This window comes from Symphodus melops (assembly GCF_947650265.1).
Source record: "Symphodus melops genome assembly, chromosome: 1".
NCBI classification, from domain to species: Eukaryota; Metazoa; Chordata; class Actinopteri; order Labriformes; family Labridae; genus Symphodus; species Symphodus melops.
The window spans coordinates 24,676,437-24,801,611 of NC_136691.1; the positions used below are offsets into that span (position 1 = coordinate 24,676,437).

The following is a 125,175-nucleotide window of genomic DNA, read 5'->3' on the forward strand; positions in this document are numbered from 1 at the left end:
TCCATAGGGTATGATTTGTCTCACTCAAAATATGGACAAAAAATGGCAAAGCCATACAGGAAGCACTGTACACAACTTCAAAATAAAACAGGAAACACTAAAGACAGACAGAACAAGAATGCAACAACAGAACATGGAGAAACACGAGGGTAAGGACTACAAAATAAAACAGGAAACACTTAAGGCTGACCTTCATAATAAAGTAATAAAAAATACACATAAGGGGGCACAATGGTTATGTTATGCGGACTGAACCCATTTGAACCCAACCTCTCTCTCTTCAGCCTATCCAAGGAAGGTGAAAAGGCCAAAACAATATCTTGAACAAAAAAAATATACATGAGGGAATCAAGAAACATGAAGGAAGAAAAAGACAAACTAAAGCAAGAAATGAAATCTAAACACAAATATAAACAAGAAATGGTGACGTGAGCTGGAAATTATTTTCTTTCTTTTCCATGAAACGTCATATCCATCTGACTAAACCTGTTGATCCACTGTATTCATGTTAACTGGTGTGATGCCGCCAGCTCACACTGACCTCTCACAGAAACATCTGTGTCAGCACTCAGCATCTATGTCATCGTCTGTGTTTCATGTCTGGGACAGAAAGTGAACCAAACTGCATCACTTCGGGTTATTTGACATTTACACCACGCCCTGGAGCGAGGGACGACTCTGTTAAATACCAAGGGTTACATAAAAGCTGGCCTGGGTGGGCTTAATTGTAGCAGAAGAGGTCACGTTTGTAATTTCTTGTGCAGTGAAGCCTTATTTGTTGAAAAGACAAACACGTGCCTCAGCAAGCTAAAGAAAACCTCCAGGACAGGATGCTAAAGGAAACATCTATCCCCAGAATGAGGACTAACAGACAGGCAAGCTTCACAGTACTCACTGTGCTCTATAGAATCGTTCGCTAAACACAGGAGTAATGTTAGCTGTGGCTCAGTAGGTAGAGTTGGAGGGTTTGATCCCGTGCTCCTGCAGCAACATGTCCGATGTGTCCTTGGGCAATAGACGACTTCTCCTTTTGCATTAAGGTGTGTCATTAGAAACCTGGTAGTATTTTTGAATGGTCGTGCATACCGCCCTCATTTTGACCTGAGACAGGAAAACGCTGTTTTTCCTCCGATGACACAGAAATCATTATTCAACTTTATTTGTCAACTTAAAGGCACCCCAAGACGTAAATAAACAAGAGTGCAGCGATAGCGTCATCGGAGGCTGTTGTGTTAGCAGTGTCACATCCCCGGGTTAAGTGTCACTTTTTATTCTGTTTTCCAAATGTTTCATGTCTTGTGTTTGTGTTTTACTTTGAACACTTAGGGGGGCATACATTCAGCTTCAGCCCTTCCTCATTTCAGCAACCGACTGGTCGCTCAAAAATCAAACCTGTTTGACATTTTGGTCTCCCCTGGTGAGGGGATCACACATCTGAAGCAGAGCTAGGAGCCTCAGATCATGTCTTTACCACGTGTCCTTCCCTACCTACTATGATAGGAACATCAGGGCGAAGTGCTGTATGGACATGGCTGTTAAACTACAGCTGTCTAGTAACTTAGCATGTATGCTAGCTAGCTAAATGTTTGTTATTGTAGCCATATGTGTCTGAGATGTCAATATTCTTGTTTTTTCAGTGAATTAACTTGCAAACACAAATGGCAAGCTTACCACCAACAAACCAAAAATAAATGGCTTTTACAGCAATTGGACTTTTTGAAGCCTCACGTGATGCCGAGACCAACAGAATCCAAACTGAATGCAAGTTCAGAACCAAGTGGCCTCGTCTTCTCTTCTGTCCTTACCTCAATGTTTTCCTCTGTTTCGTTATGGCTTGCTCGTAATGTTTATTCTGACACGAAGGCCACTAATGTCATCTACTTATCTTATGTCTATCCTGCATCTATGATGCATTTTAAGTGACTGGCTGAAATGTGTTTTCATGTTTTAGCTTACAGGTGAGACCAAAGAATGAAATCTATTTTATTATTTTCCATTCTATTGTACAGCAGCGTGCACTTTGAATGTGACCCTTCATTCATAGAAATTTAGTTTTCACATGGTCCGAGTGATGAAGGGACAAAAAGAGTTTCTGACCTAAACTGACATCTGATCAGTTTCCCTATGAACTGTGTTCCTACAGCTTGACGCACGAACAGACCCTGGATTCATCGAAGAAGACGATGAGGACCACAACATTGTTCTTCCTTCAAGCACTCTGTCTGCGAGTTCTGTCTCTTGGACATTGGAGGGGAAACCTCCAAGGAGTCCATTAGTGGAGCTCCCAAAAGGCCGAGGGTGGGCAAAGCTACAGCCAAATCAGCAGCCAATAACATTGAGGTTGCCAAACGGTCTTTGTTACACAAGGTCCATAGCACGCTGTCAGCCTCAAATCCAGATAGTGAAGAAATATTTAGCCAGTGAGCTGAGAAATGTTCAAGATAAAGCAACAGAGGCTTCTCAGGAGTAATATGAACATTTCACAGGGCTGCGCTCCTCACAGGCTCGACCTTATTACCTCCTCACTATCCTGTATACCAGACACAGCTAATCCCCCAACAAATGTTTCTGTGGATGGTGCAGAACCATTTTTTAAAAATGTTTTATTTATATGTTTTAATTGTGGACCAAGAACATTTTTGCAATGACATGCAGGTCGATTTTGTGTTTTCACTACAAAAAGAAAAACACAGCCATACAAACTGTGTATACTGCAACTGAAAACGTACGTTGATACAATTAAGTTTACAACAAGTGATACGAAATAAATAACATTTCTTGACATTGTGGAGTTAGACTGAATACACTCACACTTAGAAGTTAATACTTCGCTCCCAGTGATGAGCAGAAAATGTGATCTTCTTTATGTCTTCTTTCCATGACACACTCCCCGCAGCTGCTGCAAGGTATTAACAAAGACTGTCACGTTGTGCTTTTGCTGCCACTGTGGAGTTTCTTGTTCTGCCACCCGACACAGACTAAAGTGCTCCCTCTCTCCTGCGTCTGCCATGACTTGATGGTTGGCATCTACAGCATGCACATAGCCAGGTGGTACATAGGCATCGGATCTCTGGTGGCGTAAAAAGTTGTGTTGGCATAGAGAGGCAAAAATAATGGATCCAGGCAGACAGTGGAGGTAAAAACCCTGAAGCGATCGGCCAGAATTCCAAACACAGCGTGCCCCGGAGAGACTCTCTGACTGGTGCTCCGGTTTGGGAAGGGATCGGGTTTCATGAGATCTGGCCTCAGTTTGGATAAACCTCAACACCAACAAACATGTATGGCATCATTACATCAGTGTCATCTGTGTCGAATGGGTGTGAATGGATGAGTTAATACTGATGGACTCTTTACTCTGCAGCCTCTACCATCAGTGTGTGAATGTGTATGAATGGATGAGTTCATACTGATGGACTCTTTACTCTGCAGCCTCTACCATCAGTGTGTGAATGTGTATGAATGGATGAGTTAATACTGATGGACTCTTTACTCTGCAGCCTCTACCATCAGTGTGTGAATGTGTATGAATGGATGAGTTAATACTGATGGACTCTTTACTCTGCAGCAGCCTCTACCATCAGTGTGTGAATGTGTATGAATGGATGAGTTAATACTGATGGACTCTTTACACTGCAGCAGCCTCTACCATCAGTGTGTGAATGTGTAGGTGTGACCTGCCGTTTGAAACAGCTTTTATTGGGCCAGAATAGAAGTATAAAAGATCAAGTTCATTTACCAACTCATTCAGCTCCCGTTATTCACAGGTTCTTTCATCCTCCTTTATATCTCCGTCTTTCAATATATGGATATGGATAATACACGGTGATCTCCGGTCTGTCTTTAATAAACCACGAAGATGTTTCTGCTACGACCTCTTTACTGTCACAGTCATCCTCTATGTCACAAGAGAAAGGAGACCAGAAACAAACAGGGACACTACACAGCTCTCTTCAAGGTTTTAAACCCCGAGCTTTGTTTTTAGGAACAATCTAGAAGAATCTATCCATCTCCTATTATATTATTGTAGAAAAGGCAGTCAAAACCTCAGCAGGATATACGGTTGAAATAATGAGCCTGTTTATTGAGTGCCTTATGTGTTCATTATATTAGAGTCTGTTTGACATAAATATATTTTATTTAATGTATAAGAACATAATATTTCATGAAGCCTTCACTGAAGAGCTGCTGATGTTTGTACTGCGTGCACATTAAAGCACCGACACACCTGAAGTGTGAAACACGACTCAGCCAGACATCCAGTTCATACACTCTAAACCTCACTAACAGTTATTAAAGAGATCCTTACCAACACAATGTGTTCTACACATAAATATGGTGATTAACATTGTTTTTAAAAAATTACGGTCACTCATGAGGTGATTCAAGGTTTCACTGATGACCCCTCACGAGATTCCTTTAGTCCATAACTGCTGTCTGCTCAGAGGTCATTTGAGACTCAGTGTAAGACATCATGTTTCTAAATGCACTCAGCACTGTGTCTGTTGGACAAGAAAACATCCAGGATCAGCTTCTCTGTCTGTTCATCTTCTCTGCTCAGTCTTTTCACGGATCCTTCTTCCCCTGGTTTACGTGGTCCGTCTCCCGGCTGGCCGGCCTATTAACTCCTGTCCTGAGCCGAGTGGACTCAGCCAGCCCACGAGGAAGATGTTGCTGAAAATATCAATAAAGTTGTGTTGGTCTGCCGGGATATGATTGCAAAAGAACAAATTGCTGAAGGAAGCCTGGGAGTGAAAGGACACAAGTTGAGGTTGGTTAGATGAGTTTGAAACGTGTTGAGAGGACGATAGGACGTAAAGAGAATGTGATTGATCTCCTGATAATAACTGCAGTGATTACCTATAATATAATCACACTAATCACCTCAGGAGTAACACAATGCTGCTGATCTAATCTTAGACCATGCACACAACAAGGACGCATACATCCCCCATGAATGAACACATACCTTATTTATTGGGAGAAAAAAGAAGCGACCTGCAGCCCCGGGACACTTTAATGAGCTCGCTCGACGCACATTTAGGGCTCTGCCTGGAGCGCATTCAGCACAACGCTTTACCTCATCATGACATTACTCTGCTGTGACTGCATTAAAATAATCTCTGTGTGCTCTCTTTCAGTGCTGCTGCGTGTAGAATATCACCATCGGTCATCACAAAGTGTGCCCCTCTTTCACTGAAAAGTATAGAAGCGTGTCTGATAGGAACAACCTCGTACCAGATCATCAAAGATAATCCCACAAGACTTTACTGCACATATGATATCATTGTATTAAGTATCTCTGAGGAGATGGCTAACTTGCTCTGCACTGACTGATGATGCCCAGCCCCCTACATCCTGTTTATCTCTCTGCGTCTACACACATCCAGGCCTCGTTCACACAGAGACAGGTGTTTTTCTTGGGCTTTTTTAAACTGAGCTGTTCCTCCTTGGTTATGATAAAGAATCTGTCCATACCAGACTGTAAACATTACTGGACATAGCCCAAGTGTCGTCAGGCATCTGTTCCTGCAGGAGACACCCGGAGGCTCATTAGCAGCAGCCGCCATGCTGGCAATTCTGTCTCAGCTTAACTTTCAGTCAACCTATAGACAGGCTAAGAGCTGAGGTGGGTTTTAAGCCTCTCGATAAACCGCGCCCACCTGTCAATCATGTCAGCTACACGCCTAACTATGTATAATGGTGTATATAATAATATATAATAAATAATCTTATATATATAAAATATCTATAATGGTGAATAGAAAGTTTCAACATTAACTGAATGTAAAAAGTAACTTATTGCAGAAGCAAAAATGAATTAAGAGGGCTAATGGGAGTGTAAGAAAGGGAAATGTTGATCTCTTGAGGTGGATTTTACCTTTCACTGACTCACTGAGCTCTCCTGGAGTTTTGCAAATTGCAGCGAGCCATTCAGAGGTGCAGTGGTGTCCTTCTTTTCTACGACAGTGGATACTGGGACTGTGGGAATTCTAGTCTGTTGGGGCGTGAGGCTTTCCAACAAGCGTTCACCATCATCATGTCTGCCAGTTTCCCAATGCTTACTGCTCTTACTCTTTATTCCTGTTTCTTTTTTCTCTCCTACAGACAGATATCTCCTCTTCATGTTTTTCTGTTTTGACTTTCATTGATGAACTTTGTTTTTCACAGCAACCATGCATGCAACACTTAGCAGGGCAACGAGAGTGAGTGCGGTCCGATGGGACCTCATTAGGGAGGTTTCCTGTCCTTGTAAAATGTGCACACTTTGGGTCACTGCCCCATTGGACCTATATGGTCAGTAAAGTGACTTAGCTGAAGGGACAAAGTACCATTTCATAAAAGTGATTATATAAATGTATGCGTGACTTTCAAACCTTAATCGTGTTACTATTAACACTTTTACGCTTACCAGTCTACCTTATTTTTCAGTGCTATGCCTCCCTCGTTTACCTACTGTTTGATGGGCATAATGGTATATTTATAGCTAAAGTTGCAACACAGCATGTGATGTGCTGCGACCCACAATAGTTAATGGGCCACAACAGTAATACAGACTGTGGAAAACACTGACTTCCAGCTGGTATGACGCAGATACTGGTAACGGAGCAATATGACATCTGGAGTCATAACCCGTGCAGACATGACTCAGCATAAAGTTGCAGTCTTTCTTTCTCTTATAATATGAAAATCAAACGATGCAGTGAGACTGTGTGTCAGACTGTAGCTCGCCACATCAGCCCTCGAGAGTGACATTCAATTACTGCAGGCCCTTTGGTGCTCTTCTCAGATTTCCCCCCTTTGCTTGACAGTATTCTCATTTCCATATGAAATTATCCCATCATTTCTCCTGGCAGCTGACTGTGGCTTAATCTGTTTCACTTTTTTAAACTCCTAATTTCCTCAGAACAGGCTTAGCTGAGCCAAGATGGGGTCCAAGGGAGAAGTTCAATCAGCTGCCAGAGCCAGACGAGCATCTTAAACTCCATAAGTTTGTAGTCCAACTGAGATCCAAAACAGCTCAGCTTCAACACTGATTGAAAAAACCCTTTCAACCCTGTTCTGCATTCAGGAGATAACAGCCTTTGTACAGAGGAAAGCAGCTTACAACTTTTTCAATTTGAACAAGAGTTGTGTGGCGAGCTGACTTGGTGAAAAGTCAGAAGCTACCTGGAAATACAATAAGAGCGGGGTCAGAGGCTGCAGAGTGCTGGGTATTAGTGTTTACAATATGTGGGGTTTTCTGAAACTTCATTTGGATACTGATGTTTAGTTGGGTGCTGAGGTTTAGTTTCATCCGTTGGGCATGAAAACTTTATAAAAGCCTTTAATGTGCCATGATTCGGCGAGGATTCAGAACAGATTTTAAACTCTGTTACAGTGTCATACAGCGAGGATTTAAACTCTGTTACAGTGTCATACAGCGAAGATTTAAACTCTGTTACAGTGTCATACAGCGAGGATTTAAACTCTGTTACAGTGTCATACAGCAAGGATTTAAACTCTGTTACAGTGTCATACAGCAAGGATTTAAACTCTGTTACAGTGTCATACAGCGAAGATTTAAACTCTGTTACAGTGTCATACAGCAAGGATTTAAACTCTGTTACAGTGTCATACAGCGAGGATTTAAACTCTGTTACAGTGTCATACAGCAAGGATTTAAACTCTGTTACAGTGTCATACAGCAAGGATTTAAACTCTGTTACAGTGTCATACAGCGAAGATTTAAACTCTGTTACAGTGTCATACAGCAAGGATTTAAACTCTGTTACAGTGTCATACAGCGAGGATTTAAACTCTGTTACAGTGTCATACAGCAAGGATTTAAACTCTGTTACAGTGTCATACAGCAAGGATTTAAACTCTGTTACAGTGTCATACAGCAAGGATTTAAACTCTGTTACAGTGTCATACAGCGAAGATTAAAATCTGTTACAGTGTCATACAGCGAAGATTTAAACTCTGTTACAGTGTCATACAATGAGGATTTAAACTCTGTTACTTCTCACCTGTGCTCTTGGACTTCTCACCTGTGCGCCGACGCGAGTGGCCGCACATTCAGTAGCTCCGTCCCTGTCGTACTCGTCTTGATATGTTATTCGTTTGTTTTGGCTCTGTGCCAACTTCTACTTTTATAGTTTTTATATTACGCTTTCAGTGTATAACTTTATGTATCCTATGGATACTTTTTCGTGGAAATAGCAGCGGAAAACTTGCTTATTCAAGGGAGAAGCTGCTCTCACTCCGGACAGCGGGACAAGCCGGCATCGTTCACCCGATACCTGAGGAGCTGAGGCGGCGGTACAGAGGCTGTCGAGCCGGCGCAAAGCTAAAGGCTAGGCTAGCAGCTAAGCGATGGAGGTACAAGCCCTCGGTTCCGGTGATAGTTATGGGGAACGTAAACTGTCTAACCAACAAGACAGACGAGCTGGCTGCTCTTGTGAGGAACAACCGGACATTTAGAGAGTGCAGTTTAATGTGCCTCACAGAAACCTGGCTGACTCAAAACACCCCGGACGCTAACGTGGAGCTTCACTACAGTGAGAGCGGACAGAGACACGAAACGTAGTGGCAAACGGAAAGGAGGAGGACTCGTGCTGTTTATTAACACCAGATGGTGCCACCATGGACATGTTACTGTGAAGGAGGCAACGTGCAGCAAAGACATCGAGCTGCTGGCGGTAGGTCTCCGTCCTTACTACATGCCCAGGGAGTTGTTGTTTACATTCCTCCGCGAGCACACGTTGAGACTGCGTGTGACGTCATCCACTCTAACATCTCGAGATTACAAACACTGCACCCTGATGCTTTCATTGCCATCTCAGGGGACTTTAACCATGTTACATTGAACTCCACACTACCGGACTTTCACCAGTTTGTAAGCTGTCCCACCAGGAAGAACAGGACAATAGATCTCCTGTATGCAAACGTGAAGGACGCCTACACTGCCACCCCCTTACCACCTCTGGGGAAGTCCGACCACAACCTGGTCCTACTCAAGCCACAGTACAAGACTAAGATCCAGAGACAACCGGTAACAACACGCACCTTCAGAAAGTGGTCTCCTGAGGCAGAGGAGGCTCTCAGAGACTGTTTTGAGACCACTGACTGGAGTGCCCTGCAAGAGACTCATGGTGATGACATTGAGGGGGTCACACACTGCACAACTGACTACATGGACTTCTGTATGGACGTTGTGGTTGCCACTAAAACTGTGTGCTGCTTCCCGAACAACAAGCCCTGGATCACCAGCGATGTCAAGGAGATCCTTAACAGGAAGAAAAGGGCATTCAAGGAGGGAGACCAGGCAGAGCTGAAGCGTGTGCAGGGGGAACTCAAGGTCAGACTCCGAGAGGCAAAGGAGGAGTACAGAAGGAAGGTAGAGCAGAAGCTGCAGCAGAACAACATGAGGGAGGTCTGGGAGGGCATGAAAACCATCACAGGCTGCAAGAAGAAAAAACAACAACGCAGAAGACGGGGACCCTGAGAGAGCAAACCAGCTCAACTTGTTTTTTAACAGGTTTGACAGCCCCATTGCTGCAGCCAGTGCCTGTCCCCCCAGCAACCCTCTACACACCCCCTCCCTCCCTCTTACTCCCCCAACACCTCCACCAGGACAAACACAATCTCCAGAGACAATCCATCCCCCCTCCCCCCCACCATCACCAGAGACCAGGTGAGCAAGGAGCTGAAAAGACTCCGCCCCAGGAAGGCAGCAGGCCCAGACAAGGTGTGTCCCAGGATGCTAAAGGCCTGCTCTGCTGAGCTGGGGGAGCCACTTCAGCACGTCTTCAACATGAGTCTGCAGCTTGGGAAGGTTCCTGTGCTCTGGAAGACCTCGTGCCTCACCCCGGTCCCCAAGAAGAAAAACCCCAGTGAGCCAGGCGACTTCAGACTTATCGCTCTGACATCCCATGTTATGAAGACCTTTGAACGGCTGCTGCTCCAACACCTCAGACCCCAACTCCAACACGCACAGGATCCCCTGCAGTTTGCATACCAGGCAAAGGTGGGCGTGGACGATGCCATCCTCTATCTTCTACACAGGGCTTACTCTCATCTGGACAAAGGGAGCAGCGTGATGAGAATCATGTTCTTTGATTTCTCAAGCGCCTTTGACACCATCCATCCCCTCCTACTGAGAGACAAGCTGACCGAGATGAGGGTGGACTCGCACCTGGTGAGGTGGATCACTGACTACCTCACAGAGAGACCACAGTATGTCAGACTGAAGGACTGCACATCTGACACTGTGGTCAGCAGCACCGGAGCACCACAGGGGACTGTGCTCTCCCCCGTCCTGTTCACCCTGTACACCTCTGACTTCCAGTATAACTCTGAGCTCTGCCACATGCAGAAATACTCGGACGACACTGCGATAGTTGGTTGTTTCAGGGATGGATAGGAGGAGGAGTACAGGAGCCTGATCGAGGACTTTGTGACGTGGTGCAGTGCCAACCATCTGCAGCTAAACACCTCCAAGACCAAGGAGATGGTGGTGGACTTCCGAAGGAACAAACTACATCTAGAACCTGTTTCCATCGGGGGGGTCGACGTGGAGGTGGTCACTACCTACGGGTATCAACTGGGGCTGCAACTGGATGACAAGCTGGACTGGTCGCCTAACATGGACACTACCTGCAGGAAGGGACAGAGTCGTCTGTACTTCCTGAGAAGGCTGGGGTCCTTCAACATCTGCAAAAAGCTGCTGCAGATGTTCTACCAGTCTGTGGTGTCCAGCGTCCTCTTCTACGCAGTGGTTTGCTGGGGAGGAAGCTGCAAGAAGAGAGACGCAGCTCGCCCTGACAGACTGGTGAGGAGGGCCGGCTCTGTGGTGGGAACAGAGCTAGACTCACTGGTGACAGTGGTAGAGAGGAGGACTCTGGACAAACTACTCTCCATCATGGACAACACACACCACCCTCTGCACAGCACCTTCACCGAGCAGAGGAGCATGTTCAGTGACAGACTGCTGTCACAGTCGTGCTCCACGGACAGACTCAAGAACTCTTTTGTCCCCCTATAGGCCATAAGACTGTACAACACTTCACTGTCACGGCAGGGAAGAAGCACACGGTGAACCCTGGACTCATTTTTCACTTTTTTCTCACTCCTCATCTGCACTGCTGATCTCAGAGTCAGCCTCCAGTTGGACACTTTAATGCATATTGATAGTCACCTTACTGAGCACTGGTCACTTTAATGATAATCACCCTAATCATGTCTGGTTTCATCCTACTGTTGTGTTATGCTACATCTGTAATGGTTGACATGATCACCCTAACTAGGTCAAGTTTCACTCTATTGTCTTTGACACTTAATGCTAATCTGCTCCTCAATAGTTGGGTACCTTAATGGCAATCACCCTAATCACTCCTGGTTTCACCTTATTGTTTTGGATACTTAATGCTAATCACTGCTCCTTTATGTTGCTGAGCACTTTAATAGCCCAATTTACATTCCTGCATTGACTGTTTAACGACTGTACTCACACCTCTGGCACTACCTCAAACACCTCTGTACATGCACATGTAACTAGTTTCTAGAAGGTCAGCACTTTGTTTCTAAGGCTCTTTAACTGTTTACAGGTCTCTTTTAACCAGCACATGTTTTTCTCTCCTTCACAGGTTATGTACATTATGCTATATAAGTTTAAGTCTAATGCTAATGCTAACTGCACAGGTTTAACCTGTAATTATATTTACTCTCAGTCACATAGGGGCTGCTAAATCTTGTTTGGGGGATTATTGTATACAGAGGGGGGGGCAGCGGGTGTGTATTGTAACTTATGTCTTGTGGGATCAATAAAGTATCTATCTATCTGTCTGTGACGGAGCGGCTCCATCACTGAGTGCAGGCGCACACCTCAACACACACGCTAACACGTACACTGACACACACACGCGCACCAAACTTTCCCCTCTGCCAATGCTCCTTATCACGCAATTAAACATCATCTTCCTCCTTTCCCTTCCCGTTCCATAGCGCGACCAAGGGTGTCATACATTTAAATCAACTTTCAGCGCACTCACCATTCAGGGCGTTGGATGCACGCTCCGTGGCGTCCCGTTCTGATACAAACAGAGGCGGTACATTTCCGCCAGGTAAATAGGCGGACGTGGCGCCGAATCACAATCACGTGATATTATTGATTACTGAAATGTTTGTTTTAAATATATTGACAGACATGTGGCTGTCTGGCGATTAAAAGGTTCAGGTAATAAAAGGGTAAGTTAGTGGTGAGGCATCCACAGGGAGTTACATGTGGAAACTCCATTCATTTATAAGAAAATGTAACAGTTTAGAAATATTATGCAAATCATAATGCCCGGTGGGAGGGGCTTTTTCTTTAAAACGAAGGCTGTTTGAGACCTTCAGAGTGGGAAGTCAAGTTACAGAGGAGGTAACATCTTGAGGAAGAAATGTTTTTTTTGCTAACTACTCATGTTGGAGTTTTGTTCTGTAAATATTTTTTGTAAATATTTTTTTTCTACTTTTTTTTGTTTTGGATTTTTCACATTTTTGTAAATATTGTGCCCTTGTGGAGGCCGGTGAAAAATGAATCCACCAATCACAGTCTTAGACTACGCCTGTGGGTTTTTCAAACTTTCTTTTTGGGTGTTTAATAAGAGAACCCCGCCACACTATCTATCTATCTATCTATCTATCAATCAATCAATCAATCAGTGTCATACAGCGAGGATTTAAACGCTGTTACAATGTCATACAGCGAGGATTTAAACTCTGTTACAGTGTCATACAGCGAGGATTTAAACGCTGTTACAGTGTCATACAGCGAGGATTTAAACGCTGTTACAGTGTCATACAGCAAGGACTTAAACTCTGTTACAGTGTCATACAGCGAGGACATAAACTCTGTTACAGTGTCATACAGCAAGGATTTAAACTCTGTTACAGTGTCATACAGCGAGGACATAAACTCTGTTACAGTGTCATACAGCAAAGACTTAAACTCTGTTACAGTGTCATACAGCGAGGACATAAACTCTGTTACAGTGTCATACAGCGAGGACTTAAACTCTGTTACAGTGTCATACAGCAAGGACATAAACTCTGTTACAGTGAATACAACGAGGACATAAACTCTGTTACAGTGTCATACAGCGAGGACATAAACTCTGTTACAGTGAATACAACGAGGACATAAACTCTGTTACAGTGTCATACAGCGAGGACATAAACTCTGTTACAGTGTCATACAGCGAGGACATAAACTCTGTTACAGTGTCATACAGCGAGGACATAAACTCTGTTACAGTGTCATACAGCGAGGACATAAACTCTGTTACAGTGTCATACAGCGAGGATTTAGACGGCGCTGGATGCTTCTTTTCAGGCTGATTAAGTCGACTGAGACCAGGAGGGAAAAAAAGCATCATTAGATTTGTTCATTAGCCTCTCACTGTGCTCTTGTCACCAACAAATAATTAGAGTGGAGCTCAGCTGCATCCAAAGTAATTGAAACATAGTCGGAAATGTGTGTGTTGGTGTGTGTGTGTGTGAGAGTATTAATATTCCTACTTCAATATTTCAAAACACGTTTTGCAGCTATACTTTATTAAAACTGTTTAACGTTCAGTTCTGTAGTCGACCAGTCATGGAAGAAATAGAAAACATATTGTTTGTTTGTCTCTATCCATCACTCTCTCCCCTCTGCTATCCAGCTGCATGACTGTTTCTGGGTGAAGTTGAATGTGATGTAGATGAAATGTAAATGTTTATTGGTAACTTTTTTGGCTTCTTAAATCCTGTCTCTTTCTCTTTGAACATCATTTTCTAAGGATGTGCAAAAACTAATCCATAGGTATCCATCAGATTCATGCGCATTACGTGTCCGCAATGTTACGGCTATGTGCACTCTCATAAGTCAACACCCACAGCACGCAGCGCGGAGCAGCACAACCAGACAGTCGGTGGACAGTCGGTGTCTGACTTCCTGCTCTACTCCATCTTTTCTGTGGTAAATTAATTTGACGTGCTCCCGAAAAAAAGCCAGAAGAGACTCGGTTCAGTCAATGCAAGCACAGATATTGACTGAAGTGAAACCTGTCCAGTGCGGCTGTGGCAGAGCAAAGACAGGCTGAACATGTATCTGGTGAAGTTCAGCAATTAGTACAGAACAACTAGAAATGTAAGTGCAGAATACAATATCTTGAAAGATGATAACAGATCAGATCTGATAATTCCATGTAAGGAACCACAGAAACCTGATTCAGGGGTCAGAGAGGACGACGACACGCCCTGTCCCAAGATGAACATGAACTGTGACAAGGTTGGTACCAAAGCGATGTACAGACATGACAATGACCTCCCACAGAAAATAAAACTTGAACATATTGCAGCTTTATTTATAAAGAACACTGCAGAAAAACAGTGTCACACAAAACTTGCAGAGCGATAGATCCTTTTCAGAACTATGTTTGATGGTGAGTATTAAAATCACAACACGGTCAAGAGATGGATGTTGGGAGGGACAGAGTTCACATTTTTCCTTAAAACCTACCACAGGGAAAAATAATACACTATTTAGACGTTTATATAGCTGATATAATTGTTTTTAACATTTATTTTTGGACATTTTGGGCCTTTATCAGATACCTAGGACAATGTATAGAGTCATAAATCTGGGAGGGAGAGAGAGTGTGGAATGAAATGCAGGAAAGAAGACACAGGTTGGATTTGAACCCGGGCCGCCCACTTGAAGGACAACAGTCTCCATACATGGGGCACGAACCACTGGGCACTGATATTTATTTTTGGCCGAATGATGAATAGACCAGCTCCACCTTTATGTCCATGTGTTTGTGGCTTGAAGCAGATCAAGGAAAGGTCAGTGTGGCTTCATAGAGGATGAGATTAATACAGAGAGGGTGACCACGACAGAGAAACCTGCTGTACGTAAAGGAGGCCACGAGGACACTCCAACACATACAGTACATGACCTGTTCTCCCTGAAAATCATTCCTAGAACTCACAAATAATGTTCCCCTTGAACATTGTATTTAAAAAGCAACAAGGAAGTCATGACATCAACTTTTGAACTGAAAAAGGAGATCAAACAGCAAACAAACAGAACGGTAGAGTCTCTTTATTATCATACATTTGTCTGGGAGGCATGCACTGTATTTTTAAGAACAGACTTCAAACTTTCCTTGTTGATGAAGGTGATGGTTAAAACTGGCTCAGGAATGGACCAGCTCTTATAGTGATGCTGCTTTAGGCTTAGGGTGATCTCAAACAGCATGACCCCTTAAAGAGGGGGTCTCGGTATCGCATGTGTATTTCATTCTCTGAGCTGCAGGATACATGTGGACGTAGAGCGAGGGTCGTCCTTGGCGTCTTAGAAAAAACAAAAACCTCTCATTTAGATTGGGTGGGAGGCTTCTGGCGCCGGTGAAATACCACAACTCTTATCTTCTGCTCCAGGTTTCTGCCTCATGAAGGACGTTTATCCTCTCCACTGTAACTTTTCTAAATGTTGTTAAGTGCTTATAATGGATTAACCTCGGGTCTTTGTAAAAATAGCAATGAGTAAGCTCTTTGTATGTGTCTTAAGATTTGTTATGAATCTGTGCCATACACATAAAGATTGATTTTGATTGAGAACGTTGTACAGTATTAAACCTCAGGATTAACCTTATAATAGTATTTGTTGTGCTGATTACTCCATTTGATATACAGGAGTGGTTTTGAAAACAGGAAGTCATGAAGTGCTCTGCTGTAGGACTTTAAAAGGGGATAGAGTGGAGTTACTTGAGCTCTGCTGATGTTATGTAACCTTGTTTGCCACATCTGCCTGCGTGCATGACTCAAGCTGCCATCAAGCTGTCATGCATCTTATCCTCGTGTGCACCTTCCCCAGCATCACTCAGGCTCTGAATCAAAACACAACTGTTTATGAAAACATGAACCATGTCCAAGTCTCAAGTCTTTGGCAGGCAAACTTGAGTCGTGGCTTTGTGTGAAAAGATCCAGACGAGTCCCTCTCTGTTTGGAGAACTGCAGTATGTTTAATACTGAACTTGTTGTGTTCACACCTTCAGTGTGACTTTCTCTACACTCAAGCTGTTTTTACATATGCAGTCCTGAAAATATCCAGATAAGTTCAGGAGAGCTGCTCCGGTTAGTCTGCTGACCTGGCTGCACACATCTGCTCACACTCCTCACAGCACAGACTCAAAGGGGGGGGGCACAGAGTATGATGCTGTGATGAGAATATTTGCCTTTATATCTGTGCTGTGTGTAGTATCAGAACAGAATCACTATATGAGCTACAGAGCACAGAAGATAACACTGACAAACAGAAACATAAAGCAGCAGAGGTCGTAGTGGCTGTATACACTCTATGCACTGTTTCTGTGTCTGTAGCTTTAAATATGTAAATGAGCTGTGTCTGACCACGCCCCCTCTCTGGAAGGGCTCGGGTGTACTCGCTGCTTTCTGGCTCCATGTCCTATTGTTTACGGTGAGAAGGCAGACTCAGAGGGCAGAACAAACACCTAGCTGTGGGAGTGTCACCCACCTGGGGGAGGGGCTACTGCCCTTTGTGATGTCATGAAGGGAAACTCTCCAAACAGGAGTTTGAGCACACATTTTCTGAAACGACAGAGAAGATGGACTTCCCTCATCGTTGGGGGGTTTGGAGACAGACTAGAGACACGTGCTAGTGTTAGAACAACACAGTAAAGTGTGGTTTTCATAATATCTGACACTACACTTAAATCCTTTCATGGACATAAATCTGAGAATGCTTTTTAAGGTGATGCTGTGGTTATAACTTTCCTAGATGTCTGACATGTGAACCTCTGGTCATGAGTGAGTGATGAGCTTTTTTATACACAGCTTTGAATCTAAAAATACACCTGCATGCATTAAGGCTGATAACAGGTACGTTAAGAGGTGACATCAGGACTCCAGGAATAGAAAGTGCAGAAGAGGTGGTGTGGGGGGTAAGAGTATGAGAATGAGTGAAGGGGAGGCCAAAGGAGAAGCAGTCAGGGATTAATTAAAGTGGACTGAGAGGCTGACTCCGCGCCGGATGTTAATGACTTGTATCAGCAGCGGACGGGGATTAACGGCGTGCTTTGTGTGAGGACGAGAGTGAGAGATCAGCTGGCTGAACTTGATTAATCCACTCTGGTATTGTATAGAGAGACTCCACCATTCTCCCATTTATCTTCACGCCGACAAAAGACAAGCACACGTGTATCCAGCTCCTGCCCAAGAGAGTCATCACACCCACTCAGTGATCTGCCCGAAACAAGACAGAAATCACAAGGCAGAGGAAGGGATGATCAGAGGCAGAGGAAACACTGAGATGAAGACATGCTGACAGACAGTAAGGCAGAGATGTTAGAGTTAATGGGATAAAGATGAGCAGCGCTGATCTGAAGCTGCGATGAAAAGGACAACAACTGTCAAAGTTGAACCAGTTCTTACAAAACTACTATTACCTTTAAAGACGGTGAGAAGTCTCTTAAAAGAAGCTCTATGGATGCGTGGCAGTCGATCATCTATCGTCAGTGAGGTCGGTCATTCGACCCCCGACTCATGCAGCCACATGTTGAAGTGTCTTTGGGCAACAAACGCTGCTGCTTCTTCAGTGTAAATGTGTCTGAATGGATTAGTTATTATTAAATGTGTAGGTGTGACCTGCAGTGTTACAGATAAAGGCACAGAAAGCCCAAAAATAAACCTTCAAAATAAAGCCCTACAAAAGCTCAAGTCCATGAATAAGTGAGCTAAACCCCGTTCAGCAGTAGCTCTTCCTCTAAATCGCTGTTAAATAAGCTGAAAGCGTCTTTGGAAGATAATAAACAGACTAATGGATACGAGGCCGTAGCGCCTGTGCAAGAGGAAGCTGAGTTCTGAGGAGATGAGCTTAGCTGCTGTGGCTTAGTGTTTGTTGTGCGTCTGTTATTTAACTGCTTTATGTCTGCTTTTTTTTCTGAATGCTTTTTTATTTCTTATCTAAAGCACTTTGATTCGCCGTCTTCTCAAAAGGCGTCTAATAATAAAATAATTGTGTAGTGGAACCAAAGCTTTAGTCTAACCGCTGCCCTTTGCTGCTTTTCATCCTCTCACTCAACACTTCCTGTTTCTTCTTCGTCCTATCTTATGAAGTCAAAAATGACCTCAAATGTCTTCACAATAATAACTCCACAGCGATACTCAAACGATCCCAGTTTAAGAGTCGGGAGGTCGCTCTTCTGACTTCAGTGTGTTTACGTGTTTCCATGTCGTAATGTCTGAATGTTGTAACGACAACAACAAACAATGAATATTCCTGGTATCAGTTACACTTGAGCTAAATGATTATAAAGTATCTCAACATTAACGAAACATCTTATTTTGTGATGTAACCTGAAGGTCTCATAGTAACAAGCTCAGGTGCCCCCTTTCCCTGCTGCTTCCATTCTGGAACAAAGTAGTAATCAGAGGAAATGACCTTATCAAGCTTTAAAGGTCGCTCCACTGAACCGTTTATCTAAAACATACTGATAAAGAGGTTGTTAGGTTTGAGCCTCCCTATCTTCTTCACTAATTCAATTAAGCCCCAATTCACACATAGACTGTGCGCACTGCGCTCCATCAGCGCCACGGTTTCGCTCCTTTGATGGCGTGCGCCCACGTGCAGCTGCACACACATCACAGGAGGAACAACGTCCCGTTGTCTTTGCTGTTCCTTTGGTGACTGTTTTGACGTAATGTTGATAAAGTGATGAAGAATACCATCGCCATATATCCGTATATTGTGTTTTATTTTGAAATTGACTGGATGCTCTTTCCTTGTCTGACTTCCTGTCCGGCTTGTCATGTTCTGTCCAGCTTGATGTGTGCTTACAGAGTCGACAGTAGACTGGCAGTTTATTTGAAGCAGAGCGGCGTGGAGCTGGTATGAACACAGTGACTGACCAGAGTGGCGGCTAACGAGGCCGTAGAGCGCCGCTGAACGGAGCGTGTGTGTGTTGGGGATCACTTTGCATTACCACATCGTCTGTGTGCAGCAATGTTGTGATGGATCCCTCGGTTGAATGTATTAATGAGTGGAGGAGTATTGACCAATCAGCAACCAAACAACAAACCATCGCAGCCCATTGTTCAGCGTGCAACTTTTCTGTTACCTCATTCATGAAGACGTGACCTCAGAGCCACTGCCACATCACATCAGAACATCTGTGAAGATGGAGAAGACGCGCTGATACTGTGGATTCATAACGTTGGAGCTTTTTCCAGCAGTACGATGATTAAAGACATCCTCCATGGACATACAGCTCCTCCCACATAGCATTCATTTCTTTCACAGAGATGTTTGAAAGAGACAACATGCTACATGGTAATATCATATTTCCAGTGTTCACTTGACATTTACATGAATGCTGATAACCACTTCCCTCAGGGCTCACTTTTAATGACCAGAACAGCAAAAACATGAATAAATGATCTCTAATGATTAAGGGTGCTTCCTGTTGTGAGGCACCCTCGCTCTGGCTGCGGAGCCCTGCCCTCATGCTGATATTTTCTTCCCTGAGGTATCTGAACCCATATGGTACGCACTTTAACATGGCAAACTCGACAGGCAAGAATTCTTCACTGAGTCCCGAGGGCACCTTGGGGAGTTTCTTTTCCTACATGCTGCTGATTGGTTGGACATGTTTCCTACAGGAGCTGCATCAAACCTCCAGCCTTCCCTCTCTATCCACAGCTGCCCCAAACATGCAGTACTAAGCACCAGTTATGAATCTGGGTTTAGTGGACCCCAGGACAGCCCGATGAAACAATATGATGATGATTATTAGACCTGACCAACAGCTTCTCCAACATTAGAGCTCAGGGAGCAGAAAGTTCAGGTGGGCGGCCATGTGGCAGGGCAGAAGGAAGGGCGTGAGCTCAGAACAGCTCAGGCGGGCGGCTGATGAGATTTTGTTTGCTTCAGTTACGTCAGGCATAAAAAAAGAAAAGGCAGATAGTTTTTAATTTTCTTCTGTGACACGCAGTACTCATTCAAATCAATCTGAAAACAGACGAGGGAACACAGTGGACATCTGTTTGCCAAAAGAAATGTGTGCCTCACATTATTTAAGAAACAGTTTGAACAGGGTCATGTCTTTGAAGGGAAAGACTTTGCATGGATCATTTAGTCCTTAAGACATTTAATAGCAGGCCTATGACAATTTAGAAGGTTCTGCGGCAGGTCTCATAGCGCTGCTGGAACGTGTGTGTAGATGAGGAGAAAATGGAGGGTGTGAAAAGTGACGCCATGGTTACTGTCTCAACGTGTTTGTTTACATTCAGTTTGACAGCGCTCGGTGCTTCCATGTTGCTGAATGAGAGATGAGAAAGCAGGACGTGACCGAAGTGCCTGATTTGAACATTTTTTCCTCTTTTTATGCTTCTAGATAAGTAACAACAAAGGATTTCTTCTGTTGCACAAAAGCGTTAAATGTGAAATGAAGAAGAATAAGGACAAGTGTCCTCCACGCAGAATTCAATTCAATTCAAAAATCTTTATTTGTCCCCAGGGGGCCGTTCAAAGCAGGCAGAGAACACTGATGGTGCACCGAGTGAAAGACGGGGTGGGATGTCCTGCATTAGGATTATTAGAATATTTAGATGCATTCATAGTCCATCATTTGAAATCATCTTTAAACCCATTCATTCATTTTTACGACTCAAGGACAAAAATGTCCTCCTCCAAAGACATTCATAAAAATGGTAAATATAAATGTTTAAATATAATATAAATGTTATAAATGTTGCTTTTTTTTTTTTTTTGCTTTTTGTTTCACTTTTCTTTTTATCGACTTCAGTCCTGAACAAAGTTATCACATATTAAAATATTTTAGGGATTTTAACCCTTTTTGATGACCTGACGTCACTGTTTTCTGTAAAAATATTTTATCCATTGCAGAGCTTTTAATTTTCTATCATTAAATACAAGGCAGGGAGTAACCCTTTTGAATAGTTTCTACCTCAGTTTGTATGGTTTGAGTTATCTCAGGATTGATATGTGGAAATGACAAATGAGGTCTTTGATACCTGGAGTACTTAAAAAAAAAACCCGATATCCTTTAGTCGTACCTGCATAGAACAGACAAATATTCACTAGTTAGTAGATAGTTACCTACGACATAAAGAAGGCCCCAGAGACTTAATCAAGCTTAACCCCCTTCCTTCCTCACGTCTGCATGTAGTAGTTTATTTATTGCACAATGACCAAACCCTCCCATTGCCACAGCTTCCCTGACAGTTTCACCATTGGTTTCCCCCCATGTCCCCCTTTTTTATTTTAGTTTCTACCTCTTCTAACTGTTCATGTGAAACCGTCTTACATCCTCCATCCTCTTGCTCTCAGTCCTGGGTTCCTTTGTGGTGTCATTCATTATTGTGGGTTATTATGTTGCCTGAATTCATGTGATGTTCAGGTTCTGATGTTGGTCGTTTTTTTTGTTTTGTTGTTGTTGTTGGGTGTGTCATCAATGGCTGCCTTGTTGTTGTAGTTTTTTGTTGTGGTTTGGGTTATTCTGCCTTTGCATATGTCAAAGCACTTTGTTAACCCTTGTTTTTTTAAAAGTGTTATACAAATAAAGTTATATAAGAAAAAAGGTTTGGCCCCTATTGGCTCTTTTTAACCCTGACTGGAAAAAGAAAAAGGTTGAGGTTTAGGGAGGTTAGGAGGTTTTGGGGGAGGACAGGTGTGGAAGGAGGGATGAGGAGTTTCGCGACAGGCAGCCTGAGGTTGGAGAGGTGGTTTCTTTGTCTTTTTTAAAAAGACCTAGAAACTTTTTCTTGAAAGACTTTTTCTTCTTTTTCTGAACCTCCTTCACCTGACATTCAAGGTCCTCTTGTCTGTCCATCAGGCCATCTGCTGATTTGCATTGCTCTTCATCCTTCTCCTCGAGGGTCTGCTTCAAGATGTTCACAGACTCCAGGAGACAGGCTTTCTCTTTCTGCCAATGCAGCTGCTGACTTTCTAGCTCGTCTTGTGCCTGGTTGAGGGATGCTTTTATCCTGAGGGATTCTTCAACCAGCTGTGACTTGGCATCAGTCTTAATCCTGAGAGCTTATGGTTACATGTCAAGGCAAGGCAAGTTTATTTGGATAGCACATTTCAACAACAAGGCAATTCAAAGTGCTTTACACAAGACATCAAAAGCATCATGACAGAGGAAAGAAAAGATACATAAAAGTTAAAAATCACTGAAATTATTAAAACTTAAAATTTGTTCAAGTAAAAACAAATCAAATAAAATTAATTTAAGGAAGAATATAAAAAGGATTTAAAAGTTACAGTGCAGAGTAAAAGATTAAAACCTTTTGTAGCAGGATGATATGTCTCATCCCTGTTTAAGGTGAGCCTGTGTTACGTCTCCTTTTTGTGGGCCCTGATGGGGGGCACCTCTCCTCTCCCTCTTGCTTTCCGTTGTGCCCGCCCACCTCCGGGTCGCCTCACTTCCTCCTCCTCCTCATGATCACCGTCTCAGAAAAACATTACACACGGACCCGCTGCTGGTATCGACCATTGCGGTGTGAGAATATCAATATTCTCATAATTTGTTTTCTTGATTTGTTATTTGTATTTTTGTTCCTTTAATATCTTTTCAATGTATTTAGTTATTGGTGTTAGTGAATCCTTTTTCTTTTTTTTTACTGATTGTGGTTGATAATTTGAGCACTTTATAACTTAATCAGTTCAATCACGCTTTGATTTCTTGTTTATTTCATTTGATTTGGGGTTTTAATCAAATTGCAGGTTGTTTTGGTAGTATTTAGTTCATTGAGTGTGAACCTGTTAATTGGTGGCCACCAACCAGATCAACCTTGTTAATTTGGTTTTGTTTAGTTTGTGTTTTGGTCATTTGATATTTGCAACTCCCTTAATCTCGTTTTCTTTTTTTGTCCTAGCAGTGCTGAGAGCCAGAGGTGGTGGTGCTGGTGTCATGGGTGGTGAATCCCCCTCCTTTTGTCATGCTGTGTGTTCTTGGTCTTCCTTTTGGGTCTCACGAAAGTGTGCGAGTGACTGCCATGTGTGATTGGGGAGCTTTTCATTTTTAGTTGCTGGAATCCCTCACCCCTCATCATATCCATTTCACCGTTGGTAAGCCTCAGCACTTGCAAGGGTCCCTTTGTTTCTTCCCATCCCCCGTGTGTTGGTTTTAATTGCCTTTTTAAAGTGATCTTTTTTGTAAAAATAAAACTTTATATTTTTTTGATAACTAAAACCACGTCTCCTGCCTTTCAGTGGAACGAACCGCGTGCCCTTATAGACACTGGAGCATTCAATTAATTCCTTGGGTGAAACTCCCAAGGTGGCGTTGTTGTGCATTTTTTTGGGTTTGTGTTAAGGCTAACTTAACTAAAAATAACCATAATCTTAAAACCAATAACGTAACCACTGCCACAGTTTATTAAAATATTTTAGTTAAAGGCTGCAGTAAACAGGTGGGTCTTTAACCTTGATTTAAAAGAGCTGAGAGATTCAGCTGACCTGCAGTTTTGCAGTTTGTTCCAGATATAAGGAGCATAGAAGCTGAAGGCTGCTTCTCCATGTTTGGTTCTGACTATGGGGACAGAGGGCAGACCTGGACCAGACGACCTGAGTGGTCTGAGCGGTTCATAGTTAATCAGCAGGTCACTCATGTATTTTGGCCCTGAACCATTAAGCGCAGGGACTGCAGGTGGAAATTAGCAAAGTGCTACAACCTGGTACAGTGCATCTCTCCTTTTTGAGGTTAATGTATATTGTACACTGCCCCTGTTCAAATAAATAAATAAATGAAAAATTAAATATAAACCAGCAGCAGGATTTTAAAATCTGTCCTCTGACAGACTGGCAGCCAGTGTAAAGACCTCAGAACTGGACTGATGTGATCGATTGTCTTGGTTTTGGTGAGGACTCTAGCAGCAGAGTTCTGGATCAGCTGGAGTTGTCTGACTGATGTTTTATGCAGACCTGTGAAGACGCTGTTACAGTAATCAAGACGACTGAAGATAAAAGCATGGACAAGTTTTTCCAGGTCCTGCTGGGACATAAGTCCTCTGATTCTTGAAATGTACTTCAGGTGATAGTAGGCTGATTTTGTGATTGTCTTGATGTGGCTTTTAAAATGTAGGTCTGAGTCCATCACTACGCCCAGATATCTTGCCTGGTCTGTAGTTTTGAGTTTAACTGACTCTAGCTGTGTGCTGACTCTTTGTCGCTCTTTCTTTGCTCCAAAAACAACAACCTCGGTTTTGTCTTTGTTCAGACGGAGAAAGTTTTTGCACATCCACTCATTGATTTGATCTATGCATTTACCCAGTGCTTTGATAGGACTATGATCTCCTGGATTGTAATATATATTTGTGTGTTGTCTGAGTAGTTATGATAACTTTTTTTTTTTTTTAGATGTTAAACAAAAGAGGCCCCAGGGTTGAACCTTGGGGAACTCCACAAGTAATTTTTGTTTGCTCAGAAAAACCAGGACCCAGCTACAAAGGCCAGAGTTTCTGTTTCTCTCTCTCGCTCTCTCTCGCTCTCTCTCTCGCACCATAGCCTATACCAAACACTTTATATACAGTTATTTACAGAAATGAATTCTAAATAAATATATGTTTTGCATGTTTGTATTCGGTAGATCATTTTGACTTGGTCATTTAAGAAGTAGCTCCCATGCTGAAGAAGTGTGAGCACGCCTGTGTTAAATAATGCTATCAGTCAGCCGTCAGTAAAAAGAGTGTCAGACTGTTCACAGATCAACACCAGAAGCAGCAGCAGTCTGGCTTTGACGCTCTGCAGGGGTCAGACTAACTCTTCACCAGATACACAAAGTGCAAGTCAGTGTTGAGTCAACGTCAGGGAAAGTGCGACTTCGGCGTCCGCTGTCTTAACAGGATGGAACAGACCCTGAAGATGTTCCAACACTGCTTCCTGAAGTTGACATGTGATGCTGCCGTGAAAGCAGGAATTATTCCTGTCCTGGTTTCACAGAGCAGATAAAACCTAATTTCTTCTCTCTTTCAAATGACAGTACAAAACAAATACTCTATTGTTAAAACAATAATGGTCAGTATTGCCACAAAGCGAAATAGCGTACCACAGGGCCCTATCCTACATGTCTTCTCTCACGTAGTCGATGAAGCTGTCTTCACAGTGGTACGGGCTCGACAGTGGGGCTCATGGAGATAAAATATCCTGCTTATTTTCTTCAGCCGATCAGATAATTCGTCATAATGTTGTAAACATCCATGGTAGACTTAGCTTAGACCCTGAGTGAGAAACAATGGTATGTGCTCCTTCAGAAGACTCGAGTCCATATGAACGTATGTGAACGGATAGTTACACTAGCAGGCTATCTGGCAACATAACGAACAGGAATCATACTGATAACCTTTAAGTTTAAATCCTCAACTATGATTGGCTGTTTGCTCTGTCAGAGGCAGGACTTTTGTTCAAGTCAAATGAGTTACAACAGACTTTTGGCTGAGTTACAACAGACTTGTATTGACAGAATAAAAAACCATAACTACTAAAGTTACATTGAAAAAAGATAGGTATAATTCACAGTGCATTGTAGGATGTGTAGTTCCTTGGATGCACAGTTTCATAATCTTGCCTTTTTCTCAGTTTTTTTATCACAGTGTTTTGGCGCCAAATAAAATGTTTTAGGTCATGAGTTGGTTGCCTTGGTAAAATCCACCTTTACAGTGAGTAACCTGAGTGTCTATCTAAATCCATCAAATCCTTTGGTTTTGGTCTGCATAAGTTTTCTCCGGCCCTGGACTCCACCCTGAGCCTGAGAGCAAACCACCTAAAACCTGGTCTAATGTCTGTGGCTCAGCGTGTTTCTTTTGTTTACAACATCAGTTCATAACGTACTTCCACTCAGCTTGATACATTCACATTGTTTTTATTTGAACAGAGGGCTAAGAGAAGTGACCAACACCAAGTCCATGCTCACACTCATCTGCTTAATACACACAGAATGATGCTGTATCATCATCATGCAACAAAGAGCTGGATTTAGATGACCTCTGACTAGACAGCCCACAGATATTGATACACACTGTCCAGTGTACATTGCACACGCATCAGAGATGATTAATACAGCCAAGCTTTATGTGATGTTGAGAACACAGATCATTAGCTATAGATCCTGTCCGTACCTGTGTGTCTGTAACAATTAATGAGGAGACACTTTTGTGCCTCATGCAGCCACACACTGACAGCATCCTGTGTGTGATCTGTAGGTTCAGAGGCACAAAGGAAGCTCAGTCTATTTAAAGGTCCAATCTGTACTATAAGATCATTTTGAGGTGCTGTCTTCTCTTCAACAATGCAGCAGCCAGTATGTCCTCCTTCTAACTTTAGATTCTGCTCCTGAATGCTCTGGATTTGATTGGACCAGAGAAGGTAGGCGGGGCTTTGAAGGCCGTTTTGGACGCCCCTGGGTTTGTCAGATATGAGAGCAGTTATCAGGTGAACAGGTGTTGCAGCGATGGAAGCGGGCAGTGGAACTGCTTCAGATAGAAGTGATTGTACCCGAGCTAAAAAGCCTCTGCATGTTTCTAATAAGCTCCAGCAGCAGAAAGCTGCTCAAACTAGGATCAATGTTGGAGATGCTTTTGAAACATGGAGAGAGATTAGAACGCAGAAAGCTTTACAGACCCATGCAGAGCTGGCTAAACACTGAAGTTACAGTGTCCACCACATGCAGAGCTGGCTAAACACTGAAGCTACAGTGTCCATCACATGCAGAGCTGGCTAAACACTGAAGCTACAGTGTCCACCACATGCAGAGCTGGCTAAACACTGAAGCTACAGTGTCCACCACATGCAGAGCTGGCTAAACACTGAAGCTACAGTGTCCACCACATGCAGAGCTGGCTAAACATTGAAGCTACAGTGTCCATCACATGCAGAGCTGGCTAAACACTGAAGATACAGTGTCCACCACATGCAGAGCTGGCTAAACACTGAAGCTACAGTGTCCACCACATGCAGAGCTGGCTAAACACTGAAGCTACAGTGTCCACCACATGCAGAGCTGGCTAAACACTGAAGCGACAGTGTCCATCACATGCAGAGCTGGCTAAACACTGAAGCTACAGTGTCCACCACATGCAGAGCTGGCTAAACACTGAAGCTACAGTGTCCACCACATGCAGAGCTGGCTAAACACTGAAGCTACAGTGTCCACCACATGCAGAGCTGGCTAAACACTGAAGCTACAGTGTCCACCACATGCTGAGCTGGCTAAACACTGAAGCTACAGTGTCCACCACATGCTGACCTGTGTGAGAGGAGGGGGGAGACAGCTCTCTGTAATGATTTTAATATAGATTGCAGTATTGGTTTTACTCCATGTTTTAGAGAAAACTTTTGCAGGATTTGAAATGAAGCAACTTTACTTTACCACCGAACCTTGTTTAGCATCCACATTTTTCAGCACACTACGAGCATCCCTTTGCATCTTTGACAGCTCGCTTTGAGTCGTCAAAATAGAGCGCTAAGTCTCGTTAAACTTTGTCAGAACAAACGGTGCATAAAGTGAACTGAGTGACTCAAAACACCTTTTAACCATTCATTAACTTGCTCTTTAGAAGGGGAATAATTAGCCATTAGGCAGTTTTTGTCTTTAATGCTGAAAGCAGCAAACTTTAGGACTCCAAACTCACACATGTGGGTCATGTCGACTCCTGCAACCAAACCTTCTCACAGCCGCAGTTACAGACCAGTTTCAGAACAAATGACTGTCAGCTGATCCTGACCGGTCAGATGATTTTCTCACGTTTGACATGTTGGTCGTGTGGCTGCATACATGTATGCACAGTGAGGGCAGAGACACGTGCAGATTCCCAACATCAGGACTTTCATTCCTGAGTGTCCACAGAAACTGACAGACAACATCCAGAATCACCGATCAAACTCACCTGGCTGGTTTCATCTGCGCCCCCTCAGATCATGGATGAAACGATAGTCAGCTGACAGGTTTTGATCTGGCAGTTAGTAATCTTGTGTTTGTGTGAGAGAGAGTGAGCTAGAACATGCTTGGGTGTGTGTTTGAGACAAATGAAATACACATATATCCACTGATAACAGTCAGCCTGGTTTAAGTCAGACAGTGCCAGCTCTCAGGTGCTTGATGATCGGGAGCGGAGCCAGTTGTTGGCGATCCTAAAATCCTGAACTATGATTGGCTGTTTGCCTTGTCAGAGACTTTTATTCAAATCAAGCTGCTGGTAGCTTCTGTAGCATTTTTAGCCCAGGAGGCCTTTTCTCTGCAGCAGGAGCCAGGCTCTCCAGTACACTGAGCTCTGACAGCCTTAAGCAAGTTCATCTGACACTTCTACCACCCGAAGTACCCAACGCCCAGCACCACCAGCATCCTGTGCTGCCCCGTTTTCAGTAGGTCATGATTGTGTGACGGAAAAATAAACTGTGTCAAAAAGTCTTTCACATATTGGTTTTGCTCCTTTTCTTTGTTCTGTCACTGTTTTCATGTAAATGGTTGGACAAATGAAGAAACATTGGTGGTGGGTGCTGAAGCTGGACCAGGTGACAAACACTGATCTGTAAAGAAAACCGTATTGGTCGAGTGAACGTGTTTGTTCCTAACACTTCCACCCATCCTTGCAGAAGTCAGCAGTCAACCCGGTACCAAGTCAACTGCTAGTTGTACAGTGGTGCAGCGCACGCCTGGCTTTAGTCAGAGCCTTTCAGAAGGTGAATCACAGAACTCCTCGGCAGGCTCAGACTCTGAGCGTCATAAAGTGTCAAACATGTGAGCGGACCTTCAGTAACGATGATTCATGTGTACGTCTCTTGAAACCTCATTATTCCAGCAGCTCTTCGACGTCCTAAAGGAGATTTGATTGATTGTGGTAGAGTTTGAATTTGTTTGTTAGGACGTCAGATAAATCTTTGAAATGAGAAATACCAACATGTGTACTGAGGCCTACGGACAGATGGCAAATACATGAGAGAAATGTGAGCAGAAGAGGACAGAGACGTGTTTGTAAAAACTCAGCTGTTGACTCCGTGTCACTCCTGCTCCATCGCTTCCTCACACATCTCTTCATGTCAGGTCAGACACAAGCTCAACTCCACTGTCTCCACTGTGAATACGACGCTGGAAATGCTTTGATAAAACCTGGGCTTTGGAGGGAAAAGTGAAGATGAATGATAATGAGGCAGGGAGGATTTTGGTCTCAAAGCTAACTATTAGCCGTATCAGCCTGTGTCAGCACTTTGCAGCTCTTATCTTTGACCAGTTTTTCTGGAGCAGCCCTTGTGTAATTAGCTCCGTCCGAGGTAATCCACAGAGGAGCAAACCCGGTGAAATGGGAGCAAAACAACGTTGCAGATCTTTTTTTGTTCATTAAGTTTTACCTTTAACTGATGCCAACAATGATGTCTCATTGTGACATAATAAGTTCAAGTTTTATTTCCTTAGTTGACTTAGATTGTTGTACTTTTTGATTTGTGATATTTCTCATTTTTTCAAGATATATGTTTGTTTTTTTTGCCTTCAAATTCAATTAAAAAAACTGTATTTGTCCCGGGGGGAAAGTCATTCACGTGGACAGAGTGGGAAAACCGAGAGCGAGAGAGAGAGAGCGAGAGTATCGGGAATGACATGCAGGAAAGGACTTGAACCCGCTGGCTTTGAGGACTACAGCCTCCGTACGTGAAGCTCTAGGCCATCTGCACCCCATGGAGTAACATTTCAGGATGCCTGAAACCTTACACAATAAGACAGCAGATCAAAGCTGAACAAAATGTTTTGATTCATGTAAACTGTTCCTTTAGTTCAGTTATGTTGTTTTTGCACATTGCATTCAAACATAAACCCATAAAAACATGAACAAATAGATTCAAGCACTACAGGCTAAAACACATCCATAAAAAAGACCCTGCACCTTCCAACACAGGCTGTTCCAACTAGAGAACACACAGGACACACACACACACACACACACACACACACACACACAAAGGCACGAGATGAAAGCGATGTTTAAGCAATGCTCTTAAAATAACTTAAAGTTTTGTGAGACCTCAGGTCATCAGGCAGTTTGTTCCACAGATGGTTGCCATGGTGACTAAACACGCCTCCATGATAATGCATCAGGTTTTATAGCGCTTTTTCTCGGTACTCAAAGAAACTTAAAGAATAAAAATAATCAAGCAATCAATCAATCAATCAATCCATCTTTATTTGTATAGCGTCAATTCATAACAGGTGTTATCACTTTACAAAAGCAGGTAAAGGACCTTACTGTTTGTCTGTTAACATTAACAAAAGAGCAGGTAACAAGACCATGCTCATTGTTATGTTTACAAAAAGCAGGTGAAGGACCTTACAAAATAATAAAAATAATCGTGTGAAAGATGAGGGCAGAGTTTGTTGGTGGTTGTACGGCAGGTGATGTTGAAGAGGGGAGGTTTTAGAGATGCCTTGAATGGGGATCTTGGAGGAGGATCCTCTGTTCTTTTAGGAGTGAGTTTTAGAGGGTGGGAGCGACAATGGAGAAGGCCACTTTTAAAGTGTAATAAAAAAAATTTTATGACTCATCCATTTTGATTTTATAAACACAATAAGGCATGTAGCTGAGCTGATTGACAGGTGGGCACCATGTAACGGTTTGTCAGGAGGTTTAAAACCCGCCTCAGCTCTCAGCCTGTCGTTAGCTTGACTCAAAGTTAGCCTGAGACAGCATTTCCAGCACAGAGACCGCCATCCATGGGACTCCAGCGCTCCCTGCAGGAACACACAGGGGACTCCAGCGCCCCCTGCAGGAACACACGGGGACTCCAGCGCTCCCTGCAGGAACACACGGGGGACTCCAGCGCCCCCTGCAGGAACACACGGGGGACTCCAGCGCCCCCTGCAGGAACACACAGGGGACTCCAGCGCCCCCTGCAGGAACACACGGGGGACTCCAGCGCTCCCTGCAGGAACACACGGGGGACTCCAGCGCCCCCTGCAGGAACACACGGGGGACTCCAGCGCCCCCTGCAGGAACAGATGGGTGAAGCTGTAAATGACTTTATTATTTAGTTTGAAGGGTGAATTGCAAATGAATAAACCCCTCGGCCTTTCAGTACTTTTATTCAAGAATGTTACTCCACAGCTGTGTTTGTCCTTGTGGTGAAAGGAGACCTCAGGTTGTCCTCTGTGGAGCCTCACAGAGTAGGATGGAGTTAAACATTTTGCTACATGGATGAACAATCTTTATCTCCACTTAAGCTACAAGGAAACTCACTACATACTCCGCTGTCATGTATTCCCTTGAATTTTAGCAGGGAGCTGCTATTTTGCTGGACATGTTATCAAAAATATGTCGTCTAGCTACGAGCGAGGGAATTCATGCCCTTTTAGTTAGTCTAAGTGATTGACTGGCCGGTGGGATTTCTCACAGGAAAAGGCCATTTCAGAAACATGTCTGTCAGCATTTTTGGTAGGCACAGATAAGAGTGTTACACTGGTGGAAAAGGAAGAAAGGAAAGGATGGAGGGAAGAGAAGGGCGGACAGAATGTGGGGGAAAATGAGAGCCTGAAGCAGGAGCTGAGCATACTGATGTGGAGAGAGCGAGATGGAGGAGGAGGAGAAGAAGGACACGGTGACGTGAGCGAGCTAAGCGAGATGGACGGATAGACAGGTAAAGGTAGATAGACAGGCAGACCAATCAGAAAAAGAGAAGCAGAGGGGGAAGGAGAGCAGATAAAGAAAAAACAGATTGAAAATATCGAGGCGCCGTTTCTCAGCAGCCTTCTGTAATGACACCAGTGGGAGGTGATTACTGCGAAGAAAATAAAGCCCAGGTCTCTCCTGCTTATCAGCGGAGAGCCTCGTCCACGGGGGGGGCTTCGAGAAAATACAGGAATGAAGAAGCCGCTTACTGCCAGCGTGCTGCACGAGACAGACGGCTGAACATGTTCATAAAGTGTTGGCTGTGTGTTGGACAACAATGCAATAATCTACTATTTGACTCTTCTTTTTGTTATTTTTGACAGGCACTGATTTTTGACATGCACCCCACGGGCAATACAAGGTCATTGCACAAGTTAGTTTTTTTTTGGTCATTTATTTGGGCGGACAGCAGAAGAGAGACAGGAAGTGCTGTGAGGAGAGAGAGAGGGAGGACGTGCAGCAAAGGGCCAAAAATAATAACTGGTTGATAATGTAACAAAATGCTGAGCCCAACACGTAGTACCTTTTTGCCCAAAATGTAACAAGTCTAACATGTTGGGGTTTTTTGGCTCAGTGTCTGAATATGAAGGTGTAACCTGTGGGGCGAAAGTGTTTTAAGTGTCAGAAGATCAGAAAAGAAATATACAAGATCAAGTCCATTTACTATGCACAACACCGAGTGAACACCGTCCCTTTCATCACAGGGCTGAAAATGTTGAAGAATTACCTGTTAGCATGCTCGTGGACACTCTTTGTCGGATGCTAGTCAGGAGTTTGACCTCCAGATTCTGCAGCCACAAACCGATGAGTTCCTGCAAAGACCAGAACGGGGAGCGTAGATGGCAATGATTGTATAATTCTGTAGGTTTCTGTGAGCCAACATACACATCCCTCAATATGTGAGACCAAAGATTAACACATCCTGCATAACATCGGCCTTTAACATCACTGAAAGTCAAGAATGTGAAAACACATCCAGTGTTCTGTTTGTCTCGTAATAAATACCCAACACATAGTAATCTATCCAGGAGGCGGAGAGCTTTCTTAGAGCATGATGAATGGAGGTGACTCACACTGCAGATTATCACATCTGAGAGGCCTTTGACAGAAAGAACGCATAAAAAAAAAAAAAACTTGAAATGGCAGAGAAATAACGGCAGTGGTTGATTGAAGGCGTGGGAGGATATTTATTTGTTTTTCTATCCTCCAGACCACCCACAGGAGAAATGGGAAAGTATTACACAGAGAGAGAAAGAAAGCTAATTGTTCTATGAGGGATTACCCTTTCATGAGTTCAACATGCTGACAAGTGTTCATTTCCAGTGTTGTTATGAAGTTTGCACTGCCAAGAAGAGAACAAGACGCGACAAAGGAAACGTTGATTTGGATCCACGAGGAGAGACTGCGTGGTGGCAGCTTTTCTTCTCACTGTAAAATGAAGCCTTGAATGACCGCCTACTCTCGTGCCTTTTATCGGTTAGTATCTTTGGATCGGTATGGCTTGAATCCTCAACTGAACGCTGCTTAAAAACGGGTTCGCTCCCAAGTGCACCAGAGTTCAGTTCACTGTAGGTGAGTATGCATTCCAGACCAAACAAGGGAATTGAATCAAAATGTAGTTTACTGTCAGTTGAATATGTCGATTAGATTTGCCAAGCTTAGCAGATGTTAGCATTGCTAGGTTAACTTCCACCTGTGCTAAATGTGGTTACACATCGCTCCAGTCGATATGCCAGTTAACCCTGACAGACATTTGATCTGATCAGCATTTTATAGATCAAATTATTGACAAACTGTGCCGTGTTAGGGATGTTTACTTCAGGGTTATGGCAGCAGCCTGTGACTGGAGCTACAGCAGGTTGCTGTACGATACACAGCACTGAACAAGCTTTGGTGCGCTTATCAAGGTGCAGTGTGAAAACAAATCAAACCAAATGAAAAACGCAACATTTTTACCACCTCAATTCCGAATCACACCGAGTCCACTGGACCATGTAAATGAGCTAAGAGCCTGGGTACTGTAGTTCTATAAACCATGTTTTTCTTAAATCACACTAGCTAGCGTGTAGCTTGTGGTCAGTCTACCATGACATTGTAACCGAGCGGGTTGACTATGCCTGAACTTGTAAAACTATAAAATAAAGAAGCACGGAGTCTTTATAAAGTTGAACATGCGTCAGCTCCTTTATTGCCGCACACGGCGGGAGCACCCCGCACGGCTCCCCAAGCACACACTTCCGTCCCTTGAACCTTTACAAAATAAAAGCCAACTCGCATAACATAATAAAATAGCTTACATACTTACCCCCCTCCGAAAAGAAACGTCCACGTTTCAAAAAAAATTAACAGCATAAATGTAAGAAACATGTACAAGAGCACAATTATCACAGCAAATAATTGCCTCACATAACAACACAGCATCAACACAGTACGCACCCTCAAACCCAAAATCGTACACCAGACTTAGCTGATACACAGGGAATGGTAATTGGACCCACCATTGGCATTGATACAGCCTGCTATAATAAGACAACAGTTCACTATGAGCACTCACATATTTTCGTACAATTTTTTTCTGTTTTTTTTTTTTTTTAAGTTGAACAAAACAAGTCACACAGTCTTTGAAACGAACTGGCTGATTCACAGTCCTGTCAAAACGAGACACAGTCAGCCCCAAGGCCACCATCAGCCAGAGGTTCTTCAGGCCCCCGATTCCAATGTGTCGACCCCTCCTCCAGCAGTGAGGGAGCATGGATGGGAGAAGCTGAGATGCTATCCGAAGAATCAGCAGGCGATGGCAGTGTGTAGGGTCTCAGCCTGTCAGTCAGAAATGTCACAAAGTCGGCAATAAAAAAAAAACATGTCCCGGTGCACCACTTGAGTCGGCACCAAAACATCCCGGAACACGTGCCTCCCGTCCATGGCACAAATCAACACAAAAAAAACAAGGCGTGTAGTTGGGGGAGGATACGGGTGAGGTCCTCAGGCGAGACGCGGCTCGGACTCGTGCCCCATCCTCACTGCACCAGCAAGGCCAAGCACGTGCCAGCAGTGGCTGACATCGGCTAGCTATCTGCAACTTCAACAAACTTTTTAAGGCGGGCCCTCAAAGCAGAAAAAAAACATCCCACCGCTGCCACCAATGTAACCGAGCGGGTTGACTATGCCTGAACTTGTAAAACTATAAAATAAAGAAGCACGGAGTCTTTATAAAGTTGAACATGCATCAGCTCCTTTATTGCCGCACACGGCGGGAGCACCCCGCACGGCTCCCCAAGCACACACTTCCGTCCCTTGAACCTTTACAAAATAAAAGCCAACTCGCATAACATAATAAAATAGCTTACAACATTATGACATTATAGCTAATAATCAAATCCACTTTAAAGAAACTAGTAGAAGAAAATGAGTAGAAAATCCTTTTTTAACTTCAGGAACCTCACTGTTAAACCTCCTGATTATTCTTTAATCCTGTGATTAGTGCAGACAGAACAGACAGGTTTAGTCATCAGTTACGACGAGGCTGAGAGAGCCAGAGCTTCATGACATCTGCCTCTTTCTCTAACTGGGAGGACTCTTCTCTGGGCTCTTGGTCCATGTTGATTTATATACACATTAAGTCATAATGTGGGGGCTTCAGAGACTGACGATTCAAATGTCCAGAATGATTAATAGTCTGGAGCCATCCTGGTGATATCGAGCACGTTTTATATTTAGGATTTAAAAGGTGAATGATGTTTTCGTCATTTCGTTCATCGAGGAGAGAAGAAAGAAAAAGTAAATACAGACATCCTCTTCCAGTTTCTCCAAGCACAGACGCTTCATCGGTGGCTGAGATGAGATGGGTGAGTTACCTCTACCATCAGACACACTCAATTCATCGATAACAGACATGTAGGTGATATTATTAATAATACATTTTATTTAAAGAAGCCTTTCAAAGCACTCATCACTCAAGGCCCTCCAGCGGATCCTGGTTAACATAAGTAGTAACTCTAATTATTATTTATTACAATAAATCAATACAGTATCAGCTCTTGTAAACAGCAGTTACAAACAGCTTTTATCCTCGTGGCTGTAATGCTCACGTTGATGCTCTTGTGTTTTTGTGTGATACAGATGTGACTCCGATGTGCTTTTGATTATACAGCAGATAAAAAGAAAACAGAATTCAGAACTGGACCCAAATGCACGACACAGAAACAGAGCAAGCAGTCTTTACCATAGACTTAATATAACAAGGGAAGGTGACACTAGTGACAAAGATGAGCAAGAGTCCAAGCTCAGAAGTGAGCGGTGAAACAACAATCCAGGTGACGATCCCAAAAACCCGATTCCAGCACGCGTGAGGTGAATCCAGAGAGACGAACAGTGGACTGGATCAGGAGCTGGAGCACAGGTACATCTTGACGAGGGGAAAACACGAGGAGCGTAAGTACACTGGAGAACATCGAGAATATCAAAAACACTGGAGAGCTTGATTCTAGGTACGATACCTACGAGGTGAAGACAATCATCTGGAGCCGGCTGCATGTGGAGAGCCGGCTTAAATACTGGAGCTGATGATGATGCACCACACCTGTGAGCACACCTGCAAACACTCTAGCCCAGGGGGGGAGGAAAAAAGACAGGAGGAGCAGACAGACACACGCGCACTAAAACCCCAGATCATGACACATCCTCCATAGTCATGCAGATAAACACATCGGTTCACTTCCTGAGCACTACTGATGTTCCCATGAGCAAGGATGGCTTACTATTCAACATCAGGAAGTTTAATATATCTTAAGATGTGTCTGTGGATTTGGGACATTAATTTGTGTTGTGCAGAATACCTAACAGGAAGTGTGTGTCAGACTGGTATACTAACGATAGACACTGCCAATTAAAAGTTTCCCAGCTGTGCACCCTGATCAGACCTGCCACCTTTAGATGACAGGGGCCCCATGTGTTCACAAACATGACGCAGAGACGACTCAGCGCAGCTCTTTCTGCAGGTTGCTTTCATGGCCCAGATCTGGAAAGGTTATTCTCTGTGAACTTTCAATCTTCACACCCGTCCCTCCATCTGTCTGTCTCCGTCCCTCCATCTGTACCCGCGTCCTTCCTCTTTTGTTCTTGCTGGGTCTCTGGCTTGCCCCTGTGGCCATGACTTTGAGAACAGCTTATCAAACACATGGAGAGGGTTTGTGGTCTTGGTCACTGACTCAGCTCGTGTGTGTCTGCTGTACAGCCCATGTGTCTTCTTGCATGTCCTCATGTTCAGTGCTTGTTATTCACATTCTCTTCTTATCTTTCTTTGACGATAATCCTCCGAGAGGAGAATTCAGTCCTCGTTCAACAACCCAGGGGTCAGTGCCGACACTCGAGTGTGTACAGTAAGGGCTGCCATCTTTTTCATAAAATCACTTCCAACCATGCTACACGGAAACCATCGCCCCCGAATGAACGAGGGCTTAAACACAAGTCTTGTAACCTTTTCATGATCGACTGCAGCTTTCTTTTTATTATTACCTGCTGATGTGAACACCCATTCAGAGTGCACAGAGGTTCCTCGTACACGCAGATATTTGTAGCAACCAGTGTGTCTCCACTGAAGCATCGGGCTGCTGTCTGCACAGAGAGGAGTCCACAACTTCACTGTCTTCATTTACTGAGGTCAAGAGTGCATGCAATGGTGGAGTACGCTGAGAGCGCCATCCTCTGGATCAAACTGCAAACTACTCATGACAGCCTGATGCTCTGATAGACGATCTATTTGAAAACTGAACGTTACAGTTCAAATATGAACTCTCTCTCCTCAAAGCTGGAGCTCAGAGTAAGGACCTCCCTACAATAGCCTGTGTGTTTGAGCATAGTCTCAGGATGCTGTCCTCTGTCCTCTCCTGATGTGCATGTTGGCTGTTTGTCTCTTACATGCACAGGTCCATTATCTCTCTTGGATTGAACCCTCTGCTTTCATTTCTGTGTGAACAAACGTAGCTGGGTAATTTCACATCGCTGTTGTTGGTTGTTTGCATCCAATTGACTCTCTCTGGGTGTGTTTGCCTCTCTCTCTCTTGCTGCCTCGATCAATCTGTTTTTCAGTTAGAGCACTGGATGCTCCTCATTTTCTGTCACTAGAAATCTTTGTTTTCAAACGCTGAATTCTTTGATTTCCAGTTGTCACAGATTTGTCACTCACAGCTAGCTTCCCACACTTTCTGCCTTTGATAGTTTGAGTTTTTCACACCAGGACCCTCCAGCCTTTACTCACTCCTCAGTCAGTGAGTCTCTCATTTACAGTTCGCTGGGTCAGCATGGAGGGAGATCACCAGGTGTTGTTAGATTAGCCATGGACCCGGCAATCCAATGGCAGTTTACTGGATCTAAGATATCCTTTATTAATCCCACAAGGGAAGATTCAATGTGTGTGTGTGTGTGTGTGTGTAGGGGGGGAGGGGACAGCAATCCTTCGGTTCCTGCAGACTGAGCTGTTGCCACCCACAGTGCTCCAAAACAGCCTGCTTCACATTTGTTAAATGTGTGGTAAGCAAATAGCTACAAGCATAAACGGGTGTCGGTCCGGCCAGTGTGATTGTCTTTTTTCTCCTCTGAGACGTTTTCACAATATTTGAATTTGTCCTCATATGCAGTCATACGGCAAGAGAGCAGAAAAACGGCTATCGCACATGGCACCCCAATCCTTTTTAAAGTAGTTGTTGAAAATGCTGCACACCTGATTTATTGTTTGAATATCAATTTTCAGTGCAGCTTTTCTCCGAACGTGTCTGTTTATGATTCGACTTGTGCATGTTCCAAGGTGTGTCTTCATCCCGTTACGTTATCTATCGAGCCCTTTGAAGGCCCAGCATCATGTTACAGCCCTGTGACCTCAGCGGTATTTATACACCCGCTCAGAGGACGCTGATGGACTGTATGTGTAATCTGAGCCCTCGTTACTGCCCACACACCGACAACCGATGTACTCAAACTGAATCTGAGACATCTGCAGCTTCTCTCTGATTGAGTTACTTTGTTTGTTTCCTCTTCTGAGTTTTCACCTTCAGACTACACAGCACATGTCAGCACCCAGCAGGAGGTGTGAAACGCTGTGTGCCTGAGCCAAAGTCACTGCTGTGTGTGATGTGAGCTTGTGTATCCCTGTAAATGGACGGTACACTGTAAACCCTTTAAAGGTACAATATGTTGAATTAAACTCTAAATATCTAAACCTGTTGTTTGTACATTACCTCTAATATTATTAGGAGTAGCAGAGAGAATCACTCCCATGATTCCCCTTGGATTCACACTTTATTATTTCACATGTTCCTCTTTTCCTACTTTCAGATGTACCACTAAATTGCAGCTCAAAAAGGAAGCTGCAGCTTCTTTCCGATCATACAACATCTTATAACCATTAAGATGTGATTAAAAAAAGAAACCTTTGTTTCCTCCTTCAGTATCCCTGCGGTGTCCTTCGTCCTTGAAACGCTGATTTCCTCTGTGATGTGTTTCAGAGAGGAGTTCCCCGTGCAGCTCGGGCTCGCGGGGAAACACCAACATGCTGAAAATTACACTTATAAGGCAGGGGTTGCCATAGCAACAGTGGCAAGGAGTGGTGGTATTGAGATAGCAGAGCAGCGTTTGGTGTTGAGAATCATCCGTCACTTTGTTGTTGGCTTGTGTAGCACCTTGCTCATATACAGTGTTTGTGTAGCAGAGATTAAAGTGACTGTGTAAGGACGCTGCACATGGACAGCAGCATCACATGTGTTATAATGGACTATTAGATCCCTGCTCTAAGAATAACAGCCCATTTATGAAGTAGATGTTTTTAAATGAACGTTTGATCAAGCTGAAAAATAAAATTCCTAAAAGGTCTCTGATGAACTTTCTTTTCTTTTATTAGCATGTTGTCTTCCTGGTATTGTAGTTTTCAAAAACATAGGAGGAGGGTATTTATTTTAACTTGAGGTTTTTCTTCCTCCATGTCAGAAAGTCCACACATGCTAAAACGCACCAGCACAGCCATCATCAGACTGTGCCCTCCCCTGCATCCCATCTGCTCTCTGTGCCTCCATATAGCACCTGTTATAAATGAATGCTATACAGATCATGATTGATTGGATACAGATAATGATTGATTGGAGTCTAAAAGGACCTCCATGACATGCTTACACTTTCTCACCATTACTCTGCAATGACCATTGCATTTGTAAAGTGGTGCATTCAGGCGTCTCTGCTGGTTAACATAGTGAGAGAATCACCGTGTCTGTATGTGTAAGCGTGTAAAACGTCCAGATAGCAACATTAATGCCGCACAGTAACGCCAAACGGAGGAGAAACCGACACACAGTGTAACATTTAAAAATCATCAAAAGGTGCTTTTGCATGTGTACAAAAGGTCAACATGCACAGACGAACCTCTGTTTTCAAAAAGGCTCACCTACTGGACGAGGCCTCAGAGCACGCTGGTCTGGGTTAAATGCAGTCTTGACTACAACACCACTAACTGGACCATACACGTACATTCAAAATGTTTTTTTGTTTATGCTGTAAAAACAGCTTTTTTGTATGTGACAGCTGAGTTCCTGCTGTCAGCCTCGAGCTGTCACTGCAGGGTTTTACACTTCCTCATTGGCTTCATTTTTCCAGACCGGAGGTTGCTGCTTGGTTGAGGACTCTGAGAACCGAGCGTCCTGCAGCAGCAGACTTCACAGCTCAATCGAAAATCAAATCGTCTGAAATGTCACACAGCTTTCAGCTGTGTGTGAGAATGATCTAAGGGAGCACCTTTTAAGATGATCGGCTCAGAAGCAGCCAATTATAATAAACAGACCAAAAAAAGACACGAGAGAGAGGAGAATCAATTCAATCATGTTTTGCTGTGTAGGCCTATTATAGACCACAGCTACCAATGGAGGTTAGAAAAGCGGCAGCTCGGAACAAAACCCAGCCATTATATTGTTCTTAGGCGCTCTCCTATAATAGCAGGTTTTATGCAGGTGGAAATGACGGCGATTATCTCCCCCGCTGGAGTGGGAGACAGAAGCGTTTCGATGCCAAAGTCATTGTGTGAGGAGGTCGATGGGAGTCACCTTGTCAATAACAGAAAGCTCAGGGCAGAATATCCCGCTCTGCTATCCTCGATCTGTCATCCAATCCCCACTCGTCCTGCTGGGACCCCTCTACGCCACACTCTTCCTCCTGTTCTGTCCGTCTCTGACAGTAGACCGTACGAAGAGTTCAACTTCAGTCACCAGCTGAAAGGTACTTTGAATGCTGATCTGATTGATTAGTCGGCCAATCTGCTCTCGTAATTGGACAGTCACTCGGCTTTGTTCTCAGATATGTCCCGCCCCTTTTACCATATTAGGGATGCTACAGTCAGTCTGAGGGGAGCTTGTGCTTGTGTAGCCGAGTAAATATTTTTGTTATCAAATATTTTGCTATTTAATGTTTGTAAACATTCTCAAAACTCGCTACCATATTCTGTCCAGAACTGTGTAATTGCTTTTCCTGTGCGCCTTTTTATCTACATGAAGAGTACTATTGTAAATAGGTTATTTGGTTCCGCGTTACCTGTTGTAGCAGAGGGAGCATTATTTTATGGGACACAAGGACGCACATGTTTGTCGAAGCTGCGCGTTCCCGGCATACGAAGGACGGCTTTTGTATCGGTAAGACGTGTTGTGATGTTCAAGCTAGCGAGTATAAAAAGTTGTTTATTCTGTTTTAAACTGTACAAAAATGTAGCGTGAACTTATTGTAAGTCTGTATATGACTTTTGTAGTTAGTTTTGCTCGATGGAAGTGACGCTAAACTATGATAAAAACGTTGGACATTTTGCCTTATTTGCATATTGTTTGACTTGCTGCAGGGGAGAGAGCGTGCTGTGTGTACGTGTGACATGTGCTCTCTTGCTACGTTGCAGAAAAATGAACGTGCTGATCCTGATGCCTGCCGGAGTGTTTGCCTTAATGAATGCCAGCGTCCATCTTAAGTCTGCTACACTTACAAGCAATAGGCTTGGATCAGTGACATCATGGGTTTGTGATGTCACACCACACATTTACAACTCGGGGGGCTAGCGACCGAGCATTACATCTGGCTATCGTTACTGCTAACAGGAGGAGGTAAGAGAAAGTCGTTTTCAAGGAATTTGAATGTGTGCACATAGATGTGTCTCAACATGCACAAGACACCTTGAAAACACACTAAAGAGCAAATCAAACCAGACGAAGAAGAACATGGGACCTTTAAAGTTTGTTATATCACCAGGTGTGTGTCCTGTCAGCCTGACGCCCTGTAATGTGAATCATTCATTACTTCCTTTATGTCCATCTATCACCCCTTTAGTTAGAGCCTGATCGATCTGCATGCCGATAAAATCAACTGATATGAGCATATCCAGTGACTATCAGTATTGGCTAATATTATGCACTGATTTTGATAGAATCATTCACCAGTCAAATTAAATCTGAGAGTCATTGTGAAACACAAGCAGTTCTCTTTTACCAGCAGAGGGCGCTGTGTGGATTACAACAAGCATTATGACTCCAGAGTGTCAAACGTGACACACAGACTGCACATGCTCAGTTACATCCAGTTAAGTCTTAATCTCTTCCATTCATGTGTCATTACTGTTTTTTAGGGATTAACACAATACCTTTATTTATCGATATGAATCTGGACAAATCAAACATAAATCGAAGAAAGATATTCTTTTTTTTTTGTTTTTTTTTTAAGGTTTATTTCTGGGCTTTTTCGCCTTTAATGGACAGACTTAGAAAGTGGAGAGAGACATGCGGTAAAGTTGCCACGGGTCAGACGTGAACCCGGGTCGCCCACACGAGGACTGTAGCCTCGATACATGGGAGCGAGCGCAGTCCACTGCGCCACCGCCGCTCCCCGAAGAAAGATATTCACATTTTTTCACAATATCTGTATCGGCCCAAAAAGTTTCATATCGGTCGGGTCCTACTTTTGTCTGCTCACATGCTTTATGCATTTCTGACACTTTCCCTTTTTCTTTTTTTACATTAACCAAAGATTACTGAGACTATGTGGTGAAAGGGGATTTATTTAATCCCATTTCATGTAATCTGTCTCTTTCCAAACCTGCGTAACCTCTCTACGACAAGCAATATGAGATTATAAGAATAATCTCAGTGCTGAATTTGGAGATAAGTGACAGTGCTTGTTCTTTGGCTGTGCTGAATGCTGCAGTGATACACGTCGTCTTTATCCTCACGTCCTCCAGTGTGTGCTGATTATTCTGCTTAAACTGCTCTTAAAGAGTTTTGTCCTCCTGTATGGATTAAAACTGCGCGTACCGCCCTCATTTTAAAAATACACGTTGGCCAAAGATCCTTAAAGGTGATGCATAAAGCCAGTTATCGATGATTCATCACTATGTTGCTCTTTCAGCAGAGGAGAGGCATCATCCTACAGAACACTTTATTGATTGTGATGCAGTTTGAGAGATGGTATAAGACACAAGTTCACTCTAAAAATACACATGCGTATACAGAGAAAAGGCACGTGATCTGAATCTGCAGGAGCCAGTGCTTTTAGGGTTAGGCACTGCAGAGCAGCTTGTCAGCTCTCAGACTGGAAAAGCTCTTGTTGCGGAGCTCCTGAGGACTCGCACACCGCAGGGCGTCTCCAGGAGACAGGGTGGTGTTGGTGTGGCCCATCCACTGTACCAAGGACACGAGGTGACAGTCACAGTGCCAAGGGTTCTCATGGAGGTGTAGTTTCTTCAGACCTGAGGGGGGTCCAGAAAGAAAGAGGAAAGTACCATGCTGAGTAAACAATCTGAATCAAGTCGGAGTGACATCTTTGCTTTTGAAAAATGGGACGGTCGTGTTGGCAGGCAGGTGAGCAGCTTTTACCAGACATATGGGCGAACATGTTTCCGTCCACTGTCTTCAGGCGGTTTCCACTGAGAGCCAGCTGAGAGAGCTTGGCCATGCTCCTGAACACATCAGAGGGCAGCTGCTGCAGCTCATTGTTCCTAAGGTAGAGCTCCTGGATCAACAATAAACACATGAACTCTTCACCATAAGAAACAAACAAATGTACTAAGAGAGGGATGACTGCTTTGGCTCTTACAGTCATGGTGATGTCCACAGACAGTTTCCAATGTTTTTCTGTCTCTGCTGGTGCAAAACGCCTGTGGACATCACCGTGATTTTACCAATGCAGGCACTGTACTGAAGAGAGCTAAAGGATTAACATAACGGACCCATCCCTCTTTATTTTATTACATTTGAAACACCACTGTGTTACCTGTAAGTTCTGGAGGCCGTCCAACGCTGACAGACTCAGAGAGGACAGAAGGTTGTTATCCAGGACTAACATCTCCAGAGATCTCAGAGGCCTAAATGCTCCAGCAGAGAGCGTCTTCAGACTGGATTGGAGAGAGTGTTAGAATCCTAAATTAAAATCAAAAGACGTTTTCTTCTTTCACAAGCACTCTGTAAAGCTTCCTTATCTTTTTACATCTGCTTCACAAAGGACACTGTAGCTGCTCTTTGTTGTTCACAAAGAGACCAAATAGAAACAATAAGAAGAAAAGAAAACTTTTAGTAATGTGAGCAGTGAAAACATGTCAGAGGATTTTGTTTTAGAGGGAAACTGCATAGCGAGGGCTCAGAGGTCAAAACATTGAAGGTCAGCAGGCTAATGTTAGCACTCTTAGGTTAGCGCGTAGCCAATGTGTCACATTGCATTTGAGTTGACACAGAATGACTTAGATCTAAAGACGCTGATGTGACTTTCAAATAATAGTGAGTATGTTCTTCTGGGTCGCCGGTGGCGCAGTGGCAGTGCACGCGATCCCACGTATTGAGGCTCAGTCCTCGCGCGCAGGCTGCCCGGGTTCGCGTCCGGCCTGTGGCCCATTTCCTGCATGTCTCTCTCCACTCTCACCCCCTTTCCGACTCTATCCACTTTCCTCCCTCTATAATAAAGGCATAAAAACGCCAAAAATAAATCTTTAAAAAAATTAAAAATAAAAAAATAGTGAGTATGTTCTTCTTCTTGACTAAAACAGCTTTCATACAAAGGGGAGGAGCCATCCATGTAAACACAGCTCTGACAACAACACAGCCAGCAGGTCTCCAGCTTCTCCCTCAGGACTCACACACACACACATTTACACAGGAGAGACTGGATCTCTGTTATGTGTAAAATGTTGTTCATTCTACCCAAGGCTGACCTCGGGACCTGTAACTATTCCTGAACAGGGTGATTATTGCACTACCCACTGGGAGCTGAAAGATTGACCCCCCTGTCCTCATACATGAAGTGACCTGTTATTGTCTAAGTTGAGGAACATGAGCTGTCTGAGCCCAGTGAAGGCCTTGGGAGAGATCTTCTGGATGCGATTCAGGGAGAGGTCCAGGACTTTGAGGGCGACCAGAGGCTTGAAGGCATTAGATGGTAGCAGAGTCAGTGCATTGAGAGGAAGATCTAAGTCTGACAAGTTCCTCATCCCGGCAAACATCTCCGCTTTAAGGGTGCCGATCTGGTTCTGTCCCAGCATGAGAAAGCGAAGGTCCAGGAGATCCTACAGACATGGAGGGAACCACAGAGATTATTCCAGCGCCCTCACTGTATATGGAGAAGTTTTCTATCCAGACTGGTTACCTTGAATCCCCTCGGTGGAAGGTTGCTGATGTGGTTGCCGTAAAGATTGAGGAGCATTAGATGCTTTGCACCAGAGAAGGCGAGGGGGTGGATGGACTTGATGGCGTTTCGTTCCAGGTTGATACTCTCAATCCTCGGAGTGGATCTTACAGCATTGGCCTTTAAGTCTGTGATACCATTCTCACCTAAAGAAACAGTAAGAGGTATGGATCAAATAAAAGATAATGCGTACTTTTTCCAGAATAAAGCTCCTGCCAAACTCCACAAAAAGCTTATAACTGTGTTATTTATGATCCTAAATGTTCTCTCATGAAGTATAAGAGAAGACTTCTTCACAGTTTGTTGGGATTTTATTATTTGACATCAGGTTTAAAGAAGGCGGGGTTAGCTCAGAGACTCCATGAGTCTGAGCTAACGCCTCACTGTGTCGCCTTTTGGGACTATTTACATACTGGCTGTAATTTATCTGTTTATCTATCTTCTTGTATCTGTTGACCGGATCTCCTTCCCTCCTTCTCTCTTTGCTCCTTGATGCCTGTGTATGTCGTTCCTGACTGAACATCCTCCAGCCGGCAGCTTGTCATGCATGTGAATTGTAGAAACTGGGATCCTTGTTTTTGACTCTCTCTGTTGCTGCTAAATGTGGTGCTGCTAGCTATATTATCATGCTTGGATGCTTTGAACTGCAAGTTGAACCGTTGCAATAATTTCGATTGAAGCGTTGATCAAAACGTGCCACGCCCACAAAGTCCTGAGAAAATATTTAAGCTGTTTTAGAACGAGTTATTTTCACTGGGGAGACGCTTGATGAGGAATTACATTGTAAGATCACACACACACACTTTGTGAAACTTCCCAGTCAGGTTTCCGTGCGCTTTAACTACAATGAACTCACCAAGTTTTAGGATCCAGGCGTCCGGGGGCAGTTTGGAGGGAAAGGCACGAAAGCCCCTTTTATGACAGTTCACCTCGGACTTCTCTGGACCAGACTTCCTGGAGCAGATACAGACCTCAGGACAGCTCTCCCCATCGTGAACCATCCACATGATCAGCAGCAGCCCCCATGTCCAGTGCTGCATGTCTGCTGCAGAGGGGTCCTGTAGGCACGGAGAGACAGAGAGGTCTGTCAGTGGTATTTAGAAATGTTGGAGATATTAACCTTCTTAAGGATAATTCCTGCAGTAACCGGAACATGCACGTTAAAAACCTTTGTTCTGTTTTTACTCATGCACACATGGTTCACCCAGATGTTGTCCGGGTTAATAATCTGCTTTAAATCAGGGTTAGTCAATGTATGAATGCAGCAGGAAGCGTCCAGGAAAATTCAAATGAGCAGGTGAGGTTGAAGACATTTATAACACACAATCAGTACTTGACTGCAGGGATCTTTGTGCATGGAATAAAGATGCTCAGTAGGTCCTGGATTCTTTTAAACTCATCAGTCAAAACTGTCTGATTTTATCTGTACCGTCCTTGACTTCCACAGCGTCTTTCTGGATGTCATGACTTGTCATTGAGACACCAAGGACAGCAGACAGCCTTGCTCAAGGACATATCAGACGTGTCTGCAGGAGCTGGGGATCGAACCCCCACCCTTCCAGTTTAAAGCAACGACTGACTCTACCAACTGAGCCACAAGCGGCCCATGTTTTATGCATGTTTGGAATATATATCAGAATTTCTTCTCTACAAAAATACTCCTCCAAGGGATGCAGAAAATCTCATCCCACCTTGTGCAGAGTCGATCCTTGAAACAGTGATGAGAACCTTTTTATCCACACAGGCCTGATCCTCCTTTCAATGAGTGAGGGTGAGTTTGATTTCAACCTGAAAGCTGAGATGGATTTAAGTCACTTACCTGTAACAACACTTTGAGATTCCAGATGTGTCTGTCCACTTCGTCTACAACAGATGGGTTCAACACTTCCTTTAAATCGAACAGGTACACACTCAGAAAGGATCAGCTCTTCTGTCTGCTTCTCCTTCGCTGATTTTAAAGACTCTCAAACTATGCTTCAAGCTCTGAACATCCAGGGAAGACCTGCTCCGTTTCTGTTATGAAAGCAGCTATAAAGTGCAGCAGTGTGGGAACACAGCCGCAGCCTCTGTGCAAACAGGGTGTGAAACTCTCGAGACATAACTCTGTAATGTCACAGAGTCCAGAGAAATGTGGCGTCTTCAGATTATGGCGCCGATCCGTGTTCTGCTGCCAGGTCTGCTGATTCAGCGTGAGTGGTATGTTTGCTTTGTACGCTCATGAGGATTGGTGGCTGAGTGTTTCTTTGATGCTGTCCTCATGAGAGATAACTCTGGGGATTCATTCTGTTGACTCTTTCGGAGAGTTTGCCAAATCTGAAGGAAAAGCGAGGGGCGCCGGTGGCCTGGTGTTGAGTGTGTGCTGCAGAGCTCCATCCTGAACGGGACTTGGTTCTCTCTGGTGGGCGTTTACATCCCGCCGCAGGCCAACACACAGGAGGAACAGCCGACCACATACAGCGCGCTGAACGGACAAAACCCGTCAGTCTTCTCTCTGAGAACAAAACTGTCATGGTGACATGCAGAAAATATCAGAACAAAGTCACTGAAAACACAACAACAAAAAATCTATTGTTTCAATGCAAATGTTCCTTTTCTCTATTCAGGGCTTGTTTTAAATGACACATTTTATTTTAGAAGCCAAAATGTAGCTGTAACTATCCTGGCTCTGTGCGGGGGGGGGGGACAAATGTGCTGCTACAAGTCCTTTAACCCTTTGACTGCTGCTCACACAGGAGATTCTTCTTTTCCAGAAGAACGCCACGGGGTCCAGAGACTGCATCTCTGGTTCTGAAGAGGTTTCATGTTTTTTAAAGGAACAATGTGGTCTGTCTCTCCGAGTTTAGATAACTAGACAAACATCTGATGTTAAGTCATCGCAGTCCCCTGAATAGAGCCCGTGTTGCAGTCAACATAAATAAAGCCCCCATCTGAGGAAACAGACGGATACACTTTGTCCACAGAGTGAGGGTTGCTGCAGTCATTTGCAAATCTTTCTCTTTGGCAGTTTGTGACACAGATTGTTCCTCAGCTGTGTGGAAGTGACAATGCCTGCATGTGGAAGTGGGTCAGGACAGTAATTCCTTATGAGAGGAGAGAGTGGAGGAACTGCCAAACATGTCACTCTCTGTTACACAGAAATGAGAAGACGGAGGACTCGGGGGGGGGGGGACAGCAGGGAGACGGGCTGAAACTGGGAGGAAACCATGATGGAGCAGAAGGGTGGGGATTTAGAGGCAGGAGAGGAGAAGTAGGAAGTAGAAAGAGAAATCCAGAAAAAAAAGGAAAGAACAGAGAGTGGAGAGGAAGAAAGAGTGCAGAAGACTGAAAGGTTGAGTAAGCGAGAATAAACACAGCGATGGAGGAGAGCGCAGGCCAAGAATGAGCCGTGCATGACGGTCGGATTAATCAGGACATGTGCCGGGGAAAAGAGGCAGCAGATCGACAGCTGTGCTGACTGGACCCATTCTTTTGTCGGAGAAAGTGAAAGATGAAAGAGCCTTTCTTTAAAACCTGGCCAGGGCGCGCCACACACACACACACACACACACACACACACACACACACACACACACACACACATATGCATGCACACAGCGGGGAAGCCATCTGGAAGAGTGTCACTGGCTTCACAAAGATAGAGAGGGAAACAGTGATAAGATATTAGAGGTGAGAAGGAATACTGACACTGAGGAGGTGTGTGTGTGTGTGTGTGTGTGTGTGTGTGTGTGTGTGTAGGTGTGTGTGTGTGTGTGTGTGTGTGAGTGAAAGGGTTTGGATTGTATAAACATACGAGCTCATCATACATCATGGAAAGGGCAGGAGGCTGTGGCTCAGTGGAGTCGGTCATGTCCTTGCAGGAAGGTCGAGGGTTCGATCCCCTGAAGTCTGACCCTCCTGTAAACACCACACAGCTCTATTCTGGCCAGCCTCTGGAATATGGAATTGATTGTAAGATTCTCGTTGTTTATATAAAAGCCTTGAATGGATTAGCGACACAATGCTTTGATCATCTACTTCGTCCATATTTGGCCCCCAAGGTCATTTAAAGGTCATCCCCAGAACACATCCCCCTACAATAACTGAGCTTTTTGTGTTCAGTTATAATCTTTGATCAAATGTGAAGATCGACCTCTGCCTGTAAGCGTCTGTCTCTCCTCTGTTGACCCAGGATTTATATGGAGTTCACCTTTGGACGTACACTGTGCTGTTTCATCCCATCGTTAGTCGTGCTGTGAGCACTGAGACACATCAGCTGATCTCGCCACGATCAGCGGATGATCTCTTGGGTCTTAGTTTTCTGATGTTACAACAGACAAAGACACGAGCCAATCCCCCGACTTTAGCATTTTCTTTTTTACTGATTGTGTCTGCACAAACTGACAAAGTCCGAAATCACCATGGCAACAACTGGCATGCTCCCCCCTGCAATTGTGAAAACCGCGTTGGCTGGAAATGTTTGCTGACCTTATGCTGACACTGAATTTATGTTATGATTTATCTGCTAATTAGCTTGTGTTTATTGTGAGTGTGACAGTATAGGAGACGAGACACGTTTTCACCAGTGTGAAATACACAAACAGCAGTGTGAGCTTGCAGATTGTGCTCCATGACTGTAAGCTGATGTTTCGACCACTGCACAGTTCACGCAGAGCTTTAGTCATTACCTTAGTTTTCTTTTGTTAGCTTCATTAAAGGTCACATATTACGTAAAATCCACTTTGTCCCTCTCCAAACCCCCAAATGATGAGAAAAGTCCATCCTCTCCGTCTTCTGCCTGCTCCACTTTACAGAAAATGTGTGCTCAAACAGGCCGTTTGGAGAGTTTCCCTTCATGACATCACAAAGGGCAGTATCCCCTCCCCCACGTGGGTGACACTCCCACAGCTAGGTGTTTGTTCTGCCCTCTGAGTCTGCCTTCTCACCGTAAACAATAGGACATGGAGCCAGAAAGCAGCGAGTACACCCGAGCCCTTCCAGAGAGGGGGCGTGGTCAGACACAGCTCATTTACATATTTAAAGCTACAGACACAGAAACAGCCTGTTCTGATCAGGGCTGAAATAGAGGGGTTTATAGACATGATCAAATACAGGATCAGAGTGGATTTACAACATGACACTTCACACACATGATGAAGAGGAGCTCTGAGACATATTTACACAGGTTCAAAAGGAGGATCATATGTGACCTTTAATAGCTAACCCTGTGTTGAGGCAGTTTCATTTCTCAAAGAGAAGCCCTTCAGTCAACTTCTCTTATTTTGAAATGCTTTACAAATATGTCGATACATGACATGATGAATATTGTGGATGTTATCCAGATGTTGCTTAAATGTTTAGTTTGGTTCCTATCCGTCACTTAATCCTTGGAAAGAACTAAAGTAAAGAAAACTACAAAGAGAAAAGTAAACAGGGAGCAGCCAACAGAGAGAGGTAAACAAACCAAGAGTAAATAAGAGCTATTGGAGCTGGTGATGACTGGCTGATAAATAACTCTGTGTCTCTCTGCAGACATCAGAAGCTGTTTACATGCTCTGTGCCCACAGCAGATGGCTATTCATCTGTATGTCGACTTTCAAGCTAAAGCATTTGTAAACCATCACCATCAGATAAGAGCTAATAATGATCAGACGCCGTTTTTTTACAGAGCCAATCATTTTTAATGTCTCCCAAAAGCACACCTAAAACATTTCTGTAGGGTAGATGGATATACTGAGCCCTCATCGACTGAGAGGCTCCACTTTACACAAAGTCTATTGATGGCAAAAGGTGAGAATGAGTGAAAGCTTGCTGCTGCACCAAAGATCGACCTCCAAGGCAGACAGAGAGTTTATACGACACCAGCCAATAACAGTGAAGGTGAATGACGATCTTCCACTGTCACATTGAAAGTCCAGAACTGTTTCAGGGATTATGATTGGAGAGCATTCAAATGGGACTTGTAAGGAATAATGGCAGAAAGCTAGTAAAGCACTTTTCTGGTTTTCTGTCTCCTCAAAGCTTTTACAGCGCAGGTCACACTTATACATTCACAGCCTGATGGTAGAGGCTGCTGTGTAAAGTGTATGACACCTGATTATCACTTACATCATGTGTGCTAGAGGAGACTATAGCTCATCTTTATTACTGACTCTTTTTACTTTTGTGAATGCAAAAGACTAAACGGTCGCCTTCAGCCGTCAGGACACTGCAGCAAGGTCAGGACTGGTGCTGAGAGAGACACACACGAGTCTCCAAGGATCAAATTACTTTTTCTGCACACAAAGAAAAAAAGTGCTCACAGAAAAGTGATCCAGACGAGAAGACGATACACGCCAGCCTTTCAAACCTTTGTATTGTCTAGTTTCTGGGTTCAGTATACGGAGAGGTCTCAAAGCACCTACACACAGAACAACGTACCTGAGGTGTGTTGTAACCAGTCAGCACACGTGAGGGCAGAATCTTCTTTTAAAAAACAAACAGGAAACAGGGACGTTTGGCGCCGAGTTCGTCAGTATATGACACGTTCAGCAGCTGAGAAGATGAACATATTCCTGAGGAGGAGGCTTTGTTTACTCTAAGTACTTCTTCTGTAGCCTCGCTCTTTAATGCTGACCAGCAGCTTCTGAGGCCCACTGCTGACAAACACCTCACACGATCCCACTATGAACCCTGGGACTTTCGACCAGAACTGTACTTCATCCGTCCTGACATTCCTACAGTGAATGAAACTTGTACAATCCAAAATGGAAAGAAATGACTCGACATTAAACGGCTGGCATTGTCAAAGTACGGGAAGTGCAAAATTGTGGAACACTTTTAAGAAGCTTGAGACAAATGTATTTCACTAAACATTTTTAACATTTTAAAAAACAAAACCCTTTAACCAAGGAATAAGCACATTTACAAGATGTGAGACAAATTTACAAAACACTGACTTTTGCAGGAAAGGGAACGTAGACGACCTGAAGAGAGCCGTCAATGATCTGTGGTTTGTTTTGACACTAAGACGTTTTAAACAGGCTTCAGGGTAATCAAAGGATGTTGTGTCTGTCAAAACGAAGGATTTGACCACTCACTCGATCACTTCCTGCATCTCCTCTTTTATGTTTGAGGGTTATGAAAATAGGGACAGGTACAAACAACATAGATAAACTTGAACAGTCATCTGGTGTATTCATGTTTTTAGACACTTGTCCCCAGTAGGACACATTCCCGTCCCGTTTGTAAATGTAGTTGGGGATTAGTAAAATTGTTCCGCTCGTAAAGGTGTTTCACATTTTGAAACGTGTTTTCCAACATTTGTTGTGTCCTCAGTGAAAGTGATTCCAGTGTACATGTGGGTTTGCTTCTAGCTCTGTTAAAGTGCTAGTGGGTCAGGTTGCATCTCCCAGTGACAGCCTTAAAGAATGAACCTGTGAGGCAGGCTGATGAGAAGCTGCTGCTCCAGCTGCTTTCATGGACAGTTTCTGTGATGAGATACCTTTGGAGCCAACATCAGGTGCTTTTCTTTCACACAGATGTTAACAATGCTCAGGTGAGAGTGTCCAGCCCCAGCATCTTACCCAGCATGCACCGCTCCAAGCTGCCAGATAAGATCAACCGTGGTGGGTTTAAAGACTTCAGTCGATCCCTGCGTGTGATAGGCTGATCCCACTTCAGACCCCAGTGCTCCGTCTGCTTTCAGATTCACTCTGGGGACACTCAGCCTGTAAGGGAGCTGCCACATTGAACAAACACCATCGCCGTGGTGACGGGAAGGCTTGTGCTGTGAGCGGCTCTCTAGCATCACCTACTGACAGATCATGTGTAGTGCTGGTGTTTTTAGATGCAGGAGTCCTTAAAAACAAACAATCAAACCTTTGTGTTATTCGATTTGAGGGTGTTTATATTTATTATTGAATATATTATCATCTCAGAAATCGGAACATTTTAAATCGGTCTAGGACTGAGTTGATGTCTGTGATTAGTTTTTGTTTTTCTGACAGAACAAATAACTTGAGTTTATTCATAGTTAGATTTCTGTCCTCCTCCTTCACAGTGTTACAGTCTAAGTGAGTGACACGCCTGCTGAACACACGATGAGGACTCATCAGTGATATTTATGGTCTCGGTACTGAGTTATTCTCTAGTTTGTGTTCTGCTCATGTGGCGATGTCGTGGAAAAATACAATTTTGATTAGTCTGCACACGATGCAGCTGTTTCACAGGTGCTTCATGTTGAGATACATCAGATGTGCAAACTTTGACTTCCTGTTCTCAACATACCTCGACTCCTTTCTCTTGAAACAAATCTATTTTTGGTTTAGATAACATGAAGCCATTGTTGCAGGGCAGACGAGGCAGGGATGGTATCTCAGAATATTATAGAAGACCAATCACAGAGATGCAATGAAACATCTTATGCAAATGTACAACTCTGGTTTAAGAGTACAAAGCTTCAGTGCAAACGGGACTGTCCGGGATTCTGCAAGGCACTCACTTGATGTGACTTTGTATGATCCCCCTTTCTGCAGAAAGTTACTCTATGCAATAAAATACCCAGAGACAAAAGACTCTGCTTTCAGATCTTCATTCAAACAGAAAAATCCCCGACAGTGATGTCTCCCTAAAGACCATGGAGAAGAACCAGGAGACCAAAAATTACACAAGGTCAGAGGGGCGTCCATGTCTGACCTTCAAAATGACCTCCAGCAGGTGTTCATGTTTCTGACCACACTGACTTCATGAGTACCAGATGTCCTCTTTCAGGACCTGTGGACTGGGACTCACCAGAGGACCCCAGAATGGACGGGTCCCTCAGAGGAGTGCTGCTGTCTTCACCGATCTGAGCAGGTTCACTGTGAGCACGTGACATGAAGGAGTCTAAAGACACCGTGGTGAACGTCATGCTGCCTGGCACATCATTGTATTCTGTTAGACGTCCGGACTTCACTTTGTCCTCAACAAATTACTCGATGATGAATTATGTAGCTTCAACTTGAACAATTTGTTCACCAGGATCTGATGAATTGTTAATGCTTCAAAAATCACAGCTTGCTCATTTGGGCATTAATACCAGCTGACGTCTCTGACGCCCAGCCTCCACCATCGGACTGTATCGTCCCACCGCCGTCCTCGTTCATGCACGGCGTGCTCTGACCTCCACCTCAACGGGAAGGAAGTGTGGACAACAGGAAGGAGAGGAAAACAAAGGAGAAACCCTTCCTGCATATTATCCCATTTTTCTTTACAATAGATATCTAACCTGCTCTTTGAAAGGCTTCTCCAGATGACTCTCGTTGTGAATTGGTGCGATACAATTAATGATGTTTTGACAGCTGTGCGAGGCTCTCCCTGTGTGTGTGTGTCCATGTTCACACAGCTTTCAGAGACAGAAAATCTTCGGTCAGATTTTAGGTCCAATATCCACTGAGTTTCTCAGCTCGCTAACATTTAAAGGCCGACACAGCATGAGTAAGGGATTTCTGTCTGAGCAGAGATCAGAACACAGCTCAGTCTGCCTCCTCAGGATCATTACAAACAGGTCAAGCTGCAGCTCCTTCTCATGGGACAGACGTGTCCATCAGACACCCCCACGCACTTTGAATCGTTCCTGTGAAATAATTCAGAGTGCTGACACCTCACATATCCAGCCTTCAAAAAGCACAAGTGACGAACAGGCTGGCTGAGCCATCTGCTGTGTGTGTGTGTGTGTGTGTGTGTGTGTGTGTGTGTGTGTGTGTGTGTGTGTGTGTGTGTGTGTGTTTGTAAGGGAGGTGAGTACTTGTATCTGCATGTGTGGTTAAAAACAGGAAGGTCCTTCACATCCTGTCTAAGCTGTTTGCCAGCAGCACCTGACACTGTGTCCTTTCTGCCAGCCAAACACATCTCTGAGCCTCACGCTGACGCAGCGTCCTGACTCATCTTCCTGTCAAACCAAGGTAAGAGATCTTTTTCACTCTGAGCCCAGATTCTGAGGCTGTTTGCCTTTCTGACCTGCCAGCAGCAGGGTGGCAGCAAAGTCCAAATCTGTCCGGCAGCTCGTTTCTGGGAGAGAGGATTTTGTTTGAACTCTGAAATCCTCCTGCCAGAGGAAACGTTTTACTGCAGGTTGTAGCGCTGCATCCTTCTACTATTCAGGACGTGTTTGTACCCTGAGAAAAAGGAGGAGGAGGAGGCCAAGAGGACAGTTTGCACCACCCATGTGCAGAGGCTATAGTCCTGGAAGCAGCTCCTGAAAACCTCAGGATCATTTGAGGAGGAGCTTCATGTTTGAACGCACCGCTGCCTGCAGTGATAGGAAGGAAGTGTGCTGTTGAAAGATGAAGCCAGTGCAGAAGTTTTTATCTGATCTGGCTGATCCACATCGTAGCTGTTTGCCACGCGGCTTAAAGGTAGGGTTGGTACTTTTCTCCAGATACACTAAGATCTACACCAGATACAGATTTTGGTTGAAATGGTGGTCCTGACAGTAATTAATAATTCAGGTGCTCTGAAAAACCCCCAAAACAAATCAAATCACCCGTGCCCTATTTGGTAGGCGGCATGTAAGCCAGATGACGATAGCCGCTATGTAAATAGCATCATATGATAGCAGCTAACTGCTAGCAGCTAGCCGCTAACTAATGAATTCAACGAAGGAGAAAAACGCTACACAAACAAAACCAACGATGAAGACATCCAGCAGTTCATCTCCTCTGTCACTGTCATGTGACTCTTTATTACAAGAACTCATCCAGCTTTGTCTCAGAGAAGGCTGTGAGCGGCGAGGACAAATACACACGTAAACAATCAGCTGTGTGTTACAGTCAACGGTTTAAACACGGCAGAGTTTTGTTTACTGACGTAACAAGAAGTGAGGATTCTTTCAACCAATCAGCAGGCTGCAGTGTTTAGCTCCACCTCGGCTTGATATCCTTGGCACTCCTTTAAATTAACCAATGAGGATCAACCGTAGACTGTAAGGCCTTTTGGCTGAAGTGTGTCTGTGACTTACGGGGTCTCAAGTAGACACGAAATGCAGGATTTGGACTTCTGCACCAGCGTCTTTCTTCAACATATAGTAGGTTGCTGCTTGGGATCAACTCCGTCAACCTTTGGTTGTGTACTTGGCGAGGCGTTTGTAAAGAATGCATTTACAAAACAACAAGACTCGGAGTCAGGAGAAAAACTCAAGTCCATGAAGTGAAGTGAAGCGTCTGACTCGAAGAAATCACTGAGCTATTATACACGCCTCACACACTGCTGACTTCAAAGGGACTTCAAATCAATTAGCCCCCTCTCTCTCGCCCTTTCTTTCAGCTCTCACAGACCTTAACCTGAATGTTTTGATAAAGCACAACCACAGTCGGATGCAAACTGAGCGGAGGCTGCACAGCTTCTCTTTGATGTTTGATTAAATCAGCTATTGTGCTGCATAATGAGGCCCGAGTCGACCTTTGTGGAATCACTCAGCTTCATTAATTCATTCAAAGTTCACTCAGTCCTGTTTGCAGCAAGAAGTCATTTATGTGTCTTTTCTTCTTTGAGGACACTTCCTGAGTGAAGGCTGGGAGGCTCCTGTGTGTTACCATGGGAACAAATGGATGGTCGCCTTGTCCTCACAGGTTAATATGATTTGTTTCCATCGGCCTCAAGCTGTCCCATTTATTCAGAGGCTTCATTTATTTATTCAGAGTGCGTGTCTGTGCAGCGGCTCAGAATTCGCTTGAACTGAACAGTCAGTGAAAAGATGCACTGCAAAAACTCATTTCCAGTCAAGTCCTGAAAAAAAAAAAAAAAACCATAAAAAGAGAAAAATGAGGCCTGGCTTCTAACGAGAGGAAACTGAAGCCAGAGAACCGTGCTTGAGTTTCTTTAAGGCAAAGAGCTCAAGTTAAGAAACCTGGTTGCAGCTTGTAAACACAACAACTGCTTGTGGCTAAGTCTGGAAATTGGTCTGGTAGCTGGAGACGTGACACTTCACTTCTTGAGCAAGGCACCAACCCCTCAAACCATTTGGGAGTGCGCGCTCCCCCCACATCTCTCCATTACTGCATGTGGACAGGATCCTGTGATGTGTCACACACACACAGACAGCAACAACAAAGTGTACAGTTACATTTCTCCTCCTGGGAATAAAAACGTACATCTTCATTTTTTTAAACTTCAAGCTAGCGCAAGCTAACCACCTGTGTTTGTCAGCTGCCTGTCCAACAGGAAGTAGACCAACACAACACCTGTCCTTAAAAACACCTGCTGCAAAGATGGAAACAGATAATCTGAGAGAGGTGACAAAGACCTGTCAAGGAATCTCTGCTGCTGACCCACTGTCTCACCTGTCCGTCTCGTCTACTGTCATTTTTATGTTTCTTTTGTTGTTTAAATGATCGAGCCCACATTCTCTGTGTGGCAAAATTGGGTTCAGCGTCGGCATGTTACTTTGGCTGGCTGTGTGCCTTTTCAGTAGTTTAATCGCCGAAGTATGGAGTTTATATGGAAAAACCGGCATCCTCACATAGGCTACACGTGGGACCAGCTGCTGTATTGAGAGAAAGACTAAGGAGGCGCGGCAGCAGACATCCTTTTTCTAATGTTCGCTCTTTGAGCAACAAGATGAATGAACTGATGGCTAAAGTTCAATATGATAATGAGTTCCGACAGAGTAATCTCATCCGTTTTACGGAAAGCCGGTTGAAAGAGGAGATGTCAGATCCCAACTTGCCGGGTTACTCAATTATTCGGGCTGACAGAGACAGACATTAATTCGTCACGGAAATCTATCGGCGGTGACACACGCTGGGCTACTCAGTGCACCGTCCGGGAACGTGTGTGCACACATGACTTTGAAATCCTTGTCGTCTCATTTCGCCCCGTTTACCTCCAGAGGGAGTTTGCCAGAGTACAATCATATTGGCCTATGTACCTGGGCCGGACTTTGCAGGAGCTGCAGCCAGAATAGCAGAGAGCTATAACACTGTGCTGTCCCGTGCAGTTAACCAACCCGTCCTGTTACTCGGGGACTTTAGCTCCTGTGACCTGACCGACCATCTACCCACTTTCCATCAATACGTGGACTGTCCCACCCGCCTGGCATGTACCCTGGATAAGTGCTATGGCAACATACCAGACGCCCATAAATCCATCTGTAGGCCCGCCTTAGGGAAGTCTGACCATAGTGTCATCCATGTACTTCCACGTTACAGGGCGAAGCTGAGACGAGTAAAGACAGTGACTAAGGAAATTGAGATCTGGACTGAGGACTGTATGGAAGAGATGAAATGTGAAATGGAGACAACCGATTGGCTATTTCTTAAGTCATGTGACACCCCTCATGAACTAATTTACACTTTTACATCCTATCTGTTGTTTCATGAAAGTAAAATTATGTTAATATTGAGTTACTTCAGGAAAAAAAATATGGTCTTTATTGTCATTGTTTTAATCATGACGTGTGCTGCTGCCCTCTTGGCCAGGTAACCCTGGAGATCTTGATCTCAATGGGTTAATTACCTGGTTAAATAAAGGTTCAATATAAAATAAATAAATGTCTTTTTCATTCGTTTTGACAAGAATGATTTTAGCGCTGAACGTGATGGTGTGTGTAGGTCCATCTCGGGATATGTCCCTATGATACTGAATGAACTTGAGATTGTTACCAGCCTGTCTAGTATAAAGCCCAACTCGGCCTCGGGGCCCAGACGGCCTGAGAGGAAGAGTTTTAAAAGACAATGTTCATGAACTTAAAGGTATTGTGCTGGAGTTATTCAAGTACTTGCTTAATTTCTTAACAATGCCCAAATTATGGAAGATGTCATATATTGTGCCTATCCCTAAAAAACCTGGAGCGACTGAATTAAAAGACTTCAGGCCCATTGCTCTCACTTCTATCTCAGGAAAACGTTTTAAGCAGACATATCACAGCATCGGTTTCTAACAGCTCCAGTTTGCTTACAAAAGTCAGAAGGGAACTGTCAGTATGCTCCACACCCTGTCAAAGCACCTTCAAGCCCCCTCCCACCTTGCTAGGGCCCTGTTTATCGATTTTACCTCTGCCTTTAACAGTATGCAGATTCACACCCTGCTGCAGAGACTAATCGATACAGGAGTAAACAGTGGTATTATCCACCTTGTTAGGGACTTCCTCTCTGACCGTCCTCAACAGGTTCTGGTTAATAACACTCGGTCCGACATCATTGTGCTTAATACTGGCGCCCCGCAGGAGACTATTTTATTCCCATTACTTTTCTCCAAATACACAAAAGAATTCCAATTAGATCTGGAAAAGTTTTGTTTGTTTAAGTATGCGGATGATATGGCCCTGGTTGCCTTATTAAAGAACGGGGACCTAGTCGGAGAGGAAGCATATAGAGCACATGTGTCATCCCTCCAGAAGTGGTGCGATGAAAGTTCTTTAGAGATCAATGTAACAAAAACACAGGAACTTGTTTTTCATGAAAAGGACCCTGTGCAGGCCCTTATAATTAGGGGACAAACTGTGGAGGTAGCAGACAAATATCTAGGTACATATATTGATTGTAACCTAAATTTCGGTGAAAACACAGACTGTATTTTTAAAACCTGTAACCAACGTCTCCATCTACTGCGCAAGCTCAATTCCTTCAGAGTGAGCAAGCCCATTATGGAAACAGTTTCTAACAGCATTCTAACTCTTAACACGGCAATGTGGTATGGTAATCTAAACATAAAAGGAAGAAACAAACTGCAGAGAATAGTAAACCTTGCGTCAGAAATCATAGGGACACAAGATGTATGTACGAGGAAGTGCGAAGGAAAGAAGCTGAAGCCCTGACTATTAGGCTTGTGATTTGCAGCAGATTTTACTGTATAGTCTTTGAGAAAATTAAAGGTGAATTCTGCTAAATTTTCAACAAGCGATATACTATTTCATATATATTCAGTATTTTGTTTTGAAAAATCTGAGAGAGGTGACAAGGATCTCTCAATGGATCCTTGTACCTAAGGGCCCTGACTATTTGCCCTGTGATTCTCAGAAGATTTAACTGTTTAGTTTTTGAGAAAAGTAAAGGTGAATTTTGCCAATTTTTCATTGAGAGATAAGAAATTTTAGTTATATTCAGTATTATATTTTGAAAAATCTGAAAGTTGTGATGAAGATCTTTCAATGGATCCTTGTACCCAATGGCTTCGACTATTAGCCTTTTGATTTTCAGAAGAATATTGTCATCCTGCGATGGTGGGGCCTGCAGAAAAAGTTGGGGATCCACTTATGTGTAAGAAAACACTTACATGCTACAAAACCTTTGAAAGAATGTAAATGCAATGCAGTAAAACAAAGTAGCACCATTTAATTGAAGCAGTATTAAGCAGATTTAACACCATGAGATAAGTGCCTACTTAGATTATTTCTTCTGCAGGATTATTTATTGTCCTTATACCGTTACCTGCTAATGCATTGATTTAAATGTTTATAAAAACTCTAAAGATGTGCATAAAGTACATTGGCAACAAAAGGATATGGCTTACTTCTTTCAATGTTAATTCTTAATTTTTATGGGGTGACTCAACTGGTAGAGTCTGTTGGCCTTCAATCCACAGGTTGGCGGTTTGAACCCCCATCTCGCCCTGTCCATGTGTTGAAGTGTCTTTGAGCCAAACACGCTCCCAGTGGTGTGTGAACACCTTGTGTGGCGGCCCCTGGTGTACGGATGGATGAATGGCATACAGTGTAAAGCACATTGAAATATGTCATTTATTTTTTATGTTTTAACACTTTGGACAAATAAACATGGACATTTTCAAACAAACATTTTTCATTAATACTGTTATGAAAATACAGGTACAGATTAGCAACAGCTTACATAGCACATTTGAACAAAGACTATCAAACCACACTAAGCAAAACACATTTTTTCCAAAATAGAACGAACATTGTTCACTGTTGTTAACGCAGTACAACTGTAAACCAAAAGCATCTTATTTTAACCATAACATTTTACACGGGTAATCCAATCCAATCCTCATCCTCCTTGGTGCAGCCTTTGACACCATCTCTCACAAACACACTCCTTGACAGCCTGGCCTCCACTGGAATCACTGACACACCCTTGCAGTGGATTTCATCGAATCTCCCTGGTCGCACTTAGTTCATGCAACTTCAAACCTTCAAATACCAGCCAATATCCTCAGGGTTCTGTCCTGGGTCCCCTTCTGTTCATCATCTACCTCCTTCACACACAAGCCATATCTTCTGCAACATCCAGTTCCATATCTATGCAGATGACACCCAGCACCAAACCCACCTCCTTCCTCCCGCTTACTTCCCTAACTGACTGCCTTCAAAAAATAAAATCCTGGTTCTCCTGCAACTTCCTCTAATTAAACAGTGACAAAGGAAAACTTCTCATCTGCACCAAATCCACAATTTTAAAAGTTGACAGCGTTTCACTTCCCATTGATCACTCCACAGCCTCTCCCTCCCCTCAGGTTAAGAGTCTGAGTGTCATCCTTGATAGCCCACTGTCATTTCAAGCTCACATCAATAACCCGGTCTGCATGTTTTCATCTACAGAACATTAATCGCCTCCCTCACTCCCAACAGTACCGCCATCCTTGCCAACACCCTGGTTACATACTGCATTGATTACTTGATTACTCCCTTGTCTTTGGTCTCCCTCTCAAGTCCATCCATAAACTTCAACTGGCCCAGAACTCTGCAGCTCTCATCATCTCCAGAACCCCCTCTGTCCATCATCAGCTTCATCGGCTCCCGGTTACATTTCGTATGTACTTCAATATTCTGCTCCTCACCTTTAAGGCCGTACATGACCTCGCACCGCTGTACCTCTCTGAACTCCTGCAGATCAACTCAACCGCCCATTCTCTCAGGTCTTCTTCTTCCCTTCAACTCGCCTGTCCACCATGGGGTCCAGAGCCTTCAGACGACCTCCACCTCTGGAACTCCCTCCCAACACACATCTTTTTAAACTGGTCTGATCATTCCCTTCCGGTCTCATAAATCCACTTCATCCTTTAATTGGGTCTTTTTAATGTTAATTTGATCAATGAAATTGTTACTTTGCCGTTTTTATCTTTGATTTGTAAGGTGAGCTTGAGAGTTTTATAAGGCGCCTTTAAATAAAATGCATTATTATTTAGGCACATTCTAAAACTGCAGACTGTAAGCTTTCAAAAGTGATCTTACATGTATTTAGACTCCAAATGGTTTAAGAACATTACTCAATTTACTCTGGGTATGACCGGATCAGTTTTTTAGGAACATTTTACTTTTCATTTTTTGTGTACAAACATGCAATGCTCACAGAGACGTGGCCTATCAGCTAGCAGCCAACAGATGTGTGTAATGTCATTAATGTTGGCAAAAAATTGTCCGGCCCCCCTGGGGTTCCAAATAAACAAATCCAGTTCCTGTCCAAATACGAGTTTCATTACCCTGTTCTACATGCTTGGGTGGTAGAGACAATGTGGGCCATATGGGTTGGTAAGCAGCATCAGCTTTGTCATTTTCTGACAACTAGCTATGTGTTAGGTTATGATACTTATTAGTCCACATAATGGAATAATGAGATGAAGGGTTTTGTCACTGAGAGCTTGTCCACAGTCACAAGTACAGGTAACAGACGAGTTTTCATTTACGAATTAGACAGTAAGAGAGAGCAGCTGAAAGGTTTCTCCCCTCTGTGATGGGCTATGTGAAGTGTCAGACTAGACTTTCGTTTAAATCCTTTGCCGCACTCAGAGCAGTTGAAGGGTTTTTCTCTGGTGTGAACCAACATATGTCTAATCAGAACCCATTTTTGATTAAAACTTTCGCTGCACTCAGAGCAGCCGAAGGGTTTCTCTCCTGTGTGAATTCTCATGTGTGTGGTCATAGCACCTTTTTGGTTAAATCTTTTACTGCAAACAGAGCAGCTGAAGGGTTTCTCTCCTGTGTGAATTCTCATGTGTCTGGTCATATTCTGTTTCTTTTTGAATGTTTTACCACACTCAGAGCAGATATGTAATTTATTATCAGCCCTTTGCTTCTGATTTGTATTTTTTTCCACATAGTTTAAGCCTGACTGACATTTGACTTTCTCGTGCCAATCATCAGTTCTTTCAGTCTCAGAAGAGTCTTCAGTGTCTTGTTGTAAACGTCTCTCTGGGTCTGAGTCCCTGTCTGGTTCTGCTCGTTCACTGTGCTCTCCATCAGCTCCTGCCTCTCTTTTCTCCTCAGTTTGGTTTTGATGAAGCTCTGAAGCCTGACCTCCAACACCATTGTCGTCTTCTAACTGGTTAAAACTAGGGAAATCTTGGTCAAAAATAAAGCAGCGGAGGGGTTTCTCAACTATGTGATGGGCCATGTGAAGTGTCAGACTCTGTTTAAGGCCAAATCTTTTACCACAATCAGGGCAGCTAAATGGCTTCTCTCCTCTGTGAGTTCTCATGTGTCTTGTCAGATTCGTTTCAATATTGAATATTTTATTGCACTCGGGACAGCCAAAGGGTTTCTCACCTGAGTGAATCCTTATGTGTTTGGTCAGAGACTGTTTTTGGCTAAAACCTTTACCACAGTCAGAGCAGCTGAATGGTTTCTCTCCTGTGTGAACTAATATATGTTTGGTCATACTTCCTTTAAGATTAAAACTTTTACTGCAAACATAGCAGCTGAAGGGCTTCTCTCCTGTGTGAATTCTAATGTGTTGTTCCAAAAGCCATTTTGTTTTGAATGGTTTGTCACACTCAGAGCAGCTGTGTGACTTCTTAATAGTCTTTTGCCATTTAACGTTTTTAACAGAGCCCGACTGATTTTCTCTGGTCTCTCTCCAATCATCACTGTCTTCAGTCTCAGCTTCAGAAGAGTCTTCGATCTTGACCTCAATCTCTGGTAATAAATGTTGCTCTGAGTCTGAGTCCCTCTCTGGTTCTGCCCCTCCACAGTCCTCTCCATCAGCTCCTGTTTCCATCTGTTCAGTTTGTCTGTGTTGAAGCTGTGAGGACTGAGGTTTCTCTTCATCATCTTCACTCTTCACAGAGACAGGAGTGAAGGGGAACATGGTGGTATCAGCCTCCTCCTGACTGCTCCACACTTCCTCCTGTTGGTCTGTAATGTGACGGGGCTTAGTGTCCTCCTGGTCGAGACGAGGACTCTACTCCTTCTGCTCAGAGGAAACAAGTTTCAGATAACCTCATTTACATATTAAGCAATACTACAGTTCTGTTGGGCAGTGGGCCCATCAGAGATTAAACCTTCATAGAGGAAAACGAGGTGGTGAACAAACATCTGGAATGACCTACTCACCAACAGCTGTTGGTCAAAAACAGCTGTCCACTGTGCATTTATGAATGTATCTCATAAACTGGCTACAGATCTCTCTACAGGATTAGCAATGAATCACACCTGTTTACCAACAACAACGTAATAAGAAAAACAAGAGAGATGCTGTTTGTGAAGGCTAAACCAAAGCAGGCTTTAACTGTTTCCATTTCTTCACTGAACGTTGTGTTAGCACAGCCAAGCTAAGGTGTGTAAGGCGATCAACCTTAACTTAAAGAGAAAAATGCTGCACACTGCTCCTGCTAACTATCACCAATTTATTAGAACAAATCACAACACCCCTCGAGACCTTTGACAAATGTGTTCACAAACAATTCCCCAGCAGGGTCTTAGGTAGACAAAGCTCCACCTACGTGTGTGCTACAGTGTGGGGCATTTCATCTAATCACAAGTGTCTTCAGTCAACAGAAGTCACTCACACTAGAAACATATTTACATATTTGGAGGTAAAAACACAAATCCAAATGTGACCATCAATTGGGCAGAGACAATACACAGATAATTAAATCAAACATTGAGACTCCAGCACCAGAAAGTCAATTTCAAAGAATAAAATATCAACCGTACAGCTTTTAGAATCATTCAGAGTAAAACTCTAATGAGTTACTATCTTGTTAGTGCCATCAGTGTGTCAAGAGACTACAGAGAGTTTAAGTCCAGTAGGTCCAGACTAAAGAGAGTTTAAGTCCAGTAGGTCCAGACTAAAGAGAGTTTAAGTCCAGTAGGTCCAGACTAAAGAGAGTTTAAGTCCATACTAAAGACAGTTTAAGTCCAGTAGGTCCAGACTAAAGACAGTTTAAGTCCAGTAGGTCCAGACTAAAGACAGTTTGAGTCCAGTAGGTCCAGACTAAAGAGTGTTTAAGTCCAGTAGGTCCAGACTAAAGAGAGTTTAAGTCCAGTAGGTCCAGACTAAAGAGAGTGTAAGTCCAGTAGGTCCAGACTAAAGACAGTTTAAGTCCAGACTAAAGACAGTTTAAGTCCAGTAGGTCCAGACTAAAGACAGTTTAAGTCCAGTAGGTCCAGACTAAAGAGAGTTTAAGTCCAGTAGGTCCAGACTAAAGAGAGTTTAAGTCCAGTAGGTCCAGACTAAAGACAGTTTAAGTCCAGTAGGTCCAGACTAAAGACAGTTTGAGTCCAGTAGGTCCAGACTAAAGAGTGTTTAAGTCCAGTAGGTCCAGACTAAAGAGAGTTTAAGTCCAGTAGGTCCAGACTAAAGAGAGTGTAAGTCCAGTAGGTCCAGACTAAAGACAGTTTAAGTCCAGACTAAAGACAGTTTAAGTCCAGTAGGTCCAGACTAAAGACAGTTTAAGTCCAGTAGGTCCAGACTAAAGACAGTTTAAGTCCAGTAGGTCCAGACTAAAGAGAGTTTAAGTCCAGTAGGTCCAGACTAAAGACAGTTTAAGTCCAGCAGGTCCATACTAAAGAGAGTTTAAGTCCTAATTTTACAACAAGGGGTGTTACAGGGTTAAGTCCAGATGTTGTTGTTAGCAGGAGCTAGCTGCAGCTAACACTGTGACTCTGTGTTCGTCTATGGACTAAAGGCTCTGCTCCCTGAAACACGTTTCCAGCAGTGGAAAGAAAACCTACCTGCTCTGTGCAGCTTGATTTCAGGTGTTAAAGTCCCATGCACGAGTGTGTCTCTTCGTATCCACGTTGATGTTTGTCCTCTATGATCAGCGCAGCGAGCAGCCGCCGTCTAAAGAGCTCTAAGATCCTGAAACCCGGAAAGAGTCCCTAGAAGGAGAACTCGGGTGCATCCGGATTGTCCCTCCTGTCTACTTTCACTATACCTTGTAACTGTACCTGTGAAGGAAAGGTGTTAGGAGACTTCATAAAGGACTCAGGAAAAGACGATCGCCTTGTTTTGACTTTCACTCGGTGACGTCATAATAATGTGACGGCGGCGGAGGTTAGTGACGCGAGTCTGCCGTGGTGGAACAACAGGCTCACACATCTAAAAATGTGTGAGCCTTCTTACCAGTGAAATAATCCTAAAAACACGAGGTGTGAATAGAAATAAAAGGTCGGTTTTATTAGACAACAGGAAACTTCACTGTGATGGTTTTATAACAGGTTCAACAGGTTCAGAGTTTAACTCTGGGTTTAAGATAGTTTAAAGTTAAGGTAAATTATTACAGTGCTAACCTCTATGATTTTTTTCTTTTTTATAAACAAGGTTTTATAGGCCTATTACAATTTCATCAAATAACAGCAAATCATATCCATAAACATGATACAAGAAAGCAAGCTTCACCTTCTTCACACAATAAAAAGAAAAGAAATATATACAAAGGCTGTAACTAATTATATGCCAAATTAATATGCAAATCAATATGCAGATTAGCTCCACATTTCTCCACTGGAAGCTCATTTACGCCAGTTTAAAAAAAAAATTGTTAAATATTGCGTTCTCAATAAAATATTATCTCATAATTACGAGATATTATCTCACAATGAGATGCTATCTCATTATGAGATACTTGGAGTAAAGTGAGCATGCTATGGCGCCTTTTTCACAGTGGTAAAGCGTCAGATTGCTGTCGGAACTGCTGGATCAAGTTAAATGGTATGCAAACAATTTCTACAATATGTGATAATGTCGTCCTATGTGCTTAAATGGTAGGCTGTGTCTCTGATGTGGTGACGGGCAACACTGGAGTACCCCAAGGAACTGTTCTGGCACCCTTTCTGTTCACTCTCTTCACCTCAGACTTCAGGTTTAACTCTGGTTCCTGCCATCTCCAAAAGTTTTCTGACGACTCCTCCATCGTGGGCCGGATCACTGATGACAACAAGGAGGAGTACAGAGGTCTGATCGAGAGCTTCGTCACATGGTGCAACAACAACCATCTGAAGCTCAACATCGCCAAGACAAAGGAGGTGGTCGTGGACTACAGGAGGAAGAGGTGCCCCCCTGTCCCAGTCATCATTCAGGGGGAGGAAGTGGAGAAGTTGGACTCCTACAAGTACCTTGGGGTTCACATTAACAATAAGCTGGACTGGTCCCATAACACTGACGCCATCTTCAGGAAAGGACAGAGCAGGCTTCCTGAGGAGACTCCGATTTTTCAGTGTCTGCAACAGACTCCTCAAGACCTTCTACCAGTCTGTGGTGACTTTTCTTTGCTGTGGTGTGCTGGCCTACACTTCAAGGACAGCAGAGACGCGCAGAGCCTGTGGCGTGGTATCCAGACCATCACGGACTACAAACCCAAGCCACAGACCTGTGACAACAACACCTCTCTGCTGAATGACCTAAACTGCTTTTTTGCCAGGTTTGAAGCAAACAAAAGCATGCCCGCACAGAAGACCACCCCTCCTCCCCACGACCAGACCCTGTGCCTGACTGCAGCCAGCGTGAAGAGAACCTTCTCCAACATCAACACCCGCAAGGCTGCAGGTCCAGACAACATCCCTGGCCGTGTGCTGAAGGACTGTGCAGAGGAGCTCAAAGATGTCTTCACAGACATTTTCAACACTTCTCTGAGGCAGACTGTTGTTCCAGCATGCTTCAAAACGACCACCATCATACCCATTCCAAAGAAGCCATCACCATCCACTTTAAATGACTATAGACCCGTTGCACTGACCCCCATCATCATGAAGTGCTTTGAAAGATTAGTCATGGCCCACATCAAATCTTCCCTTCCCTCCACCCTGGACCCCTACCAGTTTGCATACCGGGGCAACAGATCAACCGAGGATGCAATCTGCTCTGCTCTTCACCCAGCCCTCACCCACCTGGACTCCAAAAACTCATACGTCAGAATGCTGTTCATAGACTTCAGTTCAGCATTCAACACCATCATCCCTCAGCAGCTGATCGGCAAACTGGACCAGCTGGGGCTCAGCACTTCCCTGTGCAATTGGCTGCTGGACTTCCTCAGCGAGAGGCCTCAGACTGTGCGGGTTGGTGGCAACGCATCAAAAACCACCATCCTGAGCACCGGGGCCCCCCAAGGCTGTGTGCTCGGCCCCCTGCTCTTCACGTTGCTGACCCACGACTGCACTCCATCCTTCAGCAGCAACCACATTGTGAAGTTTGCGGACGACACAACAGAGGTCGGTCTCATCTCCAACAACGATGAGACGCACTACAGGATGGAGTGGCCACGTGGTGCAAAGACAACAACCTCTTCCTGAATATCGACCAAGGAGGTTGTTGTCGACTTCCGGAGGGCCCCCACTCCCAAACCCCCCCTGACCATCGACGGTGCTGCTATGGAGAGAGACAGCAGCACCAAGTTCCTGGGGGTCCACATCAGTGAGGATCTCTCCTGGACAGCCAACACCACATCACTGGCCAAGAAGTCCCAGCAGCGCCTCTACTTCCTCCGTAAGCTGAAGAGAGCACGAGCATCCCGACCCATCATGTGCTCCTTCTACAGAGGCACCATCGAGAGCATCCTGACCAGCTGCATCACTGTGTGGCTGGGGAGCTGCACTGCTGCCAACCACAAGACCCTGCAGCGCACAGTGAAGGCGGCTGAACGGATCATCAGTGTCCCGCTCCCCTCTCTTCTGGACCTCTACGGCACCCGCCTCACCTGCAAAGCAACCCGCATTGTGAGTGACCCCACCCACCCCTCACACAGCCTCTTCAGCCTCCTGCCATCGGGGAGACGGTACCGCAGCCTGCGGGCCGGCTCTACCAGACTGAGAAACAGCTTCTTCCACCAAGCTGTCAGGAAGCTGAACTCTCTCCCCTCTCTTCCCTCTGCCCCCATGAACACTGAACATTGGACCCTCCTCCTATTTGAATATTGAAACAGACCCTGGACACTTATTGCAAATTGCACGCATGCACAAGTTTCACTTTCTTGTTTTTAATCTTGTTTTATACTCCATTTTATTTAACTTGTACTTTTTGCACATTTAGGTTTATTAATGTAAATATTTATCTTTTTTACCTTGTTTTATTTTATTTACCATGCCTTTTTTTATCTACATTGCACCGTGGGGAGGGGGGAAACGTAATTTCGATTTCACTGTATGTCTGACATATTTTGGAATTGACAAAGAAAACCTTGAACCTTGACTGGTCACTTAAACATGCCATTCACTGAACAGTATTATCTTCTTCATTGTTCTGCTGAGTCCACCACACTATAGTCCTCTGTATATATCCCCCCCTTACTACCTGGATTGTATTGTTTGTTATTTTATTCTTGATTCTGCCCGAATTTCCCCATTGGGGATCAATAAAGTTATATCCTATCCTAAATGTGAGAAGTTTAAGGCACCCTTTATGGAGCACATTACAAACACGATAGTTGTAAGCTAGCCTGGATTAAGAGGTGCTAATGTTATTTTAGTTTGCCATTTTTGTAACTCTTTTTTCATTCATGTCAAGCTAGTCAGACACACCACATGCCCAACTGTTGAAAGTCTACAATATACTCAAGCAATGGGCTGTATCTTAAAATAGACCGCCTGAAGTCCAAATTACAGAAAGTACTAAAGGTGTCAAGACTCCGGGCAGAAAACAGGGAGGAGGACCCATGTGCAGAAAACTAAAAATTTATAAAAAAAAAAAGACAAAACAAAAACTTACTCCACGCATACAGGCCAAAGGCAGCTCAGGAGGACGGCCCGGAGGCCAGCCAGAAAAAGGGGATCTGCAGGAACGGGGACAGGAAGCAGACGGCGCACTGCAGGAACGGGAGTAGACGCGCTCTGCAGGAACGGGGACAGGAAGCAGACGGCGCTCTGCAGGAACGGGGACAGGAAGCAGACGGCGCACTGCAGGAACGGGAGCAGGCGCGCTCTGCAGAAACGGGGACAGGAGGCAGACAGCACTCTGCAGGAAAGGGGACAGGAAGCAGACGGCGCTCTGCAGAAACGGGGACAGGAAGTAGACGGCGCACTGCAGGAACGGGAGCAGGCGCGCTCTGCAGGAAAGGGGACAGGAGGCAGACGGCGCTCTGCAGGAACGGGGACAGGAAGTAGACGGCGCAGTGCAGGAACGGGAGCAGGCGCGCTCTGCAGGAACGGGGACAGGAAGCAGACTGCGCTCTGCAGGAACGGGGACAGGAAGTAGATGGTGCTCTGCAGGAACGGGGACAGGAAACAGACGGCGCGCTGCAGGAACGCGGACAGGAAGTAGACGGCGCTCTGCAGGAACGGGGACAGGGAGCAGACGGCGCTCTGCAGGAACGGGGACAGGAAGCTTTATATCTGTCTGTGGTCCACTGCAGAGTATAGAGTCAAATGTAGGTGATTTTTTCCCCAGAGACCCCCCAACATGTTGATTTTGATGTTTTCAGGGGGTCTCAGACCCCCCTTAGACCCCCCGTGTATTTCGCATCCTGGCTGTAAGTCCTCGAACCAGGACCCTGCTGCTGTGCACATATCCAGCTGTTCCAAGAGTGTGGAGGGGATAAACTTCTCTGGAGCTTCCACTCTGCGGTAAGCAGCAGAGGAGTACATGGACAAGTGTGTCTTGGTGGGGGGAGTGTCATGGTCTGGAGCTGCACTGGGGAGCTACAGTTCATAGAGAACCATGAACGCCAACATTTACTGTGACATACTGAAGCAGAGCATGAGCGCCTCCTTTCAGAAACTTGGCTGCAGGGCAGTATTCCAACATGGTGGCCACACAAAATAGACACTTTGTGCCCATTCAGACAGTTTCACTTCGGGGTGTACTTACTGTTGTTGCCAGCGCTCAGCCGAGATGAATGGCTGTATGTTGAGTTATTTGGAGGGGACAGTAAACAGTTCTACGATCTGCACACTCCACATTGTTTCAAAGCCTCACTTCTGCAGAGTTGTCCCATGAAAAGACACCATACTTGCATATTTGCAGAAATGTGAGGGGTGTGTTCACTTTTGTGAGATACTGTATGATTTAAACTAAATAAAAAAAACACAAGCTTCAAAATTGAACTGTATTTAAAGTTTTTTTTCTTTATACTCAAAACAGAGAATTTCAAAAGGCACAAGTGATGTAGAAAGCCGTCAGAATGCCAGAATCTCAAGTTCAAGTAAGAAAAATAAACAGCTGAATGAGTCTGAAGAAGAGATGTATTTTATTCCTGAGTGAACAAAGGTCTCCTCCAGTGATCACCTGGAGATCTGTTTCTGGACAGAGACGTGCATAAATACCTGCATTTCATTATTTCCTTTGAGTGAGATTTCAGACTTTGGCTCTCTTAGACACCTCCTGGTCCCAGTCAGTGTCGAGGACGTCGTTACTGAAGTCCACAGAGCCGAAGAGCAAGACAGAAGCAGAACCGCTCTGAGGACGGCCCAGCTCGAAACACTTCCTTTTCCTCACTCCGACTGGAAACTGCAGCTCAGCAGGAGCATCCTTCACCGTCTCTGCAGGATCGCACTGCAAAACTTTACAAGGTGACTCCGCCCCCTGTCCCCGTCTCTTTGGGTTTAACAAGTCTTTGATTTTGTCCACAATTCGCACAGGTTGGTCTGCTCTCCTGGTTTCCTCTCTTTGGAGATTCAGGTCCTGGTCAGTCTGAGCTGCAGCTGATGGTTCCTTTGTGCAGCTGAAGGAGAATCTGGAGAGTTTGGCGAGTGTTGATGACGCGACAGAGGACTTTATGATGTCATCACTTCTCATGATTCTGTTGTGTGCAGACTCTTCCTCCTTGCTGCCCTCACCTTCCAAATCACTCTGACTCTTACTTTTCTGCTCGTCATCCTGACCAGCTAATTTCCCTTCACTTGTTCTGCTCCCTGTGTGGCTGTGATGTGCAGTTCCTTCATCCAGGATTCCTGCTCTGACGTTCAGGTTGACACTGTGTGCACTCATCTTCCTCGGTTTGAAAATAAACCCAGAAAACTTGGAGCGCAGCTCTTCCCCTGTTTTTTCTTCGTCAGCCTTCTTCTCCCTGAGCGCCGCGCTGACGTCTCCCCTGCTGTCCTCAGCAGGTGTTCTTTCTGAGCTGGTGCTCAGGCGATTCGAGGGCGGGGAGCTGCTCCTGTGACATCCTGCAGTTCTGTCAGTCACAGCCATAGCGGCAGACTGCGCCCTCTCGTCAGGTTCCTGATGAACATGACTCAGGTCCTTCAGTCGTTTGTCTCGCACTTTCTTTGAGACTTTTTGGAACACAAACTCTGAGGACTCTGGATTATCTGTCCGTCTCTCAGACTGCGTCTTCTTCTCCGGGTCACTGATCACGCTGTTTGTCCCCGTTCTCTCTGGAGACCTTTCTGAGTTTCCTCCTATGTTCACGTTCACCTGAGTCGATGTAATGATGGGCGGGGCCATGCTGTCCGGCGACACTGACTGATTGATGGAGTGAAACCAATCCAGGCCACCCTCCGCTGTGACATCACTCTTACAGCTGCTTGACTCATCACGTCGGTTTGAGCAGTGGGCAGAGTTTGGCTCTCTGAGTTGATGCTGGGGATCATCAGCAGGTGATGGCACACCTGAGGCGGTGCTCTTCATCCTGAAAGACAAAGATCAGGGAGTTAAACACCATCCTCCCAAAACTCACTAACTGAATTAAGATTAACATGTTTGTTTTCATTATTGCCCTCAACAAAGGTGCAGCTTTTGTTTAGTGGGGAATCCATTGTAGTGGCAGTATGCGGAATCCTTATCTTTCAGCTAATGTACATTTTAAAGAGATTTGTGACTGTATTGAAAAGAAAACATGTATATTTTATGTGTCACCCTTTAGTCCTTAAGCCTTGCTGGATCTGAGAGCACCAATCAAGTCAGAGGAAGACCCGCACCTCCTGTGTGCTCTGAGGTCAAATGTGTGTTTGTAGAGAGTATGTAGGGACCCTTTCTGTCAGCAGCAGTGGAAATATCAGCAACAGCAACAACATCCTCCGGCCTTTCTATGTCTCCTTCAACGAGAGCATCATCACGTTCTCCGTAACCTGCTGGTTATTTTCACAGCCTATGGTTCTACTCTACCAGCCTGCAGAAGAGAAACCGCCTGCACAGTCTGCTCTGAGATCATTGGACTTCCTGTAAGAACTCTGTCGACCCAGACACTCAGGTCAGCAGGTGGGATCAAGCAGGAGCCCTCACACGCTCTCCTCTCAGCGTTTGAGCGGCTCCCCTCAGGACGCCGTCTTCACTGTCCCTGCTGCAGGACACAGAAGAGAGCAACCTTTGACCCCAGGGCTGTCCAGCTCCTCAACTCCTGACCCCCTCTGGTGTCATCATATCTGTCATGCACCACTGTCACTTTATTATTTAGTATCTGCATGTAGCTTTATAGTTATATATTCATACTCTCATTTACAGCACTATAGTTCTGTATGTCTGTTTACAATACATATATGAATTATGTCTGATTACATCTTAGTCCAATCACTGTCCACTTATATCTTCTCTGGCACTACAGTTCTGTTTACATCTGTTTTAAAGAGTCTACTGCATGTTTGTTTACATCATATACATCTGTTCACATGTCTGCTTTCATCTGTTTACATGCATGTCCTTTTACTGTCCTCTGAATCTAACTCTGTAATTTAAATGAATGTAAATTCCTGTAATGTTGTCACACACTAACCTCCTTGAAGCAGTGATCAGAGGGAGATACTCCCACAGGAGTGCTAGGACACATTGTCAACAAGTGTTCAGTGACCCACCTGCTCAGCCTGCTGGTCTCTTTCTGCAGCAGATAAGGCAGGTTGAGTCCACGCAGCACAGCCTGACACTGAGAGTGATACTGTTCACAGGGCTCCGCAGGGAACGAGGTGAGTAGAGCATTCACATTTCCTAGTAGAGCTCCCCCCTGAAACAGGAGAACACAGAGAGCTAACAGACTCCGCCCCTTGAAACAGGAGAGCACAGAGAGGTAACAGACTCCGCCCCCTGACACAGGAGAACACAGAGAGCTAACAGACTCCACCCCCTGAAACAGGAGAACACAGAGGTAACAGACTCCGCCCCCTGAAACAGGAGAACAGACAGAGAGGTAACAGACTCCGCCCCCTGAAACAGGAGAACACAGAGAGGTAACAGACTCCGCCCCCTGAAACAGGAGAACAGACAGAGAGGTAACAGACTCCGCCCCCTGAAACAGGAGAACACAGAGAGGTAACAGACTCCGCCCACCTGAAACAGGAGAACACACAGAGAGCTAACAGACTCCGCCCCCTGAAACAGGAGAGCACAGAGAGGTAACAGACTCCGCCCCCTGAAACAGGAGAGCACAGAGCGGTAACAGACTCCGCCCCCTGAAACAGGAGAACACACAGAGAGGAAACAGACTCCGCCCCTTGAAACAGGAGAACACACAGAGCGGTAACAGACTCCGCCCCCTGAAACAGGAGAACACACAAGAGAGGTAGGACGTAGATTAAGGTAAAACATTTTTTATATTTTGTTTGTAAAGAGACTGAGAGGTTTTTATGTCACAAACAAACCTCAGCAGTCAGTTTGTTGACGTCTCACCTGCATGGAGCACTCCATGACAGAGACAGCTATGATGGCGTCCTCTATGGTCACCGTCTCTCTGTACATGAGCTTGGCATGAGCTGAAGGGTTGAAACAGAACTCTAGGTGAGTGATACACTGATTCACATTCCAGTTGATTTAAAATGTCTTTTCACACAAACAGCGTAAGAAGAAATAAGACAAATCTGTCTGCACAAAACTTTTTTTTTTTTTTTTTTTAAAAACAAAAGGTTAATGTGAACGAGCTCAAAGCACATCTCAACAGATTCCAAACTTTTCTTGGACTTGGAGTAGAGTTATTATTGCTTCTTGTAAGTAACTCTGTGTGGATTTTTATTTGAAACAAGTCTTTAATCATTTTATTTGTGATTCACTCGGATCAGTTTGCAGAGAAGTGATTCCTGAGTGTCTGGGCTCGGAGTACAGCTGCTACTCCTTCACATCAAAACGAGCCAGGTGAGGTTTTTGGGTTCTGACACAACATTTAATGTGGTAATGATGTGAAAAAATGATACACTCAGGATTATTGGTTATCATGCTCTAAGGCATTGATATAATAGTCTAGCTAACTGGTCTTGGAGGCGGTGTGAAGAGAAAACTAACTTCTTCTTGGATCCGCCCACACATACTGTATGTTCTGAGACTGTCGGTCAAAGATCTTTAAAACGTCTCTTCACCTTCAGCCAGTCTGCTCAGACTCTCCAGCATGCGGATGGTGGTCCGTGCAGCGTTGCGTGCGTCACTCTGTCTCTGCAGCTGGTAGTAACGGCTCAGGATGCTGTTGGCGTCTTCAGACAGCAGCGGCTGCAGACGTTTGATCACACTGAAGTAAGCCTTCATTTTGTCCATGGACCACAGGACACCGGAGGTCTCGGCAGGAAGTCCTGAGAGAACACAAGACAAATATCCTGAACCACATCATACGGACTGAATATCAACACTGAGGTTCATTCATCAGATCAAAGTTGCGTTATAAAACATTTTGTTTAAAATGAGGATTTCTCCTTGCTGAGAAACTCAGATACTTTCATGTTTAAGTTTTTCTTACAGTCTCAGGATCAATAAAGTACCAATCTACTGTATATTAAATATCGATCTATACTTTTCTCACTAAGTTCAAACTTAAGGTTTCCTCCATGATCATTGATTCAACTTCTAAGAGAGTTTTTAATTTCAGATTTGTTGACCTGCACGAGTTGCAACTGTGAACCTTCAAATCAAAGTACAATTACTCAAAAGAAACATTTTAACTTCTTAGTCCTGAAGAGAAGAAAATGTTTTCTGCAACATCCTGAGACCAACACTGTGACATCACAGATGTCCCTTTATTCCATTCAAACGAGTTTGTTTCCAGACGGAGCTCCTCGTCCTCCCAGTCAGTCCCTCTGTGCAGCCACAGATCAAAACCCAGTGTGGTGCAACCAAACTCAAAGTCATGACTGATGAGCAGCCTTCATGAAGATCACACCTTACCTGTTCAAACATGCTGCACACATGGGGCCTCATTCACTAACTTAACGGTGCGTACGAATGTCTGACATTCATCAATATATTTATTCTCCTCTGTGAAGGAAATGTAAAGCCTCCTCAGACCATGCGTTCACACACATGATTGACCAGCTTTCTGGTAACATGTTAACATAAACACACGTTAAACTAAATGCATGTCCACTAAAAAAATATATATTTATATAAAATGTAGTTTTTAGTTTTGGAATGCGTTGACTAAATGTATTAAATACTCAAGAACTGTTTTCATCCTTTTATCTAAAACCACTCCCACTAATACTGACATGAAATCACATCTGTTACCAAAACCAGCTGATCGATCGGAGCCTATTGAAGAGCACGAAGAGAACATTTAGATTATCGTAAAGATCCAGCCTTGTTGACAGATATTAGAGCCGCTGCCTTCAGAAGAGACAGAGAGAGAATCTATCACAATCATTTTATCAGAGCAGGAAAATGAGAAATTTAATATATATATTTGCTGTCCTTTATTTATTAAATGAGCCCCCTGCATGTGTGTGTAAACAGTTAGCCGCTCTGTAGCAGACACAACATGTAGCTGCATGTGGTGCTGGCTGCTCTTACTGTCATTCAGTTCTAAACTCTGGATGTGAACTGTGACACCTTTAAATCCATTTAGTTTGAGGAACAGACTTTAAGCTTTTCTCTCTCTCTCTCTCTCTCCCTCTCTCTCTCTCTCCCTCTCCCTCTCTCTCCCTCTCCCTCCCTCCCTCTCTCCCTCTCCCTCTCTCCCCTTTGGATATGAACGTCGGATACATAAACCGTACAGTTGTAACAGTGTATCAGCAGATCTTTGTCAACATTCAGACATCACGTTTAAAACACTGATTTTCAGCTTCTTGAGTTTCTTCTGATCATGATAATATTTGGGTGCTCAGAGTTCGTCTCCTCTCACGGTTTCAGAAGCAGACACAAACCTCTGTCCTCCAGGATGAAGGAGGAGATGACGCGGTCCCACTCGGCATTCTTGGTGTCCAGCAGAACCAGAACCAGGTCGAATCGACTGAGTAGAGGGCTGGCCAGGGCCACGTTGACAGAGAGCGGCTCGTTGGGGTCGTACTGGCCTTTAGGGTTAGCGGCTGCCAGGATGGTGGTGCGAGTGTTCAGCTTACACACCATACTGTGGAGACGCAGACAGGTATCTACATTACATGCACAGTGAGGAGAACAAGTGTCACAGATACACTGAGCTTTTCTTTCTGCAGAGAAGAAGTCTTCATTTGTTAGGTCAGAAGTATTTAGAAAACTTCTCATTTGACCCTTCTTATTAAGAGCACATATTGCTGTTATCCTTTCTTTGTCCACTTTTTGAAAGTGTTAGCGGGTTAAATTTCTCATCAAAAGCTATCCATGGTAACAATCCAAGTTCCTTCCCACATGGTAAGTGTTTAACAGTGAACCATGTTAATCTGGACAGGTGTCCCTCGTTAATACTGGCCTGGATCGGGTCAACACAGTCTCAGAATGACACCAGTGACTTTAAAGTATTCCTTTAAGTTCAGCAGGGTCGACCCTCCTTTATCTGCAGGCAGCTGAAGTGTGCCTCCACATGTCAGTCTGTCCCATGTGTTGAATTGACTTTATGGTATGTGGACCACCTTTCAGTGTCTTTCCTTCGAATACTTTGAAATGCTGTGGATACGTTTTTGGTGCTATTTATTCCAAGGTGTTTTAGTGAGTTCTTTCATCTGTTGGTTTGGTGAGCAGCTCAACCTGAGAACTTGAGTCTTGGTCTTGGATCCAGAGTAGCCACATGTTTCTAGAACGTGCTTAAGTGTTATAAATGAGTTGACAGGGTCCTTTAGGTGAATCCTAACACGCTCAGCAAACAGACTGTGTTTCTGTTGTAGCATCGTCTCGTCTGATCATCTGGGCTAACGGCTGACACTTGATCATTTCAGCATCAAACCTCGGGCCCACCTGTGCACCTTGGGCCATACTGGTCTTAAAAGGCGTGGCCAGGAACTCCTTCTGTCCCCAGAATGTTGAAAGATGCTGGACTGAAGTCAGTGGAGCGGCACTGTCCTGATATTTAGAGCTAAACTTATCAGGTGAAGAGACTAACAGCACACGTCATCTTGAGTGTCAATAACACCAATGATCCTTAGTGTTTGGTTTCAATACATTTATTTTACTGCTAATAATCCCATCGGAGGCAGTCTGACCTCAAATCATAAATGTCAATTCTGTTTGATATGCTGGGCTGCATCCGATTGAAATCCTGTGATAGCCAATGAGAGCAAGCAGAGCGGGAGCTGCACCAACCATCTCCAGCTCGGCCTCCAAAGTGTAAGAAGCAACATCTTCACCGTCTTCTCAGTCAGGATTTTACACCGTTTCTTCTATTTGTGTTTTTACACTACGCACTCCAGGACAGCCAGCTGACCACATTCGTTTGTCTTCTGACTTCCTGTCAGACCTTGTGTCTGTGGGATCATGACTATGAACAGTGTGAGTCGTCTGGCGTTTGTGTGTGTTCCTGTCTTTAATCGTTTCCTTTTAAAGCCTCTTGTGCACAGGTGTGAAGAGGAGAATTAGCATGTAAGCTAAAACACGTAAACACTGCATCTGGTTCGTCCAATGTATCTGTGATGTCCATGTCAAATAAAGTCCATCAATCTAATGTTGAAATCATGGCTGTGCTCTACACGTTCTTCACGTCACGTAAGGTTCAAAAAAACTAAATTCATTAAAATAACAATAACACAATAACTTAGTTTGCATATTTTTTCTTACTAGCTCTTGATTATTGTTTTGATGCATTTTTTTTCTACACTTATATTCTTTGCACTGTGTGATTTTCCTCTGCTATCCTGCTTTGTTGCTTAAACAGTGTAAATGTCTCCGCTCGCGAGATGAATAAAGGATTATATTATCTTATAAAGAGATTTTTTTTGTCTGAAAAGATAAAGTGGCTGATATTTCACAAAGTACCGTGTTCTCCAATCATCTTTGATTTTGGAGGTTGTTTCTTTTGAAGTGATGTCAGACACGGTACAGACTCGTATGCAGACACATACCGCTCTCTCCTTAAAGGGGCGGAGCTCAAAAGCAGCTCCCTCTATATTTGACACATTCATTAATACAACCCTGCACATTGTCATTTGGCCTCTGTGATCTGGGCATTAATAAAAAACTACTCACTACTTCGTTACTGACACATCAGATTAGAACGGTTACTTTTTGAAGAGCTATGTCGTACCCAGCTTTTGCCACGCTGATGGACTGCTGCTCCATGGCTTCATGGATGCTGATGCGGTCATGTTCTTTGATGCTGTTGAACTCATCGATGCAGCACAGACCTCCGTCTGACAGGACCAGAGCTCCGGCCTCCAGGTGCCATTCACCTCCATCTCTCACCGCTGCTACGGTCAGCCCTGCAGTCAAACACAGTCATGGCAGGATGTGTTCACATGCAGCTCGTTTAGATCTTAGCTCTGACAGGAACAGCTTCTACCTGCACTTGTTGATCCAATTCCAGCTGTGAGAACCGAGCGAGGCATGATCTTAGTCGAATACTTAAGGAACTGAGACTTCCCTGTGCCCGGGTCGCCGACCAGCAGCATGTGACACTCACCTGGAGAGGATGGCATTCAGACTGGTTTGATCTAATGACAAACACAGACATGCAGGGATGAATCTGCTTCAGTGCTAAACTGTTGAGTGGAACATACCTCGGATCTTTGTTCCCGAAGAATCTATTCTCTGCACGCCACCAGCCAACACCATGGCAACCGCCAGTTTAACCACGTACATGCCAAACACCTGAGGACACAGGCTTAGCAAAATCTGGTTCCTGCCTACAGAGGAGGAGAGGAGGACGTTCAGGAAGTCATGAAGCAGAGACAAGGATTCAAATGTTTCTTAAAGTTTAGAAACTTGACGTGCCAGCCATGGGATCATGTTTGTAGCTTTCCCAGAAGACGTCAAACTCCCTCTGAATGTCCTTCATGAGCAGAGCCGCCGCAGCCTGCTGGTTGTTCACTTCTATGTTGTTGGCTTTGAGCACCAGCTCCACGTCGCAGCGAGAGCCGTCATAGAAAGGCTTCCAGCGCTGACACATCACGCCGTACACTGTCACGTCGTCGCCTACAAACAGCATTCATGCAGAGGATTACACAGAGCTCTTAACACTGCCACCAGCAGGTGAAGAGTCTAACTTGATGTTGACCTGGGCCTCATGCTGAATACATAGATCTGTTCAGCCTGCAGCAGACATGTATCCAAAGACTTCAGCGTTATGTTGTCTGTTCATCATCTTTGTTCATAGTGTTGTGGCAGCTCAGGTTCAACTTTGTCATGGAAGGTTTTAGTTTTCAAAAGGTACGTCTCTGAATATCTCACATCAGGTTAGGGTCTGCTTGGTCGGATCTCGACTGTTTGCGCTCCGAGACGTCCCGTGACCTGGAGATGACCCGTTTATATCGTCTGATCTTGAAAAGGCCTTGATAAGACAAAGGCTGTGTGTCAGCTCCTTTAAGTCTTAGTCCCTCTCACCAGAGATATAAGCGGTACTTCTCAGTTCTCTAATTTGCCATCTCCTCGGCACTCGGTCAAACAGGAAGTAGTTCCAGACCCGCCATATTCAGGATCGTCCCAAAGCTCTTAAACTGAACAGAGGAGAGCGGAGGGAGATCCGAGGTTATAGGGCCACTTGTTTGCTTATACCATTGGTCCGTGCTAATAATAGAGACGTGGTACTGTATACACTGGTTATGTAGCTGTTTGTTTTTGTTCCACTTACGTACACACTTGGGACTTAACATGATTAACAACACCAATGCTGTCTATTTTGTTTGTTTGTTTGTTTGATGAGAAATAATACAGTGTGTGTGTTTGATTAGAAATAATACAGTGTGTGTGTTTGATTAGAAATAATACAGTGTGTGTGTGTTTGATTAGAAATAATACAGTGTGTGTGTTTGATTAGAAATAATACAGCGGTACAGAGAACTGAGGTGTAGCTGAAGTGAAAGAAGTTTGGGGACCAACCGTTTGTTTTAGGATTAAAAACCCTCTTTGTTGACTGTAAATCTTCAAATGGGATCAAGTTCAAATATGTACAATGTCAGCTCCTAATTGATTTCAGACTCCATCGCTGTACCTGAGCAACTCAAAAACTGTAGAAACAAATATGAGCATGTGTATCAATGGACAGCTTGTCCAATCATTCTCACCAGATTTACAGATGTCAACCAGGTCATCCTGAAGAACCACCACCATGGAACGAGGAATACTGCCGACTGACAGCCTCTGCACCTGAAAGAGAAAGATGCACACCTTATCATTCACAACATTTACTTTCAACTCCATGACATTAAAATGACACTTTGTAGAGAACAAGGGGAGCTCAGGTTTCTTTTTACCTGCTCCTGGATCTTAATCTCCTGGTAGTCTCTGCAAGCTCCGAGCTCAGATCCGTCAATCAGACATGTGAATTTAAAGGAGGTACAGGCGTCGGGGTTCGGACAGGACACAGGTGGTACAAAGGTGTAGAACTGATCAAAGTCTGCCTGCACCGTGAACACATGGCGACACTTGTTGCACATGTAATCCCGCTCGTATTCCAGCACCTGTGAAAAGGAAGAGAAGCAGACGTGTTCTTGTTGTTCTCCTTCAACTTTCTGTATCTCACGCCCCCTCAGCAATATTACGCCATGTCTTGACTGGAAAGGACTTCCTCCTACTATAAAAGCCTGACGTAACGTCCCATCTTCAGTCTTAAACCTCCTCTCGCTCTTAAAAGCAACCTCTCAGACGGCAGGTGTAGCTAACGGGTTAGCAAAACTATTCACAGAACAAGTTCACTCTTCGGTCACAAGCTCAACTGAACCAGTAGCTTCTCTGTCCCCAAACAGTAGCTGCTACAGCTAGCACACCGTACTGGTGTTATGGAAAATTTTACTCCATGTGTACTATATGTGTTGTACGAAGGTCTCACAGAATCTGTCATATAAAATGTATCTGGAATGTCTTAGAACACTACATGCACAGCCTATTGGGTGTTTTGTTTTCCATCATTTCTCTCCCTTTATTCTGTTTCTCACACTCTGTACATGTGGGAAGAGTCACCCAGGCTCTTCCTCACTGGACTCCATCTCCTTCTCAGCCTTGGGAGATGGTAAATAGTCATGTAGTCTCTTTTCTCACACTAGGGGATAGATGGTGCCCTGCCAGGTGGGCAGTGGCTCTATGTGGCGTGATGGGGAGTGATCTGTGTAATGTGATGGAAATGTAGAAGTGTTCATGTTTGCCTTTTCTCTGGGCCTCTTTCTCTCCTCACCGTGTGAGAGAGGGGTCTTCGAACGCTTATCTTGCCTTCGAATAAATGTTCATTGAGACCAGATCGATCTTGGGGTTCCTTTCTGAATAGATCTTCTCACTCTTTATTTTCACTCTTTGGTAATGGGAAAAATTCCACAACACTGGCTAGCACAGCTAGCCACCACAAGGAAAAGGGCAAGCTGCTGGCCAGGCCGTGTACACGTGGTAACAAAATAGCCGGTGCAGACACCCTCTGCCTCCCTGAATATCTGACTTCAACTTCACATGATTAATATAGTGTTCCTCCTTATCCACAGTATTACTGTTCTCTTCCATGTTTAAATGCGTCTTCTCACCAGCTGATCTTAGAGAGGAGGTTTTCATTCTGGCTCCGCCCCTTTCCTGTGTTTGCAGGCACAGAACATCCAGGGACAGAGTTGGGTTGGGTTTAGATAATCATAGATGGACTCAGAGGTCAGCTGGTGAAAAGGAAACCCGTTTCCAAAGCAATGTTCTTCTAAAGCGTCCCTAAGAGGTCGGCTGTTCCTCTCACCCGGTCTGGTCATGTAACCGCAGCAGCATGGGAGCGCTCAGAAATGGTGTGAAGAGCAGGCTGTTGCAAACTGAGCATTTAGCATGCTGTTACCTTGGCAACGCTGGTGCGTATGACTGTGCCGGTGACGGACAGAAAGTGTCCGACGTCTCTGGACCTGGGGATGGTGTCTCTGGTGAGCTCGGGACACATGGGCAGACCTGAGGACAGAAAAGAGTCTGTTAGGACAAACAGTTACTATGACAACCAAAACACAACTGCTTAATAAATCAATGTGAAGAGAGTTCCAAACATTTCAACCTCTCTTGAATGTCCCGTTAATAAAAAAGCCCCCAAAAAGAACAACAGCATTGCGGAGATTGGGTCTGAAGGAAAAACCTGGGAGCTGTTGACTGAGAGCAGAGACGACACAGAGAGCGTGAAGCATCATTATGCAGCTGTGAGGATCATCAGCTGGAGGTCTCACCTGTGATTCGGACATGAGGAGCGTGTCTCAGTCTCGGCTTCAGGGAGGCTTTCTCTGCCAACTCCAGGGCTGTTCTGTGTAACACTTTGTCAAATATAGCCAGCACATGCTGAGGATAGGCGTTAAAATAATCCCCAACCTGAAGGCACACAGAGAACAGAGAAGAAGAAGAGGTGTGATTGTGGTTCAGGGACTGACAGGACGTTGGTTGGTTTTGACTTTGGGTCACATGTTCCAGAGTCCAGATCAGCCCCTCTTTAATCCCCCTTTACTTATCCCATACCACATATTCTAAAACGAGACATTGGCTGATCGATCGTCACATCTACTTCATCAGACAGGTGAGCGGGAGAGAACCACCAACACACTGTGCACACAAACATAGTGCATGTTTCACCTCCATGTTGGCTTCAAACAGCGTCATGGCGTTTACGACCACAGGCTGTCGAGTCTCCTCATCGCTGTCTTCGATCAACTGAAGGACGTCGTCATGGTGATGCTCTGTCACGTAGCTTTCAAACACCCGGCCAATCAGAGCCTCCTGCTCAGGACTCATCAACATGGTGAACACCTGAAAAACACAAGCGTTGATACAGGGCTTCATTCAAACAACAGAGTGGTTTTTCAAACACTTGGAAACGATAAAGTATCAGAGTGTCAAACCCGTGTTCAAAAACAAACGAGTCCACCAGTAAAGGACACATGGGACATGTGGCTGCAGAAGCTGGGGATCGAACCCCCGACCTTTACGGCTGAAGGATGACAACTCTACCAACTGAGCCACAGCCGCATTTCAGCAACAACTGATAAAAGGCTGAAAACGTCGTCACTGATTTGTCCTCAACAGGACACCGTAGTCCTGTGTTGATGTTTCTTCTGTGTTCACGAGGGAACTCACCATACACCAAACTGAGTTCACAATTCCATTCTCTCGTGATTTCTTCTGAGGTCATCAGGAGGCGGAGCTTGTCAGTGTGCCGTCGATTCAACACTGCATCCTGTTGGCTGTGCTGTTTGTGTAGTTGTTATCATCATGGTATCTTCTCACCTCTTTCACTGAACATAGCACCATCTCCACCATCAGTGTGTGAACCGACCAGAGCAAGTAGAAAACAAACAGTCGGTCCTGACAGGACAGCAGGGACCGTCTACTGTCAGCTTGTGTATTACAGCCACACCTATTATTACATGAACCTGCAACACAAGACGCACACTTTCTCAGGCTCCAACCTCGGCCTGGTTTCATTATTTATTAAGGAGTTGAAAATCAAGGTCTGGGAACAGCCAGAGCACAGGTCCATAACACTATAATAAACGTCTGATTTAAAGTCCCACAATGAACCAGCTGTACTGACATACAACATATGTATCTAAGCATGTTACCCATGCTTACATGCATCTGTTCTGACTGATGGAACAAATACAATTAAAATCCTGTTTTAATGAGTTCTCTCTGAAGTGTTGTTTCTTGTTACATCTGTTTGTCATCTTCTCCTAAATCTAGCTAAAGTAAAGTCAGCTTTGTGTAACAGAAATATCTGAACCTTTTCTCAGGAGAAGCTCTGTGCTATATTTAAGGGTCCTTTAACACAATAAACAACTGTTTAAATCGAACTCAACATTAAATACAAATGTCCTGCTCACACACACTTACACACACACGGTTATATGCTGTCCTTTTTTTGGTAACCCAAGTCAGGTTTATGATTATTAAGTGTCCTTTTAATAGGAGAATATAAAACAGGTTGAGTCATGATCATCATTAAAGACAGGGCTCACAACTTTGAAACCAGGTCAAATGTAAATATGGGACGATAGCGAGACCTGTTTGGATACCATGGCAACAAGAGCGGAAGTCCGAGACGAGTTATGACACACACACACACCTGTTATAATCTACTTTAATTAGCACACCTGATTTAGTTTAATTAGCACATCTGTTGATACATGAGCTCGTGAACAGGACGTTGGTTTAAGCACGTTCCTGTGACACTACATCAGCTCGCTGTGAAGATGCTAATGAAGGAACACAGAAGACATGACTCACCTGTTGAATTCAGCAGGAAACAAACGTGTCATGGAGGTCCACAGCTCGTCCTCTACAGTCTATGGTCCTCCTGTTATATTAAACAAACATCTCATGGAGGAACACAGCTCGTCCTCCCGCCATATTAAACAAACATCACATGGAGGAACACAGCTCGTCCTCCCGCCATATTAAACAAACATCTCATGGAGGAACACAGCTCGTCCTCCCGCCATATTAAACAAACATCTCATGGAGGAACACAGCTCGTCCTCCCGCCATATTAAACAAACATCTCATGGAGGAACACAGCTCGTCCTCCCGCCATATTAAACAAACATCTCATGAAGGTACACAGCTCGTCCTCCCGCCATATTAATCAAACCTCTGTTTGGCGGCTCGCGCAGCAGAAGGACTTCCTTTTTTTCTTCTTCACTTCCTCTTTTTCTTCGTCACGTGCTTCTTTTTCCGCTTCTCAGTTTAACGACTCATTAGCGCCACCAAGTGGAATGGCGGAACAAGACAATTAGTGGTTCAAACGAAAGAAGCCTATTGTCGTAAGATGGATGTAAAGTGATATAGAAAAGTGAATTCTTACAGTTTTTCTCAATTGCTAAAACACTAAACCCTATTGAACCAAATGCTCCATTACCGGGACCCACTGATTGAATCAGTCACTCCTTTGGCAAATGTATGAAGTGTATCATATGTATCATGTGAGAAGAGGTCGAGGAGATCAGCCAAGACAAAGGACAGTAATACCTGATGAGATCAGAACTACTGTGATAGACCATGTTCTTGTCCATGGTATGAGCAAGAGGGAGGCCAGACAAAGGGTCCAACAACAACAACCAACCATCAGTAGATTTACTGTGTCCACCATAATCCGAAAATTTAGAGAAGGGAACAAGAACAACCCTAAATTTCCTGAGGGAGTCATCCCAAAGGATCAATAAAGTTTAGTCTAAGTCTAAGTAATTACCTTTTTTGATATTATAGTATGTAAATGTTGACAGCAATTACTGTATGACTATACTATATACTGCACCACAGTATACTGTTAGTAAATGTTTTTCAGTACATCACTTTGCCAATGTACTGTAGTATTGTAATGGAGGGTTAGGCTGTCTGTCTGTCTGTCTGTCTGTCTGTCTGTCTGTCTGTCTGTCTGTCTGTCTGTCTGTCTGTCTGTCTATCTATCTATCTATCTATCTATCTATTCCATGTATACTTTGTTTTCCCTCTTCGCCAGACAAAAGGTGGCCTGTGATTAGGATGAAGTCCTGTGGCCGGACCAAGTATGGAGACATGATGCGGTGGCTTAGTCATGCACTTCTCATTTGTATACACTCAAAAAACTGATTCAAGCCCTTCTTAGATGTGACACACTTAAGTATTGTTGAATTTATTAAAAAAATATCGAGTTTTAAAATATAGACATATATATTTAGTCAGTGAAACATAAACTTTCTCATAATTGATCCTATGGGATTGATTTGATGTTGATCAACGCAAAATAAATGAGTTCAGAACTTGGAGCCGCCCTTTGCGCATGTGCACAATCTTCGCGGGCATAACTCATTAGCATAACGTCTTTCGGCTGGATTGGACCGCATCAACAGGAATCGGGAAACCTGCAGCAGGTTGGAGCTCGGTCTTTGGTAAGTATTAATTTTTTTTATAACTGGAGTACTGTAGACTGTACCGCTGGTGTATTCAGTGCTATATACCACAATTCGTGCAATGTTTGTGGGGGGCGAACTTTACTTTAAAAGTCCGACTTTGCATGCTAGCTTGTTAACTTCCACCATTGCCGCTAGCTTAATAGTCCACACGTGAACACGGCAGTCGGAAAACTGCAAGATGATTGTGAGGTGAACTTTTTATATAACATAAGTCAGGCCGGGGTGAACGTGAGGACCAGCGTGAGCGGGTAAGATTATTGAAACGACAGTCGGAGATAAATGCATGCAATGTCTGCCCATGTAGTTTTACTTTATTCAATGTATGTGCTTCCACTGGGTCCGCTGCGTTGCCAGCTCCGGCATTCCGGAGACTGCCTGTATGTGTGTTTGAATGTGTTTATAAGGATTATATAGGCTGTGTCCCATTCCAGAGGTTGCAGCCTTCGGAGGGTGTGGCCTTCGCGGTCCACGAAGGCCACGCCCTCCGTGGACCGCGAAGGCTGATCCACGCAGTCTCCGAAATGAGACGGTCTGGTCTTCCTACTTGCGTTACTAACTGTTCGGTCTCCTAGCAACCCTGACAGCGTCAGTTTCTGACAGATCAATATGTTGGTTTGTTTCATGGTGGAGAAGTCCCAGCAGCGTGAGAATAAGGCTGAGAGTCCGGCTGTCCAGCTATGGTCCAGCACAGGGACAGCCTGGGTTTGTTTTTTTCTTTGAATAAAATTTAATGTAAATACCCCAATATAATAAATATAGAATATTAGCGATAGATTTTTAAATAATAGAAATAGACTTTACCTTTTTGTGTTAAATAAATCAAAGTTTAGTTTAACTTCATTTCTGCTGGTTGTTTTTATTATAGCTATGCTAGTTCATGTTGATAATCTCCACAATAGACAGGAATTATTACAACCTTGCTTCACAGTGGTGAAGCAAGGTTGTAATAATTCTCTTCATACTGTTACCATTAGGTTATCATTTTTCGTAATTCCATTTCCCTATAGTGCCAGGCTAACTGTATACAGTATGGAAGCTATGAGGACTGGAAGAAGAGAAAACTCAGATGCTTCCAACCTGCTCTTGTATTTCTGATATTCTTACCTTGTTTTCCTGAGGCAAAGTACGAGCAGCGACTCCTTGATACTTATTCATCACTGGAACTGAAGCTTTATGTCACATCCTTTTATTGATCATTTTAAATATTGAAACAAGTCTGCTTATTGTCTGCTCTCTAAGTTAGGTAGCTGGCAGTACAGTAAATAGTGTGCAATCTAAATATTTTCTTGGAGGATTAAAGCAGTGTGTGACAGCGAGGAAGCTCAGATTATTTTCTTGTGATTTAGTTTGCACCTGTAGTGAATCATGCTGCATTTCTCCAAATGAGTTAATCAATGAATTACAAGTTATCAATTCAATTCTTTTCTTGTTCAATCACTTTCATGCATTCATAGTCCAGATAAAATTAAAACATAGATTAAAATAATATTAAACATAGCAAACATAACAATTATGTAACAAAATAAATCATTTCTATTTGAATTTTTTATTTATATAGTTTTTCTATTAAACATTGCAGCAGGGAGAACTTCTTCTCCATCAGCTCCTCGCTCTCCTGCGTCCTCGTCTCTGCTGCCTCCTACTGAAACCTCAAGTCCTCTTTGATTGGGTCCATCAGCTGCCTTTCGAAGTCCCTCTCTTTTCTCCTGCCTGGCTCTCCTCTCTTTCTCTCCTGACCTCTCCTCCTCCTGGTCCCCCGTCTCGCTGGGCCCTGGTCTGTCCTCAGGGATGGAGGCGATAAGGACAGGGGTTGAGGTGGACTGCCTCTTTTCCAACACCTCATCCATGAGGACAAACCAGGGCCAAACTCGCACCTTCTCCTGATCCTGGACACTTGCAGATTAAATTAATCATGACAGTTGACAACAACAGCAACAGAAATGTTAGCAAAAGTCAGTTTATTCATTCGTGTGAATATAACTTATACACATTCACAAGTGAATGCACAGATGACATGTATTTCTTTTTAAGGTTGTCCCTTTTTTTTTGGCCCTGGACAGACAGACAGACAGACTGACTGGACACACTTCCAGCCCGTTGACTCCAGAATAGTTCCTGTTACAGAGAAAACACTAGAAAAGGGAAAGCAGGTTTACACCAGGGTGAACAATAACACACAGGCCTCAAAAATGATCTATTTGGATGCCCTATTTTGGATTTAAAAGACAGAAAGTTAGTTTGCATCCATTATATTATCCATATTATTGTGGGCTTTACATGGGATGAGAACTAATTATAGCCTTAAGTACAAGATGGTTAAATGGTGATAATATGGTTGTTTTCCTTAATGTTACCTCCAAGCTAAGCTGGCTGTGTTCTTCACTCCTGTGAACAGATGATCATGTTTCCCCTGCAGCTGGACCATCTAAGCAGTTTGCTGCCTAAAATCAAAACTTGTTTAAGAAATGTGACGTTAAATTATGCTTTACTCTGTTTGGCTGCTGGAGTCATATCAAACCGTCGAAATGCTTTTAACTTGATCATTTGTGTACGTAGCAATGTCTGTTAACTCCACTAAAAACAAAGTAAAGTAAGAAAAAAACTAACGTTAACTCAACAAACATCAGGTCGAGTTGTAACTTTAGCCTAACTTATCGCTAACTTTACAGCATTAACTTTACAGCTCCCGCATCGTCAGTGAGCAGGAATCAACAAACAGTCGCCTTCCTCTTTAAACATGGATATCTTTAACTATTTAAATGAAATAAAATCAAATACTTGCATTTAATAGTGAAATTCAGATCAGCTCCGCAGGTCGGGCTTGAGGATGCCATTGTTTACATTAATGTTGAACGTCCCTTGCGCGCAATGCATCTTGGGAAGGGAAGGCTGCAAAGGATCCAACCGTTGAAGCCTCCAAAATCGGGGAAAGGAAGGCTGCATTTCTCGGCTGCATTCGAAGGAGCCGCTGAATTGGGACAGCACTTGTCGCGCCGGTGTGACGTAATCGGTCTTAGAATGCAGCCCACGAAGGCTGCAACCTCTGGAATGGGACACAGCCATAGTGTTTTATACCTCATACAGAGTATTATCTTGCGCTATCGCGAGTGACTCTGTTTTATTATCGCGAGAATTCGTTTGTCTCAGCACTCCAGACCGGCTGTGCTCTCCGTGATGCAGAGGGAGACTGCAGCTGGCTGTTGAGGACGGTCAAAGATGCACGGAGCCTTGACGGACAGGAGCGGACACGCAATGTACACAGATCTGGTTGAAGTTCAGGCACCAGATCCTGTTGGAGAGAGGGACTTCGAAAGGCAGCTGATGGACCCAATCAAAGAGGACTTGAGGTTTCAGTAGGAGGCAGCAGAGACGAGGACGCAGGAGAGCGAGGAGCTGATGAAGAAGTTCTCCCTGCTGCAATGTTTAATAGAAAAACTATATAAATAAAAAATTCAAATAGAAATGATTTATTTTGTTACATAATTGTTATGTTGCCCTGTTTTGTTGAACTCCATCATCTCCGCCGGTCTCTGCCTCTTTTACACCCTCTCTCCTTCAGTAAAGCTGTCGATTAAGCAGTAAATGTAGATTCTAAGTTATAGATGGTCAGTGAATGCATGCAGGAAGGTTAATATTGTTCCTGTGTTTATTTTAATAAAATGGCAGAATTTAAAATAATCTCATGTCTTGAACTTGATTATTGAAACTTAATTGTTTGTCAAATAATGGGTAGCCTATTCAAATGTTCAAATGTTATCTTGTTTTATTGGTCAGAGCTTTAATTCAATTTCAACTTGTCTGCATTTCTGGGTATTCTGGTACTTGCACTCACAACTTAATGTTATCATCTTTTGCAGATTGATCATTTTTTTCAAGCTTCATGTGGCAGCCTCCTAATGTTAAGCGTTACCAAGCTCCTTGTGGCAGCCTCTTAGTGATTGTAAGTAATAGGTTATGTGTTTAATGCTGGTACAAGCTGATCTCTATCATTGTCATCCTTTTGATGTGATGTTATATATGCTAATTCTCTTTATTCTCTATTTCAGGACTATGAATGTGGCAGTGTAAAGAATGCAGTTTGGAACTATCTAGCAGGTATTTGTTGTGGCAGCATTTTAGGCAGACTCACGGGCATTTAAGGGGCAGTTATCGCTATCCATGTCCATATGCAGATTGCCCATGCAGGTTTTAGTACATGGAGTAAGCTACTAAATCATACATACATACAAAGTTCATGGTAAACAGCAAACTCCCAAAACAGCAGAAGTAGCTACATTCAAGTGTCATGAACAGAGGCCCATGATTGAGGAATTCAAATACCGATGGCCTGCCCTGTTCCAGCAGAGTGAAGTAAGTTAACTTGTAACTTGTATTGATATTTAACTGTAAGAAAATGCCAAATTTTTCTAAAGATTTTTAAAAGTATATTTTTCAGATTAATGAGGAGTTCTTGCGGATCACTACAAAGCCACTGAAGTCAAAGTTTATGTCACAACTGGACCACTTTTCACTCAAGCTGATGCAGATCTTCAAAAGCAAAGGAGGAGTGAAGGGGCAACAAATCAAAGACGTTCTGGCAAAAATAGATTTGGTAAGTAGAAATAGTCGAACCGTTTTATTTATTTATGTGTGTGTGTGTGTGTATGTTAGTTTATCTTGTTTTTTCACACCCTCTAGTCAACTTGCCCTCCTCCCTATGCCACTGTTGCACCAATATTTAGCCAAATTCTGTTTTGATTTTTCACCCCTGCTTTAGTGTGACGACATTGACACCAGGAGGGAGTGCATCCTGAGAAGCCTTGTTATCTACCTCAATGAAGATCCAGACACTTTCTTCAAGGAATATCTGGTAAGTCAATAGTTCGTCTTACACAGTAGCATGAAATAGTGTTACAGATTCATATTTACATATATTGTGGTCCTTTGAGCTCAACACACTACAACTTTTTGGCATTTTGTAAACAATGTGGCTCTTTGAATTTTTATTTTTGTTTGAAATCACTGGTAGGTGCAAGAAAAGACAGAGTCAGAGTCTCCTAAGCTGGTAGTGGCAAATGGTCGGAGGCCCTGTGGAGTAAAATAGCTATTTCTGTCCCACAGGTCCATCTCTATAGGGATGTGGTTGCCTAAAGGATCATTTTGCAGCAATTGCATTATGTTCATGGCTGCTTGCTGAAGTTATTTACTGGCCCAATGTCAAACATATTATTTTATATGTATATATATATATATATATATGCGTATATATATATGTGTGTGTGTGTATATATATATATATATATGCGTATATATGTATATATGTATATGTTAACTTTCCAATCACGTTTAACTCATGATACATACATGATTGATTTGACAAGCAATGAGGACTTAAAAAAAAAAAAGCAAATTCATATATAACACATTACAGATGCATGCCACAAAACAGTTGATTTTCTGTTAGTGGTGTTCAGCATTTTATCAAATACAAGCGTTATGTTTTTGTGTTGTTGTTCAGGCCTCCGCCACTGAGGATGCAGAAAGGGACATTGCCCTCACGGTCATGGGGATATACATAATCTGCGGAGATGGCGAGAGGCAGCCAGAGGATGTGGAAGTTGTTATTGAAGGCATCAAAGTCCTGAGCAACGTGGACAGCGTCATCATGGGGGTCATAATGATGTTTGGGCTCATTTATGCCCTGGATCTAAGCTTTCCAGACAACCTCAAATACACATTTGAGTTTTTCCAGAAGATCCTAATGAACCTGGATGGGCACAAGCTGAACACAAAGATACAGCAGCTGAAAATCAAGTTGTTTGCATGAGAGGTGAACACTTGTTGGCAAAGTTCATCATCGGATCTTTATTTTTGGTTGTATTGTTTTTGCCTTTTCACCCCATATAAAGATAATCTATGACCTACAACATTTTGGACTTGAGAATTGGACTCAGAATTGACTTAAGTTACAGGGAAGAAGAGGCTGTTTATTGAACTGCTGGAAGTACACGATCAACACGATATGCAGTCATGGGGAGTGGAGAGAGATTACGGGGGTTTAGACTGGATGAACAGTTTGCTCACTTTACCTCCACATTTTATCGCTGAGTGTGACTACCCTCCACACTTCTCGCATCCATTGTCTCCTCCATCACTCATCTCAGGATAAATGGATTGAGTTTGTTTCAAGATTTTGGAATTTTTAATTTTTAATTTTTTTTATGAATAGCTAGTACTGTTCTCATGTTTTGTTTTTACTGGCTTACATTCAAAGGACATTTTCTACTAGCATCCCATTAATATCAGATTCCTGGTCTGCGAATGTTAATTTTCTTATTTATTTTTGTTTGTTGCCAATTTGATCCATGGGAATTTAGTTTTTGCCTTGTTTTCTTTTCTTTAACTCTAGTACATTAAGGCTAATGGCTACATTAGCACACTTAAGCAGGAATTCAGATGTGTTTTTGCAGTTTCCTTTGTGGTGCTTGGTGTTTTTACACCACTTTAAGCTATTTTGGAGAACCATTTCTTGTAAAGTATGCCTTGAGTTATTTAAGAAAAGGTAAAACTGTTTCTTGGTGTTTTATAACTAAGACTGAGTTCTCTGCTTTGTATCAAGTAAATTTGACATCTTATACAAAACTAAGTTCGTGGTCTGTGTTGGTATGCAAATCTGACATCTTGGTCTTTATGTAAAATTGACTTGATATTTTGTTTTCACTCAAAATCAACATTTTGGTTTGTGTTTTGCAAGTAAATTTGACATCTTGTGGTGTTACATTCAAGATTGTTGAATTAAGGATTATTCTACATTAAAAATACCAACCAGGTTTTGTCTGATGTGTTTTTATGGGATCAACAGGGATTTTTAGCTTGCTCAATTTTGAGTTGGGCACATATAAATCAATTTAGCTTAGTAACCAAAATAATTTCATTTTAGCTGTATTTGTTAAAAATTAGTCTGACAAATGTAAATCAATTTTGCTTAGTTACTGCAATAATTTCATTTTGGCTTTATTTTCTAAAAATTAGTTGGACTAACTCATTTTTATTGTATTGTGAGAATGTACTACTTTTGAGTTGGGGCAACATATATATGTTGGATGGAAATCCTGCCCTCAATTTAATTGAGTTCATCCAATGAGTTATTTCTTTGAGTGTATTTTTGTACTTTATTTTTACATAGGCTTACATAGGTATACTGCTAAAGTGCTAAATGCACAGGTTTTTTGTTTTGCAAAATGCATAGCCTACAGTGAACAATAAACATGTATTTCTCCAGCTTCATGTCCTGAGCATTGTGTTTTCTATTGTTCTATATGTAGTGTTTAGTGACTGCTCAGTAGTGTTTTTAATTGTGACTGAATGGGCACACAATTTGACAACAAAGTTCAGTTTTGAGCACAGATTGAACTATTATAAGATGAACGTTTGGTTTTGCAAAAGGAGTCTGAGATTTTTTGAATGTAGTTTGGAAACTGGGTTTTGTGTTCACAGTTTTGAGAAATGGAGCGCAACCTTTGAGAAATATGTGTCAGCAATCGGGAAAAACTCTAATGAAGATTAATTCGTGACACTAAATAATAGATTCCTTTCACTGATTGAGCCAAAAGAATCGATCCCGAGAACGAGCCGAACTTCTCTTTGCTTTAGCGCTGCGGGGGGAGGAGCCTGCTGCTCCTGACGTCACTGCTCCCACTCAGAGGACGTCCATCCCGGGACAGCCAGAGCCCAGGCTTTAATAACAGCACACCGTTATTTACACGGTTCAGGTCTCTAATCCAGGACTTATCGGGTCCCCGTGTCTCTGGCCTCGCGGGTTTCTGTCCCGTCCTCCTCTCGAGCTGTCTTTGTCTCTGCTTAGAGCCTCAAATCCTCCTGAGACAGCATGTGGAGCCGGAGCGACGGCGAGGACGCCTCCGACTCTAATAAAGCAGGTAAGAAGGGAAGCTTAGGTAAACCTCGTGAAATAAACCACGGGACCATTTAAAGGCCAGCTGCAGACAGCTAGCACGTAACGGATCGGATGTGAGACTGTGCTATTACGCTAGCCTACGTCATCACGTCCCGTTAAAAGCCAATCATTTATACATAACTCTAGAAAAGGGCTCTCAGGAAGTTGTAATCAAGGAAAAACTGACGTTTTTATCCCGTGTAATGATGCTGCCTTCACGTGCGCTCAGAAACATTGTATTATTATTGATAACTAATAGGCTCATGATTGGCCCTCTGAAGTTTACATGACATGTGGATGATACCTGAGTGATCGAAGTGGAGATAGAAAGGAACAGTGTCAATGATTGGAACACACACAGTTTGCTTACAAGACTCATTTTAGCATTAAAGCTAAGACAATAATTAGCTAATTATACGTGGTGATTCTCAAGTCTGATGGGGCCCTCGGCCTCAGCTAGGGGCCCTTACTACCAGTGTCCCCATGTTTACTCCTTTTGTTTCCCCTGTTTGATTTGTCCTTGGTGCACACACAGACTTCCTGACATTTCACTGGCTAACTGGACTTTTCAGAATGCTTAGCAGGGCCACACCTAAGAGAGGTTTCCTACTGTTGTTGCAACATTTCTGCAATGTGTGCACTGCCCAAACTCAGGGGCCCCTACTCATCTGGGGCCCCAAGCAGTTGCCTGACTTGCCTGTTTTCAAGCAGCGCCTCTGCTAATTATAATGTTAAGTAATCTTACCAACAAAAAAAACCTGTGAACTACATACCTGACGTTTTGGAGAATGAATAAACATCCTTGTTTGCTGGTTTATTCTGATTGTTGTTTTCAGGATTCAGCAGCAGCAGCTCTTCAGGATGGGTCCTCAGCCATGAGACAGGCTGGCACAAAGACCCCCCCGGTCCTTGGAAAGCTGCACGGGGGGGACGCAGACACAGCACGGTGTCTGACAGTGGAGACACAGGGATCGGCACCTACTGCTCTGACAGCATGGAGGGTATGAAGTGAACAATCTTCAGAGTTACTAACACAGGCGTTACATGGCTGAGGCAGCATGAGAGCACAGTGCTGTGTGTGTGTGTGTGTGTGTGTGTGTGTGCACGTCTGACTGTGTGTGCATGTGGAGCTTCTGCTGTGCCAGGCTCTCTAATAATCATAAGAATATTTATAGCTTGGATTTATAGAGCGCCTTTCAAGAAACCCAAGGTCGCTTCATAATAGTAATAAAAGTTCGTGTGTGTGTGTGTGTGGGGGGGGGGGGGGGGGGGGGGGGTAGGAGACAACAAGAGAGAATTAAAACACAGACAAAATAAAAGCAGAAGAGGTGAAGGGCCCTCGCACCCTGTGCATGTCAGGCTGTGTTGGGAGCAGCAGAGGTGGGGCCAAGGAGCAGATTTATGTCGTAGCACTGGTCAGTTGAAATTGGCCCCATGGTGAAGATCAAATCCTCCTTTCCAGTTCAGGCTGGAACTGTCTCGACAGCTGTGAAATCTGGAGCAAAGAGAACATCTTACAAGGGAGGTAGTACTCACTCCTTACAGTAGGGGGCGCTATGGTTAGAGTTATGGCTATCATGACTCTACCACTATCTTCAGTCACTCAAAATACTGCTTCCTGTTTGATGGCGAATGATGCGTCCGTTTGGCGACAGCGTTTGAGATTGAATGTGTTGTCTGGCCAGGGTCTTAGGATGATCCACACCACCTCTGAAGAAGATACAAATAACCATGTAACTATGGTTAGTGCTAATTCAGAAGCAGTGACTTCCTGTTGTCAACAGGTGGCGCTGTGACTAATCAAAAACAGAAATCATCGACGTGTTCAGTCCTGGTTCCATGCATCAGAAATGTCATTCTGAGAAGATAATGTTACACCGTTACAGAAACTTTTTGGCACAGGTCAGTGCTGTTGGACGAGTTGCCATGGAAACAAGATGATTGTGTTTCAAATGAGCGTGTAAAGTGGAGGTTGAGTGTGTTTGTCTTTTGTTTTGACGAGTGATGTGATTGGTCACTTTGTCTCTTCTTCCCACAGATGACTCCAGCTCCAGCACCACACCGTTGTCCTTCCAGCCGCTGTCCCACACTCACTTCGGCCCAGATGAAGATGGCGTCCCCACTGTCCACGTACTGCCGTCCCCCTCCTCAGCGTCCCCTGGGAGCTCGGGTCTCTGGAGCAGCTCGTGTCAGCCGCTCACACCTCTGAGTGCGCAGAGCTGCCTGGACATGAAGCAGCAGAGACCGATCCGAAAGTGGTCGTCTCTCACCAAGCTGTCGTCGGGCGGCGATAAGAGCTCCACCTGGACACCAGGGGACTCGCACAACCCCGACTCACGGGGCTCCCTGGACAGAGGCGTGCTCTACGGGTACAGAAAGGAACCCCGAGCTCCAAACCCTGATCTTTATCTCCCTTTGTCTTCCTCCTCTCTCGGTCGGACCTTGTTGCTACGCTCGCCAGGCGCTGCTCCCGGATACCGCTACCTCCACAGCAGCAAGTCCACTGGTCTGGAAACAGAGCACTCCGTCTCTTCTGCTCTGTCCTCACCGGCTAAACACAGCAGCCTGGACATGAGCTACAGCGCCTTACCTGAGGCTAAAGTGTCCCGGGGAGGAGGACAGATGTTCGCTCTCAGCTTACCCACGCAGGGAGACTCACTGCTGGCTCAGCAGAGCGACAGGAGCTCCCCGATTCAGCCGGCAGTGCGCACGCAGATGTGGCTGAACGAGCAGATGGAGTACAGGCCCAGAGCAGAGGGCGGAGCTGGAGACAGCCTGTCGCCATGGCAGCAGGAGCCAGGGCTCAACCAGGTGAGAGGAGAGTAAGGAGGTCAAGAAAAGAGAGGATGGAGCCGAGAAAGATAGAAAATGAGAGAAAAGAAAGTGAAGATGAAGAAGGTCAAAGGCAGAGGACGCTGACAGTGGATGGATTTCTGTGTTGTGACTTCACCTGGAACAACTTGTCACTGACTGAAGTGTGTTTGTTTTCAGACGCAGAGTGCTCTTCCTGTCACCACTCTGGTGAAGCTGAAAGAGGGACTGCTGAGACAGAGAGAGCTGGAGATCGACAGGTACACACACACACACACACACACACACACATGGATGGATGAATAGATGGATAGATGGATGGATGAATAGATGGATGGATGGATGAATAGATGGATGGTTGGATGAATAGATGGTTGGATGAATAGATGGATGGATGAATAGATGGATAAATGAATAGATGGTTGGATGAATAGATGGATAAATGAATAGATGGTTGGATGAATAGATGGTTGGATGAATAGATGGTTGGATGGATGAATAGATGGATGGATGGATGAATAGATGGATGGATGGATGAATAGATGGATGGATGAATAGATGGTTGGATGAATAGATGGTTGGATGGATGAATAGATGGATGGATGGATGAATAGATGGATGGATGGATGAATAGATGGTTGGATGAATAGATGGTTGGATGGATGAATAGATGGATGGATGGATGAATAGATGGATGGATGAATAGATGGATGGATGGATGAATAGATGGATGGATGAATAGATGGATGGATGGATGAATAGATGGATGGATGAATAGATGGATGGATGAATAGATGGATGGATGAATAGATGGATGGATGGATGGATGGATGAATAGATGGATGGATGAATAGATGGATGGATGAATAGATGGATGGATGGATGGATGGATGGATGCATGGATGGATGGATGAATAGATGGATGGATGAATAGATGGATGGATGGATGGATGGATGGATGAATAGATGGATGGATGGATGGATGGATGAATAGATGGATGGATGAATAGATGGATGGATGAATAGATGGATGGATGGATGGATGGATGGATGAATAGATGGATGGATGGATGGATGGATGGATGAATAGATGGATGGATGAATAGATGGATGGATGGATGGATGAATAGATGGATGGATGAATAGATGGATGGATGAATAGCAGTTTGATAAAAGTTTGTGACGATAAGTGTCAAGAGGTTAAGACACTGCCATACAAGAAGTACAGACTGATTTGGCTAAACAGCAGGATGTGAACAAATGTGAGATCTGCAGTTTGACACTACCAGTCTCCCTCACCTACTGTTTCCCACAATGCACCTGGCCAGGTCAGGGTTCAAAACAATGACAGAAATTGCCATCGTAACCGGGGAGGTGGAGAGAGGAAAGGATGATGATGGTGTGTGTGTGTGTGTTTCAGACAGAAGCAGCAGATCCTGCAGATCCACGCCCGGATCAGAGAAAACGAGCTCAGAGTGCAGCAGGTCCTGCACAGCCAGAGAGGCTGGTTCGAGCACACACACATCCTGAGTGCGAAGGTAACACATCCACACACTTTATCTCCTGCATGTTTGATTTGAAAGAAGTCACAGAACAGGTCCTGCTTGTCCAATAGGAACCCTTGTTGAAAGCAGCATGTCAGCAGCCCTCTGATAGGCTGTGCTGTGATGAAGAGCTCGGCAGGAAGCTGGCTGTGGCCGAACTTGAAGTCCTGCATTTAAATGAGTTCTTCAAACAAGTGTCACAGAAATACGACGAGGACATCAGAAAGCTGGAGGAGAAGGTACCAACACACCGACAACTCTACTGACCTCTGTTTGCTTTGTCTGCTTCTCTAAATCCTTCTGTGGCCAAAACTGTGTGGCACATTTCAACATTTGAACTGATGATTGTGGTTGTTGCACAGGTAAAGACGAGAGATCGTTACATCAGCAGCCTGAAGAAGAAGTGTCAGAGAGAGAGCGAGCAGAACCAGGAGAAACAGCAGCGCATAGAGACTCTGGAGAAATACCTGTCTGACCTGCCCACACTGCACGAGGTGCAGGGACAGGCTGAAAAGGTACACACACACACACACACACACACACACACACACACACACACATCAAAGGGTCTGCATCCTGAGGCCTGGCATTATTAAAGGGGACATTTTATGAAAAATGGAGTTTGGCAGTGTTTATGAGCACATATGAGGTAACGTGAGTCCACTGGCACACACACACACACGTGGTGTGTAAAAGTCTTCCAGCATAGAAAAACGCTCCATTTCAAATGTTCTCATCTGGTTACGTCACCAGATGAAAAGTAGCCTCCCCTCTGCCGGTAACTCGCCCCATGGACTCCACTGACTCCGCCCCCAACCTGATGAAAACTTTGGTGAAAGTGCTCCATTGTTTTTTGTGGCGAGCGGAGGAGTGATGGCTCGGTTGTAGGTTGCACAGACCAGCATGTGGCTTTGCTTTGAACTCCAGCTATTAAAGAAACAAGAAGAACGTGGCTGGATGTCATTTTTAATGTCCTCTCGTGTAGCTGGACAATACTTGTTAGAGTGAGCCAAGCACCTCAGCCCGACTGTTTCCATAACGTCAGCAGAACAGGACTGGCCACCAAACTCCAGCTGAAGGACGGCTCACTCCCACATCAACAGAGGGAGGACATGTAAGCAGGGACAAATATCAGGCTGTTGTCTACAGTGCTTCCATGTAGCCAGTGTTAACAATGTGAAACCTCTTACATTATTATATGCATGAGCAGTATACCAGTCTACAAGTCTGACGGATTACAGACGGATTATGAAAGCAAATGTAAGGATGACATGAAGTTGATAAGTTGGCATTGAGAAAGGCCTCCCTGCAGTCTTGGCTGACGTTCTACATCACACTCAGGGTCATCCTGATGCGGCTGCACCGCTGTGTTCTCTCTTTTCATGGGACACGCTGATGCCATGGAAGCTCAAGATCACCCTGAGTGAAAGCAAGCGCTAACCTCCTGCAGTTCTTCAAGTGTCCACTAGAGGTCGTCTGCAGACAGTCACATACACACCCATTCAAAAAGCCTGTTTTGACAGCAGACATGTTTGAAGCTGGGGGGGGGGGGGGTCCACGGGGGTGTCATATTTACGCTCTGTGTGTGGGTGTGTGCGCTCAGCAGGAACAGGTGCAGCAGAAGGCCAAACACCTGGAGAAGACCATGAGTCGGCTGGAGAGCAGCCTGCAGGAGGGCTGTGCTCTGCTGGAGGAGAAGGAGCTGAAGATGGAGCTGCAGGCCAGGAGAGAGACGGAGCTGATAGCGTCTGTGCACAGGTGAGTTATCTGTTTGACACCACAGAAAAGACACCACACGAACAAACAGTGAAGACAGAAGAACACCCCGATTAAAAAAAACAAAGGGGTCAGAGGACTGCAAGACCCCTTTAAGGAGAGACCGGCCCAGTGCCCTTAGGAAGCTACAGAGTCAGACTATCTCTCTCTCTCTCTCCCTCTCTGTCCCTCTCCCTCTCTCTCTCTCCCTCTCTCTCTCTCTCTCTCCCTCTCTCTCTCTCCCTCTCTCTCTCTCTCTCTCTCCCTCTCTCTCTCTCTCTCTCTCTCTCAGTCTGCAGCAGAAGGTGCAGCAGTGTTTGGATGACGGTGTCAGGTTACCTGTTCAGGACCTGAAGTGGCTCGAGGTGGAAAACTCTGAACTTCTGGAGCAGCAGGACCACAGCAGCAGGGTAAACACACACACACACAAACTCTCTCTCACACACACACACACACACACTAACACACACACACACTAACATACAATGTGTTCTTCCTTCCAGCTGATCAAACATCAGAAAGAACAGATCGAGAGGCTGACATCCAAACTGACGGTACGACTCTCCCTCTGTTTCAGTAAAGATGAGACCTAGCATCTGGTGCTTTTATTGTGAAATGATGCTGGACCACTTCCTGTGGTGAATTCTGAAAAGGTTTCTTTGTGGGTTTGCTATGTTACCATCTGTTGACTTGGTCTGAGGAGAATGAACAGGTGGAAATCACAGTCACGTGTTTGTGTCTGCAGACCACCAGCAGCAGGCTGCAGAAGAAAAGAGGCGTGTCTCTTCTACAGCAGGCTCCTCCCCCCCAGGTATGTGACACACTCTGAGCCCTCTCTGACTCTGTAACCATGACAACACAGTGTCTTTCCTCACTCACAGTCATGGTGCTGTTTGTGGGATGAATACAGCTTATTGAAATAGAAAGGCCACTCTGCTTAGATCAGACCCATCTGTCCCCGTCCTCGAACAGCAGCCGGCCTGCTGAGATCAAAGCAGTCAGCGTTGTTCATGTTACTGTAACAGTCGTAGATCAATAAAAAAAAGGTCTGTCAGGTTATGTTTGACCTGCTGCATGTCTTTGTTTCCCTGATTAGGAGGAGGAGCAGGAGGAGGAGGAGGGGCCCCCTGCGCCTCCTCTCCCCGCCGCTGAGGCTCCTGAAGTGGGCCGTCTGCTGAAGGAGATGTCTCTGTGTCTGCTCGACCTGCAGACGCTCTGCAGCATCCTGAGCCAGAGAGCTCAGGGGAAGGAGCCCAACCTGAGCCTGCTGCTGGGCATGAAATGTAACGCACACACACACACACACTGTGACACTCTGTGTGTGTGAAGTTCATTATTCCTGATGTTTCTCTGCAGCTCTGAGTGTGTCTGCGGAGGAGAGCGACAGCAGGCGGGCGGAGGAGGAGGAGCTCCGCTTCAAGCTGCTGGAGATCAGCCAACTGAGGAGGGACATCGACGAGCTGAGGAGGAGCATCTCAGAGCGCCACAGCCAGTGTACGCTTTCCCAGAGAGTCACAGTGACACCCGGAGACTCCCAGGACCCTCCTGCTGCTGGAGTCTGACCCTGTCTGTTCCACCGGCTTGTAGGCAGCAGACTAACCACCTGCTTTATCAACAAGAACAGCATGTGAACTCTCTGTGCAGGAATAAATGAACTCACTCACTTTGACTCTTTCTGCATGCTTCACCGTGTCTGCCACTTTAAATGCTTAAGGTTACCGTGGCAACCAGAACAAAGGGAGAAGGAAATCCAGCATGAGCCCCTCTGTATCTCTGATGATGGACCTTTATGAACGTGCAGCAAGCTTACATTCTTTGACACTATTAATATATATGAATTATATTTTTTTACATATGAGACTTTTTATATTTGTCATCCTAAATAACTGTACAGTGGCGAACAGTTCACTCAACACTGAAATACTCCACATAACACTAACATATAAAATATTTGTACTTTGTCAGTTTGAGGGTTTCATTCATGAAACACTTCTGTGTCTCATGAATTCATTTTGTGAAGCTTTCTTTGTTTTGTAAAAGTGTTATGATTCATTCATTATTTATGCAGGTGTTTAATAAAGAGACATCACACCAGTCTTTGGGCCTTTTTCAAACCAACCCCTAAACACTCCCCCTCCGTGACGGAGTGCACTCCGTCAGAAGTCACACTCAGCTGAATGAAGTCCCCTCCATCCAGGTGGAGGGTAGAAATACAGCAGCAGGCTTTGGGACAAACTTCACTCTCTCAGGTGGAAACAGGAAGTGTGTGTTACCATGGTTACTCAGCGGCATCCTGGGGGAACGGCTTATTATTAATGTAGGTAATGCATTCTGTAAAAGTCTTTATGTAGATTCTTTTTCTCTAGTAAATGTATATTAGTGTAGACTAAAGGCAAAACGATCAGATGGAGCCCACATTCTTTATTATAATTTATAATTTAATGTTAATTTATTATAATATCAAAGAACAGGTTGTCTTAAATGAAAGCAGACAAGGAGACTGTAAATGAACATCACAGCTGCAAGACGTTTATTTTTTTGTAGCCGAAATTAAGTTTTACAAAGAAATCAAAAGTAAAACAATGATAAATAAATAAGAGTGCGAAGTTGTCTACAACATAATTTAATATTCTTTAGTTTTTGCAACAGTCCCTTTAAATACGAAACACAATGAAATAAACAGGTGAACAGAAGGAAGAAAAGAAGAGGAGTCTTTTATTTGATCCTTTAAAACAATAAACAGGTGAAGTTGTTCACGTCTGTATGATCATATTAAATGTCCATCTTAGTTGGAGCAGTGTTTTGGTTTGTTCAAACACTTACACAAAGAACTTACTTTTGTACAGGTCACTCCTTCTGTGACTAGCGGACGCAATAGGCGTTACACGTGATCATCAAGTGGGCATCGGTGCAGACTCGCTGGCGGAGGGTTTTATGGCCCACTACCACTCCCCACTAAGTGGTTTGAGACGGACTTAATATGGCGGACCCTCCGCGTGGACGCGCAAACTGAGGGGTAGTGGGTAGGGCGAGGGTGTAGTGGACGGTTTGAAAAAGACCCTTATAATGTTTGTTTTTAAAGGCCAGGAAGGTGAAATTGTTTTACCTGACCAGTTTCGGCTACTGCAGCAACAAGTTCCACCGGTGGATCAAAGAGACGGTGAAAACGGGCATCAAGGACTGCAAACCGGGATGAAGGAACATACCAACTTTCCCACACCTGGGACACAGTCCTGCAGAGCCACCCCCACAGGGGTATCCAACCCTGGTCCTCGAGGGCTACTATCCTGCATGTTTTAGATGTCTCCCTCTTCAACACACCTGATTCAAATGATCAGGATCGTTATCAGGCTTCTGCAGAGCTTGATGACGAGATAATCATTTGAATCAGGTGTGTTGGAAGAGGGAGACATCTAAAACATGCAGGATAGTAGCCCTTGAGGACCAGGGTTGGCTACCCCTGCTCTACAAGAACATTATGTACAAAAAATATATATTAAAAATTGCATAATTATGAATAACTGAACCATGGCATCATGCTTTACCAATGAAAAGCTTACAAGTATGCTTTTTCTTTATATTCTAACACCTAACATTTGGGTGTTAGCTTAACTCGCCCAACTACTGCTGTCCATTGCAATGGACATCAGACTTTGAAAAAATCCTCTAAATTAAATACATGATATATGTTCAAAATAACTTCATGTATTATTACTTGTAACAGTTAAAATTATACTGACAGAAAGTTTTTTTGGCCAGCATGAACATAAATGTATATTTTTGACTGAAAATGGGCACTTGCGCTTCCCTCTCTGGAGCTGCTCCACCATGCTTGTCTTGTCAGAGGTCTGACACTCTCTCAGAGCATGCTCAAAGTCATGACATGATTGTGATTGGATAATCAGGACCCAGTTAGTAACCAGCAGTGCTGACATCATCCAATTACAGAGTATTTATTGGTTTAGAGACAGAAATATGTCATGTCCTTTCCAATGGACGCAGGGTCTGAAGGGGTTAAATAGTTCTAACTTCTGTTCACATCAGTCCATTTACATCTAAATCTAACTCTGTAACTTGTGTTTTTAACTTGTGCTAACCTTCTATCTAACTGTGTACTAACACTCTTGACTTTATTCTTTGTTGATTGGCTAAATGTTTTAGTAAAGCTGCACTGTCATTATTTACTGCTCTGTGTGCCCTTGAATTGACCCCCGGGGACAAATTAAGTTTCTTTTAATAGCGCTGAATTAACAAAACAACATCAACAGACAGATGACAAACTTTATTTCAAGGCTATGAACACGATGACCTGCTCAAGACGCACGCCGTGTGTGTGCAGGTTAAGAAGGACGACCAGAGTGAACGTGATGCTTCAGTAACTTCACTTCTTTTATTCTGAAACTCTGACAGGAAGTGGGACTGACTCAGATCCAATTCTGTGAAAATGTGACAGACACACACACACACACACACACACACACACACACACACACACACACACACACACACACACACACACACACACACACACACACACACACACACACACACACACACACACACACACACACACACACACACACACACACACACACACACACACACACACACACACACACACACACACACACACACACACACAAGAACACCCCGCAGAGAAAAACCATGTCATTAAAATGATTGTAACCATTACATCATAGATTTATCACACGTGTGTGATACACACACACACAGGACAAACAGCAGGGACGAGTATCAGTCAGGACTCCGTCCTCTTCTTCTTTGTGATTGTTTGGATTAAAGTGTGAACACTGTAAAGACAGTGGGAGTCCGGCTGGGACTTTAGACTGCCGGGGCACGAGGGCCAATCAGCTGACTCAGAAGGTTAGGACTAATCCTCCGTACAATCTAAACTGAACTCCTTCTCCACTCCGTTTGGCATCTCATGTGTGTGTCTGACAAACACAGGAGACATCTCATTGGTTAGGATTGTGTGCTGACGTCTTCATTCACACAGCGTGCACTACTTTTTCTTCACGCGGTGTCAAAACTGATTGATTTTTTTCCCCAACTCCCATCACATCGTCCAGGAGAGAGCAGAGAGCTTTTCCTGACAGCTGAAGAATAACCATGACAACGCTGGTCTGATCAGAGACAACAGCTGTGCAGACGTGAGGATGTGTCTGCTGCTGTCTGAAGTGTCGGGACGTGGATTTATTGACCTGCGTCTTTCACTTCATATTTAACAACGCTGCTTAAAAACCTGTGATCGTTCCTTACTCTGGACTCAAAATCCTGCTCACACTTCTGCCTGTAATCCTGAATAAATACTTCTGATTGATTGGTGATGAGGTCCATGTGGATGATTTAGTGTTATTGTTGATGAAAAACAAATACCCCCCCCCCTTCCTGACAGACAGACAGCTGTATTTTTACAGTTCATTAATATCTACATAAAATACCAACAAGGCCCTCTTTTGTTCAACGTCCCCCCTCCTCTGACCTTTAACCCCCCCCCCCCCCCGCTCCTCAGATCATCCTCTGATTGGTCCTCTAGGTGGAGCCGTCCCCCTCAGAAGGTTTTGAAGGAGTTTCCTCTGAAGGCGTCTCGCAGGAGATCCCTGTGTCTCCTCCTCCTCCTCCTCCGTTCTCCGCTCCGTTACTCAGAGTCATTTTCTCCAGAGCTGCAGGGAGACGCACAGACTGGTGTCAATCAGCAGCTGGATGAACTCTTTTATATAAAACCCAGACTTTACATCTGCAGCCAGCAGGGGGCACACCGCCATAAACAGGCACAATAAAAACAACTTTAGATTTCTTTTTGAAGTGGTGAAAGGATGAGAGGACTTTTACCCAGTCAGTGATGTTTTTAAACTCACCCTGCAGTGACGCTGAGCTGTTGTTAGGGGGCGCTGTGCTGCTGTCTTCCAGTTCATCCAGGTACAGTCTGTAGTGATGGCCGCTGTCGTCTTCGTACTCCACGTTCTCATCATCACTGTCCACCTCTGGAGCCACGTACACCACCTCGAACTCTATCTGCCCCCGCTGACCACACACAAACACACAAACACACACACACACACACACACACACACACACACACACACACACACACACACACACACACACACACACACACACACACACACACACACACACACACACACACACACACACACACACACACACACACACACACACACACACACACACACACACACACACACACACACACACACACACACACACACACACACACAGAGAGTGAGTGCTGAGAGGACTCAGAGTGTGGACTCAGGGGTGTCTCTCTGCTCGTGGTACCTGCTGGGACAGGATGGTCACGGCCTCCTTATGTTTGGCATCTCTCAGGTTGATGCTGTTGACGGCGAGGACGGCGTCGCCTACGTGCAGACCTCTGCAGCGGTCTGCCGGCTGGCTGGGGTGAATCTCTGAGATCAGGATGGGAACGCCGTGCTCCTTCCCGCCCTGAGGAGGAGATTTCAGGGATTGAAGCGAGTCATGTGGCAGCGTGCGTACTCGTTGACAGTCAGCATGTCTCTGTGCTCAGTTCTTACTGTGATGGAGATCCCCAGCCCCTCGTGGTCCTCTTTGACCAGCACCACCTTCCTGATGGGGCCGACCCCCTGCGTCTTCTTCAGCATGTCAGGCTCCTGTGGTGACACAGTCTAAGTAAAGAGTCCCACATCAAAGGCTGCTTTCACATGCGCTGAGCTGACACACTCACGTGTCCCACAGGGGAGGGCAGAGGCTTCTTCGGGTCGTTGCGTCCTCTACATGCCCTGATGACGGTCTTGTGGCGGTGCAGGTGGATCTCCGCCTCCAGCTGGTTCCACAGTTTGTCATGAGCAGGCCCCTTCATGTCCCGACCCAGCAGCTGGATCTGCTGCACCCTGAAACACACTCTGCTGTCAGTGCAGATCACAGGCAGGCCGTCCTGTCCGAGCAGCACTGATGAAGCCATTAACGTTCATGATAAATGTCTGCGTGCTTTCCATTCCCATTTGAGAGAGTGGAGGGAGATTTTCCCTTTTACAGCTGTCTGCTAAGGAAACCATGTTTTGTAGTTGATTCCCCGTGAGGAGCGCTGTTCCATCTGTTTCCTGTCAGTCTGATTTAACCGTCAATAACAGCTCACACACAGGCTTCACTCAGTTTAGATGACGCACAAACTGGTGTTCTTGTGATTTACGCACATTAACTGAAATGACATCATGATGCAGATTAGTAAAGGGTCAAAGGTCAAGCTTAGTCTGTTCTGTCCTGAAGAGAAAACTGCTTTATAAACGTTGGTTGAATGAGAGTGGTCATTTAGGATGCATTCAAGGGACTGACTCGGATTTCTTTGTTCCGCAACAGAAAACTACATCTCACATTTGGCCTTTGGTATAATCCACAACTTTCACATAGTCCATGTGCACCGCGGTCCGTCTGCGTCACTGGAGCACGAGGAGAGGCCACGAGAATAAAAAGAAAAACGTCATGTTGTTGTTCACTCAGTGTCTGTTTTGAAGCACTGTTGATAGTGATGGAATATACCAGAATAGACTGGCAGTCTATTTGAAAGGGAGCTGAGCGCTGCGTGGCGCTGACGGACAGCAGCGTACATGCAGTGTGTGGACTGTGGGAGTTAGAGTCTCAATACGGATTTGTTAGTTTGAATTTTTATTTTTCATTGTCAAAGACTTTCTGGAGCCCACCTGGTGCAATCCCAATTCAGCTGAACTGTGTCTCATACAGGTGTATAAAAAGCTGAGAAGGGAATACTATGACCTCTAAAGCTTTGCTGCATGCAGCCGCCACCCTCACAGAGTACAGAACCTGACACGACTAAAAACTGGCCCCCATTTATTATACAATACAAACATCTGCTTCACTGCCCAAAGCATGCTGGGATAAATATCAAGCAGACCATATTTTATATACCCGTTAACCTGACTCCACCCCCTGTGTACCTGACTCCGCCCCCTGTGTACCTGACTCCGCCCCCTGTGTATCCAACTCCACCCCTTGTGTACCCAACTCCTCCCTGTGTACCTGACTCCGCCCCCAGTGTACCTGACTCCGCCCCCTGTGTACCTGACTCCGCCCCCTGTGTACCTGACTCCGCCCCCTGTGTACCTGACTCCCGTCTCATAATGTGATCCTTACAAACCTCCAGCTTTGACCTCAAAGGTGCGGGAACATCTCACTCCTCACCTGCCAGCCAGCTCCTTGTCCAGGTATTTAGCAGCCAGTCTTGCGCCGTACACCTCGGCCTGCAGTACCGCCATGTGCCTGCGGAGGGCCTCGTTCTCCTTCCTGTACAGTCTCACTTCAGCCTCGAGCCGCGCCTCAGCCAACTTCTCCTTCTTACTGGCCACCAGCTCCTGCTCCTAGAACAAACAGACTCACACACTTAGGAGAGAACACGGCACATCAACGCCACACAGCACATCAACGCCACACGGCACATCAACGCCACACGGATCAACAACGCCACACGGATCATCAACGCCACATCAACGCCACACGGCACATCAACGCCACACGGCACAACATGTCACATCAACACCACAAGGCCTTTATGATATCATTGATCAGACCAGAATTTAAACTTCAATCTGATCAATAATATCGATTACTTTAGGGCTTGTGTCCACACATTGGCAGCACTTTCTCAGCTTAAAGACTAAAATCTCTGCGTTGGCTCCCTGTGTGTTTTACATTTGATTTGAACATTCTTTTATTGTCTTTTAAGCTTTGCTTTTAATTTATGAGCCGACTAGAGGCCGCTGCTCTTCAGGAAGTGGTCTTTTATTTGTTCCACATGTCCAAAGTAAAACCTACGGTGAGGCATCTTTTTATTATAACGGTCTCCGTCTGTGGAGGAGTTTACCTGGAGACCTGAGAACACGATGTGAACAGTTCAAAAGGAAACATTATTAGTCCAGCTTTTAACTGAATCGTTGTGTTGTTGCTGTTTGATTTACTATGATGTGAAGCAATTTGTGATGCCACTTTGTATGAAAAGTTCTATACAAATAAAGTTTGATTGATTGACAGCACTTTTTGTGCTAGCAGCGCAACAACAAAGCACTTCTTACCAGTGTTCATTGTTGCTAGGTTACAAAATGGGGGGCTGGATATAGATCCAAATAAAGCTGCTTTAAATGAGCATTAATATGTAGAATTAATAAGTGATTCTCAAGAGAGAGAGAGGTGACAAGAGTGCAACAACTGAGAGCGCTGACGCTTAACAACATTGCACCCACGCTGCTCGTGTGTTATGACTCTGGTATAAAGAGAATGTGTGGGACATGTGTGTGTGTGCACGTGTGTGTATCAGCTGTGTGAGCCGTGTATGGGTGAAGGCCTGCTGTTAGTGAGCAGGAAGACAAGACGTACTACTGCTGCCGACTGTGAGCACACACACACACACACACACACACACACACACACACACACACACACACACACACACACACACACACACACACACACACACACACACACACACACACACACACACACACACACACACACACACACACACACACACACACACACACACACACACACACACACACACACACACTTACCATGTGATCCACTGTGGGTGCAGGCTTAGAGGGAGAGTAGCAGCAGAGGAGGAAACCCGAGGAGTCACAGATTAGATGATCATTTGAAGAGGACACAGAGTTAGTCAGCAAATCAAAGGAAGCGTCAGAGCACAAGAACCAATCAGAGAGCAGGAGCAGCAGAAAAACACACTAACAAACAGACTGGAAAAGTGAGCACATATTTCTGTAGGTCAACCGGAAGTTGCTTCGCCATGGGTTTGAACGAGAACTCTCCGATGGGATTCTGTGTCAAACACACGCTTCTGATGTGTAGCTGTTTTGTTCAGCGGGATAATCTTTACAGATGAACATCATTTATATGAAGTTTGAAGAGTTAATGCAGCTGAGAGAAGTAAAAAGCTAACGTTATGCTACAAGCTAACTACACCACGGTCGGTTTGTAATGACGTCACGACCGTTATGCTTCATCCATCTAATCATCGGATTTGACAAGCTAGCTAAACGTTAGCTTAATAAGTTGTTTATTAACCTAATATTTACAAGAGCACTGAAAAACATGACTAGAGGCTGTAAGGAGGATTAGTGAGAGAGTTCCCGGCGTGATGACGTGTAATGTCTCCATGACAACCACTGTAGTTTCAGTTAGCTACTCGTTAGCAACCGCCATTTTAAGTTTGCGTAAAAACTTTAAAACTCACAAGTGGGGTCTTAGCTAACGTAGTTTATCTTTTCTAACAAAACGTCAACATCTCTTCAGCTCGTGTTAACCACAGACCTTATTTCAGGCATCTAAACACAAACACATTCAAAATCCACATTGACTTTTAGAGGTTAGAACCCATGGAGCTAACATGCTAACTCACTTCCTGGTTTTAGGACTCGTTCCTGTGCCGGTCTATAAACAAACAAACACTACAGCTTCAGACACCTGTTACTGAGTTGACTCAATCACTAATGAAATAAAGAGCAGAAGAGAAGAAAACCCTGTGAATGATGGCTGGACTCAGAATGAAACAGGAAGGACAGGTAAAGACACATAGGGCCTGATTTACTAAGATCTCAATTAAAGAGTACTAAATTGCGTGCTCATTGCAGAAGTCTGCACGTTTGGCTTGTGGGCGTTTTGCGGTAGTATTTCTGTCAGGCTTTGACGTGTTCTACTGGTTTACGTCACAGAGAGTTTGGACGGAAAGCTGGACGACTGCAGGTACAAAATAGATATTAGTTAGAGGCAAATGAACGTCCAGTGTTTTCAGGTAATAGCAGATAAATGTGAATATAACAAAAGGAAAAAGTGGCTTATAAGAAAACCTTTTTAAATTAAACATGGTCCTCTGTGGCACTGGTGCTCAGTGTGTGTGCGCCACTCGTGCACCAGAAGCTGGTCAGCGCTGTGTCTGATCAGACATAAATCTCATGGCGACAGGTACTGAAGTTGGGGGTACAAGCATGGTGAGCCCCCCGTTCAAGCGTCCCACAGCGCAGCAGCAGGGGGGGGGGGGGGGCTGTAGAGTGAAGAGAAGCTCTCCAGAGACACACAACCAGAGAAACAGGAAAGGCCCAGTTTAAAATGTAAGGTTGGTGAGAAGAGGGAAACAGGAAGACATGAGTGTTGGAGTTGTTTAGAAAGCAGAGGCTGTGAATGTTCAGTGATATTAGTTTGATCATGGTGTTTCTCTTTACTCTGTCTCCTCCGACCTGCAGCCTGCTGTGTGTCACACTGAGCTCCTGGATTAGCACCTTCCTTTCAAAGGTCTTACATTCAGACACCTGACTTTTTACCTGCCTTAGTAAATCACAGTGTGTGTATTAACTTCACTTCCTCTCAGTATGTTACACTCATATTACATATTCATGAAGACAAAGGTAGTAAAGAGACAACATGTGTTATTTGACTCATATGAAAGATGCACGCTGTTCGTACATCAGATAACACCTTCTTTACTGCTGCTATCAAGTTTGCACACGTATGAATACAAAGGTTTCATAAACCAGACCCATTGTGAGTATTTAAGAGACTGACTTCCTCTGGTCTCGACCCCTCTTTGACTCAGGGTTCGGTTGATTTCGACTCACAGGAAACTGATTCAAGAATCCGTCTGAACTTCTTCAACTGGCCGATCTAACTGACTGGGGCGACCTGCCGCTCTGGACTGACAGGGTCTGATCTACGTTGGTTGCTATGGTAACGGGTTAGTGGGATTATTTCCGACTGAAACAGTCTCATGGATCAGTCGTTCAGATTGAGGCGGATCTGTAGGAATCAGATGTGAAACCAGCTCCGTTTGAGGCAGCAGGCTTTTTGTGTTCAGACACTCTGGGTGAGCTCAAACTCAGATTTGGAGGAGCAAAGTGAAAAAGTAACTTGAGACATGTGTACGTCCTCCTACCAGTCTGTCTTTGATGGAGTCCGAGTCCTCGGCCTGGCCTTGTTTGGCGTGGAGCTGCAGCTGCAGAGCGTGGAGCTGCAGGAGCTGGTCGTGCACCTCCCTCTCCACCACGGAGCGATCAGCCTTCACGTCCGTCAGCTCCGAGCGCAGGTCCACCAGCTGAGCCTGACGAGGGCCAATCAGAGGGCAGAGCTCACAATGATGACTATGACACATCTCCCCAAGAAACAGTTTGTTTTTCAGTCATAAAAAGAGAGACAGAGAGAGAGAGAGACAGAGAGAGAGAGAGAGAGAGAGAGAGAGAGACAGAGAGAGAGAGAGAGAGAGAGAGAGAGAGAGAGAGAGAGACAGAGAGAGAGAGAGAGAGAGAGAGAGACAGAGAGAGAGAGAGAGAGAGAGAGACAGAAGTCAAACCTGGAGCCAGTCAGCTGAACTATGTTTCTGGAATATTCAGACAGTGTCAGGATGCCTTCAAATAAATCTTATGAATTAGCCAACACTGGTGCCTAGATCTTTACATTGTGTTGCTATGGTAACAGCTATTGATTCATTTTAATCAGCATTAATAGTAATAGTTGTCATTGGACAACTATTACCTTTGCCTTTCTGTCCTGAGCCTGGTCATCTGGAGCTTTTAGTTTCACATTGAAATTCTTCTTTTTTAAATATTATATTAAAACAGCATTTTGACTACTGAGCTGATCAGAAGCATCAAGGATAACAAACACTGAGCCGCTGAGGGACTCTGACAGGGTGAGGAGTGTCTTCAACCACCTGACCGTGTGTCTGACTCACACACACAGGTTCATCCCATCACTGATCAACAGACCCAGATGTCCTCCGTCATGTCTTCCTGTGTGTAAACTGAGCACGCTCCCTGATAACACACAGCATGCCCGAGCTGGATCAGAGGTCATGGTGCATGCAGCTAAACTCCACTCATCTCTGCTGTTACAGCAACACAAAGACAAGGAGCAAACAGGTAGATTCAAGGTGAACACAAAGGAGTGAACAGGACCAGGAGGACATGTGGAAGTGAGCATCTATTTATCTCCCTCTGTGTTCTGTTCATGATCACAGTCACTGAATGGATTTCAATCACAGCCGACCCTGACGGTATCAGACTCCCACAATGCAACATGATCTGTCCAATCAGAGAACTCTTCACTCAATCAGTCATTAGGTGGACTGGATGTCAGCAATACACGTGACTTCATGGCACACAGATAATGTGTCATTAAAGATTGAAATGAAGGTATCATGACAACTCCACCTGAAACAGCTGAAAACTGAGCTGGATCAGTCTGGGTCTTAGGTCTTACGTCCAGTTTATGGTTGAGCTGGATCAGTCTGGGTCTTGGGTCTTACGTACAGTTTATGGTTGAGCTGGATCAGTCTGGGTCTTGGGTCTTACGTCCAGTTTATGGTTGAGCTGGATCAGTCTGGGTCTTGGGTCTTACGTCCAGTTTATGGTTGAGTTGGATCAGTCTGGGTCTTGGGTCTTACGTCCAGTTTGTGGTTGAGCTGGATCAGTCTGGGTCTTGGGTCTTGCGTCCAGTTTGTGGTTGAGCTGGATCAGTCTGGGTCTTGGGTCTTACGTCCAGTTTATGGTTGAGCTGGATCAGTCTGGGTCTTGGGTCTTACCTCCAGTTTGTGGTTGAGCTGGATCAGTCTGGGTCTTGGGTCTTACCTCCAGTTTGTGGTTGAGCTGGATCAGTCTGGGTCTTGGGTCTTACCTCCAGTTTGTGGTTGAGCTGGAACACGGTCTGGGTCTTGTGACAGAGCTGGGCGAAGCAGGAGCTCAGGCTGGTCATCTTCTGGCGGCCTTCGTAGGTTATGTCCACCTGGTCCGGGTCTATCTCCCCCAGCAGCAGGTCCACGTCCACGAAGGCCTTATCAAATTCCTTCTCCAGCACCTCAAGCCAGCGAAACATGGACATCCCAGGGCCCAGGCCTGAGCCCGGGCCTGCCGGGGAGCATCCGGCTGAGGCGGACATCACCGCGCTGCTGCTGCTAACGTTAGCTCGATGCTAACAGTGACGGAGAAACACCTTGAGACAACGCAACACAAAGATTCTTCAACTGTGAGAATAATGTGCTGTCATTTGTACACGGAGACAACCCTGACGACTGTTGTTGATTCTGCTCCACAAACCAGGAAGTCCCACATCAGACTTCCGATTGGATCTGGCTGCAACTACTACTGTCTGCCTGCATCAGGGAGAAGCAGTAGATCGCAGAGTGATGGGAATAACGGCTCTCCTTCGTGATCTGGAGCATTTGACTCCGAGTGGGCTCTTTCTTCTCACCAACTGCATTCATATAGTAAATGTAGACTTTTACCAAATGTATCAAAGTGTCGACTTGTGATTGAAATATGTGCATTTATTCTGTTTACATTAGACTATAAATTTTAAATGAACTTGATGTACACACTAATTACTACCCTCTCCTTTTTCATGGAGCTCCTGAGCTCTCTTAGGTTCCTGGGGACTGTTGGTGAGGATGGCCTTTCTTCCTGCTGTTCACATTAAAGAGCTGTGCCTCCGTGGGAGAGTCCGTCCTTTCTCTCTCTTGAAGTCACATGTCTAATGTGAACTTGGACAAGACATATAACCCTAAGTTGCTCCCTCTGCTTCAGTGTGAATGTGTATGAATGGGATTAGTTAACGCTGATGGATGCCTTACATAGTGTGACCTGCAGTCTAGTCATACCTGTGCGTTGAGTAGCAAGAAGAGTAGAAATGCACTCAAGTCCATTTATCATTTTGTCCTGCACACTTTCTTCTCAGGTCCTTTTTATTATGCAATTTCCACAACAGCATGGTAACGAAGCCTCGACATCAGTACACCTTAGACATTCATGTTAGTCTGTGACCAACATTTGAAGCTACAATATGTACGTCACAATGATAAGGTTTCCTCATACCCCTTTGTACCTTCTGAAGAGGTAGTAACAGAATCGTTACAGGGGCAAAATGAATCAGTTAGGTAGAATAGCTCTGTGTGTGTGTGTGTGTGTGTGTGTGTTGCGTGCTTTAATGTGTGTATGTGGAGTTGTGGAGTGTATGTGGAGCTTTTCCGTGCTCCCTCCTGTCATGGTTTGGTTTGGTTTCTGTTTCGTCTTGTTTTAGTTTTCCCTTGTGTGTTTTAATGTTTCAGTCTTGTGTTTACGTTAGTCTTAAGTATGTTTCCCTGTTGCCTGTAAGTTTATTTCCTGTTTTGTGTTTTAAGTCTAGTCTTTGGTGTATTCTGTTTTATTTTGTCTGTTTTATATCTGCTTTAGGTTAGGTCGTACTTGTCCTCTGTCACATCCCCGGGTTAACGGGTTAGTTTATTTCTGTTTTCCTCTGCTATCATGTCTTGTGTTTGCGTTTGACTTGTTCTTGTCCTCAGTTTCTGGTCTTGTGCTCTTTGTTCCTTGTTTCCCTCCTGTCTTATTACCTGATGTGTCTCACCTGTGTCTTGTTAACCCTGTTCAGTATATAATGTCTGTCTTCCCCTCATTCTAGGACAGTTCGTCTTGTAGTTTTGTCTCTATGTCATCTTGTTCCCAGTGTCTGCGTTCCAGCATTTTTCTGTCTTGACTTTTTGGAATCTGAACCTGTTAGTTTTTTGACTCCCGCGTACTGAACCCTGCGTACAATTAAATGGATTTTTGAAACTGCCTTTTGCCCTGGAGTCGTATGTTTGGGTCTCTTCCTCTGACTCGTGACAGTACTGTCCTGGATCAGAGGAAGAGAACAGAACGCAGCTGAGTGTGTAAATGCATAAGTTTGACTTGATAAACTAAATGCCACATCATGAAGGCACGAGCAGTGCTGACTGTAAAGTGGTGAGTGGCCTACTGTCATATCTCATAATATACAAGAAATGCTTCAATCGCGTTGTGATGTAGACTGACGCCGTTATACAACAGCACAATAAGATGTTTTCTATCTTGCATGCAGCTAACAGGAAAAAAAATCTAACAGAAGAAGACGGGGGGGGGGGGGGGGGGGCTCCTCCTCCTCCTCCTCCTCCTCCTCCGGAATACACAGCTGCAGAGGAGATTGCCCTCTCCAATAACGAAGGCCGCCCCTTAATGGACGGGGTGGAAGGGGGGGTTACATCAGACCCTGGTGGCAGCAGCTCCATGCAAGATCTGTTTGTACAGGGTTAATGTCCATGTGAAAGTGCTCTGCTAATAAGACACGATTCTGTAACATAGTAATGATTGTAGGAAGAAGTAACATGATTTATATCCCTACAGTCAATGGAGAGACACTGGTGTTTCTGTCACTACCCATGGTTAAACTGTCTCATACAGAGGTAAGGTATGCCAATCACTCATATACACTCTGGTATCAATCATGTATAGTTATCATTTATTTAAAGAACTACATTTTACATGTCTTGTTTTCTCAGGCACAATGATGAGACTGTCTGTGTGCTCTATCAGTGGGTTGGAGGTACACATTTATGCTTAAGTCTTAATTCTTTTATGCAGTTTGTCATTTCACTTGTTTTAACACAGATGTGAGTGTGGATACTTGGCTGTATTGATTTGGACTGTCATTACTAATCTTGGTTGAGGGTCTGCACACGGGAATAACAGTTCCAAGTGCTTTCTCGCCTAAAAAAATGCATTTCTTCCATTTGCTATGATCTGAATTTAGCAGGAGGAAGGAGCCATGCCTACCAATGACGCTGTGGCCTCAACCTGTGATAAAGCATTAACCTTCATTAAAGAGCTGCTCAATATAACTGCATCCAGTGAGTCTCTCAAAGGGGCATTGTTTAAATGTTAATGACACTGTATCCTCTCAGGTCTGCGCAGACAATGTCCGAGCTCTCTATAAAAGGACATTGGCGCTTGATATCTAAAGCAAAATGTTGGACATCAAACTGAAATCCATACTCGTCAAAAAAGGGAAACTCGAGGTGGAGAAATTAGAGAATGGGGGGGGGGGGGGAAGAAAAAAAAAAAAAGGTAGGTCAGCAACTTAATTTATTGCCAGGCATAGCTAAACGATGAAACTAAAAACATTCTTTCTCTATTTCGGCAGGAACGTGAAAACAGAAGATGACAAAATAAAGAGTGTTGTAAGTTAAATCAAAAGGCCTGTTTTGTTTTTGTGTGATGGCCTCTCTGACCGCCCTGCCACCCGGCCGGTCCAGGGTGATGGATCCACCACAGCAGGGGGTTGAGGGTTCACAGGAGGGGTCCTCTCCCTCCTTCCTGTGGCCACATTGTGGAGCAGCACACGGGCGACTCTGAGGCCATGAAGGCAGCTGAAGCAGGCCTTTCTATCCTGAGCCTGGTTCTGGTCAGGACCACATTGAATGCTGTTTGTGGTCCAACATTAGGGTCAGGATAGGGGGTCATCAGAAACAGTCACTGTCACCCAGCAGCCCTCCACTGAACAACCCTGAGGATAGATTCAATATAGCCATCATCAGTATCACAAAACTCCTTTTAAAGAACACATTCACTCAATCATGAACAAGTAGTTACCTTACCCTGCTCAAGTCTGTGCACAGCGTAGACTCCCTGAAGATACGGGAGTCATGGACTGAGCCAGGTCACTTGGCATCAATGCTGGTTACCATACACATATGGTCACAGGTCATCTGGAATATCATTTGGAGTTCACAATACTAAAGTATTAACATAAATTCCTTTCAAAGGACTGTAAAGTGGTGAGACAGCTGCTCCAACTGATTACTGAATTGAATTTCCCTCGGGATCAATAAAGTATCTATCTACTGTGCTGTGTGAATATTTTCCTATGTGCTAGAAAACAATGAATCACCTCTGATTATGATGACAATATATCACTACAAGCAAACAATGAGTTGCCTTTAGAGAGAATAACAGTACCTAACTTTACCCAAAGGGACACATTTGTGGGTACATGACAAAAACATCTTTCAAGATCACTGAAATAAGGTGTGAATGACATAAAATACCCCATATAGAACTATACGATCTTTACACAATGAAAAGAACTCCAGACATAAGCAACATATTGATATTAATGTGACAATTGAATGTAAACTTGGGCGTTTGAAAGTGAAACATTTACCCGAATGTTGAGACTGTGGAATGATTTGCGATTGACATAATCACCTTCATTGTCACCCAGATAAGCACTTATAGGTACGTGTGTGCAGTCAATAGCTCCAATAACTCTGGGGAATCCTATGAGGAAAGTATGGGGCATTTAATATACAACACGTGATAGGGTTTATATTAAGCCTTTAGGTAATGTAGCCCATAGTATGTTACATACCTGCAATGTCATAAAAGCCCTCTTTTATGGACTGCATCAGCAAGTGGTCAGGGAACATCACAAATGAGTCCGTAAGTTGCGCAAGAGCCCCTGCTACCTTGTGAATTGCTCTGCACGCAGTGTTTTTACTTATATTGTCAGCATCACCTGCAGTGTACATAAAGGATCCCGATGCAAAGAAAGCTATACAGACAGTCTGTAGGACAGTAAGTGTGCTACTCCTTGCTGTCCCACTCGTGACATACGGCTCAAGGAGTTGACACAGATAAAGCAATCCCTCTGACGAGAACCTGTAGCGTTCATAAAGGTAGTCTGCGGGTAAAGCCTAAGGGTTTTGTCTGTCCCTAAACACCCTTGCCTTTCGCAGTGACCCTCTGATGATCCGAGCGCCAAGCTCCACAGGATTTTTTAAGAACAGTGAGGCCATTTTCCAAAGAGGTGTGACTGAAATCGGCGGTGCTTTTATACGCATTGATCTCTTATCAAGAACATAACCTGCTCCGGAGCAGGTTATGTTCTGGATAAGTTACCGTGGTGATATACCCAGGTAAAAAGTAATCAACCCTCGTAGGACTGAAAACCCAGGGTTAACCCTGAAGTGACCTCGCTAAGCTCAAATCCTGCTTCATAGTACAGGCCTCTGGTCTTGTGTTTTTTGTTCCTTGTGTTTCCCTCCCGTGTGATTACCCTGATGTTCCTCACCTGTCTCGTTTGTCTCACCTGTGTTCTATTAACCATGTCTATTCAGTCTCTGTGTTTTTCTCAGTCTCTTGTCAGTTCATTGTCTTTCCCAGTGTTAGTCTGTCATGAGTGTCTGTCTTTGTCATCTGCTCCATGGATTGACTTTTTCACACTCGTTTCACACAGACGTTTTGGATTTTAGTTTGAGTAAGTTTTTGTTTTGTGTTTTTGCCTTTTGATTTTGAGTTTGCCTTTAGTTAAATAAATCTTTTGTTTGCTGCGTTTGGGTCCTCCTCTCTTGTATTCTGCCTGATACTCCGTGCTCCCTCCTGCCTATGGCTTCACAGACGTGGACACTTGGTGTTTTTGGAGCTAAACAATTCACAGAGGACCAAAGATAAAATAGTAAGAAGCTTTAAAAAAAACTGAAGAACTCCTGCTGACAACTTAGAAAGAACAAGGAACAAATTTAATAAAAATATACAATAGAATATAAAATTAAAACCGCAAGCGGTGATGAAGGGACCGAAGCACCCCGCGCATGTCGGCGTGTGTTGCGACCACGAGTGCGACCGCAGGGGTGCAGCTGTGACACGAGGCCAAGCAGCAGGACTTACAGTCATCGAAGGTCAAAAAAATGGGGTGTGCCGAGACATCAAAGTTTGATGGTACGCCGTGGCCACGCCCTTTGACGAAATAACGTGCGGAGCACAACGAGAGATCTTCAACATGTCGAGAACACACTGACATTCTCATTGTGTCAATCGGATAATTGCCTTTGGAGGAGTTCGTTCAAATAGCTAACCTGTGAAACGCGAATTTTCGCCATTGAAAAAAAATATGGCGGACTTCCTGTTTGGTTTTGACTATGGGTGTAAGAGGATTTTAAGTGAGATCTCGCATGCTGAATGTACCTAAAAATTGTCGTGCACGTACGATGAAAAAACCTCAATGCGGAGGCCCTTTTGAAAATTTGAAGGGGGCGCCACTGAGTCATTTTGCGAATTTATTTTACGAAATGACAAAAATATCAAATTTTTCGCCAGACCCGATGAAGTTGGAGATTTTGATGAGTTTTCATTCACGTTCAAGCCGTCAAAAATGGCTCCAAAGAGGCGGAACAAAAAAAATTAAAACCGCAAGCGGTGATGAAGGGACCGAAGCACCCCGCGCATGTCGGCGCGTGTCGCGACCGCGAGAGTGTGACCGCGGGAGTGCAGCCGCGACACGTGGCCAAGCAGCAGGCCTCACAGTCATCGAAGGTTAAAAAATTGGAGTGCGCCGAGACATCAAAGTTTGATGGTACGCCGTGGCCACGCCCCTTGACAAAATAACGTGCAGAGCACAACGAGAGATCTTCAATATGTCGAGAACACACTGACATTCTCATTGTGTCAATGGGATAAACGCTTTTGGAGGAGTTCGTTCAGATAGCTAACCTGTAAACCGCGAATTTCAGCCATTCAAAAAAAATATGGCGGACTTCCTGTTGGGTTTTGACCATGGGTGTAAGAGGATTTTATGTAGCTTCCGACATGCCCAATGAGCATAAAAAATCCCATGCATGTAGGACCAAGAAACCTCTATAGGGAGGCCATTTTTAAGATTTCATGGGGGCGCCACTGAGTCATTTAGCCACGCCCACTTATCATAACAACATGACAAGTTTAATTGTTCTACAGGGATCATGTGTCTGATGTTTGGTGACTCTACGCCTATATTAAGGCCCATAACAAACTACTTCCTGTTTGTGATGAACATCACGTCCGTATGGCCACGCCCTTTGAGAAAGTAACGTGCAGAGCACAACGAGAGATCTTCAACATGTCTAGAACACACAGACCTTGATGTTGTGTCAATCGGATAAACGCTATTGTAGGAGTTCGTTCAAATAGGTAACCTGTGAAACGCGAATTTTCGCCATTAAAAAAAAATATGGCGGATTTCCGGTTTAGTTTTGACTATGTGTGCAAGAGGATTTATTGTAGTTCCTGACATTATTAACATCCAAAAAAATTGTCATGCATGTCAGAGAAGAAAACCTCTATGGGGAGGTCTTTCAGAAAGGTAAAATAGGGGTGAGCCGAGACATCAATGTTTGATGGTACGCCATGGCCACGCCCTTAAACGAAATAACGTGCGGAGCACAAGGAGAGATCTTCTACATGTCTAGAATACACTGACACTGAGTTTACGATGATCGGATACACGCTGTTGTAGGAGTTCGTTCAAATAGCTAACCTGTGAAACGTGAAATTCGGCCATTTTTGTTGCATTCAAAAAAATATGGCGGACTTCCTGATTGGTTATGACAATGGGTGTAAGAGGATTTTATGTAGCTCGTGATATGCTTAATGAGCATAAAAAAATTCATGCATGTAGGACAAAAAAACCTCAATTGGGAGGCCTTCTTGAAAATTTCAAGGGGGCGCCACTGAGTCATTTAGCCACGCCCACTTTTTATAACAAGTTATGTAGTTTTAGTTTCCCACTGGGATCATGTGTGTGATGTTTGATGAATGTATGACTATATTAAGGCCCGTAACAAACTACTTCCTGTTTGTGACGAACAACGCATCCGTATGACCACGCCCTTTGAGGAAATAACGTGCGGAGCACAACGAGAGATCTTCAACATGTCGAGATTACACTGACATTCTCATTGTGTCAATCGGATAATTGCTTTTGGAGGAGTTTGTTCAAATAGCTAACCTGTAAAACGTGACTTTTTGCCCTTGAAAAAAAATATGGCGGACTTCCTGTTTGGTTTTGACTATGGGTGTAAGAGGATTTTATGTGAGATCTCGCATGCTTAATGTGCATAAAAATTGTCGTGCACGTACGATGAAAAAACCTCAATGGGGAGGCCCTTTTGAAAATTTGAAGGGGGCGCCACTGAGTCATTTTGCGAATTTCTTTTACGAAATGACGAGAATATCAAATTTTTCGCCAGACCCGATGACATTGGAGATTTTGATGAGTTTTCATTCACGTTCAAGCCGTCAAAAGTGGCTCCAAAGAGACGGACCGGAGAAAAAAAAAAAAAAAAAAAATTAAAACCGCAAGCGGTGATGAAGGGACCGAAGCACCCCGCGCATGTCGCCGCGTGTCGCGACCGCGAGAGTGCGACCGCGGGAGTGCAGCCGCGACAAGTGCCCAAGCAGCAGGCCTTACAGTCATCGAAGGTTAAAAAATTAGAGTGCGCCGGTACATCAAAGTTTGATGGTACGCTGTGGCCACACCCTTTGACGAAATAACGTGCGGAGCACAACGAAAGATCTTCAACATATCCAGAACACACTGACACTGAGTTCATGATGATCGGATAAACGCTGTTGTAGGAGTTGGTTCAAATAGCTAAGCTGTGAAAAAGGAATTTTAGCCATTTTTATTGCATTGAAAAAAATATGGCGGACTTCCTGTTTGGTTATGTCTATGGGTGTAAGAGGATTTTATGTAGCTCCTGACATACCCAATGTGCACAAAAATTATCATGCATGTAGGACAAAAAAACGTCAATGGGGAGGCATTTTGGAATATTTCAAGGGGGCGCCACTGAGTCATGTAGCCACGCCCACTTTTTATACCAACATGTGTAGTTTTATTTTTCCACTGGGATCATGTGTAGGATGTTTGGTGAATGTATGACTATATTAAGGCCCGTAACAAACTACTTCCTTTTTGTGACGAACAACGTGTCCGTATGACCACGCCCTTTGAGGAAATAACGTGCAGAGCACAACGAGAGATCTTCAACATGTCGAGAACACACTAAGATTGAGTTTGCAATGATCGGATAAACGCTTTTGGAGGAGTTCGTTCAGATAGCTAACCTGTGAACCGCGAATTTGAGCCATTCAAAAAGAATATGGCGGACTTCCTGTTGGGTTCTGACCATGGGTGTAAGAGGCTTTTATGTAGCTCCTGACATGCCCAATGAGCATAAAAAAATTCATATATGTAGGACAAAGAAACCCCTATGGGGAGGCCATTTTTAAAATTTCATGGGGGCGCCACTGAGTCATTTAGCCACGCCCACATATTATAACAAGATGACAAGTTAAATTTTTCTACTGGGATCATGTGTGTTATGTTTGATGACTCTACGCCTATATTAAACACTGTAACAAACTACTTCCTGTTTGTGACGAACATCAAGTCCGTATGACCACGCCCTTTGACGAAATAACGTGCGGAGCACAACGAGAGATCTTCAACATGTCAAGACCACACAAACACTGACTTTTTGTCAATCAGATAAACGCTTTTATAGGAGTTCGTTCAAATAGGTAACCTTTAAAACGAGAATTTTCGCCATTAAAAAAGAATATGGCGGATTTCCTTTTTAGTTTTGACTATGGGTGTAAGAGGATTTATTGTAGGTCCTGACATTATGAATGTACAAAAAAATTGTCATGCATGTCAAAGAAAAAAACCTCTATGGGGAGACCTTTCAGAAAGGTAAAATAGGGGTGCGCCGAGACATCAATGGTTGATGGTACGCCATAGCCACGCCCTTAAACGAAATAACGTGCGGAGCACAACGAGAGATCTTCAACATGTCTAGAATACACTGACACTGAGTTTACAATGATCGGATAAACGCTGTTGTAGGAGTTCGTTCAAATAGCTAACCTGTGAAACGTGAATTTTGGCCATTTTTGTTG

The 125,175-nt window shown here is 44.3% G+C and overlaps 6 protein-coding genes and 1 long non-coding RNA gene across 14 annotated transcripts; 3 read left to right on the top strand and 4 right to left on the bottom strand.

Moving 5' to 3' along the window:
* Positions 1-42,658: 42,658 nt before the first annotated feature.
* Positions 42,659-47,256, bottom strand: LOC306821304 (uncharacterized protein). Its single transcript, XM_079339635.1, has 7 exons — positions 47,195-47,256; positions 46,232-46,433; positions 45,337-45,521; positions 45,000-45,256; positions 43,975-44,095; positions 43,578-43,713; positions 42,659-43,450 (listed from the first exon to the last, which is right to left on the bottom strand). The coding sequence occupies exons 2-7, from the start codon at positions 46,413-46,415 to the stop codon at positions 43,260-43,262; spliced, it is 1,074 nt and encodes a 357-aa protein (XP_079195761.1). The 5' UTR covers positions 46,416-46,433; positions 47,195-47,256; the 3' UTR covers positions 42,659-43,259.
* Positions 47,257-61,026: 13,770 nt separating this feature from the next.
* LOC306821239 (uncharacterized protein) lies at positions 61,027-66,472 on the bottom strand. Its single transcript, XM_079339545.1, has 2 exons — positions 66,218-66,472; positions 61,027-64,451 (listed from the first exon to the last, which is right to left on the bottom strand). Exon 2 carries the CDS (start codon positions 64,347-64,349, stop codon positions 62,946-62,948), a length of 1,404 nt encoding a protein of 467 aa, XP_079195671.1. The 5' UTR covers positions 64,350-64,451; positions 66,218-66,472; the 3' UTR covers positions 61,027-62,945.
* A 5,034-nt stretch (positions 66,473-71,506) lies between these two features.
* mcm9 (minichromosome maintenance 9 homologous recombination repair factor) lies at positions 71,507-86,288 on the bottom strand. 4 transcript variants are annotated; one of them, XM_079339258.1, is made up of 15 exons: positions 86,239-86,288; positions 84,225-84,398; positions 83,828-83,966; positions 83,455-83,561; positions 81,911-82,117; positions 81,722-81,803; positions 80,429-80,633; positions 80,219-80,340; positions 80,002-80,121; positions 79,747-79,921; positions 77,462-77,664; positions 75,692-75,898; positions 75,012-75,094; positions 74,204-74,349; positions 71,507-73,044 (listed from the first exon to the last, which is right to left on the bottom strand). In XM_079339258.1, the coding sequence occupies exons 2-15, from the start codon at positions 84,387-84,389 to the stop codon at positions 71,769-71,771; spliced, it is 3,237 nt and encodes a 1,078-aa protein (XP_079195384.1). In that variant the 5' UTR covers positions 84,390-84,398; positions 86,239-86,288; the 3' UTR covers positions 71,507-71,768. The 4 variants fall into 4 exon arrangements, with proteins under 4 accessions (XP_079195384.1, XP_079195385.1, XP_079195383.1 ...); XM_079339259.1 differs by lacking the exon at positions 86,239-86,288 and adding an exon at positions 85,963-86,214; XM_079339257.1 differs by lacking the exon at positions 86,239-86,288 and adding an exon at positions 85,875-86,214.
* A 924-nt stretch (positions 86,289-87,212) lies between these two features.
* Positions 87,213-94,347, top strand: LOC306821356 (uncharacterized protein). Of its 3 annotated transcripts, none has more exons than XM_079339739.1 (6): positions 87,213-87,514; positions 91,396-91,478; positions 91,585-91,633; positions 92,007-92,129; positions 92,295-92,387; positions 93,036-94,347. In XM_079339739.1, the coding sequence occupies exons 4-6, from the start codon at positions 92,025-92,027 to the stop codon at positions 93,342-93,344; spliced, it is 507 nt and encodes a 168-aa protein (XP_079195865.1). In that variant the 5' UTR covers positions 87,213-87,514; positions 91,396-91,478; positions 91,585-91,633; positions 92,007-92,024; the 3' UTR covers positions 93,345-94,347. The 3 variants fall into 3 exon arrangements, 2 of the variants coding, with proteins under 2 accessions (XP_079195865.1, XP_079195866.1); XM_079339740.1 differs by having other exon boundaries at positions 87,214-87,514; positions 92,055-92,129; XR_013778780.1 differs by lacking the exon at positions 93,036-94,347 and adding an exon at positions 92,639-92,758 and having other exon boundaries at positions 87,220-87,514; positions 92,055-92,129.
* Positions 94,348-94,969: 622 nt separating this feature from the next.
* Positions 94,970-103,675, top strand: cep85l (centrosomal protein 85L). Its single transcript, XM_079339374.1, has 13 exons — positions 94,970-95,454; positions 96,308-96,472; positions 97,510-98,282; positions 98,463-98,542; positions 99,703-99,820; positions 99,898-100,065; positions 100,189-100,341; positions 101,430-101,584; positions 101,874-101,991; positions 102,085-102,135; positions 102,327-102,392; positions 102,678-102,864; positions 102,938-103,675. The coding sequence occupies exons 1-13, from the start codon at positions 95,406-95,408 to the stop codon at positions 103,141-103,143; spliced, it is 2,289 nt and encodes a 762-aa protein (XP_079195500.1). The 5' UTR covers positions 94,970-95,405; the 3' UTR covers positions 103,144-103,675.
* Positions 103,676-105,946: 2,271 nt separating this feature from the next.
* On the bottom strand, positions 105,947-116,251 carry gopc (golgi-associated PDZ and coiled-coil motif containing). Of its 2 annotated transcripts, XM_079339578.1 has the most exons (9): positions 115,289-116,248; positions 113,553-113,717; positions 111,181-111,204; positions 109,799-109,974; positions 108,327-108,492; positions 108,157-108,252; positions 107,903-108,067; positions 107,461-107,626; positions 105,947-107,265 (listed from the first exon to the last, which is right to left on the bottom strand). In XM_079339578.1, the coding sequence occupies exons 1-9, from the start codon at positions 115,547-115,549 to the stop codon at positions 107,135-107,137; spliced, it is 1,350 nt and encodes a 449-aa protein (XP_079195704.1). In that variant the 5' UTR covers positions 115,550-116,248; the 3' UTR covers positions 105,947-107,134. The 2 variants fall into 2 exon arrangements, with proteins under 2 accessions (XP_079195704.1, XP_079195705.1); XM_079339579.1 differs by lacking the exon at positions 111,181-111,204 and having other exon boundaries at positions 115,289-116,251.
* Positions 116,252-117,170: 919 nt separating this feature from the next.
* Positions 117,171-118,495, top strand: LOC306821411. 2 transcript variants are annotated; one of them, XR_013778792.1, is made up of 4 exons: positions 117,171-117,387; positions 117,593-117,709; positions 117,805-117,863; positions 118,069-118,495. It is a non-coding gene; the product is annotated as an uncharacterized lncRNA (long non-coding RNA). The 2 variants fall into 2 exon arrangements; XR_013778793.1 differs by lacking the exon at positions 117,171-117,387 and having other exon boundaries at positions 117,541-117,709.
* The last annotated feature ends 6,680 nt before the right edge of the window (positions 118,496-125,175 follow it).

Excerpts from the sequence above, each read along its gene's own strand:
- LOC306821304 (XM_079339635.1), bottom strand. The coding sequence starts at position 46,415 with ATGCAGCACTGGACATGGGGGCTGCTGCTGATCATGTGGATGGTTCAC. Across the intron at positions 44,096-44,999 it reads CTCAACTTAGACAATAACAG|TCTGAAGACGCTCTCTGCTG; the intron begins GTCACTTCATGT and ends TCTCCAATCCAG. Across the intron at positions 43,451-43,577 it reads CATGTTCGCCCATATGTCTG|GTCTGAAGAAACTACACCTC; the intron begins GTAAAAGCTGCT and ends GACCCCCCTCAG.
- LOC306821239 (XM_079339545.1), bottom strand. The coding sequence starts at position 64,349 with ATGTTCCCCTTCACTCCTGTCTCTGTGAAGAGTGAAGATGATGAAGAG.
- mcm9 (XM_079339258.1), bottom strand. The coding sequence starts at position 84,389 with ATGTTGATGAGTCCTGAGCAGGAGGCTCTGATTGGCCGGGTGTTTGAA. Across the intron at positions 80,341-80,428 it reads CATGATCCCATGGCTGGCAC|GAACCAGATTTTGCTAAGCC; the intron begins GTCAAGTTTCTA and ends CTCTGTAGGCAG. Across the intron at positions 75,095-75,691 it reads TCTGAGCAGACTGGCTGAAG|CTCATGCCAAGCTCATGTAC; the intron begins GTGAAGAGACGT and ends TCAACCCTTCAG.
- LOC306821356 (XM_079339739.1), top strand. The coding sequence starts at position 92,025 with ATGTCACAACTGGACCACTTTTCACTCAAGCTGATGCAGATCTTCAAA. Across the intron at positions 92,130-92,294 it reads TTCTGGCAAAAATAGATTTG|TGTGACGACATTGACACCAG; the intron begins GTAAGTAGAAAT and ends CCCCTGCTTTAG. Across the intron at positions 92,388-93,035 it reads CTTTCTTCAAGGAATATCTG|GCCTCCGCCACTGAGGATGC; the intron begins GTAAGTCAATAG and ends GTTGTTGTTCAG.
- cep85l (XM_079339374.1), top strand. The coding sequence starts at position 95,406 with ATGTGGAGCCGGAGCGACGGCGAGGACGCCTCCGACTCTAATAAAGCA. Across the intron at positions 98,543-99,702 it reads AGAGAGCTGGAGATCGACAG|ACAGAAGCAGCAGATCCTGC; the intron begins GTACACACACAC and ends TGTGTGTTTCAG. Across the intron at positions 102,393-102,677 it reads AGCAGGCTCCTCCCCCCCAG|GAGGAGGAGCAGGAGGAGGA; the intron begins GTATGTGACACA and ends TTCCCTGATTAG.
- gopc (XM_079339578.1), bottom strand. The coding sequence starts at position 115,549 with ATGTCCGCCTCAGCCGGATGCTCCCCGGCAGGCCCGGGCTCAGGCCTG. Across the intron at positions 108,493-109,798 it reads GACAAGGAGCTGGCTGGCAG|GGTGCAGCAGATCCAGCTGC; the intron begins GTGAGGAGTGAG and ends AGTGTGTTTCAG. Across the intron at positions 107,266-107,460 it reads CAGCTCAGCGTCACTGCAGG|CTCTGGAGAAAATGACTCTG; the intron begins GTGAGTTTAAAA and ends GTCTCCCTGCAG.